Source organism: Chiloscyllium punctatum, chromosome 17 (assembly GCF_047496795.1).
Source record: "Chiloscyllium punctatum isolate Juve2018m chromosome 17, sChiPun1.3, whole genome shotgun sequence".
Classification (NCBI taxonomy): Eukaryota; Metazoa; Chordata; class Chondrichthyes; order Orectolobiformes; family Hemiscylliidae; genus Chiloscyllium; species Chiloscyllium punctatum.
Genome location: NC_092755.1, coordinates 53,102,384 through 53,246,562, shown reverse-complemented (window position 1 = coordinate 53,246,562; position 144,179 = coordinate 53,102,384). Strand labels below are relative to the sequence as shown.

Here is a 144,179-nt window from a genome sequence, read left to right as displayed (position 1 = left end):
GTCCAAACCCTTCCTATTTGTATACTCATCCAAATGACTTTTAAATGTTGCAATTGTATCAGCCTCCATCACTTCCTCTGGTAGTTCATTCCATACAAGTAACACCCTCTGTATGAAAACGTTGCCCCTTATGTCTCTTTTATATCTTTCTGCTCTCATCCTAAACCTATGCCCTCTAGTTCTGGACTCTCCCACACCATGCCCCTCATGATTTTGTAAACCTCTATAAGGTCACCCCTCAACCTTCGATGCTCCAGGTCACAGGCCTCCAGTCTGAAAAACAACCCTCCACCACCACTCTCCGTCTTCTACCTTTGAGCCAATTCTGTATCCAAATGGCTAGTTCTCCCTGTACTCCATGAGATCTAACAGCCCCAGCCTGTTCAGCCTCTCCCTATAGCTCAAATCCTCCAACCCTGGCAACATCCTTGTAAATCTTTTCTGAACCCTTTCAAGTTTCACAACATCCTTCCGATAGGAAGGAGACCAGAATTGCACACAATATTCCACAATATCGTGTACGGCCACAACTACTGTACTCAATATTCTGACCAATAAAAGAAACCATCCCAAACGCCTTCTTCACAATCCTATCTACCTGTGACTCCACTTTCAAGGAGATATGAACCTGCACTCTAAGGTCTCTTTGTTCAGCAATATTCCCTAGGACCTTACCATTAAGCACATAGGTCCTGCTAAGATTTGCTTTCCCAAAATGCAGCACCTCAAATTTAGCTGAATTAAACACCACCTGCCCCTTCTCGGCCCATTTGGCCCATCTGATCAAGATCCTGTTGTAATCTGAGGTAACCTTCTTCACTGTCCACTACACTTCCAATGTTGGCGTCATCTGCAAACTTATTAATCTGTTATGCTCACATCCAAATCATTTATGTAAATTACAAAATGTGGTGGACCCAGCACCAATCCTTGTGGCACTCCACTGGTCACAAGCCTCCAGTCTGAAAAACAACCCTCTAACACTACCTTCCGTCTTCTACCTTTGAGCCAATTCTGTATCCAAATGACTAGTTCTCCCTTCATTCCATGAGATCTAACCTTGCTAACCAATCTCCAATGGGGAACCTTGTCAAATGCCTTACTGAAGTCCATATAGATCATATCTACTGCTCTGCCCTCATCAATCCTCTTTGTTACTTCTTAAAAAAAAACCAATCAAGTTTGTGAGACATGATTTTCCACGTCAAAACCATGTTGACTATCTCTAATCAGACCTTACCTTTCCAAATACATGTACATCCTGTCCCTCAGGATTCCCTCCAACAACTTGCCCACCACTGACATCATGCTCACTGGTCTATAGTTCCCTGGCTTTCCCTTCTTAAACAGTGGCACCATGTTAGTCAAACTCCAGTCTTCCGGCACCTCACCTGTGACTATCGATGATACAAATATCTCAGCAGGAGGTCCAGCAATCACTTCTCTATCTTCCCACAGAGTTCTAGGGTACACCTGATCAGGTCCTGGGGCTTTATTCACCTTTATGAGTTTCAAGACATCCAGCACTTCCTCTTTTGTAATATGGACATTTTGCAAGGTGTCACCATCTATTTCCCTACATTCTATATCTTCCATGTCCTTTTCCATAGTAAATATTGATGCAAAATACTCATTTAGTATCTCCCCATGTTCTGCCGCTCCACACAAAGGCCGCCTTGTTGATCTTTGAGGAGCCCTATTCTCTCCCTAGTTACCCTTTTGTCCTTAATGTATTTGTAAAAACTCTTTGGATTCTCCTTAACTCTATTTGCCAAAGCTATCTCATTCCCCTTTTTGCCCTCCTGATTTCCCTTTTAAGTATACTGATACTGCCTTTATACTCTTCTAAGGATTCCCTCAGTCTATCCTGTCTATATCTTACATATGTTTCCTTCTTTTTCTTAACCAAACACTCAATTTCTTTCGTCATCCACCATTCCCTATCCCTCCCAACCTTTCCTTTCACCCTAACAGTAATATACTTTTTCTGGATTCTCATTACTTCATTCCTGAAGGCTTCACATTTTCCAGCTGTCCCTTTACGTATGAACATCTGCCCCAGTCAGCTTTTGAAAGTTCTTGCCTAATACTGTCAAAATTAGCCTTTCTCTAATTTAGTACTTCAACGTTTAGATCTGGTCTATCCTTTTCCATCACTATTTAAAATCTAATGGAATTATAGTTGCTGGCCCCAAAGTGCTCTCCCACTGACACCTCAGTCACCTGCCCTGCGTTATTTCCCAAGGGTAGGTCAAGTTTTGCATCTTCTCTAATAGGTATACCCATGTACTGAATCAGGAAATTTTCTTGTACATACTGAACAAATTCCTCTCCATCTAGACCCTTAACACTATGGCAGTCCCAATCTATGTTTGGCAAGTTAAAATCCCTGACCATAACCACCCTAGTATTCTTACAGATAGCGGAGATCTCCTTACAAGTTTGTTTCTCAATTTCCCTCTGACTATTCGGGGGTCTATAATACCATCCCAATCAGGTGATCAATCCCTTTCTTATTTCTCATTTCCACCCAAATAACTTCCCTGGATGTATTTCCGGGAATATCTTCCCTCAGCACAGCTGTAGTGCTATCCCTTATCAAAAATACTACTCCCCCTCCTCTCTTGCCTCCTATTCTGTCCTTCCTGTAGCTTTTGTATCCTGGAACATTAAGATGCGAGTCCTGCCCATCCCTGAGCCATGTTTCTGTAATTGCTATGATATCCCAGTCCCATGTTCCTAACCATGCCCTGACTTCATCTGCCTTCCCTGTTAGGCCCCTTGTATTGAAATAAATGCAGTTTAATTTATTAGTACTATCTTGTCCCTGCCTGCCCTGACTGTTTGACTCTCTTCTGTACTCAACTGTACCAGCACTGCCCCCCCCACCACACCCCCCACTCCCACCCGCCCCCCCCCCCCGCCTCCCCCCCACCCCCCCACCCCCCCCCCACACACACACACCTTGGTAGCTGAAATCCTCCTGAGCAGCTCTAGCAAATTTCCCTACAAATATATTAGTCTCCTTCCAATTAAGGTGCAATCCGTCCTTCTTGTACAGGTCACTTCTACCCCAAAGGTGATTCCAATGATCCAAAACTATAAATCCTTCTCCCATACACCAGCTTCTCAGTCATGCATTCATCTGCTCTATCATCCTATTCCTGTCCTCATTAGCTCGTAGTACTGGGAGTATTCCAGATATTACTACTCTTGAGGATCTCCTTTTGAAAGTCCTGCCTAACTCTTTGTAACCACCCTTCAGAATCTCAACCTTTTCCCTTCCTATGTCATTGATTCCAATGTGGAAATAACCTCGTGCTGGCCCATCTCCCTCTTGAGAACATTCTCCACCTTCTCTGAGACATCCTTGATCTGGCACCAGGGAAGCAGCACACCATTTTGATTTTTTGCTGCTGGCCGCAGAAAAGTCTGCCTGTACCTCAGACTAGAGAATCCCCTAACACAATTGATCTCTTGGAACCCAACGTACCCCTCGTTGCATTAGAGCCAGTCTCAATACCAGAAACTTGGCTGTTCGTGCTACGTTCCCCTGAGAATCCATCACCCCCTACATTTTCCAAAACTGCATACTTGTTTGAAACGGGTATAGTCACAGAATACACCTGCGCTAGGTGCCTCCCTCTCTTATCTTTCCTGGAGTTAAACCATCTATGTGACTGTATCTGAGACTGTCCCCCTTCCTATAACTGCCATCCATCACATACTGTTGCTGTTGCAAATTCCTCATTGCTTCTAACTGTCTCTCCAACCGATCCATTCGATCTGATAAGATTCGCATCCTACAGCATTTATGGCGATATAATCTGCAGTAACCCTTAAACTCTGTTTAAACTCCCACATCTGACAAGAAGCACATATCGCTCTACTAAAGACCATTTTTGCTTCTACACAATCTACAGACCCAGAAAATAACATCGTCTTATTCCTCTACAAAACACTGCCCCAGGTTAGATTGATAGTTACAGCTTATATTTTAAGTTTAATCAAGAGACAAATCTCAAAAAACATATAATGAAGAAAGAATGCACTCTACTCACTACTGCAGACTTTCTGTCGGCCACTTAAACCAATTAACTTATCCGATCTGTGCTGTGAACTTCACCCAAACAATTCCTCCAAGATCAGTTTGTTAATTTTCTCAGATGCTTTCTGATGTCCAGCGATACATGAATTTAACCAGCAAAGGCAGTACTGTGCCGGGTTCACTCTGGTGTCAGTTTCTTTCTTTTTTCTCTCTCTCCCCCTCCTGCACTGACCGCACCATGTGCTTCCTTTGTCTGTTCTTCTCCCTTTTAAAACGCCTGTTGTTTTGACATTTTTTTCCCCAAAGTTCCAAGACAATGCTGCTCCTGCAATTTGAGGAAATCACCTCCAGCACCTAAAATACCTCAAAAAAGGAGCCATTGTTATAGCCAGAAATTTTTGTGGTCCTCCATCTTGGATGACCCAGAATTGTTTGGATGTGCAGGAAAATCTCTGTCAAATGTGGAAGGATCCTTTGGAGGCTTGGATGGAGGTGAGGGGGAGGTGTGGGCGTAGGTTTCTCACCTCTTGTGGTGGCAAGGGATGGTGCATGTTGTCACCTCCAACTGTAATTCTCCCCATGAATGGGCTGGCTACAAAATGGCAGTGGTAGGATGCTAATTGTGAGCCATTGAGGAACTAAAACCCAACATTTTCCTAGCAGTATGTGGATCCGAGAGCCATTATCTGATCATGTAAAGGCTTAAAAAAAAGGTAACAGTCTAAAGTAGCACATGGGAAGCAAATACATTCATTTTGAGGTATTGGCCTTGCTGATTGATGCTTTAAGTGGTTTTACTTCTTGTTATGCTTTCATGTCTATGCCTGGGTTTCACTGAAAAGACCAACAATGACTGCCCATCTCCAACTGCCCATGAACTGAATGACTTACTGGGCCATTTCAGAGGACCATAAGACTGAATCACATTGGTGTGGGTCTGGTGTCATGTGTTGGCCAAACCAGGAAAAGTTCACAGATTTTCTTCTTTAAGGGATATTAGTAAACCACAGGAATTTGAAAACATTTGATAGTAGTTGTTGTGGTCACCATTACTGAGACCAGCTCCATAATCTAGATGTTTAAATTAAACTGCACTTAATACCTCAAGCTGCCATTTCATTTGAATGTGCACACCCCCCAAAGCATTACTCTGGGCCTTTGGAAGACTAGCCCAGCAATATTACCATGAGATTGCTGACATGTGGCATAGACTTTTGGCCTCATCCTCTCACTTTCTCTCACTTATTGATCCTTTACTTTCCCTTAGCTTGCGTTCCATTTCTATTTTATCCAGTCAGCTGGGCCAAAGTTTCTTGTTGCCCTGTCCAGGTGTTCAATTTGAGACAGACTGCAGTGTCCTGCCCTGACTGTTCATCAGCCATTACAGCTGGGGAGTACTGGTGAGCCCAATGTTTATTAATCGTCCTCATAAATGGAATGGTTTCTGAGACCGTTTCAGAGATTTGCAGTTATATGTCAGGGAGGACAGAGTAAGGATGGCAGATTTCCTTCCCTTAAGACCATTAGTGAGCCACATGGGATTTAATGAGAAAGAATGACAGAATCCATCATCAGCAATGTTGAGACACACATTCAAATGTATTCATTGAGTTCAAATTCCATCAGCTGCTATTTGATTTGATTTGATGAGATTTGATTCCATGTCCCCAGCATCTTTGCCGAGGCCTTAACATTATTAATTCAATGACCGTATCATGATGTTGCCATCTCCAAAAGCTATCAGTTTTTTTATTTCCACCACTTGGTCAGTGATGGCCAGCCCTCCTTTCAATGCCTCTGACTTAGAATTATAGAGTCATAGAATCAAAATAGCACGTAAACAAACCCTTTGCTCAAACTCGTTAATGCCAACTCTTTCCCAAACAAACTAGTTCCACTTGCTTGTGTTTGGCCCATACCTTCTTTGCTCTCTTGTGGCTGACTGCTATCCTCTGGCAAATGCAAAGGCTGCCAACTATTGACCAACACTGGGAAAATTGAGAAGCTGTTGGTCTAATGGTGTTATTAATCCAGAGACCCAAGTAATGTTCTGGGGTCAAAGAGATGTACAGCATGGAAACAGATCCTCCAACCAGGGCATGCTGACCAGATATCCCAACCCAATCTAATCCCACCTGCCAGCACCCAGCCCATATCCCTCCAAACCCTTCCTGTTCATATACCCATCCAAATGTCTCTTCAATGTTGCAGTTGTACCAGCCTCAGCCACTTCCTCTGGCAGCTTATTCCATACACATACCATCCTCTGTATAAAAAAGTTGCTCCAAAGGTCACTTTTATATATTTTCCCTCTCACCCTGCTAAGGTTTGCTTTCCCAAAATGTAGCATCTCACATTTATCTGAATTAAACTCCATCTGCCACTTCTCAGCCCATTAGCCCATCTGGTCAAGATCCTGTTGTAATCTGAGGTAACCCTCTTCGCTGTCCACTATACCTCCAATTTTGGTCCTTGGCTCAAATCTCAACATGGCAAATGGTGGAATTTGAACTCAATATTAATCTGAAATTAAGGGTTTAATGATAAACATGGAACCATTGTCAATTGCTGGGAAACCTGATCCAGTTCACAAATATCATTTAGGGAAGGAAACTGCCTTCCTTACCTGGAATAGCCTACACAATGTGGCTGACTCTTAATTAGCCTCTGGGTAATTGGGGATAGGCAATAAATGCTGGCCTAGCTAGTGGCACCCACATCCAATGACTAAAAAATAGTTCCTGATATGCTCGAGATCTTCCAAGGTTGATGGATACTGCATGCTTACCCTTGGAAATGTGATTTCAATTTGATGTGTTTCGTTTAAAACTTTTATGTGTGATACAATAACACAACATGCATCTTTTAATGGGCTATTTAACTGACAACTTTCATGCACCTTCTCCTGTCCTTTTACTTCTTTTATCAACTTGGAGATCACAAATGTTGATAGTTCCGTCAGTGTAGTCTAACCATGATTCTAAACAAGTTGAAGAGAACCTTCTGTCATTCCTCTAAGAAAACTTTTATATGGCCCTGCTCTGCTTTAAAATGTGCGGTATGTATTAACTGATGCTGGGTTTCAGTAGGAGGCAAGTTTGTGTCAATGGGCCTGATAATGAACTGTATGGAGTGAAAACCCTGAAAGGCAAGTTGCCTGACACTGGTGGAAAATTCAACACTTTTGGAATACTCACTTGGTCTTGAACTAGAAACTACAGCATATTTAAAAAATATTCTTTTTCCATTGAGTCATTCTGATTAAATAGCAAGGCAATCAAAAAGGATTGCCATTTTGGGATTGGGGAGTGTAAAGAAATGACCCATGTTTATCTTGCGCTGTTACCAGCTTTGGAACGTGGCCAGGTTTCATCGCCAATGAAATACTGTCTAACTGTGGCCTCAACTCCACTTTGCCATCTATTCCCGACAACTATTCATTCCCCTTTATTTACCTCATGCTTAAAAATATATAGTGATCCAGCCTGTCAGTGCTGTCTGGGGCAGAGAATTCCAAAAAATATGAGAAAACAACAAGTCCACATTTTCGCCTCTCATTTTTACACTCTCTCCACTTAATGTGCCTCTCAAAATAACATCTGCTCACTTCTCTCATTGTGTTGCTTGAACTCCCTTGAGACCCAATTTATTTTTAGAATGTCGAGAAGTCAATATTTAAATATGTGATTTTATTTCTCTGTATTTTTCACAACTGTCCAGCAGACGGGTTCCCTTGCAGGGAATGGAGAAGGATGCCCAGGATTAGATCACAAATCCAACAAACTCTTGCAAATCCATAAGCTAACAAGAAAGCAGCAACTGTTGGAGGTACACACAGAAGTCACTCGGTATCTGCCTGTCTGCCGTCCCTTTCTGACACTCTCCCTTTGAAACCCTCCTGGTGAATTTGGCCTTCGTGTTGCGAGCTATACAACATTTTGCGTACTCACAAGTATTTGATTATTTAATCAGGGCCAAAAATAAGACATTAATAGAGTACACGGAAATACAATGACGTTATTTTGCTTTAAGGTGTGAGGGTCAAGCACCCTTTTCAAAAAGTTAACATTGTAAAAATTGCATGAAATTCATATCAAGGAACATGGAAAGTTTTTTTTAACAATAATACAGAAAATACGTTTTTAACAATAAAGCATTTTAACATCTTCATCAGATGCAGCTTGATTTCCTGATGCTTTGCTCAAGTGTGGAGCTGAGGGTCTGGTGTTGCACTCCGCAGGAATAAAGCTCGTGTGAGGTCCACTCAGAAGCTGACAGGGTGAGGTAACTGCTTACGCTGTATGTCTGGTCAGAGTCCTGTAGGGTTGAGCTCGTCTGGATGCCGGTCTGCCTGACTTTGCCGTCCACACTCCACACCAGCGTCACCGACTCCGGGTAGAAATGACTGACCATACACACCAGCGTCGCCTCATTGGCTTTTGCAATCTGCTGTTCTGACGGGGGGAGGAGCAACACTGTGGGCTTGTTTGGCTGACGACCTAGAAGCGAAAGATGAAAGACTGCTTATGAGTTCACATACACACTTGAATTATGAACTGTGTCAAACACTCACATTGAAACACCAAAATGTATTTAATTCTGAGCTGCAGAGACGTGTACCCGCCAGAGGTTTATGTTTCTGAGAAATTTCACTTGAGTACAAATGTACTTGTTAGCACATTCAAGGAACATGTAGAAAACCGAATTTCCTTAAACTGCATAGAGACAAAGAAGCCTTCTGTCACTTAATGTCTTGCTGGAGAAGGCCGGAGGGTCTGGAAATATACTTCGGTTAAAAAAAAGAGTTCATTTTGGGGAACTAGCTCTCAAAAATCCAAGTACATATGTGCACTGGTAAAGCGTCAGATTCTGGGAGGCTGCGTGTTGAGATCACTGCAGTATTGAACGCTGTGTCCCACTAAAGTGGTGGTCATGACTTTCCACCATGTGAGGTGAAAGGAGGCCAATTCAAAATCAAGCCAAAATCATCAAGGCTCCGCTTGGTTATGGCGCAGTGGCCGTGTCCCTCTCTCTTGAGGCTAGGGGACTCAGTTTCAAGTCCGAATCACTCGGGTAGTATGTAATAAACTGACAGTCTGCTTGTTGGCAATCAGGGAACAAAAGCTAGCGCAAAGTCCTTTTTTAAATTCAAAAACGGAAATTGCTGGGAAAACTCAGCAGGTCTGGCCGAACCAAAGAAGGGCCATTGGGACGTTCACTCTGCATTCTTTCCAAAGATACTTCACACTCGGAGTCCCTCGTACTCACCAGCTTTCCTAATAAACATCCCTTATGTATTTGTGTAGACAATTTCAAGCAGGAAATACGTCTATACCACGAGGATGCTATTTTAAACTTGACTGCTCGTGACAGAGACTGACTTGCATTGCGCTAGTAATGTGCACAGACTTCCACTGATATCAAGCAAAGACAGCTTTCCCCAACATTGTACTTTTGACATACCCTTAGTCCGGTCAGCCTGAATTGATGTGAAACTAAACATTTGTAATATCTATTTCAACTCTATTGTGATGTGTGCTGATAACTGATATCATTAATCAATTTTTAGGATAATTGGACAATAATGCTTCAGGATGGTGATGTAATCACAAATTAACTTCGAATGACAGGAGACTTGGTTTCTGGATGTTCACACATGTCGGCAATTAAATGCGGTAAAGGGTAGCAACTAGAGTTCTGTGATGCAGTGCCCCGACCTCTGAGCCTGTGTCCAACTCCGGGGGTGTATAATCACACTTCGAAACAATAATGATCTGCAACGGATTGCATCAATTCGACTTTTGATCCAATACAACCTAATATTCTCAATATGAATAGTCCTTCACGAGCACTTTTAAATTGCTTTAGTTATATTTTAGATTGATTATCCCAGACATCACTCGATTGAATTGTGTTTACATCTATGAAAACTTCTGACTATTTGACTACTAACAATGACTGAACAAAGTTGGGCAGAGTTATCTAGAGAGAATCATCAGTTGTGTATGGCTATTCCTTTATCTAAGAATTTCACGAGAAAATTACTGAACACCTTTTCATACATACACCTGTAACTGTAGCAGAAACGTTTTTAAATTATTTGTGTTGACTAAGAATATATGTTTTCAATTATCAGTTTTCCCTAGCGTCACGACTTTGACTCAGTAAATCCCAAACTACATTGTGCAATTTATCTTACTTTTACCAGTAAAATACGTTACTGGCATCACCATACCCATTCCAATCGGCCAGATGTTGCCAAATTCTGCTGAGGGCCCCGATTTTCCGGAGATAAGTCCCAAATTACAGCGGGAGAGGGGGAATGCCCCTGCGAGAGACCCGCCCCCCCCACTCTCACGCACCCCCAAATTCCTCAGAAAGTCAGAATTGGATATGCCTCCACTACAGCCTCAGACAGCACATATTCCCTGAACACACCGTGTCTACAATGTTTCTCCTCGCGTCACCCATGGTTCTTTCGCGTTTCACCGTAAATCTGTGTTGTCTGGTTTGCCATTATTCGAGCAATGGCAACGATTTCTCCCAATGGATCCAGCCTAGACATTGTATGGTTCTCGACGTCCCCATCAAATCCTGTCAACTCCTCATTTTCTTTCAGGAGAACACTCTCTGCTGCTTCAATGAAACTGCCTCACTAAACCTCCTTAATAGTGGAGCCATTTTCACGAAAGGTTTCTTTGCTTATCACCCTCTAAAACCCCCACCATTCCTGCCAACTTGATCCAAAAGCACCTGATGTAGCCAGTTCAGTGTTTTATGAAAGTTGATCATAATTTCCTTGCTTTTGTCGATTTTCAAGCCCAGAATTCCGAAAAACTTCTTTTTATTAAAAAAAAGATGCTCAGCCTGCCCGGTCTTTAAATATCCATCTTGTGTCCTCAACTCCCAGTGCCTCTCTCTGTTTCTATGCCCCACTGTACAATTACATCCACTGTTTCGTATTGCTTCATCCTACTCCCCCTCACATGTAAAACTTCACACCTCCCTCCATTCACGGCCATCAGCCTCGTCAGACTTGGAATTTCTCATTCCCTTCCTCACAACTCACAACAGTCGCAAGCCTTTTCCTCAGCCAAACGTTGAAAATGTGTCGAGTATACCAAAGTCCACTTTATCCCTACAGATACAGTAAGCAACAATCTCAGGGGGACTGCACTGTATACACTCCTGTAGCCCAGAAAGTAACCCTTCACCCGAACTCAGTAGGCTGACGTCCAATCCACTCCCTGACCGCGCTATTCCTTTTAGATCATGGGTTTCACTTTGGCAAGCCCATCATCTCGGTGCCTGATTTTTCAAAAGGCCAGCATATGTTGTCTGATAACAGAAACAGTTTAGTCCTGTTTCAAAATATGTGGGATACTATTTTGTTGAATTTGGAGCAAGGCCAGCCCAGGCGCCGTTTCTGGGACACGTTTCCTTCCGGGATTCATCTGGAGGTTACTAGTCACTCCAATTCTACCTGCCGATGCGCAACATTGCCATGAATTTTCATGTTACAATTTACACCGATGGTATGCAAAACGAAACAATGTTTAGCCCATTTCTACATGGCTTCCCTTCGTATTCCAGAAGTTTTGAGGGGAGATCGGCCTAACTCTGGTATTTTACTAACCCTTGGATGTGGTTTTGGCAGGGGAGGGGAGTGACGCCGGGACATTCGGAATATAACGTGTCGGATGGTCCCCTGACTGGTTCCCGTCAACATGGGCTTTTCCCAGACGGCTCCCCAGCGTTATTAGCTGTCCGCTCAGGCAGTGGTGGGGAGCGGAGCGGAGAGGAGAATTAGCTCTTAGTCGGCACTGTGGTGCTTTTCTACGCAGGAGGCGAACAGACCCCTCCGTCTGTGTGACCGAAGCAACTTTGGCGATCGCTTCATAATACAGCTCTCCATGTGCCTCACAGCTCTCACCTCCCCCCATGGCGGCCGCCCGAAACCACCTTGCCCCCACCCACCAACTCCAATAGCTTCAAACAGAAGGTAACTCCGAGGGGCTGGAGAGAGGGGTCACTCAGCGGCTGCTTGGCGTAACGATACCCTAGCGAGTGTGCGGCTCTAACAGGCGGGCTCGGGACCCGGCGCTGTTCCCGACCTTCGCCTGGAAAGTTAAAATAATCTGTGGTCTTTAGTTGAGTGACTGACTGCAGAGAATTATTGAGGATTGGAAGAGGCTTGGAACACGACTGAACGTTTAGTTTACGCTAAGTTGAGAGAAATTCCGAGTTCCAATGCGAAAATACGTTTCCATTTCCAACCTTCACCTCATTTTAAAATACTTGGATTGAAACCGGTCCATGTCATTGGTTTTTGGAGAACACATGCTGGGACTTCAAAAAAACTTCATAATATTATAATAGTATCTGATCTATTAAATATTATCACATACAATCGAGAGTCCATAAAGTGTGGCGCTGGAAAAAGCACAGCAGGTCAGGAAACATCTGAGGAGCAGGACAGTCAACTTTTCGGGCATAAGTCCTTCATCAGGACTCCCCGTGTGCTGCCTGACCTGCTGTGCTTTTTGCAGCGCCACATTTTATGGACTCTGACTCTTCAGCGTCTGCAGTCCTCACTATCTCCGAGTTGCTGCTCACATACAATTCAACGTGGCATTGCAATTTTAGCGACAAATCGTCTTTTCCTCCTGGACTACCAGTAGCTCTTAAAATAGCAGTTTTAACCTGAGCAACAGCATGGGACTGTTTACCTAAAGTGACGATTTGAATATAGTTTAGGCTTACCTCATCCAGTACAAACAATATATTTGGTTCGTACAGTGCAGGTCAACTCACAATCACCGAATATGGAGAAGGAGCAGTAATGGAAAGAGGGCAAATTCGAAGTACAAATGCTAATCATTGTGTCCTCCAGTTACAAGCAGCGATAAGCTTCCTCTTTGATTGCGTGATAGGCTCGAGCTCCCAAAGGGAACCAGGTAGACAGAGAATGCATTCAACATCGAGTTACTTCTATATAGGGTGTCAGTTAATTCAGTTGCCTGGATGGCTGTTAAGCGGGGGTTCAATTTTGGACCAATTGAGGTTACCAGGAAAGGTCCAGCTTTTCGACCTCTCCCCTCACCTGATGCCTCTCAGGTTAAACCAGTTCCACTTCCCTCTCTCTCTCGTTAATGTGTGAACCGTCCTCTGGGAACATTACTCCTTTGACATCGCATTGTAATTTTAAATTTAAAAAAAACTGATCCAATAGTTTGCTTGTTGGAACAGCGGGCCAAACAGATTCAGTCTCAGAGGAACACTTTTGTCGGAAATTGACAAAACAAACTTTGCATTTATGTGCTGAAAAGCAATTTGATTTAGAGGCGTAAAGAATAAGTCACTTACTCGGAATATTTAGCCTGGTTCCGCTCCCGAAGTGCCACAAGTCGCTTGTGTCTTGTGATAAACAGTAATAATCGCCAGCGTCCTCCGGCTGCACGTTAGTGATGGTCAAATATCCCACGTTGGTTGATTCATCTTCTAAGCCGGTAAATCTGTCCGAGATCCCCTCACCTCTGTTATCAGTCCCATACAGAATAAACCTTGGGGCGCTGTCCCGTTTCTGGTGATACCAATTAACATAATTCTTTGAAAGGCTGATTCCGTGGACTGTACAGGTCAGGCGGACAGTTTCTCCAGGTGTTGTGGACTCGGAAGCTGGTTGGACCAAGCGGACCTCCGCGCTCGTGTCTGTAAAACAGATAAACCATTTCATGGTTAAAATTCCCCCGGTAAAAATGAACATCCATCGACGACGTTACATTCAGATCATATCAGACTGTGGATTAGGCCTAGGCTTTACTTGAAAAAAAATCCTAACGCTAAAGAAATTACAAATTTTCGATGACACTTACAGGTCAGACCAATCGTGAGCAAAAGCAGAACAAGAGCAGCGGCCATCGTGACGGTGCTGTTGAAGTATGAATATCCAATGCTTCTGATCAGTGAATGTAAACTTTTATATCAAAGGTTGGACCAATTTAAATATCACCGTCTTATTAAATATGCAAATATAGTGTTTTCCCGAAAGCGTCGATTGGCCACCTGAGCAGCATTCAGGTTCTTGTAACCAATTGTATCAGTCACAATGATTCCAAACAGCAAAGTCACACGATAGAATTCAGCTTGTCCACTCTCCCTCCTCCTCGCTGAGACGTTCCCCGTTACATTATCGCTGTGACTTTAACAAAAGTCCAAAGGCTGAAATAGTTCCAAGCTCATATTTTGTAAAACCTAAAATTTGATCATATCTTATACTTTGAATCGATTGTCCCTTATCAACATTAGTACCGTGTATTTTACACTTAAAATATGGAGTGAGGCACCGAGGTGTTTTAATCGTGTGGAAAGTGCATGGTACCGCAACTGTCATTTACTGAAAAATTTATAAAATTCTAACCTTCCATTTTTAAAAAGCAGTTAGTGCATAAAGGTAGATGGATTGAATTCACTCATCTGAAATATCCAAGATTAAAAATAATTAACCACAGTCCAAAAATGTGCAGATTAGGTGAATTGGCCATGCGAAATTGCCCGTAGTGTTAAATGAAGCGGTAAATGTAGGGGAATGGGTTTGGGTGGGTTGCTCTTCAGAGGGTCGGTGTGGACTTGTTAGGCCGAAGGGCCTGTTTCCAAACTGTAAGTAATCTAATCTAATGTAATTTATTAACTCTATTTTTATCCTTGCTGTCACATTGCTGGAATGCTCCTTTAATTCACACATTTCCAGCAAAAATTTATTGTAAAATTTCTGGGCGTTCAGGCATTGATATTAGTACAAAGGGTAGTTCTTTCACGAATTGACCTCCCTTATATGTGTCATGGGGTAACATTCATGAGGTATTGCTAAACAATACAGATGTTTCGCCGAAGGAATGAAAGGGGAAAAGGTTTGATGCTGCCTGTAGGACGCCATCGCGGATATTGGGCCACAGCAAAATTCCGTTTATGGCGAATTTCCAAATGTTGTAAATCGAATAGTCGCAAAAGGTCGGTCTTTTGAATTGAACAAATTGTTGTTCGAGTGACGTAGTTCTCGGGGCTTCAGACTTCTCCTGTGTATTTACATTAGCATTGAATAAAGTTGACAATTTGGAAATTAAAGGGTGTAAGAGTAATATTATTATAAATCACTGAGAGTTGTGAGGGGTTCATGTTTTGTTTGCAGTCCTCTGACTTAGATGCTGTCTTTGTCACCATTTTTAGAACGGGAAATTCCCGGACAGGAGCTGCTCAGAGATAAGCAATGCAGTCAGCCTTTGGTAAAGCACAAAATAAGCAAATGTCAACGATATATTTAGTGTTTCTATATGTACACGTTGTTACACTGAAGTCGGATATTCCACGTGTATAATGCACGATAACCTACTCATCTAACAGTATCTTCTTGCAACTTGTATCGTGTAATAAAATTACCCTCAATCGTGAGATTTTTGTGCCATTTATTGTTGAAGTCAAAATTGCCCTCCTTTACACGTGTGTTCCATTATGGTGTACTCACCGACAAAATGACGGGCTACATTTCAGTGGGATGTATCACTGATTTGGCTTCATTCCTTCCCCTCCCAGCCACCCAGCCCAATCTTGTTGTGTTGGAGATTCGAAATATGCTGGAGAAACTGAGCAGCTCTGGCGGCATCTATAGAGGAAACGACCGGTAACGCTTCGATTTCAACATGTCTCTCCTTCAAAACATCATACTTCTGAGTTCTGAAGAATCCAGTTGGACTTGGAACATTATCCTTGTTTCTCCGTATGGTGCTCCCGGAGCTGCGGAGCTTCTCCAGCATTTTCTGTTCTTCTTTCTGCCAGAGGAGCTGTTTACAATGCAGACACTTCAACCTCGCACACGAGCAACTGGCTAATTCTCAACTTGAGCTACACCTTGCAATAGGCAACACTGCTTTAACAATATGACAAAATGCGGTAGTTCACTAACGCAACAATCACATTATCTTGATGCCGATGTATTAGATTGTCCTGTTAGGATTTTGTAGGACTAAACGGTTGAAAAGGGACTCTTGTAGAACTGCTTATTCATTGCCAAACAGATCCGAATCGGAACGCCAAACTGTCAATGTCAAATCCAGGAGCAGCGGCGCCTTTGCACAAACTCCTTCAGCAAATGCGCTCTTGGTCTTCCCCTCTCTGAGGTGAACAAACCCGGTTTGTCAAATCTATGCAGAAGTTGAAGTCTCTAATCACTAGACCATTTCTCAAAACTCTTTTCTGAATCAGGTTGAGTAGTTCCACAACCGGCCGGCAATGTGTGGCTCAGAATTGAACACGATACGGCAGATGAGGCCTTTATGCAGTTCCACCATAAACTCTTTGGTTTTATACTTTGAGATTCTTTATAAAGCGCAGGATCTGTGTCAATTTTTAACTGGTTTCTCAGTCTGCCCTACCACCTACAACGATTTGCGCACATCTGCTCCAGGGCCCCAGATCCTATAGAAATATATATTTTTATACGCTTTTTCATTACTTTCCCGCTTCACTTTCCTATCAAAATCTTCATCGCTCCACCAATGCTGCCAGAACTTCTGAGTTTCTCCAGCACTTTTTATTTCGACCCCACAGCATGACTCTGACCCTCAGTATTATTCAGCAAGTGATGTTACCTTTAGTCACCGTCTCCACCAAACAAAAATAAGTGCATAGCCATTATACTAACCACTATTCCTATTTTATTCTGACGCACTTATTTGTATTTTCTTTCATTTTCTCATTCTCTTTCCTTTCACAGCCTACATCTATCTTCGATTTCCTGCAAAGCTATGCACGCAGTCTCAATATTTTCTACGTCTACTCATTCCTCCAAGTTAACCATGATTCGTTTCTCTTCGATCTCAAATCCATCTTCATGTTTTATTTCCAAACTTTTTCCTCCATAAGATTTCATGGTTTTCACACCAAGATCAGTAAAGCCGAAACAGGCCAAGTAATCAGTTAAGTTTATTCCTGATTTAGAGATGCTGGTTTTCGACTGGGATGTACAAAGTTAAAAAAAATCACACAGCACCAGGTTATAATCCAACAGGTTTAATTGGATGCACTAGCTTTCGGAGCGCCGCTCCGAAACGACCTGATAAAGTAGCTGCGCTCCGAAAGCTAGTGCTTCCAATTAAACCTGTTGGACTATAACCTGGTGTTGTGTGATTTTTAAGCTAATTCCTATCAACAAAGCAACTGCCCCAAAATCGGTTGCTCTGCAATTCTTCACACACTATGGAATATCCAGCAAATGTTGTCCACTTGCAACTTTACATCCAATGTTAGACTGCGTGATTTGGGATTTGGAAGCACGGGCTGATTGGGTATAATCTGTACCTTACTTGTTGCAAACAGCCGAGAGGATCTGTTGTTTAATACCACCCACCATTCGTCGAGATGTTTGAGCAATATATTTGAAATCTGGTGAAATGTTTCGGCAAATTATTTTCCAGAAATACTCAAGTTCTGTGTTACTACATGACTTACAATTTTGTCATCATTTTAACAGCAAAGAGAATGAGTTTTCAAATGTAGGTTTAGGGGCAGTTTAGTTTCAGAAAGAAAATGGGGGATTTAACCTTCTCTATACACTAAGCTTCCTTCACTAGATACTTGCTGTTGTAGATTCTTAAGGGGGTTGACAGGGTGAATTTGAGAGGGAATTTCCTCTCTTAAGACAGTTTTGAATTGGCGGTTCAAAGAAAGAGGTGTTAATTTAAGACAGATGAGAAGAGAAATTTAATTCCTCGGAGGAGGAATTGGAACTCATTGCTACAGAGAACTAGGGGAGCAGAGTCCTTATGTCTGTATAAGGCTGAGATAGATAAATTCTTGATCATTGAGGGAATCAATTGTAGTGGAGACAATGTAGGAAAGTGGATGTGAAATATTTTGGATCAGCCATAATCCTATTGAATGGTGGAACAGTGGAAAGGGGCTGAACGGCCGACACCTATTTCTGTTTCTTCTGGGCTCATCTTTTTGAGCAGTTTCAATTGTTTCATCGATGAATATTCCAGAATTACTTTCTTGTTCTGATTCAACTGGCTTTGAATGATTCCAGAATTATCATCACTTTTTCTTAATCTCACTTCCGCATATTGAGCACTTTATTTTTTCAGAAGGATATCACCTTGGCTTTATTCCTGGATTTCCTATGTATCATTTTCCGTTTGCATCCTCATTTCTTATTCGCGTTTTAAGTGAAGGTATTTTGTTTTTGCCTTCTTGTAGAAGTTGGCAGCACTATTGTCTCTTTGTTGGAACGTTTGCTGAGCTGATCCTATGATAATTTCTTCCACATTCATGATATCTCTCTTTAATCCAATATTTATTCAATTTTCATCTTGAGGTGCCATAATCTCTCCTTCAAATATGATGCAATGAAGCAATCCATACTCCATTAATTATCTGAGCAAATAATTTCATACTAACTTCTGACTTTTTTATTTCCTTCACGACCAGTTTAAATGGAAGTCTCTTGTCACTGAGACCTGAATGATAGAAATAGTGTTTCTCAATTTATAATGTCAAAATATAAATCAAACTTTAATAAAGCTCTTTGTTGCTTTGGTGTTGCGGCTCCAAATCTTCACTCCATTATCAATGAACTGGCTTTAAAGAAGACAGTAAAACTATATTTACAGATGATTTCTATCAATTTCTATCATTAGAAATAGCACCAGGAGTAGGCCGTTCCATCCCTTGAGCAATCTTTGCCATTCAGAAGGGTCATGGCTGATTTGACATTCAGCACATCCACTTTCCTGCATTCCCCCCAAACTCATGATTCCCCTGCTCATCAAGAATATATCTATCTCAGTATTATATTAAAGGGTCCCCCATCCCCCCACAGGACACTGTAGCAAGCAGTTCCAAAGTCTCACAATACTCACGTCATCTTAGGTTGTCTCCCTTGTATTCTGAGATTATGTCCTCTGGTCTGAGACTCTCCCATAACAGGAAGCATCTGCTCAGTATTTAACCCGTCAAGGCCCTTAAGAATCCAATTCGCGATTTGCTCACAAGAAAATTCCCTCATACTGAGAATCTTCCTAGTCAGATAAACAGAAATTTTGGAGAAATTCAGCAGGTGTGGCAGCATCTGTGGAGTTAATGTTTTTCGTCCAGTGACATTTCTTTGTCCCAGTGAACTTTATCTGAATTTCCTTAAATAAGGGGAACAAAACTGCTTATTGTACACCAACTGTGCTCTCACGATCATCTCGTAAAGTCTTAGTAAGATTCCCTGACACTTGTATTCTAACCGCTTTGAAATAGGGGACAGTAATCCATTAGCTTTTCTGATTACCTGCTGCACATGTGTACAAGTCTTCTGTGATATGTGTATGATTGCACCCAAGTCCCTTGTGTTGCAGCTTTCTGCAGTTGTCCATTTAAGTAACAAAGCAATATACATCTGAACTATTGCTAATTAACTGTTCCAATACAGCAATTTACCAAAAACACACCTTTGGCAAGGGCAAGTTCAGTAAATTAGATTGTCTCACATGCAATTCTCAAGTAGGAGGAAAAAACATTAAGAGAAAGCTCTGAGAGAGAGAGAGAGAGAGAGAGAGAGAGAGTAACACAGAGAGATGTACTGCAGCTTCTAAACCTGGCTCAAGATCCCAACAACTGTCACTGAAGGCTAAAACTATAAATAATTATAGTTTTAAAACTATAAAACTTTAAATTCTGGTTCTTTGGGAGCTTGACCCCACCATTTCAGGTTGCTTCTGTTGTTCCAACTTTACAAACAACCAAAGATCTCACAAGGTTCAATAAAAGGAGGCACAGGGTACGTTAAGGCCAAATAAAGGGATTTTCACATAGAGGCACAGGGCATAGCTGAGACATTCACATTTGTTTACAAAGGAATAAGATAATTGTGAAAGAGAAGATAATTCAGACACTTAAAATGGTTCAGAATCAATAAGAAGGGGAAATTGAATAGGCAGACTATCATGAACTTTGATATTGCACTGGAACAGTAATGATATATCCAAGGATAAAGAAGGAAGTGAGAATCAAAATTGCTAGAGTTCTCATCATTTCAGTCTCTCTTAGTATTCAATGGCTGAAGAATCAGAAATGTTCAAAATGGTTGTAAAACTAAGCCTGACACAGGCCATTCATTACCCACCACCAGCTCCTGTGTTGTATGGATTTCTCCCTGCACCGCAAACCCATTTTCAACTATTCACATTTCTTGCAACATCATACACAGCATTTAGCACTCTCTTGGCTTATCCTCAGCTATCTCTTTAGTGCTTGGACCTTTTCTCTCTCTCTCTCTCTCTCTCTCTGTGTGCGTGTGTGTGTGTGTGTGTGCTCCATACCCATGCACTCAATTTCCAACTTCCACCCTCACCCCATCATCAGCATTAATACCATCCTATCCCCTTCCCCTTGTTCTCGTGCATGAGCTACAAAAGATTAGAGTGCAAGGACAGCACATAATCAAGAAGGCTGATGAGATGCTATCCTTTTTATGAGATGATTTTTAAAATTTATTTGTGGGACTTGGACATTGCTGGCTGGCCAGCATTGATAGCCCATACCTTTCTGCCCATAAGAAGGTGGTGGTGAGATGCCTTTTTGAATCACTGCAGTCCACTTGCTGTGGATTGGCACACTATTCCAGTAAGGAGGGAGTTCCAGGATTTTGACCTAATGATTGTGAAGAAATGGCGGTATATTACCAAGTCAGGGTGATGAGTGGCTTGGAGGGGAGCTTGCTGGTGTGTTGTTCCCAAGTACCTTCTCCCTTTGTCCTTCTAGATGGAAGTGATCATGGATTTGGAAGGTGCTGTCTAAGAATCTTTGGTGAATGTCTGCAGTGCATCTTGTAGACAGAACACACTGCTGCTACTGAGTACCGGTGAAGGAAGGATTGAATGCTTGTAGATGTGGTGCCAAACAAGTGGTTTGCTTTGTCCTGGATGGTGTCAAGCCTTCTTGAGTGTTGATGGAGCTGCTCCCAACCAGGCAAGTGGGGAGTATTTCATCACACTCCTGACTTGTGCCTTTAAGCGGTAGATAGACTTTGGGTGTCAGGAGGTAAGTTACTCGCTGCCATATCCATAGTCTCTGACTTGCTCTTGTAGCCACTGTGTTTATGTGGTGAATCCACGTGAGTTTCTGGTCTATGGCAACCCTAAAGATGGTAATACCATCGAATGTCAAGGGGCAGTGGTTAGAGTGTCTCTTATTAGTGATGGTCATTGTCTGGCATTTGTGTGGCATGAATGTTCCTTGCCACTTGTCAGCCCAAGCCTGGATATCTCCTAGATCTTGTTGCATTTGAGCATGGACTGCTTCAGTATGTGAGGAGTGATGAATGGTGCTGAACACTGTGCAATCATTGATGAACATCCCCACTTCTAACCTTATGACAGAGGGAAGGTCAACGACGAAGCAGCTGAAGATTGCTGGGACTAGGACGCAGCCCTGAGGGATTCCTGCAGAGATGTCCTGGAGTTGAGATGAGTGAGCCTCCACAACCAAAACCATCTTCATTTGCGCCAGGTATGACTCCAACCAGAAGGGTCTTTCCCCCCCATACCCATTGATTCCAGTTTTGCCAGGGTTCCTTGATGCCGTACTGGGCAAATGCAGCCTGTCACTCTCACCTCGCCTCTGGTATTCAACTCTTTTGTCCATGCTTGAACCAAGGCTATAATGAGATCAGGAGCTGAGTGACCCTGGTGAAACCCAAAATGGGGGTCACTGTACAGGTTGTTGCTGAGCAGGTGCTTCTTGATAGGACTGTTGATAACCCCTATCATCATTTTACTGTTTGGGTGGTAATTGGCTGGGCTGGATTTGTCCTGCTTTTTTGTGTACAGGACATTCCTGGGCAATTTTCCACATTGTTAGGTAGATGCCAGTGTTGTAATTGTACTAGAAGCGTTTGGCTAGGGGAGTGCCAAGCACTGGAGCACATTTATTCAGTACTATTGCTGGAATGTTATCAAGGCCCATTGCCTTTGCTGTATCCAGTACCTCCTTGGTATCACGTGGAATGAATCAAATTGACTGGAGACTGGTATCTGTGATACTGGGGACCAGTGGACGATTCCAAGATGGATCATCCACTTGGCACTTCTGACTGAAGACTTTTGCAATTGTTGAACATACAATTAAGGGTAGGTGTTGCTGGAGAACTTCAGAATGTCTGACAGCATGTGTGGAGAGATAACTGAGTTAACATTTCAGGTCAGAAGAACCTGTCATCTGATGAACGGTTATTGGACATGAAATGACACTTCTTATTTACTCTCAGGATCGTGAACGACTTGGGAAGCAATTTGCAGGTGGTGGTGTTCCCAAACATCTGCAGTCCTCGTCCTTCTTAGTTTGTTGGAAGTAGTCACGAGATTGGAAGTTAATCTCTGAGCAGACATGATGAATTTCTGCAGTGCAGCTTGAAGATGTTACACATTGCTGCAACTGAGCATAGGTGGTGGAGGGAGAAGATGTAGAGCCAATAATGGAGGCATCCTTTGGCCTGCATAGTGTCAAGTGCGTCATTGGAGGTGCACTCTTCCAGGCAAGATGGGAGTATTCCACCGTGCTCGTTCTTGTGCCTTGTGCCAAGCTGTGGGGAGTCAGGAGGTGAGTTACCCTTAGCCTCTAATCTGTTGTTGGAGCCATTGTAATTATATAGTCCCGTTCAGTTTTTGGTCAATTTTCTTTTTATTTCAAAAAGATTCCTGATTCATAATAGAATCTTTAGATTGTTTATGTAGTCACTCGAGCTGTTTGACTCTGTATTATTTACATATGGAGAATTGATAAATGTTGGAGTGTGACCTTACTGGTAGTTACAGCAAACAAGCCCAAGGGATTTCCTAAATATGTGAGGTACTATTTATATATATTAGAGGCATTGGGAGAGTCCAGTAACTGAGTGGACCCCCTCTCATTGTACTTTGGCCGAAAAACCTCACTCAGTGTTCTTCTCCCACTGTGCCTTGGCATCGGTTGCCCCAAGCTTCAGTGCATCCCTCAGCATGTAGTCCTGGACCTTGGAATGTACAACACTCAGTCAAGGTCGCCTTATTGGAAAACCAATCAGTTTGGAACAGAGCAAAGAGCATCTTTTACAGAGTTTATGGTCTTCCAGGTGCAGTTGATGTTTGTCTCGGTGTATGTCCCAGGGAACAGATGATAGAGTACAGAGTCCTGTCTCATGCAGTGGCTTGGGATAAACTGCGACAAAAATCAGTGCAGCTCTCTCAGATCTTCTTTGAAAAGGCATATTCCAATAGGAGAGGTGTGATAGTCTCCCCCCTTCCCCCCGCAGCTGGCTCAAAGGCAGCTGGCAGCGACACACAAAATGCAGGCATACATGAAAGAGCTAACAAATAGTGCTCTTCTCACCACCAGCCATTTGATGTCTTGGTGCTTGTTGGAAAGTTCTAGCAATGAGCATTCTGCCAATTCTGACTTTGACAGTCTGCTCAGGGAATCACCCAACAGGATCCACATCCTTTTTCCTAGAGGGTCTCCAGGATGCTAGCTGCTGACCATTTCCTGATGAATTTGTGGTCTGGGGTGTTTTTATTTGTGAATTTCTCCATGAAGGACAGGTGATACACAACGGTCCAACTATTTGGTATGTTCCATGGTTCAGAGGCCAGACCCATTCTACCTAACACCAGGGACAGGTAGAACTTCAGTATATAGTGACACTTTGTATTTGTCATAGAGTCATAGAGATGTTCAGCATGGAAACAGACCCTTCACAAAGGTGACCACTAGGATGAGGGAGCATTTGGGTACATGCTTATCTCCTTTTCCAGAATCTTTTGCATGGAAACCTTGAACGCGCACATTTTTTCCAAAATTCACTGATATGTCAACTTCTGAAGGACAGTCTCAAAGCAACACCGGGTGACTGAATTCTAAGCCGACCATAGGGTTCTTGTGCCGCAGTGGTAGTGTCAAGTTCCACCTAGTCCAGAGGTGCGGAGTATCACGTCCGAACCAGTCATGAGAATTTATCGCGGGCATCTTTCACGCTGTGTCATACATCATTCCAGCACCAGAGGGCAATATTGCGCCACATACATTCGTTCCACAGTGAACTGAACGCTCTCTCTAACAGAAATTTCTAGCCGGAACATTCGACGGTGAAGTCAAGCCTATTTCAATCAAAATATAAACAAATAAAGACATTTGTATTCAAATTACGCTTCATTACTCACATAAGACCTTAAACGCCTCATTTTTAAAATCACGTCCCTATTGCCTATTTGCCTGAGAGGGAGACAATCTGTCGCCTTGAGTTTCCTCAAAGACCGTCCATCCGGTCGCCACGCTGCTCCAGCCTAGTGACCGTACATTACTCGGAAGGAAGGTCAGCGGTGAACATAGCATCTGATCTCCTGCTGTCCGTCGCCTCCACTTTTGTTTTCCGCATGACTAGCTACCACCGCCTATATTTCTCCCTCTGTACCCTTCGTATTCCTGTTCCCTCCAGGTGTTCCGGCCAAGCATAAACAGTGAAAAGCAGCAAGTGCCATCTCATTGACATCAGTAGTTGAATATTTGCCTTTTAGCACGCAGTACCCCGAGCATCAGACAGCTCGACAGCCCAGATTCGGGGTAATTTGAGAAAAGAAAACAGCAGAGCGTGTAGAAAGAGGAAAAATAAGGAGCGAATATTTTTCTGCATGCTAACAGATGGCGAAGGAGCATCCAATAATAACTTAAAGTGGACAATAGCCAATTACCTGAACGTAGGGGATATGGGAGGAAATGGATAAACAGAGGAGCTGGGGCTCTAACTGGATAGCTCTTTCACAGAGCCGAGACATGGAAGATGAGCGAATTGGGCTCCCTCTCTCCAGAATCACTGCATGATCAAATGTCCCTTGAGAAATTACCTTCTACAATGACATGCCATGACTGTGCAATGATAATGCAATACATGTTACAAAGGCGGTTAACATGGCAAATTAAAATGGACACAGTCATGCAGAAGTTCACCCCCAGAAGGCTCGCCACCCATGTTGGTTAACTGTCGCCAGAAACGGAGACCCGCTGCTGTGTTGCTTCGGCATTAATCAGAATGGGAGACATTTGGAATTCCATTAACACCTGGTCAATACAATGGACCCTCCCAAAAGTGTAGGCTTTCAAATCTTCTGAGAAAATCTCCGGGACGGCCAAAAGGATACACAGGAACTGTCAGTATCATTTACTTTACTCTCTGGAGCAAGGATTCATTAAAGTTAACATAGCATCCACCTTAAATTTTGATCTGTATCAGACAGATACAGATTTTAGTCAGACTTCCAAGAAGAACTGTGAGAGACACCATCCGGGAGTCACATCAGGGAGAGACCTGGGTCTCAACAGGGAATCGAAGGAAGGCAATCCATTGAAAGGATTGTTGTACTGAATCAGGCTACTAAAGGTCACAATGTGCAATGCCAGAAAGCAAGATCAAGGAGCCTGCACTCGGGCCCAAAAATTGGTCTGCTCAGTGTATCAATGGGAGAAGCTTCCGACTATTCAACAACAGACGGCATTGCATTTGGTGATCACTTTTCCAAACCTTTCACCTCAAAAAGAGCAATCTTCAAACTGAGAACATATCTGTAACATAACAGATTGCCCTTACTTTTATCCTATAAGTATCTTCTGAGCTGTACCTACATTTATACCATTGTACCAGAATTTTGTCACGAGCTATTACATTTTACGAAGTAACTTCAAGCACCCGTTTGCTCATAACGTGATCACTGTCTTGTTTTTTTAAATTAAAACGAATTCAATTTTTTCCCCTTGTTCATTTTTTCTTTTTTTTTCTTTTCCCAGCACCCATGTTGTGTGTGTGCAGATGTGAGACAGTGAAAGACAACAGGTGTTCAAATTTTTATTCAGTTTCTACCACCAGGAATGGCCAGTGACAAGCAATACCCTTCTCAGAGGGCAATGCTGAGTGATCAAATAGTGAGGGCGAGGGCAGGGATCAAATCAAAATAGAGTTGGAGGGGAAGATAATACACTCCACTTCCATCACTATCTTGTTTGGTTTTAAAGCTTTGCTGCTATTCCTTATTTTATAATTGAAACATTCGAAGAAACTAATTTGGGTTGAACGAGCTGCACAAATTTGCTGGTCCCTGAACACGCCACAGATATGCCTGTTCTGGTTATTGTAGATAGAATCTTTCGTTCTTCCTTTTCTGCATGCCTTTCAGTTGGACAATGGAAATGTTTCTTCTTTCAGTTGTTCGTAGGCATTATATTCGTGTCATAATTTATCATCGAAATAGAAAGAGTTCAAAACAGTCAATTCAGAGTTTGATTGGGCCCATTCTGGACTCTATAGAAGAATCCGCGTGGTCACTTTCCCCCAACATCTTCCCCTTTCCCTGAAAATTTCTGACTCGTTGGTATATAGCTAAATTCCTTTGAAGGTATTGACTGTTCTCATTCCCATCTCTTCAGTGGCATGAACACTCACACAGAGAAAAACCTCTTTAATCACAACTTCGCATTAGATCTTACCACAACCTCTAAAGTTGTGTTCTCTACTTTTTTGTATCATCAATTAACGGCAACAATCATCATTTGTCTACTTTATCGAAACTTGCCATTATCCTGTGCATTTTCTTGTACAAATCGCATCTCTTCCCAGTTTCTGAACTCGATGAAACCCAGTAATCCGTCTGTTTTTCGGGGATGGGCACCAATTGCCGGCAGTGCCACCGAGGTCTAAATCCCACAAGGCAATAAAACATACCTTAACATGACCCTAATATTAAACCGCCAGGGGGCAGATCTGGGAATTCTGAGGCGCTCCGGAAGAGCTCGCAGTGCACATCAATGTCACAAGCTATTTCCAACGGGTTTACTCCCTAATTGTAGACTTGCAGAGAATTATAACCTTTTCATACTTTAACCACTGCTTTACAAGAAACTACCAAATCGAGCAAGCGATTGGTATTGTCAACTGAAGCGTGTGAAGAATGAGGCAGAGACATGAAACTCTGACAGCTCGGTCTCAACACATGATATTCCATTGGGTGATATTTCGTGGTTGCTATCATGGGAACGTTTGTTTGTAAAAATAGGGAAGTAGGAACGAACTTACATTAGTATAGCGCCGACCACGGTCTTGGGACATCCGGGGACACTTGCCGGTTGCATCCTGTTTGGAAGGAAAGCCAGGATGGTGACGGAAGAAACATGGAAGCTTTTGTTTCTCCTTCAGCAAGGCCTTTCAAACACAGATGATCAGTTAAGTTGTCCAAAGGTATTTTGAGGGTGCTATTGTGATATTATTGTATAATGCATTGGTTTTCAAACAACCACTATTTAGATAATGGGTTTCTGTTCAATTAGAAGGTGTGACACTGTGATCGCAACGCCGTTCCCAAGCAGTGCATTTTGAATGTGCTAGAACAGTCTTCTCAAGGTTGACAGAATAGATTACAATGAAGTGAGGGCTGGGAATATTGTGGGGAATCTCGTGGGGCCGAACAAAGCAGCAAAATGGGTTATAAGGCAATGTAACTATGGGGCCAATTTGTAACACTTCCATGAATCGAATGTTTTTGAGTTAAATATTGCAGCATGTTTCCTGTTAGCATTAGTTTATGCCAAACTCCAATGTATTGCTTGTTACATTTAGTTTAAGTATGCGGTTTATTCAGCGCCCTTGTACTTCAATTTGATCGAATTTCTTCTCCAGAATATCCATGCGTGTCTTGCCATATTAAAAATGAGAATACTCTCTTAGGTTAGGGCTTGTTAGCATGGTCAGCCGCAATGGTTGCATTATTAACCCAGACGTCGCTCAGCTGAACCAAGTTCCTCAGAGGTTTGCAGGGTGACATAGAATCTTCAGTATTTGAAAAATGTGAGATGTTGGTTCCGACCTGTATACTAATTAATAATTGGATATTATGAGACTGATTTCTATTTTTAAGATCCGCGGGGCTCCGTTCTTCCACCTTTATTGCTTCAAATCACACAGAAGAACACGGTGACACTGGTGTGTTTGGTGAGCTGTTTGAACTCGGGCGCAGTGGAGATTGTAGATGCCAGTATCGGGGGAATGGTGTAGAGACCAGTCGAATCCAGTCCTGATGAAGGGGTTTTTCCCGAGACGTCGATTTTCCTGCTCCTTGGATGCTGCCTCACCTGCTGTGCTTTTCCAGCACCACTCTCATCTAGACTCTGATTACCAGCATCTGCAGTCCTCACTTTTGCCCAGCAGGAGACAGCCAACACGTTCCGTGTGAGCCCAAAGAGCGAATAGAAATCATGAAGTCGAGCTGTGCTTGATTGGAACAGCTCATGTTTTGATTTTTTTTATGCGAGCTGCAAATTTTCTTTAAAATTGACCATGTTGTAAAGTAGACCATTTCAAACGCGACAGTTTGCAGTTTGTTAGCGGAGTCGAGCTGTGTGCATTTTACAATGTGTTCATGCTAACTGGGTCAACATATCAATGTGCAAATACTGGCAGTTTAATACAAATGAGTATTCGTTGTCCCAGCGGTTGTTAGAATTTTCTGTGTACGACAGATGATGCCATTCACAGTTATGTCTAATTGTGGCGACTCGTGAAGCTTAATTTTTGTAGCATTTTGCGCATTTTATTATGTAATTGCTCTCAGTCGTCATAGTTGATTACTTTCAACATATTTTCAAAGACAGAGCTATCTCTATCTTTTGTGATGCAATGGCAGCGTCCCTACCTCTGGGTTAGAAGGCCCAGCTTTAATTTCCACCTGACCATCTCTGAATAGGTTGTTTAGAAAATATCTCCAAGTTAGACCTGGTTAAATCTTATCCTTATGGAATCAGGGGTCAACCTTTTCTCCAGATTTAGCACAGGAATTCACAACCCTTAATACCAATGCCCTGGGCATCAAGGACCACGATCAGTGCAGTTTTTGGTGCTGCAGTTTGTTTCTCTCTCAAAGTTATCCAATGACTTTAATTGATCAGTTTCGCCTGTTTTGAAGCAGGTACTTTTAGTGGTAAATCATCAGGTCATAAGATCTGTCTGGATGAATTGATCCGGCAGGGTGTCGGGTGTACACCAAGAGCAATCAGTTGCGTCAGTCGTGGAGCCAGTGTGGTCACAGAAATCGCTGAATACAATTTACATGAAATGACATTTCCAGCACTTAACTCTATTGGAAAACTTAAAATAACAGATTATTTAAGTATTAAGCATTAATTGTTCCTGTATGGTAACAGCCCATAAACATACCATTGAAAAAGGCAAATCCAGAAAAATAGATTGCCCCACATGCAGTTCTCCTGAAATCAGATCCACTATTCCAGGAATCATCACAATTTTGAAATGATTTAATTAAACAATCCAAAACCTCCTGTTTACTTGACTGATTAACTCAGGTTAAACGAAAACACTTATAAAGTTTCTATACTTGGCAACAAAAATAATTTCGTTATGAAAAAAAGTATTTTACCATAGGCAATTAGAATCTAGAACTACAAACTTACAGAAGCTAAGTCAGTGCTGACATGATGGACTGAAGGGCCTCTCTGTACTGCAGGACTCTATAAGTTAAACTGTATCCCTTTAACATTCCTTCTTTTACGTATAAACAAAGGCATGGATACTCATGGTCTAAAAGTTAAGAAAAAATCAAGGAAAATTATTTAATAGCATGAGACTGGGCCACAGAGGAGTTGATGAGTGATGTTATTTCAGTTTCTTTAAATTCCTTTTCAATCTCTGCTGTTAACAGAAGGCTTTTGGACACTGATGCCCTCCTTCATTTATTTGCAGTGAAACACCGTTTCACTGTCTTTAAAATATTTTATTCATCCTTCAAAATTGTGGTATGCAGAATAAGGCAAATATAAGTTACTATTGAAGACTTCCAGGTACATCCACACAGGATAGATTATTTGACATTTTCTCTTTCTCCATGAGATGATTCTCTGCTGTACTAACTCCACTAGCCATGGCCATCTGATCAGGGTCCAGCCAAACAGCTGTCGCTTATTTAGAAGCCAGCAGCTCCATGGAGTCTGATTTTGCTTTCTATCCCAGGGAAATACAGCTTTAGAATTTGTGTACAATGTGCTCCAGTAAACATATTTTTTAAAAATAGACTGACCTTGTTGTGCAGTCTCCTTGCTAAAAAGTAACAACTTCCTGTTTTGTTCCACAGACCAAAATTAAGGGCAACAAAAACATATGGCCTTGAATTGATATGGTTCACACGGTGCATAAAGTCTTGGCGAAGTATTGTGCCTACAGATCAAAATGTACAGAAGTTCCCATGTATTACTTCAAAATGCAGCTACATGTTTGGGTGAGGAGCAAATTGCTCAACTCACATTATTCTAGTCATGATTCGGAGATGCCGGTGTTGGACTGGGGTGTACAAAGTTAAAAATCACACAACTCCAGGTTATAGTGCAACAGGTTTAATTGGCAGCACACTAGCGTTTGGAGCGACACTCCTTCATCAGGTGATTGTGGAGGGCTCGATTGTAACACAGAATTTATCGCAAAAATTTGCAGTGTGATGTAACTGAAATTATACATTGAAGAATTGATTGTCTGTTAAGCATTTCATCTGTTAGAATACAGTGATAGTTTCACTTCTTTCATGTGTAAATCACAAAACCCTTTTTTAAAATGTTGCATTCTCAGGTTAGCTGTTAACAATGGTGATAGCTGGACAATATGTTGAAGGTGTTAGCCCCCTGTGTTCTCTGTCTATGACCTGATGTTTAGATTGATTCTAATCTAAAAAGTGAGATAACAGAGTTTTACATAAATTCATGCAGGTTTTGAGCTCAGAGTTCTACATGAATGTATACAGTTTTTGAGCAAAGTGCAATGTAACTCTGCAAGTACAAATTCACCACACAAAATATATCTGTGCATGTGGGTCTTTGTCTGTGTGTGTGCGGGGGTTGTGAGTGTGAGAAAGTGTGTGTGTGTAGTGAGTGCAGAGTGTCTTAGGTCTGTGAGGGGGTGCATGTGTGGGAGTGTGTGTGTCTATAAGGATGTGTGTGGGTGTCTGTGTGCGCGTCTGTGTGTACCTGTGTCCGTGTGTATGTGAGAGTGTGTGTGTGTGTAGGAATATCTGTGTGTGTGTGTGTGTGTGTGTGTGTGTAGTGCAATGGTGATCACCTGTAATGTGACATGAACCCAAGGTCCCAGTTGAGGCCCTCCCTATGGGTACCGAACTTAGCTATCAGCCTCTGCTCGGCCATTTTCCTCTGCTGCTTGTCCCGAAGTCTTCCTTGGAGGATGGTCACCCGAAGGTCCGAGGCTGAATGTCCTGGACCACTGAAGTATTCCCCAACTGAGAGGGAACCCTCCTGTCTGTTGATTGTTGTGCGGTGCTCATTCATTCGTTGTCGTAGCCTTTGCTCGGTTTCCCCAATGTACCATGCCTCCAGGCATCCTTGCCTGCAACATATAAGATAGACAACATTGGCTGAGTCACATGCGTACCTGCCATGTACAAGGTGGGAGGTGTTCCCACGCCTAATAGTGGTATCTATGTCCACAATCTGACACGACTTGCAGCGTCCACCGTGACAGGGTTGTATGGAGTTGTCCTGAGAGCTGGGCAGTTTGCTACGAACAATGATGTGTTTGAGGTTTGTCTCAGGACAACTTGAGTATATATGATTTTCTTTCCAGACTGATTTATTTCATGCAACATAGAACATTATAGCGCAGTACAGGCCCTTCATCTCTCGATATTGTGCTGCCCTGTGAAATCAATCTGAAGCTCATTTAACCTAGACTATTCTATTCTCATCCATATGCCTATCCAATAACTATTTAAATGCCCTTAAAACTTGCGAGTCTACAACTGATGCAGGCAGTGCATTCCACACCCCTACTACTCTCTGAAGAAAGAAACTATCTCTGACATCTGTCCTATATCTATCACCCTTCAATGTGAAGCTATGCCCCTTCATGTTAGCCATCACCATCCAAGGAAAAAGGCTCTCACTGTCCACTCTTTCTAACCCTCTGATTATCTTATATTTCTCAATAAAGTCACCTCTCAACCCTCTTCTCTCTAACGAAGACAACCTCAAGTCCCTCAAACATTCCTCATAAGACTTTCCCTCCATTCCGGGTAACATCCTAGTAAATCTCCTCTGAACCCTTTCCAAAGCTTCCCCATCCTTCCTATAATGTGGTGACCAGAACTGTATCAATACGCCAAGCCTGGCCACACCAGAGTTTTGTACAGCTGCAGCATGACCTCATGGTTGCGGAACTTGATCGCTCTACTCATAAAAGCTAATACACTGTGTGCCTTCTTAACAACCCTATCAACCTGTGGAACACTGAGATCTCTCTGTTCATCTACCCTAACAAGAATCTTACCATTTGCCCAGTACCCTGCATTCCTTGTGCTCCTTCCAAAGTGAATCACCTCACATTTTTCTGCATTAAACTCCATTTGCCTCCTCTCAGCCCAGTTCTGCAGCTTATGTATCTCCATCTGTAACCTACAACATCCTTCAGCTCTATCCATAACTGCAACAACCTTGGTGTTATTCACAAATTTACTAAACTATCCTTCTACACCCTCATCCAGGTCATTTATAAAAATGACAAACAGCAGTGGATCAAAAGAGATCCTTGCAGTTCACCACTAGTAACTGAACTTCAGGATGAACATTCCCATCACCCACCAGCCTCTGTCTTCTTTCAACTAGCCAATTTCTGATCCAAACCACTAATCGCCTTCAATCCCATGTCTCTGTAGTTTGTGCAGTAGCCTACCATGGGGAACCTTTTCAAATGCCTTACTGAAATCTACATACACCACATTAACGGCTTTACCCTCTTCCACCTGTTTGGCCACCTGTTGTGGCATATTTGTGAGAAAATCCAAGGGGATCTGCTTCATAACAATCTTCTGCCAATCCGACAAGCCCGGGGAATTTTTGGATGCCCAACCTAACAAGATATCCTTTCTTGCACAGAAAGTGGGGATGTTGAACATTTTTCCTTATGCGCATCAACAAGAAACACAGGTAAGCAGGCCACGAAGAAGAGAGATCAGATTCTTCTCCACCCTTACACCTAAAATCCCCTCCATTGTACCCGCCACAGTGCTCCAGTATGTTTGAAGCCTATCATTGGACCAGAGACAATGGGTAAGAGTCTCCGGACTAACTTTACACTTGGGACATGTTGAAGATACCCCTGGTTTAAATTTTGGCAAATGATCCAGAGCCAAGTGAACCTTGTGGAGAATCTTCAACTGTAAAGCATGGGTTCTATTGCAAATTGATATCTTTCTTGCCAAATATTTTCCCATGCCTCTGAGGAAACACCAACATCTAACTCTCTCTCCCACAACCTGCAGAGTTGATCAAACTCATCTGAGGACCTGCCTCCTCCTCCCCCCCAACTGATGATATAAAGTGCCGATAGAAATGTACTGAGACAAAGCTTCTCACTGTGCCTCCGTACAGGTGACAATAAATTCAATTCAGTTCAATTCAATTCAATACTCTTCGCACTGAGCACCCTCCTCACTTTGTCGGATTTGTAGGGATCAGTCAAAAGTCTAGTCTTTATATGAAACTTGGAAAAAGCAAAAGAGCTGTCGGTTATATAGATCACATTTCTGTGCTAACTGATCAAAGGACATCATTGTGTCTCCCTCAAATAAATCACCCATGCAAGACACACCTCCAGCTGCCCAATGTTTGAATCCTGATTCCATCATCCCTGGTTGAAAACCCGGCATACCCACTACAGGTGCAAAAAAAAGGTTTTGCCAATATTGCCTTCCCTCTGCCGAATTGCCCTCCATGCTGTAACAATATTGGTAACTATTGGATGGTGGCAATATTCCTTAATTGTCCTCAATTTGTCCAAAAACAGCAAGCTTGTCAGGGGGCATCTTGCCTGAGAGGTTTCAATATCTAACCATATTGAAAGAGGGTCCCCAAATGCCCAATTACTCACGTAAGATAATAGCAAGCTTCGTCGATGGTTTTAATGTCTGGGAGATCCACTCCCCCCAGTCTGTGAGGCAATTGCTGTTTGGCTAATTTAATAAGGGGGTGCTTGCGATGCCAAGCAAAAGAACTGAACCAGTGTTCAGTCTCCTGAGTGTTTGCTTCTTGAAAATCAAGGGAAGCATCCACACAGGGTACAACAAATAGGGGAGAACATTCATCTTAATAAGCACTATCTGACCTAACCATGAGACCAGAAGTTCCTCCCATTTTTGAAGGTCTTGTTTGATTTTGTCGAATAATTGAACAAAATTAGTTTTAAACAACTGATCAAGAATTGGACTAATGAATATACCCAAATCCATAAAACCCCACTCTGATCACTTAAGTGGGAATCGAGATTTACCCTCAAGACCTAGCACCTTTGTAAGATCGCCCATAGATATCGCCTCTGATTTTGCAAAATTAATCTAGTACCCAAAAAGGTGCCACACGAGTTGATGCATTCTATCAGGTGAGGCACTGAAACTGCTGGATTCGACAAAAAAAAAGAACATCACCAGCGTACAACAAAATCTTATGTAATTTTGACCCCACGTCTGGAGCTGATATATTAGGTTCCCCACGTATGGCCTCTGCAATAGCTTGATTGCTTGATTGTACCCTATTGGTGATGACTGCAACGAGAGGGTCACTGTAGAGAACCTTTACACAAATTATAAAGGCATTGCCGAAGACAAATTGCTCCAGAGTATAATAAAGATACAGCTACATAACTCGCTCAAATGCCTTCTCTGCATCTAGAGAAATCACCAATCCCTGTATTGACTGTTGTTGACTTGCTTGAATTAAATTAAGCAGCCCCCAAACATTATTGGAGGATCTGCAGCCCTTTATGAAGCCCGTCTGTTCCTCTTTAACAATAGAAGGTAACACAGTCTCCAGCCTTAATGCAAGAGTCTTTGAGAGCATTTTTAAGTCCACATTTAAGAGTGAAATGGGCCTGTAAGAAGCACAGTCCACCAGGACTTTCCCTTTTTTAAGAATAAGTGAAATATTAGCCCTTCTGAGAGATGGCAGGAGACAATCATGACTGTACAAGTCATTGAACGTTCTGAACACTGGGGCCTGACAATATGTTTATAAATTCCTTATAGAATTTGCTGAGATGCCCATCATGACCTGGCGTCTTTCCACTTTGAAGCTGCTTCACATCCTCCTGCACCTCTTGCTCTGATAAGGGGGCATTGAGAAAAGACTCTTGTTGTTGGGTCTCACCCGGGAACTCCAGATCCTTGAAAAAATACTCCATCTTGGCCCGCATCACCTCACAACCCTCAGACTGGTGTAATTCAGACTAAAATCTCTGGAATGCCACATTAATCATTTTGGAATCACATGTTAGGTTCCCAGACCATTCCCTTATCCATGTAATGACTTGAGGGGCACTCCTTTTCCTGGTGAGATATGCTAGGTAGTTGCCCGGTTTGTCACCATGCTCACATACTCTTGGGTTTGAGGAAGTAAGCTCCTTCTTTGCTGTCTGCATGACTACAGAATTCAATGCAGTCCGCAGCACCGTACTCCTCTGTAGCTTGGCCAATGAGGGCCTGTCATTGTAAGCCTTCTTGGCTGCCTTCACCTGTGCTTCAATGAGACGTTGGTGCTCACCCTCCTGCTGCTTCCTACTGGCAGAGTAGGAGATAACTAGCCTCCTGGCATAGGCTTTGGCAGTTTACCAAAGGACCGACAGGCTACTAACTGAGCGTGAGTTAATGTCTAGGAATGCTCTAAATTCCTTACTCCACAAACTTATTATCCTTAAGGTTAAAGGGATCCATTCGCTAGTGCCTCAGGCCCAATATAGCATCCTTAATCTTAACCAACAGGTGCAGTGGAGCATGATCGGGGGTGGTTATTTTACTAATCATACAAGATGCCACCAAGTCTGGCCTTGTCATGGCGGTCAGAAAAAAAGTCAATCCTGGTGTGACATCTGTGCAGATTGGAAATCAAACATATAATCCCTGCCTGGAGAGTGGAGATGACTCCAGACATCCATCAACCCTAACTTCACACACAGATCCACTAATTGTTTTGTTTGTATAGACAACATCAAGGTCTTTGGGCAACCTGTCTTCATTGGGATCCATAAAACAATTAAAATCGCCCCCTATAACAATATGTCAGGACTCAAGACTGATCAACTTAGAGAATGCATCGACCAGAAATTTGGGGGGATGAGCCGAAGGGCAATAGACATTTAAAACACCATATTCTTCCCCGTATATCATGGCTTTGAGGATTGCAAACCTCCTCTGTGTGTCTTTAACACACTTTCATAACTTAAATGGGAGAGTCGTCCTATCCAATGTAGCCACTCCCCAATTCTGGTATTAAAAAATGAAAAGTAAACCCGATCAAAGCCATTCTGCTGTATTTCAAATGATCCCTATTATCCAAGTGTGTCTCCTGTAATAAAGCAATATCCACCCATTCCTTTCTAAGACTTGAAAGTACCTTCTTCCTCTTAATTGGTGAGTGACTCTGCTTAATGTTCCAGGTACACCAGTTAATCAAGTCATTAGACATAATCTTCTGCAGTAATATTTAGAGTCCAGAGAGAAGGAACTCGAATTACAAATCGCTGAGCCTTAGTGTCGCAAGATTCATCGAACATAAAAATGGAATAAACTAAACCCACTACAGTTAACAAACCTACACAGCTATCAAAGATTATGTACAATAAAAACCAAAAACAAACCAATATATAAAGCACCAGTGGCGCTGAATAGGGGAACTCACCCCCTGCCCAAAGGGAACATCTATGCATCCCAGAAGCCAACTTCCCATCCTGCTGCCAATACTGCAGCCAGATCACTTAAATACCTGAACCACGCATAAACTGCCCATAAATAAGCATCTAGCCATCCCAACCATTATCCATCCTCCTAGCTAGAGTTGCACCACAAACACAAGCAGAAAAGAAGGAAAATACACTATGAAATAACAATGTGAACAAAGGCATTTAGACGAGAAAGGGTAAGTTGCCCACCCATCTTTTGGTATAACTTAACATAGAAATTGCATGTATACATCCCAAATGCCCCCGAACATAGTTCAGACCAGATTATTACCAATAAGAAGAACAGGTAAAGAAAGCCCTGACCAGACCTCCTCTTTCTTTTTGAAGAAAAACAACACTACTATTTGTACATACTAAATTGTTCAAATTAAGTTAATTGGTCCAGAAAGTCTCTTGCCTTCTCGAACGTGTCAAAGAGATGTACAGATCCATTTAAGGTGATCCAAACCACTGCCAGATATCTCTCTGTCTTCTCTTGACACTGTCATAGGATTTTCTTTCCTGGATCACTGCCATTGAGAAGTCCTGGAAGAACATAATCTTACAGTCCTTGTAAACTAGGGCTTTGGATCCTTCCCCTGGATCTGGAAGCTTCCACAATTCTCTCGTTATCTGTATAGTGATGAAACCGCACCAAAATAGTAAGAGGACGTTGGTCCAGACCTGACTTCCACGCCATGATCCAGTGAGCCCTATCAATCTTCAAGCCTCACATTCCAGCCTCCAAGTTATGAAATTTCAGCAACGTCCTCAACAAAAATCCACCAGCTGCTCACCTTTCTTATCTGCTGGCAGACCGACAATCTGATTATTTTTTCTTCTGCCCCTGTTCTCGCAGTCATGAACATGGTCAAGCAACCTACAGACCTGTGTCTCCAGGGCCTGGATCGCATCCTTGAAGGAACTGGTATCAGCTTCCATCACTGAGACTCTGTAGTCTACCCCCTCCGTCCTATTCTCCAGGTTTCCCAGCTGCTGTTCATGCTTCTGCAGCATGATAGAGATCGGGGCCAGCTTCTCCTCTATCTGCTTGCCCAACATCTCGAGAGATTCCATGAGCTCCTTCATCAGGACCTCATAAGAAATTGAGTCCAAGGGTCCTGCAGCCTGGGCCACGGGCCGGCATTGGACATATATCCTCCTTTCTTTGGAATCCCTCGACTGCAAAACCCAAAGTAGGTTGCTCACTGACCGTTTCCCGGGCCTCCACGAACTTTCCAGTGTCCCAGGATATCACAGTGGTCTGGGTACAGTGGGTGAGGACCTCGTCCTACTGGCGTTGCAGGGCATAGCAGGGCAACATGAACTTCCTAGATCGCCGCCATCTTGGATCTCTCGTCTGGTCGTCTTTAAAAATGGTAAGCAGCACAGTTTCCAATCTTAACACAAGAACCTTGGACAAGATTTTAAAATCAGAAATTAAAAGTGAAATGGGTCTATTGGAGGCACATTCATCTGGGGTCTTCCCTTTCTTAAAGATAAGAGAAATATTAGACTCTCTTAACAATGGCGGGAAGCGATTGTGGCTCTATTATACATGTCTAACATCGACCCCGACAATACATTTATAAATTCTTTGTAAAACTCACTAGGAAGACCTTCAGGGCCAGGCAACTTCCCACTCTGCATCTGCTTCACAACCTCCTATACCTCTTGCACTGTTAAAGGGGCATTAAGGAAATACACCTGTTCAGGGGTAACATCTCGAAGATCCAGGTTCTTAAAGAAGGATTCCATCTTAGCCCATCCATCCTCACAATGTTCAGTCTGGTATAGTTCCAAATAAAATTTCTGAAATGGAGCATTAATATCTTTAAAATTGCAAGTGACAATTCCTGTGCTGTCCCTAACTGAGGTAATGGATTGGGGAGCATTCTTTCTCCTGCCAAGATATATTAGTTCCTTGCCCGGCTTGTCACCATTCTCATACAGTCTTTGTTTTTCAAAAGAAAGTTCCTTCCTTGCTATTTGAGTGATCATGGCATTCAAGGTGGACTGATGAGCTGTAACCCACTGCAGCTTAGCCAGCAATGGCCTATCAAAATATGCCTTCTTGACTGTCCTTAGCCATGCCTCAAGCAGGCGTCACTACCCCTGCTTCTGTCATTTCTGACTGGCAGAATAAGAAATAATGATCCCTGTCATCAGCCTTAGCAGTCTCCCAAACAATAGATGGGTTACTGCCCATATGTGCTCAGCAAGCGTATATTCCAGTGAACAGGAAGGACTGTCAGAAAAAGGGTAACCTCCCATGGGTGTCTAAGGAAATAAAGGAGGTTCTCACATTGAAAAAGAAGGCATACAAAGTGGCCAAGAGCAGCAGGAAGTTTGAAAATTTGGTAAATTTAAATGTCAAAGGAAAGCCACAAAAAGAGCTGCATAGAAAAGTAAGATAGAACGTGAGAGAAAAACAAAACGAGCACAGAATATAAAGGTAGATATGTTTCTATAAATACGTAAAACGAAAAAGAATGGCTAAAGTAAACATTGCTGTCTTAGAGGATGAGAAGGGGGCATTTAGTTCTGGGATTTGATGAAAAGGCTAAGGTATTGAACAGGTATTTTGTATCAGTTTTCATCATGGAAGACACTAATAACATGCCAGTAATTGACAAAGAGATGAAGGTAGGTGAGGATCTGGAAATAATCATTATTATGGAAGGTGTAGTGTTGGGCAAGCTAATGGAGCTAAGGATAGACAAGTCTCCTAGCCCTGATTGAATGCATCCCTGGGGTCAGCACTGGGACCGCAAATATTCATAATTTATAAAGCTGATTTGGAGAGCAGTGTGTCAAAGTTTGCAGATGACATTAAGATAAGCGGCAGAGTAATGTGTGCAGAGGACAGTGAAACTTTGTAGAGGAACATAGATACTGTAAGTGAGTGGCCATGGGTCTGACAAATTGAATACCATGTTAATAAATGTGAAGTAATCCATTTTGGCAGGAGTAAGAGTAAAAAGTTGCAACATGCTGTTATGTAGAGGGACCTAGGTGCCATTGAGCAGAAATCACAGAGGGTTGGTCTGCAGGCACAAGTAATTAAGTAGGCAAATGGAATTTTGTTCTTCATTCCCAAAGGATTGAGTTCAAAAGCAGAAAAGTTATGTTGCAGCTGTATAGGTGATGATGAGGCCACACTTGGAGTACTGTGCGCAGTTTTGGTCTCCTTACTTGAGAAAAGATATACTGCCATGAGAGGGGGTGCAGAGGAGGTCCACTTAGGTTGATTCCAAAGTTGAGGGGGTTGGTTTATGAGGAGAGACCGAGTAGACAGGGATTATATTCATTGGAATTCAGAAGAATGAGTGGGGAACCTTATAGAAACGTATCAAATCATGAAGGGAATAGATAGTGATGTTCTCACTTGACTATTAATGCAGAGATTGAAGTAGTGCTCTGGGGACTGCATTTCATATCCTGCCATGGTAAATTTGAACTTCAATGTAGATCTAGAATTAAGAGTCTCATGGTAGCTCTTGTCAAGGTAATTATCCATTGGGTTCACTGAGACCTTTTAGGGGAGGACGCTGATGTCCATACCCAGACTGGTCTGCATGTGACTGCAGACTCACAACAATGTAGTTGATTCTTAACTATAAACACTGACCAGTTCACTGGCCACTTGGGTGTTTCCTTTCTTCCTGGTCGTGGAAACTGAATAAAGATTCATGCACCTTGTGTCTTTCACTGTATCTCACACCTGCACACACACAACATAGGTGCTGGGGGGGAAAAATAAACAAGGGAAACACGTGGTTGTTGTTCAGGGAGAGGTGGGCGCCGCAGGGAGTGGAGTGTATTACTTCCCCGTCCAATTCTATTTTGATTTAATCCCTGTCCTCCCCTTCACTGTTTGATCACACAGCATTGCCCTTTGATGTGAAGGGCACTGCTTGTCACTGGCCATTCGGCCTTTCCTCCTGGTGGTGGAAATTTGAATAAAGATTCGTGCACCTTGAGTCTTTGACTGTGTCTCACATCTGCACACGCACAACATGGGTGCTGGGGAAAAAATAAGCACTACTGCAGTTAAGCGATAGAGTGAGGGTAAAAAAAATTTAAAAAGGAGGTAAAAAAAAACACACTGGCCAGTGACACCCACATCTTGTGAATGATTTTTTTAAAACAAGCCTTCTATCACCACCCACTATTTCTTCGCATTAAGGTCATCACATCTTGCCAAGTCCGCCTGGATCCCATGTGGGATCTTGTGAAAGGCTCTGTTGGAAGTTTAGAATTTTATGCTTTCCGAAGTTACTGCTGTCGAAATAGTCTTCAGCAGTGACTCCTCGACAAGCAGTCAACTGCCGACTCATCAACTCACAGAACCAGTGATCATATTTTTACAATCTGTGATTGCAATTGCAATTTATAAGAATACAAAACTTCATATTTTTGCAACAGATTTAAATGATTTTCAAATGTATTGCAATCAGCTGGAAAAAAAAGATTATCACAGGCTAACACTGCTCATATTGCTCTTCTTGCTTAGAAATTTTACAATTCTTTAATAGGATGTGGATATCAATAGCAAGACCAGCCTTTGTTATCCACCGCTCCCCCCGCCCCCAACATTGTTCTTGAGGTGAATGGCTGTTTTGGCTTTTCCAAAGTGCATTTAACAGTCAACCACCAGCTGTGGGTCTGGAATCACATGTTGGCTCAACCAGGTATGGACAGCAGATCTCCACCATTTGGGACATTGTGCTACCTGTAACATTTTAAGTTTTTACAGCTTTTATTTAAAAAAAACATCGATCTGTTTAGACACGTATATTTGTCATAACGCATCTGCACCACATATGGGACTTAAACCCAGAAAAACGGACACTATAACCTCGCGACAAAACCATAACGTTCATGGGTGATGCTGCTTTATTTTTGGCAGTGCCTCAGTTTGTTGGCACTTTGACTTAGACTGACAATGAGCTTTGGCGTCCTCTGATGGTGCTAAACCAAACTTCATGAATAGAAGTATGTTCTAACATCACATCAGAAAATTATTTTTGCATTTGCTGAAATTTATTAATAATACTTATTCAGCCCCCTGGTGACTCTTCGGTATGCTTTGATTGTTCATTCCTTAATTACATTTACCAATCTAAACAGTAGAAACATTGATTTTGAGTAACAAATATATTACAGTAAATGTTCCTGTAAAAATATACACTGAGTACTGAATGGGTTACAAATTGAGGGAATCAGATACTAAAAATGATTTGGAGATGCCGATGTCGGACTGGGGTGTACAAAGTTTAAAATCATACAACACCAAGTTATACTCCAACAGGTTTAATTGGAAGCACTGGTTGTTGGAGCGCTGCTCCTTCATCAGGTCACAACCACCTGATGAAGGAGCAGCGCTCAGAAAGCTAGTGCTTCCAAATAAACCTGTTGGACTTTTCACCAGGCACTAAAAAGACATGCTTTAGTGTAGAGGCTAAATCACTATGTCGAAGTAGGGATGTAACTGAATGCACTGTCAGTACGTTTTGGAAATCTGTTTGAAGATCTTGAGTCTGCGTGATTTACATCTGAAATTCTGATGGCAATGTCTTGACAGCACGACATACTGCATGTATTTGGGAAGAAACATAATCAGCCTGAGTACCGAAAGTAAATTCCCTATGTTTTCTTCCAATTTCCCACGTGGACACAAGTGCAAGCTTAGCTAAAGGACAGCAGAGGCCCTGTCTCTGAAGTATCTGTAGATCTGTTGTGGAAGCCATGGTGGAATATAAGGAGAATTGGTATAAAACGCTACAGTCTCTCCATCTGATGTAGTGAGCAAAGTTCACCCTTCCCCTCTACAGCTTCTACCAGTGACCATTGAATAGCAAAGTTGCAGAAAAAAGCACCACGGCATTTTTGACTTCTTGGTTGTGGATGATTTATTGGGAAGGGATTCATCACCTGCAAGACCCTAGCCTTGTGGAGGTGCCTTTTTGGACGAGAGGAAGGAAGGGGATGCTTTGCAAAAATTCTGAAAGCTATGTCGTGGAGCCAACTCCTGACATATTGTCACCCCCAGCTGTACTTCTCCCCATAGGTGCGCTGAGTACACAAATTGCAATCCACCTGGCAGTGGTAGGATGCTAACTGAGGCACTGAGGAGCTAATTAACCAGCATTTTCCTGTCTGCAGGGAGACCCGACTGCAGTTATCTGGACCTATACAGGGTTATGTTAAAAGCAGGGGAAAGTTCAAAGGCAGCACATGAGAAGCAAATACAGTCATATGGAGGTATTATCCCCGCAGATTGATACCTCAAGTGTTTTTATTTCTTGTCATGCTTTCATGCCTATGCCTCGGTGCTGCTGACAAAGTCAATATTTGTTGCCCATCTCTAATGGCCCATGAAGTGAAAGGCTTTCTGGGTCATTTCAGAGATCAGTAAGAGTCAATCGCTTCGCTGTTGCTCTGGAGTCACGAGCAGACCAAACCAGGGAAAGGATCCCATTTTTTTTTCGATAAGGGCTATTAGCAAACCAGAGGGATTTGCATACATTTGGTAGCAGTTGTTCCGGTCACCATTACTGAGACTAGCTCCGTATTCTACATGGTGTAATTGAATTGAATTGAATTTCTCAAGCTGTCGACTGCACTTCCCCATAACATTAACGATGGAAGGCGAGTCCGGAAAAATTACCACGAGGCTGTTGAGTTGTCGTATAAACTGCTGGCCACACCCTCTTATTTTCACTCTCTGACTCCTTCTTCACTTTCTCTTATTTTGCTTTCCATTTATATTTTATCCGATCAGCTAGGCCAAAGTTCCTTATTGCCCCATCCAGGCGTTAAAATTGAGGCAGACTGCAGTTTCGAAGACTGTGGCGCTGGAAAAGCACAGCCAGTCAGGCAGTATCCGAGATGCAGGAGAATTAACGTTTCGAGCATAAGCCGTTTATCAAGAATTCTGCTGAAAGGCTTATGCTCGAAACGTCGATTCTCCTGCTCCTCACATGCTGCCTACCCAGCTGTGCTTTTCCAGTGACTCCAGACCCACAGCAATGTGGCTGACTTTTAACTAGTTAATTAAGGATGGGTAATAAATGCTGCCCTAGCTAGTGATGCACACGTCCAATGACTAAAAAAAAATTCCTGATCTTCCAGTGGCCTTCCGGATACAACACATGTTCATCACTGGAAATTTGATTTCAATTTGATATGTTCCGTTTAAAGTTTTGTTTTTGACACAATAACATGAAATGCCTCTTTCAAATGGGCCATTTGACTGGTAGCTTTTGTTGCACTTTCTTTTCTTTTTATATCATTTATCAACACAGAGATCACAAATGTTGACATTTCTGTCAGTGCAGTCTAACCATGATTCTAAGCAATTTGAACAGAACCTCCTTGCAGTTGAATGTCATCCCTTTAAGAAAGCCTGTATACGGGCTCTGCATTGGGTTAAAATGTTACTTTATGCATTAACCCACACTGGTTTCAAAAAGAGGCAAGATCATGCCAGTGGGCCTGATAATGAACTGCTTGGGGTCAACAATGATGATTACTTACAGTGTGGAAATAGGCCTTTCGGCCCAACAAGTCCACACCAACCTGCTGAAGCGCAACCCACCCAGGCCTACCTAACAGCACGGGCAACTTAGCATAGCCAATTCACCTAACCTGCACATTTCTGGACTGTGGGAGGAAACCGGAGCACACCCGGGGAGAACGTGCAAACGCAACGCAGTCAGTCGCCTGAGGTGGGAATTGAACCCGGGTCTCCTGATGCTATGCTAACCACTGTGCCACCATGCCGCCCAGACATGATGCTGGTTTGCTGACACTGGTGGAAAATTCAACACACTTGGAAAACTCACTTGGTCTCTAACTAGAAACCGTGATGTATTTGAAAGATTTTTTTTCCTTCTCTGTCATTCTGTTTAATTAGCAAGGCAATCAAAAAGAAATTGCCATTTTGGGATTGGAGAGTGTAAATAAATGACCAACTTTATATAGCGCAGTTCACAGCTTTGGATCGTGGCCAGGTTTCACCGCCTATAAAATACTCTCTAACTGTGGTCTCAACTCCATATTGTCACCTACCCGTTGATCTATCTCGTTCAGCCTTAAAGCATCCAGTGATCCAGCCTAACAGTGCTCTCTGGAGAAGGGAATTCCAAAGAATCTGAGAGAAAAACAAGCCCTCATTTTCGGCTCAAGTAGATGACTTCTTATTTTTACACTCTGTCTCCTTCTTCAGGTCCCCCTCAAAATAACATCTCGCCACTTCTGTTAACTTTTCTTATTGTTTTGCCTGAACTCCTTCCTGACCGACTTTTTAAAAAAATAATCTAGACGCCAATGTTTCAATATTTGAATATTTCTCTGTATTTTTCGCAACTGTTTAGCAGACGGGTTCCCTCGCAGGAAGGGGAGAAGAATGCGCAGGGAAATATCACAAATCCAGCAGCTCTTGCAAATCCATAAGCTAATAAGAAAGTATCAACTATTGGAGGTACACACTGGAGTCAGTCGGTGTCTGCCATCCCTTTCTAACACTCTCCCTGTGAAATCCTTCTGGTGCATTTGCCCTTCATGTTGTGAGCTATGCAACATTTTGCGTACTCAAGGTATTTTATTATTTAATCAGGTCTAATTGTAAGAAATTGATACAGTACACGGAAATTAAATGGCGTGATTTTGCTTAAAGATATGAAGGTCAAAACCTTGAAGTAATCAACTTTACAAAATTGGATGGGATTCAAATTAAGAAACAAATTATGAAATGGAAATTTATTTTTAACAGTAATACAGAAAATACAACATTTTTAACAATAAAGCATTTTAACATCTTCATCAGATGCAGCTTGATTGCCTGATGCTTTGCTGAAGTGTGGAGCTGAGGGTCTGGTGTTGCACTCCACAGGAATAAAGCTCGTGTGAGGTCCACTCAGAAGCTGACAGGGTGAGGTAACTGCTTACGCTGCATGTCTTGTCAGAGTCCTTTATGATTGAGCTCGTCTGGACGCCGGCCTGCCTGACTTTGCCGTCCACACTCCACACCAGCGTCACCGACTCCGGGTAGAAATGACTGACCATACACACCAGCGTCGCCTCGTTGACTCCTGCAATCTGCTGTTCTGACAGGGGAGGAGCAACACTGTGGGCTTGTTTGGCTGACAACCTAGAAGCGAAAGGCCAAACAATCCTTGAGAGTTCACTTACACATATGAATTGTAAACTGTGTCAAACCCGTATTTAAACACCGAATGTATCTGATTGTGAGCTGTAGAGACCTGTACTTGCCATGGGTTTATATTTCTGAGAAATTTTACTTGGCTACATATATACTCATTAGTAAGTTCAACAAACATGTACAAAGCCGAATATCCTTAAACTGCAACTAGAAAACGAAGCGTTCTGTCACTCAGTCTTGCCGAAGAGTCTGAAAATTGTAACGCAGACATATTTACAATGGGCTAAAAAAAAGTATCTGATTATTTTGACGACTAGCTCTCAAAAATCGATGTACATATTGGCAAGGAGGAGTGGTTCTTTGCAAAATAGTACAGTATTTGACACTGGGGGGGCTGCATTTTGAGAGCACTGCAGCATCAAATGCTGTGTTCCAGTAAGATGGTGGTCATGACATTCGACTAAGAGGTGAAAGGACCCCAGTTCAAAATCAGGCCAAAATAATCAATGCTGCCCTTGTTTGGGGTTGCTGTAGTGCAGTGGCAGCATCCCTATCTTTTGAGGCTAGGGATTCAGTTTTAAGTCCCATTCATTCGGGTAGACACTCTGCTTGCTGGCAATCAGGGAAATAAAAACTGGCACAAAGTATTTTGTATTCACAAACACAGAAATTGCTCGGAAAACTCAGCAGATCTAGAAAAACTGAAGAAGGGTCACTGGAACTTTGAACATTCTTTCCAAAGACACTCCACGTTTGCAGTCCCCAATACTCACTATCTGAACATTTCCTGATGAGCATCCTTAATGTATTTGCGTGGACAATTTCAAGCATAAAATACGTCTAAACCACAGGCATGTTATTTTAAACCCGACTGCTTTGTGACAGAATCGAAAAATGTGATGCTGGAAAAGCACAGGCGGCCAGGCAGCACCCGAGAAGCAGGAGAATCGACGTTTCGAGCATAAGCTCTTCATCAGGGAAAAAAACCCTCTTTGACTCTGATCTCCAGCATCTGCAGCCCTCACGTTCTGCCTTGTGACAGAGACTGGCTTCCATTTCAAATTGCGTAGCAATGTGTACAGACTTCCACGAACATCAAGCAAAGACAACTTTCTCCAAATTGTACATTTGACACACCCTTAGTCCGGCCCGTCTGAATTGATATGAAACTAAAAAATTGTGACATTTATTTCAACTGCAAGTTACATGATTTAATTCAAGTACTTCAAAAATGTACTTCCTGGTGATGTGCGCTGATATCTGAAACCATTAATCATTTTTGAAGAAAATTGAACCATTATGCTTCAGGACGTGATATAACCACAAGTGAACCTCCAATTACAGGAGACTTATGGATATTCACACATGTCGGGGCAATTAAATAAGGTGAAGTATAGCAAGTTGCGTTAGAGCTCTGCGATGCAGTGTTCCAACCTCCTATCTATTTCGGGGGGGGGGGGGAGGGGGTATAAACACACTTCGAAACAAAAATTATCTGCAACGGATTCCACCAATTCGATTTTTGAACCAATGCCACCGAATATTATCAATATTGAATCGTCTTTCACGACGACTTCTAAATTGCGTTAGTTATATTTTAGATTGATTGTCCCGGTATCACTCGGCTGAATCTTATTTACTCCTAAGAAGACTACTGACCACTAGCAATGCCAAAACAAAGTTAGGCAGAATTATCTGGAGGGGATCATCAGTTGTGCATGGTTATTCTTTTCTCTGAGAGGCTCACGCTAAAATTATCGAACTCATTTACATACATACGCCTGTGACGGTAACAGAAGCATTTTCTAAATTATTTGTGTTAACTCTAAACAGAATATGGGTTTTCCATTATTAATATTCCCTAGCGCAACGTCTTTGATCTGCAAATCCCAAGCTACATTTTCCAATTTATCTTCTTCTTACCAATAGAACACGTTACCGGGATCACTGTATCCAGCCCAATCGGCCAATTATTGCCGGATTCCACTGAGGGTCCCGATTTTTCTGGAGATTAGCCAAAGCCAAGGTCCACATTTAGACCCAAATTACAGCGCAGGATCAGGAATGTCGCTGCGAGAGTTTTTATTTCACCCGAAGTCCCCGTTTGAAAGTCAGAATCTGCTCCACCACAGCCTCAGGCAGTACATTCCCGACCCTGAACACACCGCGTCTAAAATGTTTCGCCTCGTATCGCCTTTGGTTCTTTTGCGTTTCACTGTAAATCTGTGCTGTTTGGTTTGCCACCATTTTTCCAGCAAGGGGAACGATTTCTCCCAGTGGTCTCTGCCTAGACATTGCATGGTCCTAGACGTCCCTATCAATCTTGTCAGCTCCTCACTTTCTTTCAGGAGAACACTCTGCTTCTTTAATCAATCTGCATCACTGAAGCTGTAAACAGTGGAACCATTTTCATTCACGTTTTCTTTTCACATCTGTCTCTAAAGCCCTCACAATCCCTGCCATCTTGATCCGAAAGCACCTGATGTGGCCGATTTAGTGTGTTATGAAAGTTCATGAAAACTTCCTTGCTTTTGTAATCGTTCCTCCCATTTTTAAGCCCAGGATTCCGAAACTCTTTTTTTAAAATTAAAAAAGCTCAACCCGTCCTGTCTTTCAAGATCTCATCTTGTGCCCACAAATTCCCATGCCTGTCTCTGTTCCTCTGTCCACTGTAGAATTCCATTCATTTTTTCCCCATTACCCTTCCTTACACCATGACCTCCGTGCAATGTCCTCAGCCTGTCATCACACTAGTCATTCTTGAAATTCATTGTTATCTTCCGTCCAGCGCACAGCACTCCCAAGTTTGTGCATCAGGCTAACGTTGCAATTGTGCATAGTATACCAAAGTCCACTTTATTCCTATCGATCAGTAAGCAGCAATCTCAGGGGGGCTGCCCTGTAAACATTCCTATAGCCCAGAAAGTAACCCATTCACCGTGATTCAGTATTCTGTCTTTCAACCCTCTCGCTAGCGACGTTGTTCCTTTTCATCCATGGCTCCTTTGGGCTGGCACTGTCGGTGTCTGATTTCTCCAGGTTAAGAAACGACCCGCACATTTTTGCCTGATAACAGCAACAGTTTAATCCTGTTTCACGTTATAAGATCCATGGGATATTATTTCCTTGAAATTGGAGCAAGACCAGTGTCGGGGCTGTTTCTGGGACACGTCCCCTGCCGGGATTCCTCTGGGGGCCTGAAGGTAGTCCAATTCTACCTGCCGATGTGCAACATGGTCATGAATGGTTTGGTGCAATTTACACGAATGGTCTGCAAATGGAAACAACGTTGACCCCCGTTTCTACATGGGTTAACTTCATGGGTTTGAGCAGAGATCGGCCAAAGGCAGATATTTTACTAGCCCATGGGGGTAGTGTTGGTGTGGGAGGGGTGCCATGGGATTCATGGAGTATAACGTGTTGGTTGAGTCCACCGATTGTTACCTATCAACATGGGCTTTTCAAAACGGATCTCCAGTTGTTAATGGTTACCCGCTCACGCAGTGGTGGGAAATGGAAGGTAGAATTAGCCCCAGTCAGCATTGCCGTGCCATTTTTACTGGAGGTGAGCAGACCCCTCAGTCGATGTGTTCGCAGCAACTTTAGGCAGACTGCATGAAATTTTGTGGGGATCATCTCACGATATAGCTCTCTATTTGACTCTCTGCTCTCACCTCTGCTCCTGGAGGCTGCCCCCATCCCCCTGCTCCTCACTGACGCCGACTCCATGGTAAATCCATGAGTGCTGTAGAGGAGGCGGCCGAAGCCCCGCTGCGCCTAACATTAAGCCAGCAAGTGCGCGACTCAAACAGGAGGGGTTGGGACCCGGAGGCATTCCCTTCATCTGCCTGTAAAAATAGACTAATTTCTCGGCTCTAGGTCATTGAATGATTCGGGCGGACGTTTGGGGTACTTGAGGATTGTAAGAGGCTTGGAACACGACTGAAATATAAAGTTACACTTACTTAAGGGAAACTCGCAGTTCCAACGTGAAAACGAGTATCAATTTCCATCCATCACCATGTTTCAAGCTATTTGGATTTAAACCGCCATATCATTGATTATTGGAGAACATGGTAGGACTCCAAAACGAATCTTCTTAAGATTTTAAAAACGTCTGACTCATTAACTATATCACATACAAATCAACCTGGCTTTTTTTTTTGAGGATGTAACTCTGAAGATGGACGAGGGAGATCCAGTAGATGTAGTGTACCCGGACTTTCAGAAAGCTTTTGATAAAGTCCCACATAGGAGGTTAGTGAGCAAAATTAGGGCGCATGGTATTGGGAGGAAAGTACTAAGTTGGATTGAAAGTTGGTTGCCTGATAGGAAACAAAGAGTAGTAATAAATGGCTCCATTTTGGAATGGCAGGCAGTGACCAGTGGGGTACCGCAGGGATCAGTACTGGGACCGCAGCTTTTTACAATATATGTTAATGATATTAGTAATGGTATGAGTAATAACATTAGCAAATTTGCTGATGATACTAAGCTGGCTGGCAGGGTGAAATGTCAAGAGGATGTTAGGAAATTACAGGGTGACCTGGACAGGTTAGGTGAGTGGTCAGGTGCATGGCAGATGCTGTTTAATGTGGATAAATGTATAGTTATCCACTTTGGTGGCAAGAACAGGAAGGCACATTACTACCTAAATGGAATCAATTTAGGTAAAGGGGCAGTACAAAGAGATCTGGGTGTTCTTGTACACCAGTCAATGAAGGTAAGAATGCAGGTACAGCAGGTAGTGAAGAAGGCTAATAGCATGCTGGCCTTCATAACAAGTGGGATTGAGTATAGAAGCAAAGAGGTTCTTCTACAGCTGTACAGGGCCCTGGTGAGACCACACCTGGAGTATTGTGTGCAGTTCTGGTCTCCAAATTTGAGGAAAGACATTCTGGCTATTGAGGGAGTGAAGCGTAGGTTCACAAGGTCAATTCCTGGAATGGCAGGACTACCTTACGCTGAAAGACTGGAGCGACTGGGCTTGTATACCCTTGAGTTTAGAAGACTGAGAGAGGATCTGATTGAGACATATAAGATTATTAAAGGATTGGACACTCTGGAGGCAGGAAACATGTTTCCACTGATGGGTGAGTGCCGAACCAGAGGACACAGCATAAAAATACAGGGTAGACCATTTAGGACAGAGATGAGGAGAAACTTCTTTACCCAGAGAGTGGTGGCTGTGTGGAATGCTCTGCCCCAGAGGGCAGTGGAGGCCCAGTCTCTGGATTCATTTAAGAAAGAGTTGGGTAGAGCTCTCAAGGATAGTGGAATCAAGGGTTATGGAGACAAGGCAGGAACAGGATACTGAAATTTCAGCTACAGATCGACTTTTCCTTCTGTAATATCACTGGCTCTTAAAATCAGTTCATCACAGTTTTAACCTGAGCGACAGCATGGGGCTATGGTGACAGATCCGAATGTAGTTTAGGATTACCTTATCATTTGCTGCTGGTAAACGATAGATAGCCTCGGTCTCCCACACACACGTACATCTCATTCAGTACAAGCAATGTATTTGGTTCGTAACAGTGCAGGTCAACCCATGATCACTGAATGTGTAGAAGGAGCAATGATGGAAAGAGGGCAAATTCTCAGAACATTGCTCAGTATTGAGTCCCCCACTTTGACGCCGCTATGAGCGTCCTCCTTGATTGTGTGACAGGCTAGAGCTACCAAATGGAACCAGGTAGACAGAGAATACATTCAACATCGAGTTACTTCAATATAGGGTGTCAGTTAGTTCAGTTGCCTGGATGGCTGTTAAGCGGGGGTTCAATTTTTGGACGAGTTGAGGTTACCATGAAATGTCCAGCTCTTCAACCTCTCCCCTCACCTGATGCCTCTCAGGTTAAACCAGCTCCACTTCTCTCTTTCTCTCTCTCTCGCTAATGTGTGAACCGTCCTCTGGGAACATTATTCTTTTCACGTCGCATTGTAATTTTAAATGTTTTTTTTAAAACAAACGATTCTATAGTTTGTTTGTTGTAACAGCGGGCAAATCAGATTCAGTCTCAGGACCAATTTTGTAGGAAATTGACAAAACAAACATTGCGTTTACATGCCGAATAGCAATTTGATTTAGAGGCGTAAAGAATAAGTCACTTACTCAGAATATTCAGCTTGGTTCCGCTCCCGAAGTACCCGATTTAGCTTTTGTCATATGAGTAACAGTAATAATTGCCAGCGTTCTCCGGCTGCACGTTAGTGATGGTCAAATATCCGACGTTGGTTGATTCTTCTTCCAGGCCAGTAAATCTCTCCGAGATACCCTCACCTCTGTCATCGGTCCCATACAGGATAAATCTTGGGGCTCTGTCTCGTTTCTGGTGGTACCAAGAAACATAGCTTTCCGAAAGGTCGATTCCGTGGACTGTACAGATCAGGCGGACAGTTTCTCCAGGTGTTGTGGACTCGGAAGCTGGTTGGACCAAGCGGACCTCCGCGCCCGTGTCTGGAAAACAGATAAACCATTTCATGGTTAAAATCCACCGGTAAAATCGAACACCGTTCGACAATGTTACATTCAGATCATATCAGATTCTGGATTAGTCCTAGGCTTTATTTTAAAGAAAAATTCTTAACGTTAAAGAAATTACAATATTTCGATGATACTTACAAGTCAGACCAATTGTGAGCAAAAGCAGAACAAGAGTAGCCACCATTGTGTCGGTGTTGTTGAAGTATGAACATCCAATGTTTCGGATCAGTGAATGTAAACTTTTATATCAAAGGCTGGAACAACTTAAATATCACCATCTTATTAAATAGGCAAATATATTGTCGCCCCGAAAACGTCGATTGGCCACCTGAGCAGCATCCAGGTTTTTGTAGCCAATTGTATCAGTCACAATGATTCGAAACAGGAAATTCACACGATTGAATTCAGCTTGTCCACTCTCCCTCCTCCTCACTGAGGCATTCCTCTTTACATTATCGCTGTGACTTTAACAAAAATTCAAAGGCTAAAATATTTCCAAGCTAATATTTTGTAAAACCTAAAATTTGATCATATTTTATATTTTAAATCCCTTATAATTCGCATTTGCAGTCGCATAATGTATTTAACAATTTTGTCATTAAAGCATTGAAATTGATTCCTAATTCAAAAATGAATGAATATATCAACGTTAGTACTATTTACTTTGCACTTTAAATATGTAATGGGCAATTTTTAATCGTGTGTAAAGTGCAAAGTACTGCAAATGTAATTTACTGGTAAATTTATAAAATTCTAAACTTACTTTTCCTAAAATAATTAGTGCATAATGGCGGATAAATTGAATTCACTCATCTGAAATATCCAAGATTAAAAACATTTAATTTGTTAACTCTCTCTATTTTTACCCTTGCTGTCACATTGCTGGAATGCTCCTTTAATTCACACGTTTCCAGCAAAAAATTAATTGTAAAATTTGTGGGCTTTCAGGAATCGATATTGGTACAAAGGGTAACTCTTTCACGAATTGACCTCTCTTGTATGTGTCATAGGGTAACATTCACGAGTTATTGCTAAACAACACAGATATTTCGCCAAAGGAATGAAAGGGTATAGGTTTGATGTTTCTTGTAGGACGCCATCGCGGAAATAGGGCCACAACAAATCCCGTTTATGACGAATTTCCAAATGTTGTAAATCGAATAGTGACAAAAGATCGGTCTTTTGAACTGAACAAATTGTTGTTCGAGTGATTCTGTGCGTAACGTCTTTAAGTCGTAGTTCTCGGAGCTTCATAATTCTGTGTATTTACGTTGGCATTGAATAAAGTTAGCTATTTGGAATTAAAAGGGTGTAAGAGAAATATTATTGTAAACCACCGAGATTTGTGAGGGGTTCATGTTTTGCTTGCAGTCCTCTGACTTAGATGCTGTCTTTGTCACCATTTTTAGAACGGGAAATTCCCGGACAGGAGCTGCTCAGAGATAAGCAATGCAGTCAGCCTTTGGTAAAGCACAAAATAAGCAAATGTCAACGGTACATTTAGTGTTTCTATATGTACACGTTGTTACACTGAAGTCGGATATTCTGCACGATAACCTACTTATCTAACAGTATCTTCTTGCAACTTTTATCGTGCAGTAAATGACCTTCAGTCGTGAGATTGTTGTGTCATTTATTGTTGAAGTCAAAATTGCCTTCCTTTACATGTGTTACAATATAGTGTAATGAGCTACAAAATAACGGGCTACATTTCAGTGGGATGTATCACTGCTTTGTTGTTGTGTTAAGAATCTTTGCTGCATTGGTTGACTGGACAGAACTGATCAGACAAATGAACCGCCCAGATGAAAGCAAATACTCTCCCCACATTTCCACGCAGTTTGTATTAGAAGCAGGTCTGATCGAGGGCAAATAATTTTCATGTTGGTTGCGGCTGATCACACCGGGGTTAAACACTGTAACAAAAGCAAAGTATTGGAGATTCGAAATATGCTGGAGAAACTGAGCAGCTCTGGCGGCATCTATTGAGGAAACAACCGCTAACGCTTCGATTTCAACATGTCTCTTATTCAAAAGATTATATTTCTGAGTTCTGAAGATTCCAGTTGGACTGGGAACATTATCCTTGTTTTTATGCATGGTGCTCCCTGAACTGCGGAGCTTCTCCAGCATTTTCTGTTCTTCTTTCTACCAGAGGATCTGTTTACAATGCAGACACTTCAACCTCGCACATGAGCAACTGGCTAATTCTCAATTTCAGCAACACTTCGCATTTGGCAACACTGCTTTAACAATATGACAAAATGCGGAAGTTATAGCATATACTCTCGAACCTTAAGATTATCATTCTGACGGGTTGTTTTTCTTTAGCTGGACTATTATTTCAGAGTACTGAAGTTAAGATATGGGTGTGTCTCCCGCTCTATCTCCCTTCACTGCTTCATTTTACAAGGTGTGGGTCTCAATCTGCCTTAACGCAGCAATTACATTACCTTGATGTTTCTTTACTAGTTTGTCTTGTTTGGATTTGTAGGACTGAATGGTTGAAAAGGGACTCTTGGAGAACTGCTTATTCATTGCCAACGAAATCCAAATCGGAACGCCAAATTGTCAATGTCAAATCCAGGAACAGAGGCGCCTCTTGACAAACTCCTTCAGCAAATGCGCTATTGGTCTTCCCCTCTCTAAGGCGAACACACCCGGTTTCTCAAAGTTATCCGGGAATTGAAGTCTCTAATCACTAGGCCAATGCTCAAAACTAATTTCTGAATCAGGTTGAGTGGTTCCATAACCACTCGGCAATGTGCGGCTCAGAACTGAACACAAAACTGCAGCTGAGGCCACACAACGCTTTATGAAGTTACGCCTTAAACTCTTTAGTTTTATACTTTGAGACTCTTTATAGAGCCCAGGATCTGTGTCAGTTCTAACTGCTTTCTCAGTCTGCCCTACGGCTTTCAATGATTTGTGCACCTCTGCTCCAGGGCCCCTAATGCTATAGAAATATACTTTACAGCCTTTTCATTACTTTCCTGCTTCACTTTTCTATGAAAATCTTCATCGCTCCACAAATGCTGTCAGACTTTCTGAGTTTTCTCAGCATTTTTTGTTTCGACCTACAGCATTAGTTTGGACCTCTGAATCATTCAGCAAGTCATGTTACCATTAGTCCCTGTCTCCACTAAACAAAAATCAATAAGTAGTTATTATACCAATCACTATACTAATTCCTATTTTTTTTCTGACACGCATATTTACATTTTCATTCACTTTCTCATTATCTCTCCTTTCACAACTTACACCTGTCTTCGATTTCCTGCAAAGGTATACAAGCAGTCTCAATATTTTCTACGTCTGCTCACTCCTCCAAGTTAACTATGATCAGTTTTTCTTCGAACTCCATCTTCATGTTGCTGTTTCAAAGATTTCCTCCATAAGATTTCATGGTTTTCCCACCAAGATCAGTAAAGCCGAAGCAGGCCAAATAACCAATCACGTTAATTCTTATTTACAAAGCAACTGGCCCACTACCAAGCCTCCAACTGAGTTTTCATTAATTCCAGAGGTGCGACCTTCATTAGGTAAAGGTTTGTTTCTGGTTCTTTGCCTGGACAACGTCTATCCTTCCATTCCCCTTTGATTTATAATTATAGTTTAACTAAAGTAGACTGCGTTTTATTTCTTCGTGCTAGTTTCTTGTATAAATATAATTACTGACAATTCCTGGAAATTGACTTATTTGTTGAAGTTTTCTATCGTACACACATCAGGACAACTTTAAAGAATACCAGTTTATGGGAAGACCAGTATTTATAATGTAAAAGAGGGGCGTACTGATTGACAGGCATGCGGAATCTGATCAGGAGCGAAGCTGCCAGAGGCAATGCGCCAGATAATGGTGACTGGTAACTGCCAGAGCATTTTGTAATGTAATACCAAGTAGGTTGACTTTACTTGATCAAGACGTCACCCTGAGAAATGAACAAGTGAATCACTGCCACCTATTCTGTTCAGCTGAAAAAGGAGCAATGCAGGTAGATGTTCTCTTTGCTGGCAAGCAACAGGGCGTCCTGTACGAAAAATGTAGCCTCTGGTACACGTAAGTGCCCCACATTTTGAGCTCAATCAATAATCCAAAATTGGTCGCTCTGCAATTCTTGACAAGCTTGGGAATATCTAGTAAATGTTGTCCAGTTGCACGATTAAATCCAATGTTAGGTTGTGTGATGTAGGATATACAGGCATGGATTGATTGTGCAAAATCAATACCTTACATGCTGCAAACAGCCAAAAGGATCCATTGTTTCACATCACCCACCATTTGTTGGGATGCATGGGCAATATATCTGATATCTGGTGAAAAGCTTCTACAAAGTTTGTTTTTCAAGAAATACTCACGTTCTGTGTTACTACATGATTTAGAATTTTGTTTTTATTTTAGCAGCAAAGGGAATGAGTTTTCGAATGTAGGTTTAGGGGCAGTTTACTTTTCAGAAAGAAAAGGGGATTTAACCTTCTCTGCACTTTACACTGAGTTTCCTTCACTAGCTAGTTGATTTATAGATTCTTAAGGGGGTTGACAGGGTGAATGTTGAAAGGATATTTCCTCACTTACGACAATTTTGAACTGGAGATATTGTTTCAAAAGAAAGAGGTGTTAATTTAGGTCAGATTAGAAGAGAAATTTCATTCCTCAAAGAGCTGAAAGTCTTTGGAACTTGTTGCTACAGGGTCCATATGGATGTATAACGTTGAGATAGATAAATCCTTGATCAATAGGGGAATCAAGTGCAATGGCGAAAACGTAGGAAAGCGCATGTGAGAAAGTTTGGATTAGCCATAATCCCATTCAATGGGGGAGCAGAGTCAAGAGGCAGAACGGCCTACACCTATTTCTGTTTCTTCTGGACTCATCCTCTTTTTGAACAGTTTCAATTGTTTCATCTGTTAATATTCCAGAATTACTTTCTTGTTGTGATTCAACTGACTTTAAATGATTCCAGAATTATCATCACTTGTCTTACTCTCATTTCGGCATATTGAGCGCCTTTATTTTTTTCAGAAAAAAATTGCCTTGGTTTCAATCCTGGACTTCCCACATATCATTTTCAGTCTGCATCCTCATTTCTTATTCGCGTTTTAACTAAAGGCATTTTTGTTTTGCCTTTTTGTAAAAGTTGACAGCACTACTGTCTGTTTGCTGGAACATTTGCTGAACTGGTCCCACGATAATTTCCTCCACATACATGATATCTCTTTTTAATCCAATATTAATTCAATTTTCACCATGAGGTGCAACGATCTCTCCTTCAAATATGATACCATGAAACAATCCATACTCCATTAACTATCTGTGCAAATAATTTCATACTAACTTCTGACTTTCTTATTTCCTTCCTGACAAGTTTAAATGGAAATCTCTTGTCGATGATATCTGAATAAGAGAAACGCTGCTTCTCAATTTATAATGTCAAAATATAACTCAAACTTTTGTAGAGCTTTTTGTTGCTTTGGTGATGACGCTCCAAATCCCCACTCCATTAACAATGAACTGGCTTCAAAGAAAAAAGTAAAACAATATTTACAGATGATATCTATCGATTTCTGTCATTAGAAATAGAACCACGAGTAGAACCTTGAGCCTTCTTTGCCATTCAGAAGGGTCATGGCTGATTTGACATTCAGCACATCCATTTCCCTTCATTCTCCCAGAACTTGTGATTCCCCTGCTCATCGACAACCTATCTATCTCAACCTTGTATATAAAGACTCCTCTGCTTCCCACCCCTCCCCAAACAGGTCGCTGTAGCCAGCAGTTCCAAAGACTCACAGCACTCATGTCATCTTAAAATGTCTCCCCTTTATTCTAAGATTATGTCCTTTGGTCCTACACTATCCCATAACGGGAAGCATCTGCTCAGCATTTACCCCATCAAGGCGCTTAAGAATCCACCCAGAGAGTTGCTCATAAGACAATTCCCCCATACTGGGAATCTTCCTAGTCAGTTAAACAGAAATTAATGGAGAAACTCAGCATGCAGCATCTGTGGGGAGAAAACAGAGTTATTGTTTTGGATCCAGTGACATTTCTTTGTCCCAATGAACCTTATCTGAATTGACATCCTTCCTGAAATAACGGATATAAAGTTGCTCATTTTACTCCAACTGTGGTTTCACTATCATCTCGTAAAGCTGCACTAAGATTTCCTGACACTTTTATTCCAACCTCTTTGAAATAAGGGCCAATAATCCATTAGCTTTCCTGATTAGCTGCTGCACCTGTGTATGCGTCTTCTGTGATATGTGTATAACTACATCCAAGTTCCTTGTGTTGCAGCTTTCTGCAGTTCTCCATTTAAGTAATGCTATCTTCTTTTGCTTTCCCTTCAAACTGAACAATTTTACATTTTCCTACATTATACTTCATTTGCCAAACTTTTGCCCAATGACTTAACCTCTCAAAATTTCCCACTGAACTGTTTGTGTCCCTTTAGCAACTTGCTTTTCCACCTATTTTCGTGTTGTCTGCAGATATAGCGACAGTGCATTTGCTTCCTTCCTCCAAGTAATTAATATGAATTGTAACAGATGTAATCTTATCACTGAGCACTGTGGAAATCCACTGGTTGCATGTTGTCAACCTGAAAAACAGCCATTTATCTCACTTGGTTTCCGACATTTAAGGACAGAATAAATAATAGATATAAACTACTGCTAATTAACTGTTCCATTATAGTAACGTCCCATAAACACACCCTTGGCAAAGGCAAATTCTGTCAAATAGGTTGTCTCCAGTAGGAGGACAAACATTCAGAGAAAACTCTGAGAGAGGGACAGAGCAACACGGAGAGATGTACTGCAGCTTCCAAACCCAGCTTCAAGACCCCAATAAATGTTACTGAAAGTTAAAGCTGAAACCACAACCCTGGTTCTTTGGAAGCTGGACCCCATCATTTCAGGCTGCTTCTGATGTTACAAAGGCATCGCAAAGTACAGTAAAACGAGGTTTGGGGTACATGAAGACCAAATAACAAGATTTTCACATGGAGGCACGGGGCACAGCTGCGACATTCACATTTGTTTACAAAGGAAGAAGGTCATTAGATTAGATTAGATTAGAGTAGATTAGATTAGATTAGATTCCCTACAGTATGGGAAACAGGTCCTTTGGCCCAACAGGTCCACACCAACCGTCCAAAGAGTAACTCACCCAGACCCATTCCCCTATCCTGTATTTACCCCTCACTAATACATCTAACATGGTGGGCAATTTAGCACTGCCAATTTACCTGACCTGCACATCTTTGGATGAAAGAGAAAATAATTCATACCCTTAAAGGGTTCAGAATCAATAAGAACGAGAGATTGTAGAGGTAGACTGCCACAAAGTGTGATATTGCAATGGACCTGTAATGATACATCCAAGAATACTGAGGGAAGTAAGCATGGAAATTGCTGAAGTTCTGGTCATTTTCAGTCTCTCTTCGTATCTAACGGCTGAAGAATTGGAAATGTTCAAAATATTGCAAAAAATATGCCTGACACAGGCCATTCATTACTCACCTCTAGATTCTACGTTGCATGGCTTTCTTCCTGTACAACAAACCCATTTTGAACTATTCATATTTCTTGTCATACCATACCCAGCATTTAGCACTCTCTTGGCTCATCCTTGGCTAACTCTTTTTATGACTGCTCCCCCTGTCTTTCTCTCTCTCTCCCCCCCCCTCTCTCTGTGTGTGTGCCCTATTCCCATGCACTCAAATTCCATCTTCCTCCCCACCCCATCATTAACATAAATCTCACCCTTTTCCCCATTCTCACGCATGAGCAACAAAAATTAGAGTGCATGGACAGCACATAATCGAGAAAGCTGATCAGAGGCTATCCTTTTTTATGAGTCGATCTGAATATACAGTTGAGGGTAGATGATGCTGGAGAACTTCAGAATGTCTGGCAGCACGTATGGCGAGAAAACAGAGTTAACATTTCAGGCCAGAAGAACCCTTCTAGAGTGAGTTACTCTTAGCCTCTTATCTGCTCTTGCTGCCATTGTAATTATGTAGTCTGTTTTTGGTCAATTTTCTTTTTATTTCAAAAATATTCCTGATTCATAATACAATATTTATATGTTCACATACTCACTAATATAACATTGTATATTATTTCGATATGGAGAACAGATAAATGTTGGAGTGTGACTTTCCTGGCAGTTCCAACAAACTAGCCCAAGGGGTTTCTTACATATGAGAGATACTATTTGCATATATTAGAGGCAGCGGCAGGAGACAGTTGGGGTGGTGGTGGAGGGCTGTGGGTTGGCGGAATGTCCAGTAACTAAATTGTACGTCGGCCGAAAAACCTCAGTTGTTCCTCACTAGGCTTTAGCGTCAGCTGCCCCAAGCTTTAGTGCATCCCACAGCACATCCTGGACCTTCGAATGTGCCATTCTGCATCACTCAGTCAAGGTCTCCTCGTTGGAAGACCAACAACTTTCAGGCGGAGGAAAGAGTGTCTTTCACCAAGTTGATGGTTCTCCAGGTGCAGTTGATGTTTGTGCTGGTGTATGTCCTGGGGAACAGGCGGCAGCAGCTTGGGAGGTACCTCGATAAAAATCAATGCATCTCTTTCTAGATCTTCTTTGAAAAGTCATTTTCCAATAGGAGAGGTGTGACAGTCTCAGCATCAACCCCCCCCCCCCCCCCTCACCCCCTGCCCTTACAGCTTGCACTGACACACAGAATGCAGGCTCGCATGAAAGGTCTAACAATTAGTGCTCTTCTCACCACCAACCAATCGATGCCTTCGTGCTGATTGGAACGTTTTGGCAGTGAGACTTTCTGCCAAACAACTTTGACAGTCTGCTCAGGGAATAAGCCAACAGGATGCATCTCTCCTTTTCCCAGAGATTCTCCAGGATGCTATCTGCTAACAACTTTCTGATGGATTTGTGGGCGGGGGTATTTTTCTTTGTGAATTTCTCCAGGAAGGACAGGTGCCACGTATCGGTCCAACTACTTGAAGTTTTCCGCTGTTCAGATGCCAGATCCAACTTTCATAACACCAGGGATAGGGAGAACTGAAGTATATAGTGCAATCTGGTGTTTGCATATGGAGGGTTTATGCACTGCTTGATGCAGCCACACACAAAGGTGGCCATTTGAATGAGGGGGGACACTGGGTACATTCTTATCCCCCTTTTCCAGAGTTTTGTACATGGAAACCTTGAATGCGCACATTTTTTTCTAAAATTCTGTTATGTAAATATCTGATGGACAGTTTCAAAGCAACACTAGGTGACTGAATTCGAATAGGTTTCTTCTAAGGCAGCCAATGGGTTCTTGTGGAAGAGTTATACTGTCATGTGCCACCAGGCCCAGAGTTGCATAATATACACGCATGAACGCGCTGAAGAGAGGGCAATGTTGCACTACATACACTTGGTCACAGCAAACCGAATGCCCTCTCCGAACAGAATGTTTTAATCGAAACATTCGAAGGTTGTGTAAAGCACATTTCAAACGAAATATTAACAACTAAAGATATTTGTATTCAAATTAACAGTCATTAGTTACTTAAGACCTTAGATGCTTCAATTTTTAAAATGTATGCTTCTTTTGCACTCATGGAAGACAGGGAGAACTAGCCATTTGGATACAGAACTGGTTTGAAGGTGAAAGGCAGAGGGTTGTAGTTCAGGGTTGTTTTTCAGGCTGGAGGCATGTGACCAGTGGTGTTCCACAAGGATCGGTGCTGGGTCCACTGCTTTTTGTAATTTATATAAATGATTTGGATGTGAACATAGGAGATATAATTAGTAATTTGCAGATGACACCAAAATGAGAGGTGTGGTGGACAGCCAAGAAGTTTACCTCAGAGTACAACTGGAACTTGATCAAATGGGCTAATGGGCTGAGCAGTGGCAAATGCATTTAATTTAGATAAATGTGAGGTGCCACATTTTGGAAAGGGAAATCAGAGCAGGACTTATACCCTTAATGGCAAGGTCCTGGGGAGTGTTGTTGAACAAAAAAGATGTTGGAGTGCAGGTTTTTTGAAAGTGGATTCGCAGTTAGATAACATAGTGAAGAAGGCCTTTGGTATGCTTTTCTTTAACGTGATCATTATCTTGTTTGGATTTAAAGCTTTGCTGCTATTCGTTATTTTATAATTGAAATATAATTGTAATTAGGGTTGAACGAACTGCACAAACTTATAGGTCACCAAACACGCTGCAGACATGCCTGTTGTGGTCATTATTGATGGAATCGTTCATTCTTCCTCTTCTGCATGCCTTTTAGTTGGACAATGGAAATGTTGCGTCTTTCAATTGTTCATAGACATTATATTTGTGTCATAAAGTATTGTGGGGTTAACGAAATAATAAGAGTTCGAATTAGTCAATTCAGAGTTTTATTGGGCCCATTCTGGACTCTATAGAAGAATCCACCTGGTCACTTTCCCCTAACCTCTTCCCCTTGCCCTGCAAATTTCTGACTCCCTGGTGCATAGCTAAATTCCTTTGAAGGTATTGACTGTTCTCATTCCCATCTCTTCAGTGGCATGATCACTTGCACAAAGAAAAACTCTCTTTAATCACATCTTCGCTTTAGATCTTACCACAACCTCTAAAGTTGTGTCCTCTACCTTTAGTATCATCAATTAACTGCAACAATAATTATTTGCCTACTTTGTCTAAACTTAATATTATCTTGTACAAATTGCATCTCTTCCCAGTTTCTGAACTCGATGAAACCCAATAATCCGTCTGTTTTTCGGGGATGGGCACCAATTGCCGGCAGTGCCACCGAGGTCTAAATCCCACAAGGCAATAAAACATACCTTAACATGACCCTAATATTAAACCGCCAGGGGGCAGATCTGGGAATTCTGAGGCGGTCCGGAAGAGCTCGCAGTGCACATCAATGTCACAAGCTATTTCCAACGGGTTTACTCCCTAACTGTAGACTTGCAGAGAATTATAACCTTTTCATACTTTAACCACTGCTTTACAAGAAACTATCAAATCGAGCAAGCGATTGGTATTGTCAACTGAAGCTTGTGAAGAATGAGGCAGAGACATGAAACTCTGACAGCTCAGTCTGACTCTCACAGCTGGGTGATATTTTGTGGTTACTATCATGGGAAGTTTTGCTTTGTAAAAATAGAGAAGTCGGAATGAACTTACATTAGTATAGCGCCGACCATGGCCTTGGAACACCCGGGGGCACTTCACGGTTGCATCCTTTTTGGAAGGAAAGCCACGATGGTGACAAGAAACATGGAAGCTTTTGTTTCTCCCTCAGCAAGGCCTTTCAAACACAGTTGACCGGTTAAGTTGTCCGAAGGGATTTTGGGAAGCTGTCAGTCCTTCCCCTCCATCAACCCTGTCTCAATGATATTAATTATATCATACCCCCTAGTATTAATCAATACCCTCAACTCTCCTGCATAACTCACAAGTCCCCTTACATTAAAAAATATCAACCTTTGCCATGCTTTCTTGTGCCTTCACTTGAGTATATACGATTTTCTTTCCAGACTGATTTATTTCATCCAACATAGAACATTATAGCACAGTACAGACCCTTCAACCCTCAATGTTGCACTGTCCTGTACAATCAATCTAGCCTACACTATTCCATTCTCATCCATATGCTTATCCAATGGCCATTTAAATGCCCTTAATGTTGGCAAATGGTTTCCATGCCCCTACTACACTTTGAGTAAAGAAACTACCTCTGACATCTGTCCTATATCTATCATCCTTCAATTTGAAGCTATGCTCCATCGTGCTAACCATCACCATCCTAGGAAAAAGGCTGTCTCGGTCCACTCTTTCTAACCCCCTGATTATCTTATATGTTTCAATTAAGTCATCTCTCAACCCTCTTCTCTCTAACAAAAGCAACCTCAAGTCCCTCAACCTTTCTTCAGAAGACTTTCCCTCCATTCCAGGCAACATCCTAGTACATCTCCTCTGAACCCTTTGCAAAGCTTCCACATCCTTCCTATAATGCGGTGACCAGAATTGCATGCAATACGCCAAGTGTGGCCGCACCAGCGTTTTGTACAGTTGCAACATTACCTCATGGTTCCGAAACTTGATCCCTCTACTGATAAAAGCTAACACACCATCTGCCTTCTTAACAGCTCTATCAACCTGTGGGATCTTTGTGGCAACTTTGTGGGATCTATGTACATGGAACACCGATATCTCTCTGCTCATCTACACTACCAAGAATCTTGCCATTCACCCAATACTCTGCATTCCTGTTGCTCCTTCCAAAGTGAATCATCTCACACTTTTCTGCATTAACCTCCATTTGCCATCTTTCAGCCCAGTTCTGCAGCTTATGAATGTCCCTCTGTAACCTGCAGATCATTCAGCACTATCCACTACTGCAATGACCTTGGTGTCATTCGCAAATTTACGAATCTATCCTCCTACACCCTCATCCAGGTCGTTTATAAAAATGACAAACTGCAGTGGACCCAAAACAGACCCTTGCCATACACCACTACAAACTGAACATCAGAATGAACATTTCCCATCATCCACCTCCCTCTGTCTTCTTTCAGCTAGCCAATTTCTGATCCAATCTGCTAAATCGCCCTCAATCTCATGCCTCCGTATTTTGTGCAGTAGTCTACCATGGGGAACCTTATCAAATGCTTTACTGAAATCTACATAAATCACATCAGTGGCTTTGCCCTCATCCACCTGTTTGATTACCTTCTTTCTTTCGATATTTGTCTGTACATCAGCCCTTATTGTACTCAGTATCCCACCACACACACCCCCCCACCCCCACTCAAATAAGTTTAAATCGTCACCAACAGCACTAGAAACACCCCTGTAAAGCTGATGGTCCCGTTTGAATCAAGTCTAACACATCATATTGTTCAAGTCTCACCTTCTTGAGAAAAGGACCCAGTGAGCTAGCATTCAAAAGCATTCCCTCTCGGCCCAACTCTTAAGCTACACATTTGTCCACTTTCTCTGGTTATTCCTTTCCATGATGTCGGCAGTAATCCAGAAATGATAAGCTTGAAAATTTCTGTTTTTCAATATGTTACGTCGACCCTTAACGTCTTGCTGCAATGTCTTATCCTGCTTTATTCCCATGTGGTTGGTAATAATGTGAACTATGTCCACTGACTTTTTCCTACCTGCACCCAACGTTCAGACTGCCATGCACCCTTCCTGTGGATCTCCTTTAAACACTTTGAAGTGCAAGCACATCATTGTGTTGTTACCAGAAGTGGACACAATAATCTATCTGTGGCCTAATTAATGCTTTCTACAGCTACAACATAACCTCCCTGCTCTTATAGTCTATGCCATGACTGACAAAGGCAAGTGCCTGGGTGCCTTCTTTCTTATAGATACGTTTATGGAAATAAAAAGATTATTTTAGAAAATTGCAAAATTACAACAGCAATAAACCAACAAAAACACGATTCTTTATATCTAAAGCAAAAAAAAGCAACAAGGAACAGCAACGCCAGCAAAACACAACAATACTCATGTACAAGATGAACAAATCAGTGAAGGCAATAAATAAACAAACAAATAAATAAATAAAACAGCTCAGCACAACAAAACATTAGCTCCTGATCTTCAAGAGCATTGATTATTACACATTAATCAATTCAAAATTCTTCATTCGAGGGCATCAAGTTCATTCAATGTGTCATGGCTGCACATCAGCCTTAGTTAAGATGGCAGTTAAATCTACACCCAGATTGTCCAAATATAGCCGACATATCTTATAAAGATGTTCAGTTTTTCGGTGTACCATACTCATAAGGATGTCCAAAGGACTATGTTCCATGATTAGCCTATGCCAACCTGACAGACTCGGGGGGTTCTCACAAAATGTGGGAATATTAAAAAGTTTTTTCCTATGAGTATTCAAAGAAGATAAATTGGGTAGGCCCAGGAGAACAGAGATAAGATCCCTCTTAACTTCAATTCCCAAGACCCTCTCCACTTTTCCTACCACGGCACGCCAATATGTATGGACCCTGCAGCAAGACCACAGACAATGAGTGAGAGTAATGGTACTTATTTTACATTGAGGACATAATGAAGATACTCCCACCTTAAATCTTGCGAGGCAGTATGGAGCCAAATGGGCCCTATACAGAATCTTTAGCTGCATGGCCTGGGTCCTATTACAGATCAAAATCTTTCTCTCATTTTCGTAAGTGTCCTTCCATGTCTCCGTAGAGATCTCAACCCCTAGCTCTCTCTCCCATACCCCACAAAGCCGATCAATGCCTTCTGAAAGAACACCCCCACCCCCACCCCCCACACACACATACGATAAAGATTACTTTTAGCATGATACACCCTTTTCTCCGTGACAGATCTGCAGGAGTCAGTCAAAAGTGTGGTCCCTTATGGAATAAAATCCCTGACCTGAAAAGAATGATACAGGTCTCTGCTAGCTTAACCATACATAGGGGTTATGTAATCAAAGGACATAATTATTTTGCCTTCAATTAAATCAACAAAACCAGAGATTCCCCTAGCTGCCCAAGGCTTAAACCCAGGGTCCATTATCCACAGCCGAAAGCCCATTGTACAACTATAGGGGTAAGAAAAGACATTTTGGATTTGTTATCCTCACTCAGCGGCATTGCCCTCCATGCTTTGAACGTACTAATAAAGATCAAATTACAACAATATTTCGTATCTGTCTTCATTTTATCTAAGAACAACTAGCTAATGAGGGGACATTTTGCCTGGGTGGGGGGGCCTCAATGTCTAGCCACGTTGTAGCCGGCCCTAACAATCCCAGTCACAAACAAAAGATAAAAGGAAACTTAATTGATATCTTTTAATATCTAGGAGGTCCACTTTCCCCCAACCCCAGGAGCAACTGCAATTTAGCCAGCTTGATAAGAGGTTACCAACGGCGCCAAATAAAGGAACTAAACCAACCATTAAGTCTCTGGAAGGTTTGCCTAAGAAAAATTAAGGGGAGCATTCGTATAGGGTATAGCAAACGGGGAAGGACATTCATTTTAAGAAAAGTTACTTGGCTGAGCCAGGATATTGGAAATGCCTCCCACTGCTGAAGATCTTGCTTAATTCTGTCAAGCAAGTGAGCAAAATTGGCCTTAAGCAACTGATCAAAGGCAGGAGTAACAAGGATGCCGAAATAAAGAAAAACCCCTGTGACAATTTTGAGAAATTAATCTTAAAACCCGGAAAGGAGCAAGATGAATTGATACATTGTATCAAATGGGGTACCAAGACCACTAGATTTGACAAAAAGACAAGAATATCATTTGCGCATAACATGATCTTAGGTGATTTTGATCCAACTTCCGGGGCATCTAAATTAGGATCCTTGTGGATAGCTAATAGCTCAATCACCAATGTAAAAAGTAATGGTGAGAGCGGACAGCCTTGCTGACTGACTGTCCCTACAGATCCCCACAATTACTAGATCTCACACCTTGGTGAGAAGTGCCACCAGAGGATCACTACAGAGACTCTCAGCTACCTAATAAAAGCCTCTCCTAAACCAAATTGTTCAAGGGTATAAAAAGATATGGTCACTTGACCTGATCAAATGTCTTTTCTGCATCCAAGGAAACCACTAATCCCTGAACCAACTGCTGCTGGCACGCTTGAATCATATTCAGTAACCTCCTGACATTATTGGAGGATCTATGGCCTTTTATAAAACGAGTCTGGTCGTCTTTTTGTTTAAAGATATTTTTATTGAAAAATAGATTCTTAAAATTTTACAATAAATACAAAATAATACAATTCAAACAATACAAAGAAAGAACACCAAAAAATGTAAAAACCTCAAATTGCTCTGATGTACAAATGTATAAATATGCATATTTTTAAAAACCCAACTACCTAACTAAATAGATAATAACTAACAACAAACCAATAAATGATAATAATACAGCTCAGCCAAACAAAACACTAACTCCCGAAAATCGAGAACATTAACTTTCACATATTCATATGTTTGCAGCTCCCCCTCTCTGGATATTGAACTCATAAAGCACAATCATTACAGCTATATAAAAGACCTTATTAGTCTGGCAGACAAATTTGTGTCCAGGTATTCCAATAAGGGCCGCTATGCCTTATGGAAATTCTCAGTTTTGTGGTGTACCGTACTTGTGAGAAAAACCGAAGGGGATATACTCCATAACAATCTTCCGCCATCCTAACAGCCCTGGGAAATTTTCTTGTGCAGGAAATGAGGATGTTGAAAGTTTTTTTTCTTATGTGCATCTACAGGGAACGTACAGGGCAGCCCAAGAAGAAGAGAGATCGGGTCCTTCTCCACCCTTACACTCAGAATCCCCTCCATTGCACCAGCCACAGCGTTCCAGTATGTTTGAGGCCTACCACAGGACCATAGACAATGGGCAAGACTGCCCGTGCCAAGTTTACATTTGGGACAGGATTAAGTTTTGGCAAGTGATCCAGAGCCAAGTGGACCTTGTGGAGAATCTTCAACTGTAAAGCATGGGTCCTATTGCAAATTGATATCTTTCTTGCATTTTCACAAATATCTTCCCATGCCTCTGAAAACACCTCAACACCTAATTCTCTCTCCCACACCCTGCAGAGTCAGTCAAACTTATCTGACTGGCTACCCTGCGAATTGATGATATAAAGTGCCGACAGAAAGTGTACTCTTCGCACTGAGCACCCTCCTCTCTATGTTGGATTTGTAGGGATCAATCAAAAGTGTAGCCTTTTTAAAAAATAATATCCCTAACTTGAAAAAAAAAGGAAGAAGTCTCTGTTAGGTAGCTCGTATTGCTGTGCTAACTAATCAAAGGACATCATTATGTCTCCCTCAAATAAATCACCCATACACGACACACTGCTAGCTGCCCAATGTTTGAATCCTGAATCCATCAATCCCGGTTGAAAATCCGGCATCCCCATTATAGATAAAAAAAAGAAGATATTTTGCCAATATTGCCTTCACTCTGCTGAATTGCCCTCCATGCTTAATAGCATTGATAACTATTGGGAGATGGCAATGTTTCTTAACTATCCTCATTTTGTCCACAAACAGCAAAATAGTAAGGGGCACCTTGCTTGAGAGGTTTCTATATCTAACAATATTGAAAGAGAGTCCCCACAAGCCCAATCACTCACCTAAGATAAAAGCAAGCTTAATTGATAGTTTTTAATGTCTGGGAGATCTACTTCCGTCAGTCTGTGAGGCAATTGCAGTTTAGTGAATTTAATAAGGGGCCGCTTACGCTGCCAAATAAAACATTTACTTATTGAAAATCATGGGAAGCATCTCTACAGGGTACAACAGATGGGGAAGAATATTCATCTCAATAAATACTATCTAACCTAAACATAAGACTGGAAGCACCTCCCATCTTTGAAGGTCTTGTTTGATTTTGTTGAATAACTGAACAAAATTAGCTTTAAACAACCGATCAAGGACTGGAGTAAGAAATATGCTCAATTACGTAAAAAAACCCTGTGACCACTTAAATTGGAATCAAGATTCGCCCTCAAGACCTAGCCTATTCGCTAGGAAAAGGTGTGCCACTCAACCCATTAAGTCGATTAGGGAAGGGTCTGGAAACCTTATATGTGATTCCAAAAAAATTAATGTGACATTCCAGAGATTTTACTCTGAATTATACCAATCTGAGGGTTGTGAAGAGGGGTGGGCCAAGATGGAGTCCTTTTTCAAAGATTTGGAGCTCTCAGGTGTGATCCCTGAACAAGAGTCTTTTCTCAATTGGCCTCTTTTAGAGATGGTGGGAGACAATCATACTCTACAAGTTATTGAACGTGTTGAGCACTGGGGCCTAACAATATGTTTATAAATTCCTTATAGAATTCTATGGGAGGTCCATCAGGACCAAATGTCTTTCCACACTGAAGCTGCTTCACATCCTCTTGCAGCTCTGCTCCAAAAAGGGACATAGAGAAAAGACTCTTGTTTGGGGGTCAGACCCGGGAGCTCCAGATCCTTGAAAAAGAACACCCCTCTTCACAACCCTCAGATTGGTATAATTCAAAGTAAAATCTCTGGAATGCCACATTCATCTTTTTGGAACCACATTAGGTTCGCAGATCCTCCCCTAGTCGACATGATGGCTTGAGGGGCACTCTTTTTCCTGATGAGCTATGCTAGGTACTTGCCCGGCTTGTCATCATGCTCACATACCCTTGGTTTTGCGAAAGTAAGCTCCTTCTTTGCTGGCTGCATGAGGATGGAATTCAATGCCGACCACAGCGCCATAATTCTCTGTAGCTTGGCCAATGAGGGTCTGTCAAAGTGAGTCATCTTTGCTGCCTTCAACTATGCTTTGAGGAGATGTTGCTGCTCGCCCTTCTGCTGCTTCTTAACTAACCCCCTGGCAGAGCCTTTGGCAGTTTCCCAAAGGATGGCCGGGCTATTAACTGAGCCTGAGTTAATGTCTAGGAATGCCCTAAATTCCTTAGAAAATTATCATTCTTAAGGATAAAGGGATCCATTCGCCAGTGCCACGGGCCCACTATAGTGTCCTCAATCTTAACTAACAGGTACACTGGAGCGTGATTGGAGATGGTTATATTACCAATTGTACAAGATGCCACTAAATCCAGCGTTGCCATGGAGGGGTGGGAAAAAAATCAGTCCTGGTGTGACATCTGTGTGGATTGGGAAAAAAAACATATAATCCCTGCCTGTACAGCGGAGGTATCTCCAGATGTTCACCAAACCTAACTCCACACACAGATCCATTAATTGTTTAGTTTGTACAGACAGCAACCGGGGCCTTTGTGCGATCTGTCTATCATGGGATCCATGAGACAATTAAAATATCCCCCTATAATGATATACCGGGACTCAGTTTATAGAATGCATCTACCAAACATTTGATGGGATGGGCCAGAGGGCAGTAAACATTTAAAACACTATGTTATTCCATGTTTATCAGGGCTTTGAGGATTACAAACCTCCCATGTGTTTCTTTTACACACTCTCATAATTTAAATGGGAGAGTCCTCCTAACCAATGTAGCCATTCTCCTACTTCTGGTATTAAAAGATGAAAAGTAAACCCAATCAAAGCCATTCTGCTGTAGTTTCAAATGCTCCCTATCATCCAATTCTGTCTCCAGTAATCGAGCAATATCCACCTATTCCTTTTTAAGACTCGAAAGTACCTTCTTCACCTTAATTGGTGAGTGAATCCCCTTGATGTTCCAGGTACACAATTTAATCAAATCATTTGCCATGACCTTCTGCAGTAACATTTAGATTTCAGAGAGGAGGAACTCAAATTACGAATTGCCGAATCCTAGTGTCGCAAGATCCAGCGAACATAAAAACTACATAAAGTAAACCCAGTACAATTAACAAACATGCAGAGCTATCAAAGATTATATATAATAAAACCAAAAAACAAATCAACATACAAAGTGCCAGTGGTGCTGAATAGGGGTACTCACCCCCTGCCCAATGGGGGCATCTGCACATCCTAGAAGCCAACTTCCCATCCTGCTGCCAATACTGCAGCCAGGGCCTTTAGATACCTAAACTGGGCATAAACTGTCTGTAAGTAGGCATCTAATCATACCAACCATTATCCCTCCTCCTAGGTAGAGCTGCACCGCAAACACAAGCAGTAAAGAAAGAAAATACACCATGAAATAACAATGTGAACAAAGAAACTTCGAAGAAACAGGGTAAATACCCCAGCCATCCTTCGCTATAGCTTAGAAATTGAAAATACGCATCCCAACTTCCTCCAAGTATGGTTTAGACCAGATTATTACCAATAAGATAAGGAAAAGAAAGCTCTGACTAGCCTTAAAAAAGAAAAATAGAGACATACCCAAGCAACACTACTATTTGTACATACTAAATTGGTCAGATTAAGTTAATTTGTCCAAAAAGTCTCTTGCCTTCTCCAACGTGTCAAAGAGATGTACAGATCCATCTAAGGTGATCTGAAACACTGCCAGACATCTCAGAGAGTACTGGATCCCAAGCTCCCTCAGTCTTCTCTTGACACTGTCATAGGGTTTTCTTAGGATCATTGCAGTTGAGAAGTGCTGAAAGAACATGATCTTACAGCCCTCATACTCTAGGGCTTTTGGATCCTTCTCATGGATTCTGGAAGCTTCCACAATTCTCTCCTTATCTGTATAGTGATGAAACTGCACCAAGATAGGATGAAGATGTTGGTCCAGAGCTGACCTCTGCGCCGTGACCCAGTAAGCCTTCTCAATCATCACGCTTCTCACTCCAGCTTGCAAGTTAAGTAATTTCAGTAACCAGTCCTCAATAGATTCCACCAGCCGCTCACTTTCCTTACCCTCTGGCAGGCTGATGATCAGAATTATTCTTTATCCTGCCCCTGTTCTAGAAGTCATCAACCTGATCAAGCGACTTACAGACCTGCATCTCCAGGGCCTGGATCTTATCCTTGAAGGAACGGTATCATCTTCCACCACTGTGACTCCGTGTTCTACCTCATCCATCCTTTTCTCCAGGTCTCCCAGCTGCTGTTCATGTTTCTGTAGCAGATAGAGTTTGGGGCCAACTTCTCCTCTATCTGCTTCCCTAACATCTCATGAGATTTTGCGATCTCCTTCACCAGGACCTCAAAAGAAATCAAATCTGAGGCCCCAGATATACCTCCTCTCTTCTTTGGTATCCCTTGGCAAAAACAAAGGTAAGGTGCTCCCAGACCATTTCCTGGGACTCCACGACCGTTCCAGAATTCCAGGGCTATCGCAGTGGTCAGGGTACAGTGGGCTAGGACTTCGTCCAACTGGCAATGCAGTGTGGAGATCTGCAACGTGATCTTCCTCGGTCACCACCATCTTGGATCGCTCGTCTGGTCGTCTTTAACAATAGAAGGCAGCACAGTTTCCAATCTTAACGAAAGAACCTCTGGCAATATTTTAAAATCAGAATTTAAAAGTGAAATGGGTCTTTAGGAGGCACATTATTTCATGGTCTTCTCTTTCTTCAGGATAAGAGAAATATTAGACTCTCTTAAGGATGGTGGGTAGCAATCATGGCTGTACGAATAATTATACATGTCTAACACCTGACCTGAAAATATATTTATAAATTCTTTGTAAAACTCACTAGGAAGACGATCAGGGCCAGGCGCCTTCCCACTCTGCATCTGCTTCATAGCCTCCTGTACATCTTGCACTGTTAAAAGGGCATTAAGGAAACACCTGTTCAGAGGTAACATCTGGAAGATCCAGGTTCTTAAAGATGGATTCCATCTTACCCCATCCATCCTCACAATGTTCAGACTGAAATAGTTCCAAACAAAATTTCTGAAATACAACATTGATCTTTTTTAAAATCGCAAGTAACAATTCCAGTCCTGTCCGTAATTGACGGAATGGATTAGGGGACATTCCTTCTCCTAGCAAGATAAGCTAGATACCTGTCCATGCTCAAACAGCCTTTGTTTCATGAAAGAAAGTTCCTTCCTTGCTGTCTGCATGAGCATAGAGTTCAAGGTGGACCGACGAGCTGTAACCCGCTGCAGCTTATCAAAATATTGGCCTATCAAAATATGCCTTCTCGACTGACCTTAGCTGTGCCTCAAACAGGTGTTGCTGCTCGCGCTTCTGTCGTTTCTGACTGGCAGAATCAGAAATAGTGATCTCCGACATCAGCCTTAGCAATCTCCGAAAGAATAGAAGGGTTACTGACCGTATTCTGGTGGCTAAAAGTACCTTAAATTCATTAAAGAAATATTCGATGCGCTTACTGCCTTTAAAAATAAAGGGATCCATTTCCCATTGCAATCTCTAACTATACTGCAGTATGTTCAGGAATAGTAATATTTCCAATTGTGCAAGTCTCAAGGACAATGCAGGAGTTACGGAAAGATCAATCCTAGCATGACATTGGGCGGATTAGAAAAAAAACATAAAGTCCTTACCCATTGGGTGGAGACACCTCCAGATATCCACCAATCCCAATTCTACACATTATTCCGCTAGTTGGCTAGATTGCCAAGAAGGTGTTGAGGGGCCTGTAGGCATTCTATCCAATGCGGGATCCATAAGGCAATTAAGTAAGTTTGCAGACTGAGAGACCTTGGTATTCAGTATTCATTGAGTTGTACTTACTTTGTTTCACTTATGATGGGTACTCATTTGATTCTTCAGAAAATAGACTGGATGACTTAATGGATGCAGGCAATAGTGTCTCTTGCTTTTCTTTCCTCTCCTTTTCTTAAAGAAAGTATTGCTGATTTTTTTTCCCTAATATCAATGATTGTTGATGTTTATTTCGGGATGTGTAGAGTGCCTATGATTAATTTCTATATGAATTTTTAAAATTTCCTTTTTTTGCTGGGATGCGACTCAAGCTGGAAGAGTTATGAAAATGTTTTAGGGATATGTGAGTATCCCTATGAGCAGGGGATAGGGCCCCTTACTAAGTGCTTTATATTTAGTTCAGCTTGTTGGATTTTTTGTATATGTAGTTACTGGTATGTTAGTTGTAATAGTTTTAGTTTATGTATGTATGTTTTAGGCTTCATGAGTCTTTTTTTGTTTATGTTCAGCAATTGGTAAGTCGAATTCTTCCTTTTTGGAGTTCAAATGTTGTTATAGAGAGTAATGGCTAATTGTGCCCTCAAATGGTGTACCTGGAAGATTAGATGGAGCTATTCGCCAGTTAAGAGGAAAAACGTGCTTTCTAGTCTTAGAAAGGAGAAGGTGGACATTACCCTTTTGCAGGAGACTCACCTTAATGGTAAGGAACATCTGAAATTGCAGCAAGGTGGGTTTGATCGGGTGTATTTCTCCTCTTTCAACACTAAGAGTAGAGAAGTGGCCATAGCTATTAGGAAGAATCTCCTATTTAAGTTGCGAGATCAGATCAAAAATTAGTACAGGCGGTTTGTCATTTATAAAGCCTTAATACATGAAGAAGTGTATGGTACCTGTACATTGAATGTTTATTATCTCCTGGTGCATCTCCTTAATTTTTTTGATCGATTCATTGTCCAAATTGATGGCTCTTGAGTTGTGGCAGATTATTAAAGAACAGACTTTGTAAAATAAACTTGTCTACGGTCTATAGCTCTTTAAACACTGAATTTCACGGAAATAACTGAGGTATGGAGGGTGAAAGTGCTACTTTGCCTGAGCTGAGATGCAGAGCTCAGCAAAGCAGCACTTTCAGAGCGCTGCCATCTTGGATCCCTGCCTCATGGATCATACCATGATTCTGAACTATTGCCTTCAGGAATCTGTGGAGATGCAGCCCAAGGTCCTTACGTTCCTCTGAGATTCCAAACACTCTCTCATTCATTAAGTGCTCCCTTGTCTTATATTCTTGCAAATTGCACCACCTGTCATTTTTCAGGTTAAACTGCACCTACTACTGATCTGTAAATCTGACTAACCTGTCAATGTCTTTCTGTACCGTAGGATCTTCTTCCTCATAGACAACCACATGACCAATTTTTGTGCGTTCTGCAAACTTACTTAATATCCTGACCCTCCACATTGTCTATAATGGAAATCATGAGGGTAAGAAAGCTAGCATAACGACACTTTAGTTGAATGCTCTGAGCATTTTTAACCAGATCGATGAGATAATGCGAATGAAGATTATTTAGTAGCCATTACAGAAATATGGTTACAGGATGGTCATGACTGGGAGTTAACGATCCAGAGGTATTAGACTATTCAGAAGGACAGACGGAAAGGTAAAGGAGGTGGTGTAGCTCTGATATTCAAGGACACCATCAGGCCAGTGCTGTGAGAAGATATAGGTACTATGGAGAATAAGGTTGAATCCATTTGTGTGGAAATTAGAAATCTTAAGAAGAAAACGTCATTGATAGGCTAGTCTTATACGTCACCAAATAATAGCATCACATTGGGATGAGGAATAAAATAGAAATAACTAATGCCTGTAAAAATGGTATGACAATTATCATGTGGGATTTTACTCTACAGTATTAACTTTAGCAATTCTTTTTCAAAGTAGCCTTGAGGAGGAGTTCGTTGAGTGTATCCATAATAGTTTTCTTGTACAGTATGTAATGGAATCGACGAGGGAGCAAGCTGTCCTAGCTCTGGTCCTGCGTAATGAGACAGGAATAACTAATGACCTCATAGTTAGTGATCCTCTTGGAAGGAGCAATCACAGTATGGTTCAATTTAGAAAACAGGTGGAGAGTGTGAAGATAAAATCCAATACCAGGATCCTATGCGTAAACAAGGGAGACTATAATAGAATGAAGGATGTCTTGGCTTTGGTAGACTGGAACCAAAGATTTTGTGGTGGGACAGTTGATGAGCAAAGGAAGACTGTCAAAGCAATTTTTGAAAGCTCTCAGCAAAAGTACATTCCAGTAAAAAGGAAGGACTGTCAGAAAAGGGGTAACCTGCCATGGGTGTCTAAGGAAATAAGGGAGGCTATCAAATTGAAAGAGAAGGCATACAAAGTGGCCAAAAACTGCAGGAATCTAGAAGATTGGGAAAATTTTGAAGGTCAACAGAGAGCCACGAAAAGAGCTATATAGAAAAGCAAGATAGAATATGAGAAAAAAATCTACCACAGAATATAAACACAGATAGAAACAGTTTCTATAAATATGTAAAATGAAAAAGAATTACTAAAGTTAATATTTTTTTTATAGGATGAGAAGGGGCATTTAATTATGGGATATGATGAAATGGCTGACGTATTGAACAGTTATTTTGTGCCTGTCTTCATAGTAGAGGATGCTAATAACATGCCAGTAATTGACAAAGAGATGAAGGCAGGTGATGACCTGGAAACAATCATCATTATGAAATAGGTAGTGTTGGGCAAGCTAATGAAGTTAAGGATGGACAAGTCTCCTGGCCTTGATGAAGTGTGTCTCAGAGTACTAATAGAGATGCACTGGTGGTAATTTTCCAAAATTCGCTGGACTCTGGGGCAGTCTGGCAGATTGGAAAGCAGCAGATGTGACACCACTATGTAAAAAGGGAGGTAGCCTAAAGATGGGGAATTATAGACCAGTTAGCTTAACTTCTGTTGTGGGGAAGATGCTTGAGTCTATTATCAAGGAATAAATCTAGATAGCAAGGCATCTAGATAGAAAATCGACTGTTGGGCAGATGTAGCATGTGTTCATGAAGGTCAATTCATGCTTAAAAAGTCTTTTGGCATTCTACAAAGACAATGCAAGCATGGTGGACAATGGGGATCCAATGGATGCAGTAAACAGAGATTTCCAAAAGGCCTTCAACACAGATAGTTCCAAAAGGCCTTCAACAAGGTGCCACACAAGGGTCTGCAGCATAAGCTAAAGATGCATGGCGTTATGAGTAAAATATTAGCATGGATAGAGGATTGGTTGACTAACATGAAGCAAAGAGTGGGGATAAATGAGTGCTTTTCTGGTTGGCAATCAGTAATTAGTAGAGTGCCTCGGGGATCAGTGATGGGACAGCAAGTATTCACAATTAATATAGATGATTTGGAATGCAGTGTGTCAAAGTTTGCAGAATACATTAAGAAAGTGTGCAGAGGACTGTGAAACTTTGCAGAGGAACATAGATATTTTAAGTGAGTGGCAATGTGTCTGACAAATGGAATACGATGTTAATAAATGTGAAGTAATCCATTTTGGCAAGAGTAACAGTAAAAAGGGTTCTTACTTGATTGGTAAAAGGATGTAGCATGCTGCTATACAGCAGGAACTGGGTATCATTGTGCATGAATCACAGAGTGTTGGTCTGCAGACACAACAAGCAATTAACAAGGCAAATGGAGTTTTGTCCTTCATGGCTAAAGGGATTGAATTTGAAAGCAGGGAAGTTATGTCGCTGCTGTACACGGTGATGATGAGGCTATGCCTCGAGTAATGCGTGCAGCTTTGGTCTCCTTACTTGAGAATAGATATATTGGCATGAGAGAGGGGGCAAAGGAGGTTCACTAGGTTGATTCCAGAGTTGGCAGCGTTGGTTTATGAGGAGAGACTGAGTAGACTGGGATTACATTCATTGGAATTCAGAAGAATGAGAGGGGAACCCTATAGAAACATATAATATCCAGAGAGTTGTAAACTATGGAATTCTTTACCCACTGAAGTAGTTGATGCTACTTCAGCAAACATTTTTAAAGCTAAGATAGATTTTATGAACAATCAAGGAATTAAGGGATATGGTGAGAGAATGGGTAATTGGAGCTTAATCCACGAAAAAATCAGCCATGATCTTATTGAATGTCAGAGCAGACTGGAAAGGCCACTTGTTCCTAGTTCTTATGTTCTTACGTATATTGTTTGTGTATCCCGCGCAATAAGGGACCCAGCACTAATTCTGGTGATGCACAACTAGACACTGGCCTGCAGTCACACAAACTAGTTGGAGGATATGGTGGGGTTGGGGGTTTAGGATTGTGTGTGGGTGGTGGGTGGGGAGGAGCTGGGGTGGGGGTGGTATTCGTCAAATAATTTTCTCGCTCGACTATTAATGCTGAGATCCAAGTAGTGCTCTGCGGACCACATTTTATACTATGGTAAATGATGGACTTTGAATTTCAATGTAGATCTAGAATTAAGAGTCTCATGGTAGCTCATGTCAAGGTAATTTTCTGTTGGGTTCAGTGAGACCCTTTAGGGAAGGAAACTGATGTCCTTACCCAGTCTGGTCTACATTCAACTGCAGGCTTACAGCAATGTAGTAGACAGTTAATTATAAACACTGTCCAGTGAAATTCACATCATTTGAATGAATTTTTAAAAATAACCTTCTATCACCATCCACTGTCTCTTCGCACAAAGGTCAACCCATCTTGCGAAGTACACCTGGATCCTATGTGGGATCTTGTCAAAGGCTCTGTTGGAAGTTTAGAAATTTGTGCTTTCCAAAGTTACTGGACTTGAAACAGTCTTCAGCAGTGACTCCTCAACAAGCAGTCAACTGCCGACTCATCAACTCGGAGAGCCAGTGATCATACTCTTACAATCTGTGATAAGAATTGCATTTTTCAAAAATGCATAACTTCATATTTTTGCAACCGATTTAAACGATTTTCAAATGTATTGCAATCACCTGGAAGAAAGATGATCTTATGCTAACAGAGCTCATATTGCTCTACTTGCTTTGAAATTTTAATACTTTTTCATAGGATATGAATCTCATTGGCAAGACCAGTCTTTGTTATCCCTCCCTCATTGCTCTTGAGCGGAGTGGCTGTCTTAGCCTTTTCAAAGCACATTTAACAGTCAGCCACATTGCTGTGGGTCTGAATCACATGTTGGCTCAACCAGGTATGGACGGCAGATCTCCACCACTGGGGCCATTGTGCTACCTGTAACATTTTAAGTTTTTACAGCTATTTTAAAAAAGAAGTCAATCTTGTCTTTTTCAGCACCACACTCTTTGAATCTGATCTCCAGCAACTGCAGTTCTCACTTTCTCCTAGCAGACTGCAGTGCCCAGTGTTGACAGTTTATCTTGTGTTTTCATCGGACATTACAGCGAGAGAGCACCAGTGAACCTAATGTTCATTACTCATCTCCTTAAATGAGCTTGTGTAGGCATTTCAGAGACAGACGCGAGTCAACTGCATTACTGTGGATCTTCATTCACACGTAAGCCAGACTGGGTAAGGATAGCTGATTCACCTCCCTAAAGGCCATTAGTGAGACAGATGAGAGTTAATGATAAAAAATGACAGTGTCCACCATCAGAAATGCTGAGACTGGTATTCAAACTCAGATTTTTAAATTGAAATCAAATTCCATCAGTTACTTTTTGATTAGTCATAGAGTCATAGAGATGTACAGCATGGAAACAGACCCTTTGGTCTAACCTGTTCCATCCCGATCATCATATCCCAACCCAATCTAGTCCCACCCACCAGCAACCGGTCCATATCTGTCCAAACACTTCCTACTCATATACCCATCGAAATGCCTATTAAACGTTGCAATTGTACCAGCCTCCACCACTTCCTCTGGCAGCTCATTCCATACACGTACTACCCTCTGTGTGAAAACGTTGCCCCTTAGGTCTCTTTTATATCTTTCCCCTCTCACCCTAAACCTATGTCCTCTGGTTCTGGACTTCCCAGCCCCAGGAAAAGACTTTGTCTATTTAAACTATCCATGCCCTCATAATTTTGTAAATCTCTGTAAGGTCACCCCTCAGCCTCTGATGCTCCACGGAAAACAGCCCCAGCCTGTTTAGCCTCTCCCCATAGCTCAAATCCTCCAACCCTAACAACATCCTTGTAAATCTTTTCTGAACCCTTTCAAGTTTCACAGCATCTTTCCGATAGGAAAAAGACTAGAATTGCACGCAATACTCCAACAGTGGCCTGACCAATGTCCTGTACAGCTGCAACATGACCTCCCAACTCCTGTACTCAACTACTCTGACCAATAAAATAAAGCATACCAACGCCTTCTTCACTATCCTATCTATGTGTGACTGCACTTTCACGGAGCTATGAACCTGCACTCCAAGGTCTCTTTGTTCAGCAACACTCCCTAGGACCTTACCATTAAGTGTATAAGTCCTGCTAAGATTTGCTTTCCGAAAATGCAGCACCTCACATTTACCTGAATTAAACTCTATCTGCCACTTCTCAGACCATTAGCCCATCTGATCGAGATCCTGTTGTAATCTGAGGTAATCTTCTTCGCTATCCACAACACCTCCAATTTTGTTTGATGTGAATTAATTCCACGTCCTCCAAATGTTAGGCTAGGCCTTAGGTTTATTAATTCCGTGACCATATCTCTAAATTGCCATCTCCAAAAGCTCTTACTTTGTCATTTTTACCAGTTGGACAGTGTTGGCCAACCTTCCTTTGGGCTGTCTCAGTTAGTATTATAGACTCAGAGAGTCATAAAACACAGAAACAGATTCTTCGGTCCAGCACATCCATGCCAGCAAATTTCCAAACTAAACTCATTCCATTTGCCTGCATTTGGCCCATATCTTCTTTGCTCTCTTATGTCTGAGTGCTACCCATCGGCAAACACAAAGGATGCCAACTATTGACCAGCACTAGGAAGGTTATGTGCTGTTGTAAACATGTTATTAACCCAAAGACTCAAATAATGTTCTGCACCCCAACGGCATTTGGTGGAATTTGATCTCAACATTAATCTGGAATTAAAAGCCTAATGATGACCAAGGAACCATTGCCTGTTGCTTGAAAGCTCAGTCCAGTTCACGAATTTTGTTTAGGGAAGGAAGTTGCCATCCTAACCTGGAATAGCCTACATGTGATTTCAGACTCTCTGCAATGTGGCTGACCTTTAACTAGCCTCTGGCTTATGAGGGGTGGGCAATAAATGCTGGCCTAGCTTGTGATGCACATGTCCAATGACTAAAACAAGATTCCTGATCTTCCAGAGGCCTTCCAAGGTTAATGGATAAAACAGTCCATGTTCACCGCTGGAAATGTGATTTCAATTTGATATGTTCGATTTAAAGTTTTGTTTTTGACACAATAACATGAGATGCATCTTTCAAATGGGTCATTTTAATGGCAGCTTTTGTTGCACTTTCTTTTGTCTTTTTTTATTTCTTTTATCAACACAGAGATCACAAATGTTAACATTTCTGTCAGTGTAGTCTAACCATGATTCTAAACAAGTTGAGCGGAACTTTCTTGCAGTTGAATGTCATCCCTTTAAGAAAGTCTGTGTATGGGCACTACATTGGGTTAAAATGTTACTTCATGCTTTAACCAATACTGGGTATCAAAAAGAGGCAAGATCATGCCAGTGGGGTTGATAATGAATTGCTTGGGGTCAACACTCCGAAAGGTGATGATGTTGGTTTGCTGACACTGGTGGAAACTTCAACACGCTTGGAAAACTCACTTTGTCTTTAACTTGAAACTGTAATGTACTTAAAATATCCTTTTCTGCCCCACCTCAATCATTTCTTTAATTAGCAAGGCAATCAAACATTTTGCGATTGGAGAGTGTAAAGAAATGACCGACATTATATAGCGCAGTTCACAGCTTTGGGACGTGGCCAGGTTTCACCATAAATAAAATACTTTTTTGACTGTGGTCTCTACTCCATATTGTATCTCCATTCATTGCCTGTTAATCTATCTAGCTCAGTCTTAGAGCATTCAGTGATCTAGCCTAACAGTATTCTCTGGAGAAGAGAATTCCAAAGAATCTGAGAGAAAAACCAATCCTCCTTTTGGACTTAAGTAGATGACCTCGTATTTTTGCACCCTGTCTCCTTCGTCAGGTCCCCCTCAAAATAGCACCTCACCACGTCTGTTAACTTTTCTTATTGTGTTGCCTACCTCCTTCCTGACCGACGTTTTAAAAAAAAATCCAGAAGTCAATGTTTAAATATTTGATTTTTTTCTCTGTATTTTTCATAACTGTCTGGCAGACGGATTCCCTCGCAGGAAGGGGAAAAGGATACGCAGGAAAATATCACAAATCCACAAAACTCCTGCTAATCCATAAACTAATAAGAAAGTAGCATCTATTGCAGGTACACACTGGAGTCAGGCGGTATCTGCCTGTCAATCTCATTTTCTGACACGTTCACTGTGAATCCTTTATGGTGAATTTGGCCTTCGTGTTGCAAGACATAAAATATTTTGCGTACTCATAATATTTTATTATTTAATCGGTTCTAAGAATAAGAAGTTAAAACAGTACACGCAAATGCAATGGCATTATTTTGCTTAAAGATATGAAGATCAAGCACCCTTACTTTTCAAAAAGTGATCAACATTTTAAAATTGGATGGGATTCAAATTAAGAAACAGGGGCAAATTATTTTTAACAGGTAATACAGAAAATACATTTTTAACAATAAAGCATTTTAACATCTTCATCAGATGCAGCTTGATTTCCTGATGCTTTGCTCAAGTGTGGAGCTGAGGGTCTGGTGTTGCACTCCGCAGGAGTAAAGCTCGTGTGAGGTCCACTCAGAAGCTGACAAGGTGAGGTAACTGCTTACACTGTATGTCTGGTCAGAGTCCTGTAGGGTTGAGCTCGTCTGGATGCCGGTCTGCCTGACTTTGCCGTCCACACTCCACACCAGCGTCACCGACTCCGGGTAGAAATGACTGACCATACACACCAGCGTCGCCTCGTTGGCTCCTGCAATCTGCTGTTCTGACGGGGGGAGGAGCAACACTGTGGGCTTGTTTGGCTGACGTCCTAGAAGCGAAAGGCCAAACACTGCTTGTGAGTTCACTTACTCATCTGAATTATAAACTGTGTCAAACACTTGCATTTAAACACCGAATATATCTGATTCTGAGCTGTAGAGACCTGTACTTGCCATGGGTTTATATTTCTGAGAAATTTTATTTGGATACAAATAACAAGAGCACGTTCAAGAACATGTACGAAGCCGAATTTCCTTAAACTGCACATGGAAAGCGAAACCTTCTGCCACTCAAAGTCTTGCTGGAGAAGACCGGAGAGTCTGAACATTGCTGATGTGACGCAGATACATTTAATTCGGTTTTTTAAAAAAAGTCTCTGATCATTTTGAGGAACTAGCTCTCAAAAATCAATGTATATATCGGCAAGGAGGAGTGGTTCTCTGTGAAATAATAAAGTCTGACGCTGGGATGCTGCATGTTGAGATCACTGCAGCTTCAAACGCTGTGGTCCAGTAAGATTGTGGTCATGACATTCGACGAAGAGGTGAGAGGAGCCTCTTTCATAATCAGGCCAAAATCATCAATACTGCCCTTGATTGGGGTGGTTGGGGTAGTTGTGGTACGGTGGCAATATCTCCTATCTTAGACTAGGGGACTCAGTTTCTCGTCCCATTCACACTCTGCTTGCCGGCAATCAGGGCAATAAAAAAATGCACAAAGTCTTTTCTATTCCCAGACAAAAACCGAAATTGCTCCGAAAAATCAGGTCTGGCAGAACTGAGGAAGGGTCACTGGAACATTAATTCTGCATTCTTTCCAAAGGTGCGCCACATTTGGAATCCCCAATACTCACCATCTGACTATTTCCTCATGAGCATCCCTTATGTATGAGTTTGGACAATTTCAAGCAGAAAATAGGTCTATATCACATGCATGTTATTTCACACCTGACTGCCTTATGACAGAAACTGGCATCGGTGTAAAATTGCTTAGCCATAGCTCTGTGGACCGACTTCCACTGACATCAAGCAAAGATAACTTTCGCCAAATTATAAATTTGACACGCTCTCAGCCCAATCAGTCTGAACTGATGTGCAGCTTAACATTTGTGATATTTATTTCGACTCCAACCTACTTCATTTAAGTATTTTATAGATGTACTTTTGTCGCGTGTGCTGATATCTGAGATTGTTAGTCATTTTTGAGGATGTGATATGATCACGAGTCAATTCTGAATTCGAGGAACTTGGCTTCGGATATCCAAGCGTGTCGAGAATGAAATAAGGTAAAATGTGACAAGTTACATTAGAGCTCTGGGATGCAGTGTCCCGATGTCTGAGCCCGTGTTCAAATCCTACCTACTTCCAGCATCCATAAAAACACTTCGATGCAAAAATGTCTGTTACAGATTGCATCAATTCAATTTTTTAAAATCAAATACCACTGAACCCTATGAATATGGAGTGCTCCTTCATGAGGACTGTTCAATTGCTTTAATTGAATCGCCCAGTTGAATTTTATTTACATCTATGAAAACCTCTGAATATTCAACCACTAGCAATTTCTGAACAAAGTTGGGTGGAATTATCTGGAGGGGATCATCAGTTGTGTATGGTTATTCCTTTCTCTAGGAGGCTCCCGAGTAAGTCACTGAACATCTTTATATTCTTATGGTAACCTTAGCAGGAAATGTTTTTAAATTGTTTGTGTTAACTCTAAAACTGAGGATGAGTTTTTCGCTATTAATATTTCCTAGCGTAATGTCTTCGACACAGTAAATCTTAAACTACATTATCCAATTTATCTTGTTTTGATCAATAAAAAAACGTTACCAGGATTACCGTTTCTGAATGGTTTCCCTTCATGTTCCTCAAGGTTTGAGCAGAGATCAGCTGAAGGCGAGTATTTTACACACTCATGGATTTGGTGTTGGTGTGGGAGGTGTGACATGAGGAAATTTGGAATGTAATATGTTGGTTGGCTTCTCGATTGGTTCCCGTCAACATGAGCTTTTCCCGGACTGATCTCCAGTTGTCAATGGATTCCCCCCACCCCACCCCATCCCACTCCCCAGGTAGCAGCAGGAGGGCAGACTTGGCTCCTATTCGGCATGGTAATTCCTTTTTTAAAAAACTGCAGGCGAGCAGACCCCTAAGTCTATATGCCCAAGGCAAGTTTAGGCGGATCCTATGAAGCTTTGTGGGGATCGCTTCAAGATGTAGCTCTCCAACTGCCTCACAGCTCTCCTTGGAGGCTGCTCCCATTCCCCTGCTCCTCGCTGATGCTGACTGATGGGAAATCCATGGGCGCTGGAGTGTGGGCTAAACGAGAGGCCACTTTGCATAACGAGTACGCGGTGCAGCCAGGCGGGCTCGTGACCCTGCAAAACTAACCGAATCAGTGGTCTTTCAGTCACTGAATGATCCGGGCGGCCGTTTGGTATAGTTGAGGACTGGAAGAGGCTTGGAACACGACTGAAAGATCAGTTCACACTGGGTTAAGGAAGACTCGCAGTTTCAACGTGAAAACGAATTTCAGTTTCCAAACACCACCGCAGTTCAGACTACGGTATTTGGATTTAAACGGTCACATGTTTTTGATTATTGGAGAACATGCTGGGATTCCAAAAAGAAGCTTCAGTTGGTTTTAAAAACATGTGACCTGTTAAATATATCACATACAATCCAACCTAATGTTGAAATTTCAGCCATAGATCGACTTCTGTACTACCACTGGCTCTTAAAATCAATTCATAACAGTTTTAATCTGAGGGACAGCATGGGGCTGTTTAGCTAAAGTGACCGATCTGAATGTTGTTTAGGATTACCTTCCCATTTGCTGGTGCTAAAACAATAGCTCGCCTCCGTCTTCCATGCACACACTGTACATCTCATTCACTACAAGCAATAAATTTGGTTTGTAACAGTGCAGGTCAACCCATAATCACTGAATATGGAAAAAGAGCAGTGATGGAAAAAGGGCCCATTCTGAGAGCATTGTGTCCTCCAGGGCAGAGCTACCAAAGGGAAACAGGTATACAGAGAATGCAGGTAAAAACATTCAACATTGAGTAACATATACATAGGGGTCGATTAGTTCAGTTGCTGGACGGGTGGTTAGCGCAGGTTCAATTTTTGAACCGATTGAGGTTACCATGAAGGTCCCACCTTTTCAACCTCTCCCCTCACCTGATGCCTCTCAGGTTAAACCAGCACGACCTGTCTCTCTCTCTCTCTCTCTAATATGTGAGCCGTCCTCTGGGAGTGTCAATTTTTTTTTATTACATAGAATTGGTTTGTTTGATTTAACAACTGGCAAAGCAGATTCAGTTTCAGAGGAACAACTTTGTAGGAAATTGACTAAAGAAACATTGCATTTAAATTAGGGATCCGAACAAGTAATTTGATTTCGAGGCATAAAGAGGCACTTACTCAGAATATTCAGCTTGGTTCCGCTCCCGAAGTACCCGATGCTGCTTTCGTCATATGAGTAACAGTAATAATCGCCAGCGTCCTCCGGCTGCACGTTAGTGATGGTCAAATATCCGACGTTGGTTGATTCTTCTTCCAGGCCAGTAAATCTCTCCGAGATATCCTCACCTCTGTTATCGGTCCCATACAGAATAAATCTTGGGGCTCTGTCTCGTTTCTGGTGGTACCAAGAAACATAGCTTTCCGAAAGGTCGATTCCGTGGATAGTACAGGTCAGGCGGACAGTTTCTCCAGGTGTTGTGGACTCGGAAGCTGGTTGGACCAAGCGGACCTCCGCGCTTGTACCTGTAAAACGGATAAAACATTTCATGATTAAAATTCAAACGATAAACATGAACGACGACATTGTGTTCAGATCAAATCAGACTCTGGATTAGGAGTTTGCTTTAATTTTCAAAATGTTCTTAATGCTAAAGAAATTGCAAATATTTCGTCGACACTTACAGGTCAGACCAATTATAAGCAACAGCAGATCAAGAGTAACGGCCATTGTGATGGCACGATGAAGCAGGAGTATTCGGATCAGTGAATGTAACGGTTTATATCAAAGTCTTGAACAACTTGAATGGCAACGTCTGATTAAATAGGCAAATATATTGTCCTCCCGACATTGTCGATTGGCCAACCGAGCAGCATCCATGTTCTTGTAACCAATTGCGTCAGTCACAACAGGAAATACACGCGAAGGAATTCAACTTGTGCACTCTCCCTCCTCCTCAATCAGATAATTCCCTTACATTTTCGCTTCGACTTTAACTAAAATTCAAAGACTAAAATATTTCAATGCTCATATTTAGTAAAACCTCACATTTGATCAATGGTTATATTTTAAATCAATTACCTCATATAATTTACATTTGCATTAGGGTCATGTATTTAACAATTTCGTCATTTGAATCAATAAAGTTGATTACTAATTTAAAACTAAATATATCAGCGTTAGTACTGTTTATTCTGTGCTTAGAATATGCGGTGGGGCACCAAGCGCTATTTTAAACTTGCGGAAAATGCAAAAGTGCCGCAAATATCATTTATAGGTAAATTTATAATCTTCTAACTCTTTGTTTATTTTTTAATCAGTCAGTGCAACTCGCTCAGGGCTCCTCTGTGGAATGGCCGATGGATTGAATTCACTCATCTGAAATATCCAAGATTTTTAAAAAATCGTTAGCTTTCTCCATTCCCCCCTTGCTGTTATATTGTTTGAATGCTCTTTTAATTCATACATTTCCAGCAAAAAATGTGTTGCAATATTTCCTGGCTTCCAGGCATTGATATTGGTACAAAGGTTAATCCTTTCACGAACTGACCTCGGATCTCGGTGTCATGGGGTAGCATTCACAAGATATTGCTCATCAACACAGATGTTTCGCTGATGGAATGGAAGAATGTATATTTGATGTTTACAATAGGACACCGTTGTGGAAATGGAGCCACTGCAAATTCATTTATGACGAATTTCTAAATGTTGTAAATCGAATGTTGACAAAAGATCCATCGTTTGAGTTGAACAAATTGTCGAGTGATTCTGCTTTAAGGTGTAGTGCTTGGGACTTGGGTTTTCTATGCATTCACATTAGCATGGAATAAATTTGGAATTTAAAGGGCGCAGCATTAATATCTTTGTAAAGTATGAGTATTTGTGAGGGGTTCATGTTTTGCTTGCAGTCCTATGTTAGATGTTGTCTCTGTAACCATTTATAGAACGGGGAATCCCCAAACAAGAACTACTCAGAGTTAACCAAGGCTGTCTACATTGCTTAACTACAGAATAAGCAAATATCGAAGATATATTTAGTGTTTCTACATATACACGCTGTGACATTGAAGCAGGATATTTTACGTGCATAATGCATGATAACATACATTTCTAACATTACTTCTTGCACCTTCTATTGTGAAATAAAATTACACTCAATCATGACTTTTTTGCCATTCATGGTTGAAGCCAATATTGCTTCCATTACATGTGTGTTCAATGATAATGCAATGACTCACAAAATAGCGGCTATATTTCAGCTTTCTCCATTTTCCCTCTCGCTGTTATATTGCTTGAGTGCTCCTTTAATTCACCCACCACTCCCAGCCAAATTTTGTTGTGTAATTAATCTTTGCTGCATTCATTGAATGGCCAGACCTCATCAGACAAATGAGCCGACCAGATGACAGAAAGTAATCTACCCATATTTCCACGCAGTTTGTATTCTAAACAGGTCTGATCGTGGGCAAATTACTTTCATGATAGATGTGGCTGATCACATTGGGTTAAACAGTATAACAAAAGCAAAATGCTGCCGATCCAAAATACAAACAGAAACTGCCGTGGAACCTCAGCACGTCTAGTGGCGTCTCTTGAGGAATAACCAGTTAATGTTTCAATTTCAACGTGTCTCTTCATCAAACGATTTTTTAAAGTTCTGAACAGTCCAATGAGACAGGAAACATTAACTCTGTTTCTCTGCACAGGTGCTGCCAGACCTGCTGAGCTTTTCCAACATTGTGTTTTAAATTTCTGTCAGGAGAGGTGTTTATAAAGCAGATGGGTAAACTTCCTACACCAGCGAATGGTTTGATGTCAACTTAAGCCAGACTTTGACTTAGGCAATACTGCCTTAACAATGTGATAAAACTCATGAAATACAATACATATAGCATATACTTTAGACCCCAAAGATTATCATTCTGATAGCTTTTTTTTGTTGCACTATTATTTCAGAATTCTCAAGTTACTTTTTTTGTCACCATTTCGAATTCTCTCCACTCCTTATTTTTAAAAGTTGTGGGTCTCAATCTGTTTGAATCCTCAGGCATTCTGAAGGCGGCAATCCCATTATTTTGCTGTGTGTTAACTAGTTTGTCCTGTTTGAACCATGTAGAACTAGAGGATTGTAAAGGGACTCCGGTAGAACCGTTTATTCATTGCAAAGAAACCCGAAACTGAACGCCAAATTATCAACGTCAATTCATGAGTAGCGGCATCTCTCGACTGGATTGTTCACCAAATGCTGTCAGTCTTTCCCTTTTTGAGGCGAACAAACCCGGCTTTGGAAATTTATCGAGCAATTAGAGTCTCCAATCACTAGACCAATTCTCAATACTCTTTTCTAAATCAGGTCCAGTGGTTCAACAACCACTTCAGTATGTGAATCAGAATTGAACACAATATGACAGTTGCGGCCCGACGAGTGCTTTATGAAGTTATACCATACGCTCCTTAGTTTTATAATTTTAAGACTCTTTACAAAGATTAGGACCTTGATCAATTTTTAAATGCTTTCTCAGTCTGTCCCACCACTTTCAACGAATTGTACACATCTACACCCAGGCTCCTGATCGTGTGAAAATATATTTTTTACACTTTTTTTCATTACTTTCCCACCTCATTTTCCGAACCAAGTCCATAGCTGCATGCCTTTCTGAATTAAATTGTTTGTCCCTGTGCCCACTCGTTCCATACCATTTTCACTATTCACAATAATTTCATGGTTTGCATCTTCAGCACATTTTGGAATTAACGCTGTACACCCAAGCCTAGGACGTTGATTTTTGTTTTAAAAAAAGTTATTTAGACCGCAAATTGTCCTCAAACCGAGTGACTTGCCAGGCCTGTTCAGAGTCAATCTCGTTGCCATGGTCTGGAGTTATGTGCAGGCCTGATCAGGTATAAACTGTAGATTTTCTTCCCAGAAGTACATAAGTGAACCCAGTGGTTTCTTACAACGTCTTTATAGTTTAATGACCATTGTTTACAGTGTCAGCTTTACTCTGAAAATGTATTTTTTCATCTAAATTTCACGCTGCCACAGTGAGATATGAATTCATAATCCCACAATATGAGCAGGGTCATTGGACCTGATATGTTGATTCTGTTTTCTCTCTACTTATGCTGCCAGACCTGCTGAGTTTCCACAGCATTTTGTTGTTTCTACCCACAGCATTAGCCTGGGCCCATGAATTACTCAGCAAGTGATTTTACCATTAGTTATTGTCTCCACTCAAAATAACATCAATAAACAATCATTATACACACCTCTCTTTCTATTTTTTCAGACACACGTATTGTATTTTCTTTCATCTTATCATCTCTCTTTTCACAACATATGTCAGTCTTTGGGTTCCTGCAAAGATATCCAAACGCTCCTTGTTACTATGGTGTTAAGGTTCCACATGTCTATTCCCTTAAGAATGAATTGACTTCCAACAAGGAATTAAATCAAATTTTCAGATAACATGTACATTTCTATCATGAGGAATAGCTACAGGAGTAGGCTATGGATTCCATGAACGTGCTGGACCATTCAGTTGATCTTGGCGGATTTGACATTCCTTAAGTCCACTTTCCTGCATTTCCCCCAGCCCTTGATTCACCTCCACATCTATCTATGTCAGGCTTATATATAAGGATTTACCCTCACAGCTCTCCACAGCAAGTAGTTCCTAAGTATCACAACCCTCTGAGAGAAGAAATTCTTCCCCATATGATCTTAAATTGTCTCCCCTTTATTCTGAAATTATGTCCTCTGGCCTTAGACTCTCCCATAAAGGGAAGCATTCTCTCAGAATTTACCCTGTCAAGGTCCTTAAGAGTCCAATCAGGGATTTGCTCATAAGAGAATCCTTCCATACAGGTATCAAGCTGGTGACAAGAACAGAAATAGCAGGAAAAACTCAGCAAGTTTGGCAGCATCTGTGGAGAGACAGCAGAGTTAATGTTTTGGGTCCAATGACCCTTCTTCATCCAAGTGAACCTTGTCTGAACTGTCTCCAGTGAAATTACATATTTCCTTAACTAAGGGGACCAAAACCTCACATAGTACTCTCACCACCATATCATACAATCGCAGTAAGATTCCCTGACCCTCATATTCCAACTTCCTCGAAATAAGGGCAAGCTTTCCGTTTGCCTTCCTGATTACCTGCTGTACTTGTGTACTAGCTTTTTGTGATACAGGTACTCCCAAGTCCTTTGTGTTGCAGCTTTCTGCAGGTCACCATTTAATTAATGCTTTATACTTTTGTTTCTCCTTCAAAATGAACAGTGTCACCTCTTCCTACATTATATTCCAATTACTTAAACTATCAATATCTCTCTGTGAACTGTTTGCATCCACCTAGCAACTTGCCTTTCGACCTGTTTTTGAATTGTCTGCAAATGTTGCTATAATACATTTGCTTCCTTCCTCCAAGTCATTAATATGCATTGTAACAGTTGTGGTCTTAGCATTGGGAGTTGTGGAAATATATTGGTTACAGGTTGCCAACCTGAAAAAGAATTTTTCATCTCACTTGGTTTCCTATAGTTATGGACCAGACGAAACCCCCTCAACATATATTATAAGATAGCCTATACCTTAACTTGTCCTTAATATGGGGGCGGCACAGTGGCTCAGTGGTTAGCACTGCTGCCTCACAGCACCAGAGCCCTAGGTTCGATCCACACCTCGGGTGGTTGCCTGTGTGGAGTTTGCACATCTTCTCCCCACCCCGTGTCTGCGTGGGTTTTCTCTAGGTGCTCTGGTTTCCTCCCACAGATGTGCAGGTCAGGTGAATTAGCCATGCTTAAGTGTCCATAGTGTTAGGTGCATTATTTAGAGGGAAATGGGTTTGGGTGGATTACACTTCAGAGGGTCGGTGTGGACTGGTTGGGCTGAAGAGCCTGCTTCCACATTGTAGGGAATCTAATCTAAATGCAAGTTGCAGGCACCGCAATCAGATGCAATTCAATTGATCAACCTACCAGTCTTGACAAAAAAATTTTTTTTGTTCATTGGCTTAACTGGAACTTAATCGAAATGCTTAACAGAATTATATATATGTATATAAACTGTCCATAATTAAATATTCCAATATTGCATCATCTCATAAACACACACTTGGCAAATGTAAATTCAGTAAAATTGATGTCCTTGCATACAACTCTCTAGTCCGGGAGGTAAAAGCAACCATCAGGAGAAAACTCTGAGAGTGAGTAGCAGGGAGAGATGTGCTGCAGCTTCGAAACCCATTTTCAAGATCCCAGCAAAACAAAAGCAAATCTTGGTAGTCTGGGAGCTTGACCCGTCAATTTCAGACTGCTTTTACTGTTGCAATTAAATAAGAAGAAAACTCAAGGCCTCATAAAGTTCAGTTAAAAAAAAGGTTTTGGTACGTAAAAGCCAAGTAAGATTTACACAAAGAGGCGTGAGCATAGTTGAGACATTCACATTTGTTTAAAGAGGAAGAAGGCCATGGTGAAAGAGAGGATAATTCTGGCATGTGCTTGGGAATCAATAAGTCTGAACAGGCAGACTGTCATAAGGCTTGATATTTCACTGGACCACTTGTGATACTTCCAAGGATACTGAGGGATGTGAGACTGGAAGTTAATGAAACTTTGGTTATTTCAGTCTTTCTTGGTGTTCAATAGCTGAAGAATCGGAAATGTTCAAAAAAGTTGGAAAAATATACACAGTAGGGAATCTCCTAGGAACAATAATTAGGGATGAATTTAATTGTCACTTGTGCAAATGTGATTAAATAAGGATAATCCTGGCTCAGACATTCACAAAGGCCAACTTCCCATCTATAGAATCCATTTTCCAGGCCCTCTGTCAAGGAATGGCTGCCAGCATTCTTAAAGATCCATCTCACCCTGGCAATGTTTTTCTACAGCCTCTACCATCGGGGAGAAGGTACAGAAGCCTGAACACACGCACCAGCCAATTTTGTAACAGTTTCTACCCTACTTTTGTTACAAACTCTTAACATTCACCTTTACCTGTTTATTTTTTGTTTTTGCTGCTGTTTACCTATTATTTACTTATCTATGCTGCTTAACTCTGTGATCTGCCTGTATTGCTCGCAGGACAAAGCTTTTCACCGTGTCTCAGTACACGTGACAATAAATTCAAATTAATTCAATTCAATTAATCTATATAGATTTGTTAACAGCATATTGTGTTTAACTGAAATGTTGGATTATTTTTTGAAGAGGCAACAGAAAGGTGTTTTCATTTTTAAAAATGCACGATAAGGGTTTCACTGGCTCGGCCAGCGTCTATTGTCCACTGTTAATTGCCCAGATGGCAGTTAAGAGGAAACCATATTGCTATGGGTCTGGATGCATACGTAAGTCAGGCCATGTAATTAATGAACCAAGTGGGCTTTTTCTGAGAATCAATAATGGATTCATAGTCAACATTAAACTCGTTATTCTAGATTTTTATTGAATTCAAACTCAACCAGTTGCCATGGCAAATTTGAACTGAGATCCCCAGAGCAATGCCTGAGTATTACCACTCAGCCATCACCTTCCCTAAAGGCGATGTAGATAGTGCTGTTAATGTGGCGTACATGAACTTCAAAAAAAAACTTTTGATACAGTGGCACACAACAGACTCTTCAGCAAGGTTAGAGCTCATGGAAAAATCAAGACAGCAGCATTACGTATACAAAATTGGTTGAGTGATCGGTTAACACATGGATTTGGGATTGGACTAAGGTTTGTAGTGAAGTTCACCAGATGTCAATATTTGGACCTTGTCCCTTCCTGACGATATTAATGACCTCGGTATTGATATGCAGGGTGTATTTCAATGTTTGAGAATAATACAAAATATGAAAGATTTGTGAATTGTTAAAAATACACAATTCTACGTGTTGGAGACATATTTCATCATGACAATGTTGACAGCAGAGATCACAGCACAGTCCTTGTGGAGATGAAGTCCCATTATGATGAATACACATCATGTTGTGAGGTATTACCATGATATCAAACTCGAGTTATTTAGAATAGGGCTTTCAGCTCAAAGCTGGATAATAAAGTAATGTTATGAAGAAACTCCACTAGCTGAATTATATTCCACGCGAATATGTGACCTCATGGCCCTGCAAATATATATATTTACCAATATCATCAAACCAGGGTACCAGCACTGTTCAAGTTAGGTGAAGCATCAAATGATGAAGCATCTAAAAATAATGCATTGTGATTCTTCAAGACGACATGATGTTGCATGTCAAACAGTGCATAGGTCATGTTAAATGCAGGGATAAGCAATCTTACAGCCAGTAGATCAAATCACAGCTCTGAAGCTTGTTATACCTAGTCATAAACAGCTCTGGAGATTGTTGAGGGCAAGAGTGGGCTTTCAAATATTTCAACATGCATGATGCTGATTTGAATGGTCAGGGGAGTATGTTTTTGCAATCACTTTCAACCGGAGGCTTCAAGTGATTGATCCAACTCAGACTTTCCTTCTGAACTTCTTGGAATTATAAACCGTTGGCTTCAGACAATTTGAATCACTACAGATAACATCAAGAAATGCTGAGTATAATGAATACAATCCCAAGAAAATTTTGGTTGCAGTTCCAAGGAATGAAGTCCAAGAATTAGTGTTTCCTATTTAAAATGTCCCACTGTAGCTGCAACACTGACCTCTGTTAGACAAAACACAATATTATCGAGGTATGCAGGGCAATTCCAATTCAGCCCATTTCATCCTATCATTTCAGTGATGGAAACTGTCACCGATAGTGCTATCAGTTGTTGCGCATTATTATAGAATCCCTACAATGTGAAAACAGGCCCTTTGGCCCATCAAGTCCACACCAACCCTCTGAAGAGTATTCCACTCAAACCCATTTTTCTACAATTACCCCTGACCAATGCACCTAACCTTCCAATCTTTGAACGCTACGGGCAATTTAGCACGGCCAATTCACCTAACCTTCCAATCTTTGAACTGTGGGAGGAAACCGGAGACACAGGGAGAATGTGCAAACTTCACACAGAGAGCCGCCCTAGACTGGATTCGAACCTGGGTTCCCTGGTGCTGTGAGTCACCAGTGAATATGAGTACAACACTGGCATTGACCTGACTATGTGGAGTATTGTCCTGTCCACAAGAAGGAAGGACAATTCCAATTTAGTCAATTACAAACCCATCAGTCTGCCTTCAATCAGCAAAGTGATGGAAGGTGCCTTCAATAATGCTATCAAGTGACACACACACAGCTATAGCCTACTCACTGATCGTCAGTTTAGATTCTGCAAAGTCCACTCAGCTCCTGACCTCATTGAAGTCAAAATCTAATCATGGATAAAAGATCTGAAGTCAAAAAAGTTTATGAAAATTCCTACCCTTGGGAGGTTAGAGCTGAGAATTCTAAGGCAAAGAGCCCTTATCCTCAATATCAAAGTGTGCCCACTATGTAGAAGTCAGAACATAGGGAGTGTTTTGAACTGTGATGAAATGGACATCGGGTGACCATTCTGCCAAACATCTATGCTCTGTCCATAAAAATGACCCTGAATTTCGATTTATTGTGTGACTGCTTGCTGACACCAGGTGATGAATTCTGCAGGGAATAATAACTGTGTGCTAACATAAATAATCCACAAAAAAGGATCCCTTGATGCATGTCTATTAATGAATGATGTGACGATATTATGGCTTTAAGAGAGAGGTAATTTATAGTATCTTTTGTTGTGTTTTAAGTACAGCGTATGAATAAAGTGTATTTTGCTTCAAGATGGTCGTTTGACCCATCCAGTCGTATTCAGAATACAAAACCTGACATCTGCCTTTAAAATAAAAAGAAAGTGGAATCTAGGCTTTCTTTTTGAGGGGCTTTGGTCCAGCCCATTATACTAATAACTGCCCGAAGACTAGATGTAAGAATTACTCACATAGAATCAGAGTCATGCAGCACGAAAGCAGACCCTTCAGTCTAACTCGTCCATGCCAATCAACTTTCCCAAACTAAAGTAGTTCCACATGCCTGCTTTCGGCCCATATGCCTCTAAACATTTCCTATTCATGTACCTATTCAAATGGAATTTAAATGTTATAACTGTACCAACATCCATCAATTTCTCTGGCACTTCATTTCACTCATGGGCCACACTCTTTGTGAAAACATTGCCCCTCAGGTCCCTTTTAAATCTTCTGCCCTTCATCTTAAAATATGTACCCTAGTTTTGAACTCACCCATCCCCTAAGGAAAAAGAATCCTTTGGTATTCGCCTTATAAATGCTGTCATGATTTTATAAATCTCTATAAAGTCACCCCTCTTCCCCATACGCTGCTGTGAGCAAAGATCCAGTTTGTCCTTAAAACACAAACCCTCCAGTCCTGACAATATCCTGGGACATCTTTGAAATCTCTCCACTTTAGTAATACCTTTCCTATAGCAGGCTGGTCAGATCTACAACTGTAACTTCACAAACACCCGAGATAACCTCAGCATGATAAACCAAATCCTTTAATCAATGGTCTGAGCAATGAAGGCAAGCATGCCTTTGTAAACATCTTGTCTACTTGTGATGTAACCTGTTTGCTTGACCAAAATGCAATACGTCATAGTTATTAAAATTAAGCTCTATTTACCACCCCTCAGCCCATTGGCCCAATTGATCAAAGTTTCTTTGTAATCTTAAATAATATTTTCCAATGTCCACTATATCACCAATTTTGGTGTCATCGAAAAACGTACTAGCTGCACCTCCTAAATTCTCATCCAAATCATTTATATAAATTACAAACAAAAGTGGACCCAGCACCGATCCCTATGGAACACCACTGGACAAAGGCCTGCAGTCCAGAAAACAAGCCTCCATTGGCACTCTCTGTCTCCTACTATTAAGCCAATTTTGTATCCAATTGGCAAGCTCTCCCTGAAATCCATGTGACCTAACTCTTCTAATTAGTCCACCATGTGGAACTTTGACAATGCCTTTACTAAAGTTCATGTAGACAATGTCTACCTGCGTGCCTTCATCAGTTTTTTTTTGGTTATGTCCTCAAAAAACTAATTGAAATTTGTGAGACATGATTTCCCATGCATGAAACCATGTGGATTATCGCTAATCAGTCCTTTACTCTCCAAAAGCATGAAAATCCTCTCTCTCAGAGTCTTCTCAAACAACTTACCATCACTGATGTTAAATTTCCGTTTGCATCTCCTCAGATGGATGGCAACCTTGAACACACCTTGAAAATAGTGATGGAAAAGGATAGACCAGATCTAAAAGTTGAAGTTCTAAATTGGAGAAAGGCCAATTTTGACGGTATTAGGCAAGAACTTTCAAAAGCTGATTGGAGGCAGATGTTCGCAGGTAAATGGATGGCTGGAAAATGGGATGCCTTCAGAAATGGGATAACAAGAATCCAGAGAAAGTATATTCCTGTCAGGGTGAAAGGGAAGGCTGGTAACTATAGGGAATGCTGGATGACTAAAGAAATTAAGGGTTTGGTTAGGAAGAAAAAGGAAGCATATGTCAGGTACAGACAGGATAGAATGAGTGAATCCTTAGAAGAGTATAAAGAAAGTAGGAGTATACTTAAGATGGAAATCAGGACGGCAAAACGGGGACATATGATAGCTTTGGCAAATAGAATTAAGGAGAATCCAAAGGGGTTTTACAAATATATTAAGGACAAAAGGGTAACTAGGGAGAGAATAGGGCCCCTCAAAGATCAGCAAGACGGCCTTTGAGTGAAGCCACAGAAAATGGGGGAGATACTAAATGAATATTTTGCATCAGTATTTACTGTGGAAAAGAATATGGAAGATATAGACTGTAGAGAAATAGATGGTGACATCTTGCAAAATGTTCAGATTACAGAGGAGGAAGTGCTGGATGTCTTGAAATGGTTAAAGGTGGATAAATCCCCAGGACCTGATCAGGTATACCTGAGATCTCTGTGGGAAGCTAGAGAAGTGATTGCTGGGCCTCTTGCTGAGATATTTGTATCATCGATAGTCACAGGTGCGGTGCGGGAAGACTGGAGGTTGGCAAACGTGGTGGCACTGTTTAAGAAGGGTGGTAAGGACAAGCCATGGAACTATAGACCAGTGAGCCTGACCTCGGTGGTGGGCAAGTTGTTGGAGGGAATCCTGAGGGACAGGATATACAGGTATTTTGAAAGGCAAGGACTGATTCGGGATAGTCAACATGGCTTTGTGCGTGGGAAATTTTGTCTCACAAACTTGATTGAGTTTTTTGATGAAGTAACAAAGAAGATTGTTATGGGCAGAGCAGTAGATGTGATCTATATGGACTTCAGTAAGGCATTCGACAAGGTTCCCCATGGGAGACTGATTAGCAAGGTTAGATCTCATGGAATACAGGGAGAACTAGCCATTTGGATACAGAACTGGTTCAAAGGTAGAAGACAAAGGATGGTTGTAGAGGGTTGTTTTTCAGACTGGAGGCCTATGGCCAGTGGAGTGCCACTAGGATTGGTGCTGGGTCCTCTACTTTTTTTCATTTATATAAATGATTTGGATGCGAGCATAAGAGGTACAGTTAGTAAGTTTGCAGATGACACCAAAATTGGAGGTGTAGTGGACAGCGAAGAGGAATACCTCAGATTGCAACAGGATCTTGACCAGATGGGCCAATGGGCTGAGAAGTGGCAGATGGAGTTTAATTCAGATAAATGTGAGGTGCTGCATTTTGGGAAAGCAAATCTTAGCAGGACTTATACACTTAATGGTAAGGTCCTAGGGAGTGTTACTGAACAAAGAGACCTTGGAGTGCAGGTTCATAGCTCCTTGAAAGTGGAGTCGCAGGTTGATAGGATAGTGAAGGCGGCGTTTGGTATGCTTTCCTTTATTGGTCAGAGTATTGAGTACAGGAGTTGGGAGGTCATGTTGCAGCTGTACAGGACATTGGTTAGGCCACTGCTGGAATATTGCATGCAATTCTGTTCTCCTTCCTATCGGAAGTAAGTTGTGAAACTTGAAAGGGTTCAGAAAAGATTTACAAAGATGTTGCTAGGGTTGGAGGATCTGAGCTACAGAGAGAGGCTGAAAAGGCCTGGACTGTTTTCCCTGGAGCGTCGGAGGCGGAGGGGTGACCTTATAGAGGTTTACAAAATCATGAGTGTCATGGATAGGGTAAATAGGCAAAGTCTTTTCCCTGGGGTTGGGGAGTCCAGAATTAGAGGGCATAGGTTTAGGGTGAGAGGGGAAAGGTATTAAAAGGACCTAAGGGGCAACTTTTTCACGCAGAGGGTGGTATGTGTATGGAATGAGCTGCCAGAGGATGTGGTGGAGGCTGGTACAATTGCAACATTTAAGAGGCATTTGGATGGGGATATGAATAGGAAGGGTTTGGAGGGATATGGGCCCGGTGCTGGCAGGTGGGACTAGATTGGGTTGGGATATCTGGTCGGCCTGGACGGGTTGGACCGAAGGGTCTGTTTCCATGCTGTACGTCTCTATGACTTTTTGACTCTAATACACGCCTTTTTTTGGAAAATTTGCTGGTATCTAAACATCTAATGAGCAGTTTCAAAGCCAAGCCAGGTAGCGTAATTAAAATATACTTGTTCTAAGGATTCTTGTGGAGCATTGGTAGCGTCCCTACTTCTGAGTCAGGAGGCCTGAGTTCAAGTCCCACCTGCTCCAGGGATGTTTAATGTCGTGTCTGAGCGTACCAATGAGAATTCATCAAAGCGGCGATTTCACCCTGTGTCATACATCAGTACACCACCAGATGGCAACGTTTCACCACATAGCTTGTTCCACAGCGAAATAAACGCCCTCTCAACAGAAATTTCTAATCGGAACGTTCCGCAGTTAAATAAAGCACATTTCAATCGAAATATTAACCACTAAAGACTTTTATCTTCAAATTAACCATAGTTATTCGCACAAGATCTTAGATGCTTAATTCTTTTATAATGCTTGTTCCATTTGCTTATTTGTCTTGTAAATTAGTATAGAGATAATCTACAGCCTTCGGTGACATCAAAGATCCTCCATTTTGTCTGCCACGCTGTTTTAGTCTTATGACCGTGCCCTAATCGGACGGAAGGAGGTCAGCAGCGAATGCAGCCTCGGCCCACCTGCGCCTCTGCCCTCTCTCGCCTGCTCCCGTGTTTTCTCCGTGACCAGCTACGCCGCACATATAGTTCCCAGTGTTCCTGTTCTCTTCGTGTTCCCATTCTTTCCAGATTTGCTGTCTATGTTTTGCTCTCTCCTGCTCCATCTCACCGATATTAGTAGTTGAATATTTGTCTTTAAAAACATGACTAAAACAATCTTAGCACGGAGTACTCTGAGCATGAGACAACGCCACAGCCCAGACCAAAGGTAATTCTCGGAAAGAGGAAGCGAAGCGTATAGAAGGAGGAAAAATAAGGAGCGAGTATTTGTCTACGATCGCAAATACACTGGCTAACAGATGGTGAAGGAACATTCTGTGATAAGTTTGAAAGTATGATAGCCAAATACCTGAACGTGGGAAATGGGAGGAAATGGATGAAGGGAAAAGTTGGGTCTCTAACTGGATAGTTCTTTGACAGAACTGATACGTTAGAACTGCTGCCTCACAGCGCCAAAGACCCGCGTTCACTTCCCGCCAGAGACCCGCGTTCACTGTGTGGAGTTTGCACGTCCTCCCCGTGTCTGCGTGGTGCTCCGGTTTCCTCCCACAGTCCAAAGATGTGCAGGTCAGGTGAATTGGCCATGCTAAAATTGCCCGGAGTGTTAGGTCAGGGGTAAATGTGGGGGTCTGGGAGGGTTGCGCTTCGGCGGGGCGGTGTGGACTTGTTGGGCCGAAGGGCCTGTTTCCACACTGTAAGTAATCTAATCTAATCTAAAAAAAAGTAGGGCAAATTGGGCTCCCTCTGTCCAACATCGTTGCGTAATCAAATGTCCCTAGGAGAAAATATCATTTTTCAACGATGGTCGTACGGCTCAGTATCACGTCTCTGCAATGATAATGGTTAATCTGGCACTTTCAGAGGACACAGTAATTCAGAAGTTAACTCTCAGCAATCATCTGACTGTTGCTGACGAATTGTTTCCAGAAGAGTAGACCGGTTAGCGTGTTATTTCAGCATTAGTCAGAAAGGGAGACATTTGGCATTCCATTAACACTTGGTCAACACAATGGGAGCTCCCAAAAGTGTACGCTTTCTAAGCTTCTGAGACAGCCAGGAGACCAAAAGGAACTGTCAGCATGTTTTACTTTACCCTCTGCAGCAATGGTTCAATAAAGTTATCACAGCACTTATTTTAAATTTTGATCTGTATCAGACAGAGTGCATTGCATCCTTTACTCAGAACTCCGAGAAGAACTGTGACAGACACTATCGGGGCGAGAGCTGGATCTCAACAGAGAATTGGAGGAAGGCAATCCAATGAAAGGACTGTTGCATTGAATCAGGCTATGAACAAGCACAACCTGCTATGCTAAAAATCATGATTAAAGAGCCTACACTCAGTCCCAAAAAGTGTTCTCTTCAGTGCACAAATGAGATGCACAAATTTGCTGTCCACAGAACATGCTTAAGACATGCCCATTGTGGTTATCATAGACTGAATATTTCACTCTTCTTCTCCATGCCTTTCAGTTTGACTATGGAAATGTTACTTCTTTCAATTGTTTGTTAACATCTATATTCGTGTGAATTGAGCATTGTGGGGTCATAAAATAATATGACTTAGAAACAGTCAATTCAAACTCCATCAATCCTATTCTGGACTCTATAGAAGAACCCAAATGGTCACACTTCCCCATCCTATCTCCCTTGCCCTGCAAGTCTCTGATTCTCTATGCAACGCTAAATTCTTTTGAAGGTATTGACTGTCTCCATTCCCACCCCTGCAGTGGCATGATCACTTGCAGATTAAAAAAACTCTTCAATCACATCTTCACTCTAGATCTTGCCGCAATATCTAAAGTTGTGTTTTCTACTTTTACAACCACCAATTAATGTCAGCAGTCTTCATTTGTCTACTTTATCTAAACTTGCCAGTATTCTGTACATTTTCCTGGGCAAATCCATCTCTTTGTTTTTGAACTTGATACTTCTATTTATGAAACCCAATCTTCCATCTGTTTGTCTGGGGATGGCCACCAAATGCCGGTATTGTCATCGATACCTACACCACAAAGCACAACAAGGAAAAAGCTTTAACGTGTCAGTACGCCCTTCTATATTTAAAAATCAATTCATCTAACCCCCCCCCCCCCCCCAACCTGGTTCCTTTGTCCCTGCACAATCTTTAGAACTGTGCCATTTGTACATGTTGCTTCTCCCTAACCACCCTGCCAAAACACTCAAACTCACGCTACCCTGTTTTGAATTCCATCTTCCATTTGTCCATTCATTCCCCAAGCTTGTATGTGTCCTGGCTGGTCTCAACCTCACTGTTTGCCGCTACTCCGATTTTCTTACCATCGACAACTTTGGACTCCTACCATGTATTCTAATACACACATGAATTCCATGTATCAATTGGTCCCAGCACTGATACCTCGGGATCAATATTCTTTTCTATCCTCCAGTATGAAAAGCTACAAGTTTCTGTTTTCTGTTTTTAAAGCATTTTTAATATTTAAGCCGGCAGTAACCCACCTATTCCATGAGCCTCAATGCTGTTATCCCGCCTTTTATGCTAATTTATTAAATGCCCTCTCTATATTTGAATAAACAACTATAAGAAACAATGTTGCAACGGTTTGTCCAATTTTACAAATGTCAAATATTACAAACACCGCTACAAGTTGGCTGCAATACTCTTTTCTTTGGAGAATGGTGTAAAATGAAGGCAAAACCCGGTCGAAGATTCGAGGAGATTTCGGTTTTCCGCTGTCATCATCTTGAAGCAAGCTCCGGCTGTTGCACGGAGATTATAAAGCTGTGCAGTTGGCGTTTTGAGAAACTCGTCAGACTACTCGGACAGACACTGTCCAAATTAAAGGTCAAGTTGACTTCATCGGTTCCCAAGCGGAATTCGCAGACGGTAATAATTTATTAAACCGCCAGGGGGCAGATCAGGGCCTTCTAAAGCACTTCGGCAGAGTTGGCAGTGCACAGCAATATCACAACCAATTTACGGCAGGGTTACTCTTTAACTCTAGACTAGCAAAAATCTTATAACCTTTCCATATTTTAATCATTGATTAATAACAAATTATCAAATCTATCAAGGGTTTGGCATTGTCATGAGACATGAACCTCTGACAGTGCGGTCTCAACCCATCCTAAATCCACTGGCTGATATTTCGTGGTTACTATCATAGGAACGTTTGTTTGTAAAAATAGAGAAATCGGAACGAACTCACATTAGTATAACGCCAACCACGACCTCAGGTAATCTGAGCACGCTTCACAGGTGAACGCGTGCATTCTTTTTTAAGGGAAGTCATTATGGCGACGGAGGAAACATGGAAGCTTTTGTTTCTCCCTTAGCAAGCTCCACAACACGGATGACCAGTTAAGCTATCTAAAGCGATTTTGAGTGAGGGAATGTCAGGTAGTTTGCATTACAGGCATTTGAGGCCTCCATCGTGGTATTATTTCACAATAGAGATGCAGTTAGTTTCAGGCAATGGTTTCTGTTTAGTTACCAGATGGGACACTGTGATCCCAACCACGTTCCCAAGCAGTGCATTGTGAATACGCTAGAACAGTCTTCTGACGGTTCACATAATGAACTGCAGTTAAGTGAGGAGGACTGGGGCTGCTTAGGAAAATCTCGTGGAGGCGAGCAAAGCAGCAAAATGGGTTATACAGAAATGCAACTATTAGACCAATTTGTAACACTGCCGTGAATCGAATAATTTTGACTTAAATATTGCAGGGTTTTCTATCAGTATTAGTTTATATCAAATTCCAATTTATTGTTTGCTACCTTTCTTTAAACTGTTGAAATTTTACCGCAGTTGCTTCTATTTCCTCTTCAGAATATGCATGTGTACCTCACTTTATAGAAAGTGGGAACACCCTCTCAGGTTATAACTTTTTAGCACCGTCAGCCGCAATGGTTGCACTGTGGATCCCAATGTGGCTTCGTTCAACTAAATTTCTCAAAGCTTTCTAGAGCGGAGTACAATTTTCAAATATTTGAAAAATGTGAAACATCGATTCCGATATACATGCTACTTAATAATCGGAACCCCTCTCTTGATTTCTCTTTTTCAGATCCGCGCGTCTCTTCGGTTTCCTTCCTTCCGTCTTCATCGGTTCAAATGACGGAAAAGAACATGGCGACCCTGGTGTATTTGGTGAGTAGTTTTAACCCGGGCGCAGCGGAGGTTGACTGTACGGTAGATGGCACTGTCACCCCACGCCCTCTCCAGCACCCTCCCCCCAAAGAATTAGAGTAGAATTTGACTGCATAATTCATGCCAGTTCAACATCATGGCATAAATTTGCTCCATTCATTTACCCCTCTATAGCTTCACAGTTGTGCCTCAGTCAGGTTGGCTTAATATGTTGGTTGCAGCTTTGGCACTGTAAATTACATACCCACCTTCATTGCCTGTGGTATTAGAGTTAACAGAAGTCTTCAGTCGAGACTTGTTGAAGCAAATTTCATATAACTGCATTTACCCTCCACTCTTACTAGAGGGAATGAAAGATTATCAGGACTCACTGACATCTGGGTGAGGATTCCAGGATTATAGTAACCACCTTAATAAGGTGTTCCCTCTTGAATTTGCTTCATCATACTTCCACAAGAGAATTCTATATCAGGAACTAGCCACAAGATGGAAACTGAATTAACCAGTTAAATGCATGTACACAAACGAAATGAAGACAATACATACAAAAGATTGCAAAAAAAACCCCAAGCTTGCATACTTGTTTTGTCCTAGTTACAGCGGGCATAGTTATGGACGTCTCAACAGGGTGTGACATGCGCCAGCGGACGTGTCTAATTCCACTGCATTCAGCGTAACTTGTGTTCTCATGTTTTCGTTGTTAAATTTTGTTCTTTCTGGTTGTCTCTTTGCACAAAGGCTAAAATAGTCTAGGAGCGCCTGAAATAATTGGAACACCATGAATTCAAAAACAAAAACAGAAATTGCTGGAAAAACTCAGCAGGTCGGCCAGCAACTGTGGAGAGAAATCAGAGTTAACGTTTCGGGCCTTCCTCAGAACTTTTACGGACCAGAATCGTTAGCTCTGGCTTCTCTCCACAGATACTGCCCGACCTGCTGAGTTTTCTCAGCGACTACTGTTTTTGTTTCTGATTTCCAGCATCCGCAGTTCTTTCGGATTTTTAATGTCGTGAATTCAAGTTCGTTTTAAGTAACCTCTAAACACAGAGTCTAAGTTGATCTGGATGTTAATTTAAATGACCCACACGGAAAAAAAATCTTTGAAATTCCTGGAAAAACTCAGTTCAGACAGTGGTCATGGTGATCGAAACCAAATTAATATTTCAGGTCGACGCCCTTTTATCATTATTTTGGAATGATCAACAATTTGATAGTTTCCACTGCTCCCAGACGCTTCATTCGTCTTCGGTGATGAACGACGTGGGAAGATTACAGAGGAGACAACAGGACAAACGATTTTGTAAAGTCTTACTACGAAAGTTCTGGTGTTAGTCTCACCGAAGATCCAGCTTTAAAGCTACGCAACACAGTTTGAGTTTCTGTGTGCTGTAACTTTCGAATCCCGCTTCTCTATGGCTACAAAAGGATGGCATTCATTGCATTATTTCTCGCTCAGTCACAAATTTTTGAAACGTACACTGTCAGCTCGTCCGCACAAATCGACTTCCGTCTCAATGGTGCCACCAAGAAACTTTCCTGTATTCCATTTAGTTTTCATTTAGCAACGGGCATTAAAATATCCGCACATGTTAAATATTAGAACTCAATAGATTATTGAGAAAAAAGATAATGGCACGCATGGGCTGAATTCCACACAAATGGCCACACAAGTGGTTTGCTAGGTGCAATATATAAAATACATGCAGCAGAAAAAAAAATCATTTTGTTCCGCTAATTTCAATCAGCAGGTCACGCGTGCATAGAAGGGGTGTAAAATAACTTTGGCAGATAAGGTTACGGAGAATCCAAAGAAATTCTACAAGTATAATAAGAGTAAAGAAAAATAGATGAGAACAGAATGGACGTTAACACAGCCTTTGACAAGGTCCCGCCTGCTAGATTGGTTAGTAAGGTTAGATCACATGAGAGCTAGCCAATTAGATACAGAATTGGCTTGAAGGTAGGAGACAGCGAGTGGTGGTTCAGGATTGTTGCTCAGACTGGAGTCCTGTGACCAGTGCTATGCCACAAGAATCATTTCTGGGTCCACTGCTGCTCATCATTATTTAAACGATTTGCATGTGAATATAGAGGCATAGTTAATAAATTTGCAGATGTCCTTAAAGTTATGGTAGAGTGGACAGTGCCGAAGATAATTTAAGAGTACAATGGGATCTTGACCAAATGATCCAAGGAATGACTGATGGAGTTTAATTTTGATTATTTTATGTTTTGGAAAGAGAAACCAATGCAAGACTTAAACAGTTAATGGCAGGGCCCCGGCAATGTTGTCAAGTAGAGAGACCCATGGATTCAGGTACATACTCTTTTAAAATGTATCATGTGTGGACATGGTGGTGAAGAAGGCGTTTGACACTCTTGTCTTCATCGCACTCCTGAATTGAGCTTTGAGGATGATAAAAATGCTTTGACGAATCAAGAGATACAGTAATCAGAAATAGCAAGTGAAGAGACAGGTCAGGCTGGAACACAACAGAGAGCAAGAAATGCCTGTTTGATTAAATTCCATTTATTTCAATGCAAGAGGGCTGACAGGTAATGCCGATGAACTCAGGGTGTGGATAGTTACGTGGGAGATTATAGCCATGACAGAAACATGGCTTGGGGAGGGACAGAACTGGCAGCCTAATGTGCCAGAGTACTAGTGCTTTTCGCAGGACAGAGGTGGTGGAAAGAGGGGAGGGGGAGATGAGTTTTTGATTAAGGCGGGTATCACAGCAATAGTCAGAGATGAAACAACTTAAGGATCATCCAGTGAGGCTTTGTGGGTGGAGCTAAGAAATAAGAGGGGGCTGGTGATATTATTGGGGTTGTATTATCGACCATGAAACAGCCAGCGGGAATTAGAGGAACAAATATGCAGGGAGGCTGGGCAGACTTGCAAGAGCAATAGGGCTGCCATTGTAGGTAATTTTAATTTTCCAAACATAGACTGGGACTGCCAGAGCGTTAAGGGCTTAGATGGGGTGGAATTTGTTAAGTGCATTCAGGAAGGTTTCCTCAAGCAGTACATGCAGGGTCCTACTCGGGAAGGGGCAAAACTCGACCTACGGATGATGGAGGTGACAGTGTGAGAGCACTTTAGGTACAGTAGCCATAGTTCAATTAATTTTAAATTAGTTATGAAAAGAGACAAAACTGGTCCACAATTTCAAGTTTTAAATTGGGACAAGGCAAATTTTGATGGAATTAGATAGGAGCTTGTAGCCGTTGATTGGTGTAGTTTGTTTGCAGGCAAAGGGACCTCTGGAAAATGGAAGAACTTTAAAACTAAGATAGCTAGAGTTCAAGGTCGATATGTTTCTGTGAGGATGAAGGCAGAGGTTGGCAGTAATAGGGAACCCTGGATGAGAAAGGATATTGAGGCTTTGACCAGAAAAAAGGAGGTGTAGTTGAGGTATAGGCAACTGGTATCACAGAATCCCTGGAGGTATGCAGGGAATGCAGGTGTTTACTGAAGACATAAATCATGAGGGCGAAAGGGGCATGAGATAGCCTGGACTGGGAAGATTATGGTGAATCCAACCAGGTATTTTAGTATATTAAAGAAAAAAAGAATCAGTAGAGACTGAAAAGGGTCCCTGAAGCACCAAATTGGACCAGTATATGTAGAATTTCAGGAGATGGACTAGGTTCCCAATGAGTGTTTCTTCTCTGTGTTTACAATGGAGAAAGACGTGAAGACTTGGGAACTTGAGAAAGTTAGGGGTGATATCTTGGGGGCAGTCTATATCACAGTAGAGGAAGTGCTGGATGTATTAGAATATATGAAGGTGGATAAATCTCTTGGTCCTGACCAAATATATCCAGGAACACTACAAGAGGCTAGAACAAAATTATGGAGGCCCTGGCATCATTGTTAGCCACGGGTGATGTCCCAGAAGATGGGGGAGAGCGCATGTCATTCCATTATTCAAGAAAGGCTGCAAAGAAAATCCTGGGACCAGTAAGCTTAACATATGTGCTGGTTAAGTAACTTGAGAAGATTCTGAGGTGTAAGATAGGCATGCATTTGGAAAGACAGGGTTTGATTAGGAGTAGTCAGCATGGTTTTCTGACTGAGAGATCATGCCTCACAAACACAGATTTTAATTTTCTGCAAGTGCTTTTAATACTGCAAGTGTGAACTCACCAACATCCCGTACAATTGCAACATAACTTTCCAATTTCTATACTCAATGCCCTGATTGATGAAGGCCAATGTGCCAAAAGCCTTCTTCACTGCCATTGTTACTTGTGACTGCACTTTCGGAGAACTGTGAACCTGAACTCCAAGATCCCTCTGTTCTACTACACATCTCAAGGCCCACCCATTCACCACTTATGTATATTAAAGTCCATTTGTTATTTCTTGGCCCACCTCCCTAGCTGATCAAGATCCTGCTGCAATTTCTGATAACCTTCCTCACGTTCCACAACACTCCCTATTTTAATATTATCTGCAAACTTACTAATCATGTCTTGTACCAAATTATGCCCCTCACCGAAATCATTAATATAGATACAAACAGTAATGGGCCCAGCACCGACCCTTGAGGCACTCCACTTGTCACAGACCTCTAGTTCGACAAGCACCCTTCCACCATTACTCTCTGCTCCCTATCATCAAGCCAATTGTGCATCCAGTTTTACAGCTCTCCCTGGATTCCATGCGACCTAACCTGCCAGACCAGACTACCATGTGGAACCTTTTCAAAGGCCTTACTGAAATCCATAAAGACTATGGCTACCATCCTACCCTCATCAACCTTCCTCGTCACTTCATTAAAGAACTCAATCATTGGAGCTGGGAATATCGCAGATGAAGTGCCTTCTCCTCCTGTGAGTGGTTTAATTGTTCATCACCATTCATGACTGGATGTTGCAGGGTTGCAGAGCTTACTATTGGTTGTGGCTCACTTAATTCTACATGAATATGGTCATGTTTAGTAACTTCAACAAGTTGACATCTCATTTTTAGGTATGTCTGTTGCTGCTCCTGCCATGTTCTACTGCACATTCCATTGAACCAAATTGTTTCCCTGGCTGGATGATAATGGTTGAGTAGGAGATATGCTGATTTGTGAATTTGTAGATTGCACTGGATGCTGTTGATGGCCCATGGCATCTGATGCCCAGTCTTAAGTTGTTAGGTCTGTTCAAAGTCTGTCCCATTTCGCACTGTCATGTGCCACACAATATGAGAGATGGGTTTTGAAATGTGAAAGCGAAGTGTGGGGTCACTCCTATCGCTACTGTCATGAAAAGATGCATCTGCAGTGGGCAAATTGATAGGGCGAGGTCAAGTATATTTTTTCCCTCTTGTTGGTCCCTCACCATATACCACTGACAGAATCTAGTAGCTATGTCCTTTTACATCCAAACAGTTGGATCAGTAGTGCTACTGATGAGCCACTGTTAATGGTGGCCATCGAAATCTCCACCCTTAGAACATTATGTGTTGTTCAACTTGGAGAAGTACTGATTTTATCAGAGGGGAAAAGTTGGTATGTGCAGACCAGCAGGAAGTTTCCTAAAGCCATGACAGTTTGGGGGATCTGGAGTCATTGCTGATGATAGTGAGGACAACTCCCTCCTGCCTGTATATTACTGCGTCACCACCTCTGCTGGGTCTGTCCTACCAGTCGGAGGGTGATATCTGGGACATTGTCCAGAAGGTATGAGTATGACTATGTCAGGCTTTTGCTTGACTAGTTTGTGAGACAGCTCTTCAAAATTTGGCATGATTCCCCAGATGTTCGTAATGATGACTTTGCAGAATCAATCAGATTCTTTTGCCAGTGTCTAGGTGAATGTCAATGGTGAGACTTCTTAGTGCTTGCTACAGCTGAGTGGTTTGCTAGGCCATTTCAGAGGGCAGTTGAGAGTCAACCACACTGTTGTGATTCTGGAGACACATGTAGACCAGACCAGGTGAGGGTGACAGATTTCCTTCTTTTGAGGGACGTTAGTCAATTAGATTGCTTTTTTCTTTGACAATTGACGATGGTTTCATTACCATGAGTAGACTTTTAATTCCAGGTATATGTATGGAATTCAAATTGCACGAATACCAAACGCTGTTCCCCAGAAAAATATCTAGGTTTCTGGATTAATAGTCTAGTGATAATACCATTAAGCTTCCACATTTCCAATATCAGGTAGCTATTATTGTCGATACTTTCAGTTCGTAAAAGGATGCTAGAAAATATTAAACAGTGCTTTATTGGATGAATGTTTATTAATTAATGCTACCTATCTAAAAATTAGATGCAAGAATTGCTCATGTGTAATTTACGCACTGGCGAAATATGAGTTTCGATCACAGGAGAGAGATCGTAACCCTGAGGTTATCAATAAAGTTCACTGATATACAACTATCTGATAGACAATTTCGCTGAGAGATATCGGGAGACGTAATTCGGTTTGGGTAGCCATAGGGTTATTATGACACAGTAGTATTGTCACTACCTCTGAGTCAGGAGGCTTACTTTCACCCTCCAACTGCTCCAGAGGAGTGTAATAACATCTCTGAACATGTTGATGAAAAAATATCGGAGGCGACTATTTCAGCTTGTGTCATATATTACCACATTAAAAATCACACAACACCAGGCTACAGTCCAACGGGTTTATTTGGAAGTACTCGCTTTTAGAGCACTGTTCCTTCATCACAGCTACCTGATGAAGAAGCAGCGCTCAGAAAGCTAGCACTTCCAAATAAACCCGTTGGATTATAACCTGGAGTTGTGTGATTTTTAATTTGGTCCACCTCCATACTACACCACCAGATGGCCACGTTGCACCGCATACATGTTCCACAGCGAAATGAGCCACCTCTCTTGCGAGATATTTCTAATCGGAGCATTCGGCGGTTAAATAATGTACGATTAAAGCAAACTATTTTCAAGTAAGGGTTTCATTTCCAAATTAATTGTAATTGTTTGAACAAGTCCTCAGATACATCAAGTTTAAGTGCACACTCTGTTTGTTAATTGTAAAATCACAAGGAGATAATCTACAACGCTGGACATGCTCAAACACCTTCCATCCGGTCCGCCACGATCCTCCAACTTCGTGTCCGCACCACATTCGGAAGGACGGTCAACCTCCAGTTCAGCTCTCCCTCATATTCACTTGTGTATTTCTCCGTGACCTGCTACCGCCGCAATACATTTCTCCCTGCATTTCGTTCTCTCCGTGCTCCTATTTTCTCCAGGTTTGCTCTCTCTCCCTCTCTGTTTTGCTCCATCTGGGTTCCTGTCAAGGATAAGCAGTGAAAAGCAGGGAATCCCATCTCAGTGACATCAGTAGTTGAATGTCTGTCTTTTTAAAAGAGTTATTAAAACAATATTAGTACGCAGTACTCTGAACATCAAATAGTATTATCATTTAAACGTAGTTCAATTATTCCTAATCCATTTGGAAAAGGGTCATTCATTGGAAAATACACTTATGTGCGAAACTGGGGCTGTGTTCCCCACAGCGGAGCAGGTTAAAGGGAGGTTTCGTCGAGGTGCTGAGCAAAGGAGGAAAGATGGATTCCATTGGACGAAGGTTCAACAACCATAGATTTAAGGTAATGTGCAAAAAGAAAGGGCAGAACCAATCGGAGGAGGTAAATAAGGAGGTCTTTTTTTAATGATTGGAAATGCATTGACTGACAGATGGTGAGGTAGCTTTCCATAAAAACTTAGGATAATAGCAAAAGGCCTAAACATGGGAAATGTGTGAGGCAATAAGTAAAGAGAAGAGCTGGTTGTCTTAACTGGACAGTTGCTTCATACAGGACGAAAATGAATAGTGCGAATGCAGGAGATTAGAGTCAAGAGCTCTCTCCACCGCCAGTGGCATACGAGTTCGGATACGCAAAGGAGCATAGAGAAAGTAAACACCAGGAAAGAGAAAAGAGAAGAGAAAAGCAGTAGTGGCAGATGGGCCCTGGCTCATGAGCCATTGCTTGGCTGTCATTTTGGACCAGGTTGAGGATGGAGTGGTAAGAAAATACTACAAACAGAACACAACAATTTCTTTTTTTTTCTATTAAGGAGCTTTTGTTTTTAGAATGTGTAGTTTCATTTTAAATTTGACGATAAAGATGGAGACAACCGAACTCTGTTCAAACGAATCAGGATTTTTACACAGAGACTCTTTAAAATCTGAAGTCTATGTCGGCTTAATCTTCGTTAACATCGAGACGTGTACAGATATTTAAAACCCCCACAAAACCATTGCAGTCAACAATTCAGCGAGTATGGAATAATATAGTCCACTTGAAGTGCCTATAACATGCATGGCAAACTCCAGCATCATAATCGTTGTCCCCTGTAAAGTTTGTAAAGAATGTACAACATACAAACTTACAGCAAATCAGATTACTATAATAGATGAATTAACTATATAGTTGAGCTCTCGCGGTGTGATGACTGTATCCCTACCTCTGGGCCAGAACATTCAAGCTTGGGTACCAACAGCTCCGGAGGTGTGTCAGATCATGCCTGAACAGGTTGATTAAAAATGTCTACAAAGGATTCATAGAATTAAACTTGTCATGGGCACAATATGGTACAGGGATAAGAATCGAATATGGAAAGATGCAGTGTCTGGAGTTAGACTTCGAGTGTTAAAAGCTCGCCTTTCTCCACAATAAACATTTATAACAGATAAAGAAATGTTAAAATTGAAGACTCTCCACAGAGAGAATGAAACATGCGAATATGTGATGGGGCTACTAAACTGCTTTTTGCAGTGCTGTACTAACAAAAAACAATAGAGCAGACATGAATAATACCATTCTGCCTTATCAACCCACTAATCCTTATAGCCATTCTATTTCTAAACCAAACGTTTTGCTCTGCATCATCATCAGAAAACACAACATAGTTTCCACATGCATGCTTTTGGTAACCATAACTCAACGCCATGATTTAATCTGTCAATACTTTCTCTACATTCATTGCTGGCAAGCAGACATGTCCTTCAATCAGCAAAAGTGAGGACTGCAGATGCTAGAAACCAGAGTTTAGGTCAGAGTGGTGCTGGAAAAGCACAGCAGGTCAGGCAGCATCCGAGGAGCAGGAAAAACGACGTTTGAGGCAAAAGCCCTTCATCAGGAATAACAACCACTGAATAACTGGCTAGATTTTCAAAATGCAGTTAAGCATCTCGCACGTAGCAGATTGTCTTCCATTCCGTCAGTGAACCAGATGGGCTTTTCCTGACCATCAACAGTGAAGTCCAGTGAAAACACCACAGTCTCCTCGCCCGTATTGAAACAATTTATCAAATAGATTCACTTCTAAACATATCTTCAATGAGTTTCAATGGTTAACTCAAGATCTATTTCTCAGCATAAACTCTGTTCCCAAATTCAAACGGTCCAATGGATATGCTTAAGCTGCTCTATTGACGTTTAGTTGTGATTTTTCTAATCAAATTGCACTTCCCGTATTGGAACATTATGTTAAAAGTCTTGCTGTAATTAATTCAAATTGTCATTTCTTTGCAAAAGGCATTGAAACAGTTTCAATTTCGCATTCCCAGATGACAATAAACATTCTTTCATGCTTTCGTGCATTCCTTTCAGATTTACCAGTTCCGTCAACATCTGCAATTCTATCTCCATCCAATTAAATTATGGTGACCCTGGTCCGTTTTGGTGAATTGGCTTCATCCTGCAGACTGAGTGGACTGCAGATAGCAATGCTGCAAGGACAATTTGACGAGTCAGATTCGGGAGGACATTGTCAACATCTTCAGTGTGAGCACTTTCTGAGTCTCTCAGCAACTGAGTGGGCACCAGGCCAGCTTCACTATTGTGATAAAAGCTTATTGTTTGTTTTATCTCTCCTCACGCCCTCTTTGAACTCATCATCTCTATGAGACTTCCCTTCTGTTTGCTTGATGCTGTTCCCATTAAACTACTGATTATCCAACCCCTCTTCATTACCTTCAAGGTGAGCTGACATTCCAAACAATTCGTCTCAGGAGTTGTCCCTCTTTCCTTTAAATTTGATTCCCTACAGTGTGGAAACAGGCCCTTAGGCCCAACCAGTCCACACCGACCCTCCGAAGAGTAACCCACCCAGTCCCACTTCCCTCTAACTAATGTACCTAACACCATGGGCAATTTAGCATGGCCAATTCACCTGACCTACACATCTTTGGATTGTGGAAACCGGAGCACCCGGAGGAAAGCCACGGAGACACAGGGAGAATGTGCAAGCTCTACACCGACAGTCGTCCAAGGCTGGAATCGAACCTGGGTCCCTGGTGCTGTGAAACAGCAGTGCTAACCACTGAGCCACCATGCCACCTCTAATTATGTTGTCATTACACCTCTCAGGAAAATAAGCTTTTTTCTGTGAGCTATTATCCCACTTACAGCCTCCATTTCTTTAAATTTCGTGTATGTGTTACAATGCTTAGCAATACCTTATCTTTATGACTTCACGACAAAATATAACAGGTATCACAGTGGCTGATTGAGTTGGTGCTGTGGGTGATCAGGGTGTGCAAAGAATAATGAATTGTATAAGCTGCATGGCCTGTGTGGTCACAGAAATTGCTGTAAATGATTTACACAAAAATACATTTCCCAGACCCTGCCTAATTAGAATTTGATTTCAGAATTCACATGAGTCAGCTGATCATTGCCGAATCTTGTTCCATTAATTTTCTCTTCTATAGTTTCACATTTGTGCACCAGTGAGACTGGTTTAAGTTGTTCCCCATAGCTCTCGCGCTTTATATTTCACACCCATTTTCGTTTTCTGCGGCATTTAAATTTAACCAAAGGCAGATATTGTTGAATATTGGGACTAAAACAGGTATAGAAGTCCTCAGCCGGAAACTGTAGAAGTAAACTTGATTAACCTATATCGACACTTCCAGTTTTCCTTTTAGAGAGGAAGGACCGTCACTGGTTATTGGTGCCAGTGCGATGAATTATAGGAGCAATAACAATCATTTATAATTAGCTTTTGATTCTTGTAATTGTTTTGTCGCATTTTACAAGAGAATCTTGTATCAGAAACGAAACGCATGTTTCAATCTGAATAATCTCTCTAAATATACATATCTGATCGGAATAACGACCATACATGGAGAACATGGTAAACATACCTTGCAGAAGTAGATTGTTCTCCTAGTTACCATGGATTCAGTTATAGTCTTCTGCAACAGTGTGCGACATGTGCCTGCAGACGAGTCATTGTACACACTGTAATTTGAATTTTCATGCTTTCTTGGTTAAGTTTTTTCTTTTTTGGTTGTCTCTGTGCTCAAATATCTAAATAATCCAATAGCATTTGAAATTCTTGGAATGACGTGAATTCAGGTTCATCTTAAGTGATATCTGAATATAGTCCATTGCTTGTTCTGGGTGCTAATTTTAAAAATCCACAAGAAAGCCTCTGAAAATCATGGAAATACTCAGGTCAGGCAGTGGTTACATCGATCAAAGCCAATGTAACTTTTCAGGTCGATGCCCTTTCATCATTATTTTGGAATGATCCACATTGCAACAGTATTCATAGCATCAAGACTCATCAGCCGTCTTCAGTGATGAGTAACGTGTGATTATTACAGAAGAAAACTATAGCAAAATTCACTTCTAAAATCTTATTATGAAATATTCGATGTTAATTTCACCGAATACCCATATTTAAACTTATCCAACACATCTTGAGTTTCTGTATAATGTACTGTAGTTCCCGAATTTCACCTTTAAACAGCGATACTGTCTGGCATTTACCACATTAATTTTCGCCCATTCACAAACTTTTGACTTGATCACTGTCGGGTCATTCCCATAGGTCAACGCACGTCTCAAAAGTGCTACCAAGAAACCATCTGTATGCCACGTTTGCAGCAGACATACTTAAGATTACAATGCGCGCTTGTGAAACATTGAAACTTAACATGTTTTTGAGCCAATGATAACGGCGAGTGATATCTGTATAATGTCCACACAAATGGCATGTAAGCTGTATTATATAAAAATCTTCCACAGAGCAACAGGTCACTTTGTTCAGTCAATTTCAACCCACCTGCCATTACATAAACCTCTGCAGAAGGGGCTTGAATTCTCACCTCCTCTCCAGAGATACAGACACAACCCCTGTGCCGCAACAGCAATGCACTTATTGAAAAGTAATTAAGTGATCAAAGTAACTTCTGACCTGGTTTTATGATGGCAGAAAGAGGCTTACACTTCTTTACATTATACTGTTTACCATTATTTACAAGTTAATACAGCCCCAGGTTGTCATTGCAGACCAGAACATTGTACAGAAACCAGGCAGGATGATAATGCAAACCGATACAAAGCCCGAGCTCAGCCTTTGAGCTATTTCTCCACAAAATATATTATCCAGAGCAGTCCATCACATCCCCGAATTAGTTGACATTCGTGGAATTTAGGTGAATTTAATGAAGTGTAATACTTTTTCCTCACTTATCTGTGTTTGTAGCCAACCAATATTCACCATCACTCTTTGGTGTCTCCGCTTGCTCGTGTTGCTTCTTCGTCTACTCCCTTTCTAACATATAAATTCCCTTTCTTCATTCCCTACTAACATCCAAAACTTGTAAGCATTTATGCAACCTTCAGTTCTATTTATACGTATTGCTTCACTCCTCCACCACGCCTCCCCCACCCCATCCCTCATCGCTACCCCAAACCAATTTGTTTAAATCCTTCTTAACCAGACGCATGAACTTGAAACGAACAAATTGGTCCCAAGCTGGTTGATGCACAACTCACGCTTCTGAGTAGATGCATCTTCCCCAGAAACGGCACAAAAAAAGTGAAGCCAGCAATTCTGCATTCTGCCTCAAATTACACATTGATCTTTTCTATATTGTCAATTTCCACTCTAACTGACTTATGTCACAGGGTGCAACACAGAGATTACCCCCTCCAATATCATGCTTTTTGTTTTCATAGCTCCAGAGTATCTAACCATTGGACCACAACATATCGTCTCTTTATGACAATGGTAGTGATTTACATAATAGATCCCCGCTCATTCCCGTATCCTAGTAGAATGTTCCACACCCAATCTCTGAGAACCGGTTCCCAGAGAAGCATACACGGTGGTGACAAGCTTAGCGGGATAATTGGCAAATTAAAACCAACGCATTAACTATCTAACAAGTCATTTCTTTTGACATCCCAGGACAAAGTCCACCAGAACTCAAAACCGTGTCAGCCTTCAGTTCCAACAATTGATTCAGTACTATTTCACTGGTGATTATAATTTTCCTCATTTTCCCTTACCCTTCCAGTTCTTGATTTATAACTATTTCTGGGATGTAACCTGCATCCTCCATAGTGAAGACTGATCTTGATTAAGCTTTCTATTATTCTGTGATATCCTTATTTCACATTTTTAATTCTCAGTGTCATTTTCTATAAGACTAACAATCACATGGTTAACTTTTGTTCTTTAAATATGTATAGAAACTTTCGGCTTTTTTATACTTCTAGCTAGCTTTATCTCAAACTCTAATTTTTCCCACTTAATTAACATTTTACCTTAATTTGCATTTATTATATTTCTAACCAATCTTCTGAGCTGCAAACCTCATTTGCACATCTGTGTGTTTCTCTTTAAACTTGTTCTTTTTATCCTTCAAATTAACTATGCGTGCTGAGTCGGTCCCTTAGAATTTTGCTTATTCATTGCAATGTACCAATTCCGTGCATACTGAAAAAAAGCCTGGAAGGTCAGCCATTTCATTTCCATACTTTAACTTGTTATGACTTCCTATGCTGGTGATGGACTGAAGTGGACAATGTTAAAAATCACACAACACGAGGCTATAGTCCAACAGGTTTATTTGGAAGCACTAACTTTCGGAGCGTTGCTCTGTCACCAGGCACTCTGAATGCTCATGCTTCGAAATAAACCTGTTGGAATAGAACCTGACTTTGTGTGAGTTTTTAAAAACTATGATTTGCTAATTCCTTTCAGCTGGCTCTTCTTTCCTGCCTTCAATTATCAAACTAAGTTAATAATGACCATGACGGAGTTATCAACTGGCAATGTCCACATCTTGTGAATGAATTTAAACCATTCTGTTTATTTAACTTTTAACCACTTGCCTTGGGCCCACTTTTCTCCTCTTCAAACTGAATACAAAATGATCACTGCTACCTCACGATACCTTTACTGTGAGATCATTAACTGATGTTATCTTATTACACATTGGTGGTGTCAAGGCTCTTAAGTGTTGTTGGCGCTGCACTCAAACACAGAAGTGAGATGTATTCCATCACACTCTTAACTTGTGACTTGATGATGATGGAAAAGTTTTGGGGAGTCAGGAAGTAAGTTATTCACCGAAGTTTTCCTAGCTTATGAACTGCTCTAGTGGCCAATGCGTTTATGTGGCGAGTACAATTGAGTTTCTGGTCAATGGTAATCTCAAGCATATTAATAGTGGGGATTCAGTCTTGGAAAAAATGATTGAATGCCAAGGGACGGTGGTTAGATTGTGTCTTATTGTCATTGCCTGGCATTTGTAAGGCGTGAAAGCTAGTTGTTCCTTGTCAGCCCAAGCCTGGATGTTTCCCAGATCTTGTTGCATTCCAACATGGACTGCTTCGGTATCTGAGGAGTTTCGAATGGTGCTGAACATTGCGCAATTATCAACGAACATTGCCATTTCTGACCTCATGATGGAGGAGCTGAACATGGTCCGGCTTAAGTCATTAACCTGAGGAATACCTGCACAGATATCCTGGAGCTAAGATGACTGATGTCGAACAAACACATACATTTTCCTATGTGCCAGGCATGGTTCCAAATGGAGAGAGTTGTTCCTTGATACCCATTGATTCTAGTTTTGCTCGGGCTCTTTGATGCCATTCTCGGTTGAATGCGGCCTTGATGTCAAGAGCTATCATTTTCACCTCGCCTCAGGAAGTCAACTCTTCTGTCCCCATTAAACCAAGACTCTAATGAGGTCAGAAGATGAGTGGCACTGGCATAACCCAAACTGATTATTTTTATCACATGGAGGATGAAGCCCTCTGCTAGTTAAAACCAAACACCCAGAACATTTCGCTTTGCCTCGTAATCTGTTAAAAATGTGTGAATGAAAGAAGATCCTTGATTTCCACTGTGTAAATGAAAAGTTACAATTTATTAATTTATCACTAACAGGAAACACTGAACAAAACTATTAACAAACTGAATATTCTTTCCACTAACTAATCACTACCCCTTTGCTGAACAATTCTGTTAATATGCTGTTCCAACTAAAAAACATTACATTAACTCACTTTCTCAAAGTCTATACAGCCTCTTTTCCTGTCTTCCTTCCGGTCTTCCAATTTTTCTGTTTTCTCCCTGGGTTGTCTTCTTACTTCTTACTGCTGTACAGGGAAATGTACTTTTGATAGATAGTGCCTTTTGAAATTTCTTTGAGAGCAAGATGTTTATTTCTTCAGATGGCATTTGGTATGTTGCTGTACAACAGTTGCTCTAAATTCCCAACTTTTTTACACCCCCAACATTGATGCCTCTCAAGAGTCAGATGTTGTCAATACAACAAATTCAAATTTAATTAGGTTTTAGTATCCTGGGTATAATTTAAATTAATTGATTAAATTTGAATTGTTCTCAAAGCAATATCCAAAACTTTAACAGCCATTTGCTACATGTATTTATTTTAGAGCGGGCCGTCTCCCAGCTGCCCTGTGCGCTGGCAGCTGTGGCTGCTATTTAAATTCAGAAAATACCTTCTATCTTAAAGCGACTATACACTCTTTTGAATTTGTAACAGTATCACCCAGCAGGTTACCACTGAACAAGGGGCAATGTGGTTGACTCTTAACTGCCCTCTGGGCAATTAGGGATGTGCAATAAATGCTGCCCTAGCCAGCGACGTCCTCATCCCATGAATGAGTTTTTTTTAAGGATGCTGTGTGAGAGTACTGTTAATGACAGCTTTCATCATTTTAATTATGATCCAATGTAGACACTTGGGGCAGTAATTGGCCGGGTTGGATTTGTCTTTCATTTTATGTAAAGGACATACCTGGGCAATTCTCCAGGTTATTGGGTGGATGCCAGTGGCTGTAGCTGTACAGAAATAGTTTGGCGAGGGGTGCATCACATTCTGGAATATAAGCGTGCAGTAATACTGCTAGAATGTTGCCAGTACCAATAACCTTTGCAGTATCCAATGGCTCCAACCATTTCCTGATACCAGGTGGAAAGAATCGAATAGGCTGAAGACTGACATCTGTGATGCCAGGACCACTGGTGGAGGCCATGATGAATCATCCACTTGGCACTTCTAGCTGAAGATTGCGGAGAATACTTCAGCCATATTTTTTGTACCGATGTGTTGGGCTCTTCCATCATTGATGGTGGGGGCATATGTGGAACCTCCTCATCAAATGAGTTGCTCAGTTATTGATTTATCTTGATTAATCATCGCCTTTCACCGCTGGGTGTGGCAGGGTTGCACAGTTCAGACCAGCTCAGTTGGTTATGGGCTCGATTACCTTTGTCTGTCATTTGCTACTTATGCTGTTGGCATGCAAGTGGTCCTGTTTGGTTATTTCACCAGGTGGATACCTTATTTTTATGTCTGCCTGGTGCTGCTCCTGGTACATCTTTCTACAGTCTCCATTGAAACAGGGTTGATACTCTAGCTTGATTGTAATGGCTGCGTAGGGAATACACCAGTCCATGAATTTGCAGACTGTGCTGATGTACAATTCTGCTGCTGTTGACGACCTACAGCGCCTCTTGGATGCCCAGTTTTGGGTTGCAAGATCTATCCAAAGTCTTTCCCTTTTAATACATTGATATTGACACACAACATGATGGAGGGTATTCTCAATGTGAAGGCCAGACTTTGTCTCCACAAGAACTGTGCGCTGGTTACTCTTACCTTTACTGTCATGGATAGATACATCTGCAACACACAAATTGGTAAGGATGAATTCAAGAATATTTTCTCTTATGTTTGCTTCATCACCACTTGCTGCAGACCCAATCCAACTATGTCCTTTAGGACTCGATCGGTAGTGCTGCTGCCAATGCACCCTTGATGGTGGACATTGTAATCCCCCATCCAGAGGAGAATTTGCTCCTTTAGCACCGTCAGTCCTTCTTCCAAGTGTTGTTCAACTTGGAGAAGTGCTAATTCATCAACAAAGGGAGGGTGGTATGTAGTAACATGCAATATGTTTCCTGAAGCCATAACACCCCTGGGGTCAAAGTTATTGAAACCATAGTAATTCTGTGTACCACTATTTTGCCCCTCTGCTGGTTCTGTCCTTCCAGCGGGTCAGGGTAGATTCTTGGATGATGATGGTGGTGTTTTGGAAATTTTCTGGAAGGCATAATTCTGTCAGTATGATTATGCTTATTGCAGGCTGATGGTTGAATTGTCTGTGAGGCAGCTGCCCCAAATTTGGCACTAGCCCATAGCTGTTTGCAACAAGGACTTTGCAGGATCAAAGGGATGTTTTGCCGCTGTCTTTTCTAGTACCTAAGTCAAAGTAGATGATCCGTCATTTGTTTGTGGAGTCGTCATAGTGCATCATACTGCTGAATGGCTTGCTAGGCCATTTCAGAAGGCAGTTGAGAGGCAACTGCATTGCTGTGGCATGTAGGCCATACCAGGTGAGATTGGCAAATTTCTGTCCCTGAGGAACGGTAGTGAGCTAGGTTTTGTTTCTGATTATGAACAATGGTTTCATGGATGTGACTAGATTCTTAATTTTACATATTTTCATTGAATTCAACTTCCACCAGCTGCTCTGAACCCTGGTCCCAAGAACATCACATGAGTCTCTGGATGAGTAGTCTCGCGATAATTCGACTAGACTAACAGTTCCCCTATGTCGGACTGTTGCTCCAGCTCCTGCTATTTTCACAGTGCTTTAATTCACGTATGCTTATTAATTAATGACACCTATCTGAATAGTAGATGCAAAAGTTATTCACAAATAATTTATGCACTGTTCAAATATGAGGTCAGAACTCAGGATATAGATGATACCCTACAAGATACAAAAATGTTTATTGATAAGTAAACATCTGACCGACAATTTCAAAGTAACCCTCGGTGACTTAATTAGAATGGGTTCATTCTAAGGGCACCCATACAATTTTTGCGGTGCAGTGGTAGTTTCACTATCTCTGAGTCAGGAGGACTGGGTTCAAGTTTCAGTAGCTGCAGAAGTATGTCATAACATCTCCAAATACGTAGTTTAATGAGAAAATATCGAAGGCAAGCATTCCACTCTGTGTCATATATCGCTGCAGCCACCAGATAGCAATGTTGCACCACATACACTTGTTCAACAGCGAAATGACAACCTCACTTGGGGAATATTTCTAATCAGAACATTCGGTGGTTAAATAAAGCTCATTTCATTCAACAATTGACAACGAAAGACAATTATCTTCAAATTAACTATGATGGCTTGCACAAGTCCTTAGCTATTCCAGTTTTCAAATGCATTCTCCGTTGCTTATTTGTTTTTAACTAGCTAAGAAGCTAATCTATAGCCTTGGGCATTGTCGTCTACTTTCCATTTAGTCCGCCATGCTGCTTGAGGTTTCCAACCGCAAATTATTCAGAAGGAAGGCGGTCAGCCTGTGCTTTTGCTCTCCCTCACATCGATTTGTGCTTTTCTATGACCAGGTACCGCCGCCTATCGTTGTGCCCTTGTTCTTGTTCTGTCCGTTCTCCTCTTCTCTCCACATTTCTCTCTCTATGTTTCGCGCTCTCCAGTTCTTGTCAAGAATAGACAGTGAACAGTAAGCATTCCCATTTTACTGACAGCAATACTTGAATATTTGATTGAAAATCACACAACATCAGGTTATCGTCTGTGGGAGAAAAGCAAACAAGTTTGCCTTCCCATCACTTGCTCACAGAAACCATGTCTGTTTTAGCCAAAGACAGCTTACCCATAATGCCACTGGCACCTCAACCTGATCACACTCAGCTCAGGAGCTAACAGTGAAATGAAACATTACCGACTGAAGTTTCGCGACTGAAGGAATATACTACCTAGCTGATCTGCTAACTGGTTTTCCTATCTCATAACAGTATAGTCGCTCCTGAAACCTCAAGAGCATTTCTGGTCTCCCCAGGTACTCAATCCCCATAAAGCCCACGCAGACTAGGTGGTACCAACATACCTGCCAAGAATGAACACTACCATAGGGGTCTATTGAAGCCAGGATGCTAGCCATTAGCACCCGTTTATGCAGATTAGCTGAACCTCCTGTCACAATTATTGACTGATGGATTTTACTGAACAAGCAATCATTTTCTATTAACTGAAATCGAAACTGTATTGTCTTGTAATTAACATACAATGCTGTAACTATAAAGCTGACCGTACCTACTGCTAGGGGAGGAGAATCCTTGACTTAACTGTGCAGAGAGTCCATTTTGCATCAGTCCGGTCAATTTCTCTTCCCCTCTTTATCATGAGAAATAAATCAATGTTCATCAATTTCACAAGATCCGTGTGTGGCCTCTATTTGTAATTGGACAGTTCTCCGACTAGTCTAACAGCTTTATTTCGATGTACTAGCTTTCGGAGCGCTGCTCCTTCGTCAGGTAGCTAGTGGGGCAGGATCATTGGACACAGAACTTAAAGCAAAAAATCATAGTGTCTGAATTCTGTGAATTCTGTGACTGGCACTATGATTTTTTGCTATAAATTCTGTGTACTATTATCCTAGCTGCCTGACGAAGGAGCAACGCTCCGAAAATTTGGACGTTCAAATAAACCTGTTGGACTATATCGTGGTGTGTGATTTTTAACTTTGTCCACCCCATACACCACCAGCACCTCCACAACGTGAATATTTGATTTTAAAAATATTAAATCAATTTTAGCATGTAATAGACTGGGCATCAGACAGTATTATCATTCAGCTGTCGGTCAATGATTACTAATCTATGTGAAAAAAAAGGATCGCTCAGTGGAAACCAAACCACTGCGTGTGAGAAACTGAAGAGTGTTCTCGCTACAGCAGAGTAGATTAAAGGGAAATTTGATCGAGGTGTTGTTGAAAGAGTTTGGTAGCGCATAGAACATAGAACATAGAACAATACAGCACAGAACAGGCCCTTCGGCCCACGATGTTGTGCCGAACTTCTATCCTAGATTAAGCACCCATCCATGTACCTATCCAAATGCCGCTTAAAGGTCGCCAATGAATCTGACTCTACCACTCCCACGGGCAGCGCATTCCATGCCCCCACCACTCTCTGGGTAAAGAACCCACCCCTGACATCTCCCCTATACCTTCCACCCTTCACCTTAAATTTATGTCCCCTTGTAACACTCTGTTGTACCCGGGGACAAAGTTTCTGACTGTCTACTCTATCTATTCCTCTGATCATCTTATAAACCTCTATCAAGTCACCCCTCATCCTTCGCCGTTCCAACGAGAAAAGGCCGAGAACTCTCAACCTATCCTCGTACGACCTACTCTCCATTCCAGGCAACATCCTGGTAAATCTTCTCTGCACCCTCTCCAAAGCTTCCACATCTTTCCTAAAGTGAGGCGACCAGAACTGCACACAGTACTCCAAATGTGGCCTAACCAAAGTCCTGTACAGCTGCAACATCACTTCACAACTCTTGAATTCAATCCCTCTGCTAATGAACGATAATACTCCATAGGCCTTCTTACAAACTCTATCCACCTGAGTGGCAACCTTCAAAGATCTATGTACATAGACCCCAAGATCCCTCTGTTCCTTCACCTGACCAAGAACCCTACCATTTACCCTATATTCCGCATTCTTATTTGTTCTTCCAAAATGGCAGGGTTCACACTTGGCAGGGTTGAACTCCATCTGCCACTCCTCAGCCCAGCTCTGCATCATATCTAAGTCCCTCTGCAGCCGACAACAGCCCTCCTCACTGTCCACAACTCCACCTATCTTTGTATCATCTGCAAATTTACTGACCCACCCTTCGACTCCCTCATCTAAGTCATTAATAAAAATTACAAACAGCAGAGGACCCAGAACTGAACCCTGCGGAACTCCACTTGTAACTGGATTCCATGCTGAATATTTACCATCTACCACCACTCTCTGACTTCGACCGGTTAGCCAGTTTTCTATCCAATTGGCCAGATTTCCCTCTATCCCATGCCTCCTGACTTTCCGCATTAGCCTACCATGGGGAACCTTATCAAATGCCTTACTAAAATCCATGTACACTACATCCACTGCTCTACCCTCATCCACATGCTTGGTCACCTCCTCGAAGAATTCAATAAGACTTGTAAGGCAAGACCTACCCTTCACAAATCCGTGCTGGCTGTCCCTAATCAAGCAGTGTCTTTCCAGATACTCGTAAATCCTATCCCTCAGTACCCTTTCCATTACTTTGCCTACCACAGAAGTCAGACTAACTGGCCTGTAAATCCCGGGGTTATCCCTATTCCCTTTTTTGAACAGGGGCACAACATTCGCTACTCTCCAGTCCCCTGGTACCACCCCAGTTGCCAGTGAAGACGAGAAGATCATTGCCAACGGTACTGCAATTTCCTCTCTTGCTTCCCACATAATCCTAGGATATATCCCGTCAGGCCCGGGGGACTTGTCTATCCTCAAGTTGTTCAAAATGTCCAACACATCTTCCTTCCTAACAGGTATCTCTTCTAGCTTATCAGTCCGTTTCACACTCTCCTCTTCAACAATACGGTCCCTCTCGTTCGTAAATACTGAAGAGAAGTACTTGTTCAAGACCTCTCCTATCTCTTCCGACTCAATACACAGTCTCCCACCACTGTCCTTGATCGGACCTACCCTCGTTCTCGTCATTCTCAGGTTTCTCACATATGCATAGAATGCCTTGGGGTTATCCTTGATCCTATCCGCCAGGGATTTTTCATGCCCTCTCTTAGCTCTCCTAATCCCTTTCTTCAGGTCCCTTCTGGCTATCCTGTATCCCTCCACTGCTCTGTCTGAACCTTGTTTCCTCAACCTTATGTAAGCCTCCTTCTTCCTCTTTACTAGACATTCAACCTCCCTCGTCAACCAAGGCTCCCTCACACGACCATTTCTTTCCTGCCTGATTGGTACATACATATCAAGGACACGTCGTATCTGCTCCTTGAAAAAGTTCCACATTTCCACCACATCCTTCCCTGACAGCCTATGCTCCCAATGTATGCTCCTCAAATCCTGTTTTACAGCATCGTAATTTCCCTTCCCCCAATTGTAAAAACTTCCTTGTTGTGCGCACCTATCTCTCTCCATAACCAAGGTGAAAGTCACAGAATTGTGGTCACCATCACCAAAATGTTCACCCACTAACAAGCCCACCACTTGTCCTGGTTCATTACCGAGTACCAAATCCAATATGGCCTCCCCTCTGGTTGGACAATCTACATACTGCGTTAGAAAAGCTTCCTGGACACACTGCACAAACACCGCCCCATCCAATCTACTTGATCTAAAGAGCTTCCAATCAATATTTGGGAAGTTGAAGTCGCCCATGACTACGACCCTGTGGCTTCTGCACCTTTCCAAAATCTGTTTCCCAATCTGTTTCTCCACATCTCTGCTGCTATTGGGGGGCCTATAATAAACACCCAACAAGGTGACTGCACCTTTCCTATTTCTGACTTCAGCCCATACTACCTCCAGAGGCAGATCCCCCTCAAACTTCCTTTCTGCAGCCGTTATACCATTTCTAATTAGCAATGCCACCCCCCTCCTTTTTTACCACCCTCCCTAATCTTACTGAAACATCTGTAACCAGGAACCTCCAACAGCCATTCCTGTCCCTCATCTATCCATGTTTCCGTGATGGCCACAACATCGTAGTCCCAGGTACCGATCCACGCCTTAAGTTCACCCACCTTATTTCTGATACTCCTTGCATTGAAGTATACGCACTTGAGCCCATCTCTGTGTCTGCAAGTAGTCCCTGTCAGTGCTACCTTCTCCACAGCCTCCCTACAGTCTTGGACATCCTGACACACAGCTAGCTTACTTGCTGGACTACAAGTCCAGATCCCATCCCCCTGCCAAATTAGTTTAAATGAGAAAAAAACTGATTACATTGGGAGAAATTTAGACAGCCCGAGATTGAAACTAATTTGTGAAAAGAAAGGCCAGAGCGAGTCATAGGAGAAAAAGTAAGGAGCGAATTTCTTTTTTACATTGGTTGACATACCATGAAGCAGCATTCAGTCATGGCATAGAAAGCAAAATACCTGACAGTGGGAAATATGTGAGACAATCGATAAGTAAAGAGCTGGCTGTCCATTGAAGTTGGCTTTATTGGGCTCGCACTGTCCTCTTTCCTTACATTATCAAATGTCCGTCTGTGACATTATCTTCTCCAATGGGCGTATCTCTCGTTGTAATCAGTATGTCATAACTGTGCAATTATAATACTATTCATGCAACAACCAAGTTTATTCTGGCTTTTTTTTAAAAAAAAGAGTACAACATCTTTGAGGTTGATAGCCAATAGTTGGAAACCATTGTTGATTAAATTTTGCCAGAAAATTAAATGTGCTGATGTGTTACTTCAGCCTAAATCAGAAACTGATATGTTTAGAATTCGATTAACTCTTGGGCAACACAATGGTTCCTTCTAATGGCGGAAGTATTCAAAGCTTCTGAGGAACCAGGGCACCAAAACAAGTGTCCCCACAGGAATTATTTTAGTTTGTTCTCTTGCACTATGATTCATTAAAGTTAACATGACATCCATCTTATGTTTTGATCTGTATCAGACAATGTGAAGACAACCTTTTGTCAGAATTCCACAAAGAGCTTGAGAGACACCATCATGGGGTGAGTTGGTTCACAGGGAATCGCAACAGGGAATCGCAATAGGGAATCAAAGACAAACCAATGAAACGACGACTGCGCCCAATCAGGCAATTAACAGTCACAACCAGCAATGGGAGAAACCTCCGATTACTCAACTGCAGGTGTGATTGCAGTTGAGGACTTCATGCATGCACGCCTTTCATCTCAGAAAGGAAATCATAACAAAATGACTGGCCTTACTTTCATCGTTACAAATACCTTCTTTGAAGTATTGTTTTATGCCTGCGCTTTGTTGAATAATTGTATTACATTTTGCTGACTAATTTTATGTAACGACTTGATAATAAATTGATCGTAAACTTGCTAAAGACAAACGCTTTGCTGCTAGTCATTTTAAAATTGGAACATTAAAGATAATGATATTAACTAGCTACACAAATTTGCAAAGCACAGATCATTGCAGACATATCTACTGTGGTCATCAAAGATGGCAATATTAATTGTTTCTCTTCTCCTTGCTTTTCAACTAGGCAATGAAATGCTGCTACTTTCAATTGTTTATGGGTATGTGTATTGATATGATCAAACATTCTGGAGTCACATCAACAATATGACTTATGAAGAATCAATTTATAATGCATTGGGTTCATTTATAGAATGCAGAACATAGAACATTCCAGTGCAGTACAGGCCCTTCGGCCCTCGATATTGCACCGACCTGTAAAACCACTCTGAAGCCCATCTAACCTACACTATTCGATAACCGTCCATATGCTTATCCAATGACCATTTAAATGCCTTTAAAGTTGGTGAGTCTACTACTGTTGCAGGCAGGACGTTATACACCTTTCTTATTCGCTGAGTAAAGAACCTACCTCTGACATCTGTCTTATATCTATCACCCTTCAATTTAAAGCAATGTCTCCTCGTGCTGGCTATCACCATCCAGGGAAAAGGGCTCTCACTGTCCACCATATCCAATCCTCTGATCGTCTTGTATATCTCTATTAAGTCACCTCTTAACTTTCTTCTCTCATGAAAATAGCCTCAAGTCCGTTAGCCTTTCCTCAGAAGATCTTCCCTCCATACCAGGCAAGATCCTGGCAAATCCTCTCTGCACCCTTTCTAATGCTTCCACATCCTTCCTATAATACAGCAACCAGAAGTGTATGCAATACTCCACGTACAGCTGCACCAGAGTTTTGTGCAGGGTCGATAATGAACAAACTAGTATGGTATACATATCACTTAGTCACTGGTGCCCTGTAAATTTCCTCCCCACCAGTATTTATATCTTGCCACAAAAATGAACATTTTGCCCTCTGCTTGTTCTACCATTAAATAATGGCAACAATCTTTTCTTCTCTATTTTAATTTGCCATTCCTCTGTATACTCCCATCAAATTGCAACTCAAATGTCAAAAACCTCAGCTCCAAACTAACATTATAACTAACATTAAATTTCCTCAGCTCAGGAAGCACTCTGGTGGACCTCATTTCATCCCCCTCCTAAATCATGGTGAACAGAATTAGGCACAAATCTCCTGTTGTGGCCGAACTATAACATTTTGAAGGCTTCTGCATGACTGTCCTGTTTTCGAACTCTACAGTCTTTTTTTCTAAAACCCATTATTCCACCTGGACATAGATAACACATTCTGGCCTTACCTTCGACGTGCCTAATATGCCTTGCTACCTTTGAAGATAAATTCACATGATTCCCCTAGGTTCCTTTGTCCATGCACAATTTTCAAAACAGTTCGTTAAGTAACGGTCGTGCAAAAAGTACACATTCTCACATTACTGTTTTTAATTTCATCTATTACTTGCCTGTTTATTCTGCAAGCTTATAGATGTCCCTTTGCAGGCAATTGGCATCGGCCTCAGTGATTGACATACCTCTGATTTCGTAATTTTGCCGACTTCTGAAGTTTTACCCTGTGTTCTAATGAACAATTCACTTTCGTGCATCAAAAGGTCCTAATACTAATACCCGGGGATCAATAGTTCTAGACTGGATATTTCAACTCCAGGCTGAAAAATTGACAGCCTGCTGTTTTCTTTCCTCAAAACATTTTATTGTCCAACCTAATACAAGTCCATTTATGACACCAATCTCAACTACAAGCAATATTCAAAATTGCAGAATGTGACTTATTGATATTTTCACATTTACACCAGGCGCAAATGGGGTCCCTCCATTGACTCAACCAAGATCCATCTCAACATCCCCGGGGGAAACTGTGACGATCACCTCTACCATGTCCGGTGAAGTATCGGCAGCTACTATACCAGCTGGTACTGGCAGAAACCCGGCAGTGCCCCGGTCTTAGTTTGGTACGAGAGCTCCACGAGAGGTTCAGGAATTCCAGATCGATTTACCGGGTCTGTGGACTCATCAAGTAACAAGATGCATTTAACCATCACCAATGTGCAATCGGAGGATGCCGCCGGTTATTACTGCGCTGTAGCACTTAGCAGAATATTCACCTTCGGGAAAGGAACCAAGCTGAGCCTGGGCAGTAATTAAACGATATGCACCATAATTGCGGAAGTCTCAACATTACTTTCAAATCATTTGGTTGGGAGATTGAATAAGATCAAATGCATTTTATTGTTCTTCAATGCATTGACAATAAACTAGTGAATCTGCGTCATGAAATAAGGAAGGATTAGTCAGGCAGAAATGTCACTTATTTGAAGTGGATGATCTCAGCTGTAAACAGGAAGCAGGTCTGATTGGTCCCCAGGTGATACCAATATTATCTGGTTTTAGGTGGTGCAAGTGCGGCTTTTACGAGATAGTGTTGGTGCCCCTAACACTAGGCTATGAGGCTCCACATTGAAGTCCTGTTTACTCCAGAGATATCTTAGAAGATCCATAACTTGAATAAAAATACCTAAAGCACTTTCGGAGAAAGCCAAGATGAAGAAACGTTGCCATCGCGATCCACATTCTAAAGATATTCGACCATTTTCAGAGATCAAGCAGTCTTAATTTCATTGGGAGAAGATTGAAATGGCAAGATGGATGTACATTTACCCAGGGAAAATTCCGATTGCAATGTCTTGTTTCTAAGCGAGCAGAAGCAAGTTAGTCTTTAAAGGAGAAAGGAGGGAAAAATGGCAACTGATTCTGAGGACTGGATTTTTTTGACCACTGGGTGTTTCAGACTGACAAACCTTGGTCCCCGAACGCCCTGTTCCTCTGGCTGAAACATGCATTTAACTACTCAAATCTACTTCGATCTAGGGAGCTTGAATCCCAATCTTGATAAAAGATAATGGGGTAAATTGATCCTCGCCTCAAAACCCACTAAAATTACCTCAATCTCATATTTCACAATACTGAGTCACAAAAGCCTTTCTTTTTTGCCGTAAAATTTCTTTTTTGTCTCAATTGTATTTTCCCGCTGTTTCTATGATCAATGTTAGAGCAGTAAAATTATAGAAGATACGAGTTCGGTTTTGATAGTTCAAATTGTCTTTTCGGTGACACTGCGTGAAATGCAACAAGTTCAGATAGGGAACAGAAAATATCCTGTTATTTTTCAGCTGTTCCTCTAATAATGCAAACGCCAAATTTTACAAACGCCACGATAAATTTGTTTGCGGCAAAACATTTATTTGGACAGTTATGTAAAATGTAGGCAAAAACCTGCTCTATACATTCCACTGTCATAATGTTCAACTGAACTCCGGCTTTTGCATGGAGATTATACTGTTAGCCGTTTGTGATACTTGACAGATTACACAGAGAGTCACTTTCCAAACTGAAATGTCAAGGAGACTTTGCCGCCTCCCAGGTGGAACTATGAGAGCGGCACAATTTTGTTAAACTGGCAGGGGTCAGATCTGAGCCTGCTGAAGCGCTTTGAATGAGCTGACAGAGAACAACTATGTCACAGTTTTAAGTAGGCCGATCTCTATTTTTCCAAATAAGCAAACTAATAACATTTTCACACTTTCTTCGCTGCATTACATTAAATGATCAAATGTTTAGAGTGATTGGCATTGGCAACAGAAACCTGTAGAGCTTGAGGCAGAGGCAGGAGACTCTGACAGTTCAGTCTCAACACATGCTATTTCATTGAGCGATATTTCATGCTCACTATCATTGGAACGTTTCTTACTGAAAATAAACATGGGAACTAACTTGAATTGATATAGCGCCGACCACGATCTGAGGACAACTAATAGCACTTTAAAGCTGATTCCGCAGTTACACAATACAAATAGAAATGCTGGGTAGTAATGGAAGAAAGATGGAAAGTTTCGTTTCGTGCACTATACAAGGTTCCACATACACCAATGGAGCCGTCTGAAGTGATTTTGGGTGAGAGGTAAATATTGGTCAGGCCACGCGGTTTCAGTTACAGGAATTTTGAGGCGAATTTTGTAATAAAGTTGGTTCCTAAAGAACCACTGTTTGTTAGTTACAAAGTTCTCTTTACTGTAGTTAGAAGACATGATGCCGTGATCCCAACAATGTTCCCAAACAGTGTATATTGTTGTACTGTATGTGTGCGAACAGTCTTTTGATGGTTTACACATTAAATTTCAGGGAGCGAGGACTGGGAACATCATGGGGAATCTCGTGGATAGTAGGAAAGCAGCAAATTCAGTTGTACAGAAATGTAACGATCAGGTCAATATGAGCACTACCGTGCACCGAATGTTTTGCGTTAAATGTTGCAGCTTTTTTCTTCGGTTAGCATTAGATTAGATTAGATTGGATTCTCTGCAGTGTGGAAACAGAACCTTCGGCCCACCAAGTCCACACCGACCTCTGAATGCACCTAACACTATGGGCAATTTAGCATTGCCAATTCACCTGACCTGCACATCTTTGGACTGTGGGAGGAAACCGGAGCACCCGGAGGAAACCCACACAGACACTGGGGGAATGTGCAAACTCCACACAGATAGTCGTCCGAGGCTGAACCTGGGACCCTGGTGCTGCAGTGCTAACCACTGAGCCACCGTGCGGCCCCAATTACTCGCAATTCCAATTTGCTGTGTTTTACCTTTTCTGTAACTACTCACAGTATTAACCGCCCTTGTATTTCACATTGTTTCAATTTCCTCCTCAGAATATCCTTACGCGCCTTGGCATGTAGAAAGTGGGAAGATCATCTCAGATCATAGCTTTTTAACACTGTCCGCTAATGGTTGCTCGGTTGAACCCAACGATGCCTCGGTCAACTAAATTCCTCAGAGTTTTCCAGACTGAAATTTTCAAATACTTAAAAAACGTGAAACATTTATTCCGACAGATATGCTAATTAATAATCCGATACTCTTCGATTTTTTTCTATTTTTCAGATCCACGAGTCCCTTTCGTTTCCCTCCTTCCGGCTTCATCGGTTCAAATCACGGAAAAGAACATGGCGGCCCTGGTGTGTTTGTTGAGCAGGTTTAACCCGGGTGCTGTGGAGATTGAGTGGACGGTCGATGGCAGTGTGAGAGGGGATGGCGTTGAGACCAGTCGGGTACAGCAGGAAACGGACAACACGTTCAGTGTGAGCAGCTATCTGACCCTGTCAGCCTCAGAGTGGAACTCACACAAACTTTACTCCTGTGGGGTTAAATATGAGACTCTAACAACCCCACTTCAAAAAAGCATCGCGAAATCTAGTTATATTTGATTCAAAGATCTTTTGTATTAATTTGTTATGCTAGCGGCAAGTTTTGTGTAACATCAAACAAGCTCTTTATAGTCGACAATTTCAAGTCATAACAGGTTGCAGTTTATCAGTGGAGTCTCGATATTTTACAGCGGGCCAAAGTATCAACATGCAAATACTCGCAGTATAATAAAAACTACCATTCATTAACTGAAATGTTGTCACTATTTTTATCCATTACAAATGAAGTGATTCAAAGCATGTGCCTAATTGCGGTGACTCATGAAGTTTAATTTAAATCTACACATTTTATGATGTCATTGACATCAAGCAGAATAATGTGATTACTTTCAATAGATTTTCAAAGGTAGAGCTAATTGGTATTCTTTGTGCGGCAATCGTCTCCCAACATTTGGTTTCAAGTCCGACCTGCTCCAGAGGTTGTAATAACACCTTTGAACACCTGAAAATATCTGCTCAAAAGTCGACCTCAGGGAGGTGGTGGTTTTGTAGTGATACCACTAGAGTAGAAATCCTGATTGAATGATTTGTGAAGATAGATTCAAATCCTACACTGGCAGATGGAGAAATTTGAATTCAATCGAAATAAATCAAAGTGATTCATAAGGGGGCTTTTGTTGGGCAGTGATAGAGTCAGTTCCTTCAAGTCTCAAAGCCTCTGATATGCGCTATATATGCTGATGGAAAATCACAACTTCCAAGATAGACGCAGGGCTCTTGTGGTATTGTGGTAGATTCCCTAACTCTGGACAGATGAAATGCCTCGAAGGTAGTTCTGAACAAATCTTGTCGTTGTGGGAATGGGGCTAAAAGCTTTGTCCCTGCTTAAGCTTAGTACCTTTGTCCCTGCTTAATACTTCAATGTGCTAAGCATCAGTGCTTGCAAAGCATCTGGTTCTACAATTTCAAGTTAAATATTGTAACTGCCTCTGCTTTGGACTTCAGGGACCATTGGTCATTTTAGTTTCTGGTATACCAGTCTTTTTTTCTTTCAAAATTATCCAACAACTTTGATTAATCAGTTTTTTTTCCCGTTTCCATCAATTGTTAAACCGACCAATTCCGTATGGCCTTTGATGGGAAAAGGATGAGATAAAAGTCACGATTTTAAATAAAAATCAACTTCACACTCACCGTGAAGCCAGTATGGAATATTTCCCATTCACCATCAATATTCAGTCTGAAACACAACTGCAGCAGATAAATTGTTGCATGTGGAAGCGGGAGTTATTCTCGGTCAGAAAGAAGGCATATAAAATATTCGCTGATTTCTGGCGGGTGCAGTGGAATTGGTGTTGATTGAGAGAAATATTTTTTCAGTTATAGAACATTTTGCTTTATCTTGGACTGCATAATAGAAAATAAATCGACTTCAAATGACTGAGGTGAGCACACATGTCTTCACTTATTCTTTAAAAACCTACCCCTCATCGAAAATGAGGACTGCAGATGCTAGGGATCAGAGTTGAGAGTGTGGTGCTGGAAAAGCACAAGTCAGGCAGCATCCGAGGAGCAGGAGAAATGACATTCTGGGCATAAACCCTTTATCAGGAATGAGGCTTGTCCGTCGGGACTGAGAGATAAATGGGAGGGACTGGGGCTGGGGCTGGGGCTGGAGGAAGGTAGCTCAGAAAGCAATAGGTGGATGAAGGTGAGGGAGAAGGTGATAGGTCAGATGGGGGAGTGAAGGACAGGTCCAAAGGGTGGTGCTGAGCTGGAGGCTTGGGACGAGGATAATGTGGGGGGAGGGGAAACGAGGGAGCAGTTGAACATCACATTTTCCCCGTGTGGTTGCAGGGTCCTAAGGTGGAATATGAGGCATTCCTTCTCCAGGCGTCAGGTGGTAATGGTTTGGCGGTGGAGGAGGCCCAGGATCTGTATGTTATGGATAGGGTGGGAGGGAGAGTTGAAGTGTTCAGCCACGGGGAGGTAGGGTTGGTGGGTGTAGGTGTCCCAGAGATGTTCACTGAAATGATCCACAAGCAGGCTTCATGTCTCCCCGATGTAGAGGGGACCAGACCAGGTGCAACTGATGCAGTAGATGACATTGGGAGAGGTACATGTAAATTTCTGATGAATGTGGACTGACTCCTTGGGGCCTTGGATGGAGGTGAGGGGAGTGGTGTGGGCACAGGTTTTGCACTTCCTGCGATGGCAGGGAAAGGTGCCAGGAGCAGGGTGTAGGCTGGTGGGGGTGGGGGGGGTGTGTAGACCTGATGAAAGAGTCTCGCAGGAAATGGTCTTTTCGAAATGCTGATAGAGGAGGGGAGGGAAATCTGTCTCTGGTGGTGGGGTCAGATTGGAGATGGCGGACGTGATGGAGGATGTTCTGTTGCATGCGGAGGATTGTGGGGTAGAAGGTAAGGACCAGGGGGATTCTGTCCTTGTTGAATTGGGAGAGGTGGGGTTCAAGGGCAGTGGTGCGTGAAGTGGAGGAGTTGCACTGGAAGGCATCGTCAACCACGTGAGAAAGGAAGTTGCAATCGTGGAAGAAGGAGGCCATCTATGACTTTCTGAGATGGAATTGGTCATCCTGGGAACAGATGCAGTGGAGGCAGAAGAATTGGGAATAAGGGATGGAGTTTTTACAGGAGATCGGTTGGGAGGAGGTGTCATCTAGGAAGGGATCCAAACCAAAGGGGTAGCCATGGGCATGCACATGAGACCCAGCTATGCCTGCCTGTTTGTTGAGTATGTGGAACTGTCCATCTTCTGCAGTTACACCAGCACCACCTGTTCCTCTGTTACATTGATGACTGTATTGGCGCTGCCTCGTGCTCCCATGCGGAGGTTGAACAGTTCATCAATTTTACCAACACCTTCCACCCAATTTCAAATTCACCTGGACCAACTCAAAAACCTCCCTCCCCTTCCTGGACCTCTCCATCAACGTTTCTGGTACCGACTAACCACAGACATATACTACAAGCCCACTGACTGACACAACTACCTAGACTACAACTCTTCCCACCCTACCTACTGTAAAAATGCCATCTCTTATTCCCAATGCCTCTGCCTCCATCTTTTTCCCAGGATGAGCAATTCCACCTCAAAAAGTCCCAGATGACCCCCTTCTTCCATGATCGTACCTTCACTTCCCACATGGTTGGCGATGCCCTCCAGTGTACCGCCTCCACTTCACGCACCACCACTCTTGAACCCCACCTCTCCAAACACAAGGACAAAATCTCCTTGGTCCTCACCTTCCACCCCACAAACCTCCGCATATAATGAATCATCATCCACCACTTCAGCCACCTCCAAATTGAACCCACCATCAAAGGCATATTACCCTCCCCACCACTATCAGTGTTCTAAAAAGACCATTCCCTCTGCAACTTCCTCATCAGGTCCTCACCCCCCACCAGCACACACTCTACTCCTGGCAACTTTCTCTGCCACAGCAGGAAGTGCAAAACCTGTGCCCATACCACTTCTCTCACCTCCGTCCAAGGTCCAAGGGTCCTTCCACATCCATCAGAAATTTACATGAACCTCTCCCAATTTCATGTTCTGCATCTGTTGTACCTGGTGTTGTCCCCTCTACGCCAGGGAGACAGGACACCTTCTTGCAGATCATTTTAGCGAACATCTCTGGGACACTTGCACCCTCCAACCCCACCCCCCCGTGGCTGAACATGAACTCTCCCTCCCACTCCATCAAGGTCCTGGGCTTCCTCTACCACCAATCCGTTACCACCCAACGCCTGGAGGAATGCTTCATATTCCGCCTTGGGTCCCTGCAACCACATAGGATAAATGTGAATTTCAAAAGCTTTCTCATTTCCCCTCCCCCCCAATTTATCCCAGTCCCAAGCCTCCAACTTGGCACCTCCAGACCTGTCCATCACTCCCCCCCAATCTATCACCTTCTCCCTCCACTTCATCTACCTAGCACTTTCTAAGCTACCTTCCCACAGCCCCACCCCCTCCCATTAATCTCTCAGCCCCGAACCACAAGCTTCATTCCTGATAAAGGGCCTGCTCTTCGGATACTGCCTGACTTGCTGTGATTTTCCAGCACCAAACTCTCAACTTCATTAATTAGACTCCCCACATAAATCAAAATAATTTTGAATGGATGAATATGAGATTAGTGCAAGAATGTGGAGTTGATTTAGAACATCATCCAGGATCTTATTAAATTGTGAAACATACTCGAGGGCCAAATTACAATGTGATGTTCTTCTGGTCCAAATCTTGATTTCAATCACTGTTTATTCTCTCTCAGTGAAAGAAATCTCCCACTTTAGCCAGCAGTGTCACTGTGGAGCGAACCTAATCAAACCATAAAGATAATTTCCTAAATATAGAAGCAGTGGAGCAAGATAACACTGGCTAAAATTGACTCAATGTGTAAATGCTTAAGCAGGCAAACCAAGTGAGGTTAACAAGAAGGACAATTATCAATGTCTTGCGCGTTGAAATGGGAAATTATAACAATCAGAAGAAAACTACCTTGTAGGGATGGTTTATGTCAATTCCAAGATATTTATCTTTTTGAGAGGCAGGCAGAAATCAGCTTCTGTATTTGCCAATTTATGAGAAAAAATTAGGACTTGTTACTGCTCATGTCTGTCAATATTAATTTGGATGATTCTTTTCCACAGAATGCTTATTCTTTAATATTAAGACATTCGAATAGTAAAGGCTATGCAGCAGTCACAGTTTAATTTCCTTTCTCACATGACAATTGCAACCACCATATGTTTTCCTGTTCATTTCCTAAAAAGCAGATATGAAATGACGAATATATAGACTACATAGCAATGGCTACTCAGCAGTCCTATCTTACTGTCGCAGTAGCAAAAGCCATTGTTCTTGCTGCGTCAGTGCTATGCATCACCACATGCACACTCTCCAACTCTCTCTCCATCAGCACCATCTCACACAGTTTCAGATCTGTCCTGTCTCTCAGTTTTACTTCATTCTGTGTCTCGTTCGATATTTGAACTTTTTGTCTATTCAGGCTTTAAGGAGAGTAAGCTCAGAGGTACCATGCCTCTCTGCAACCTCTGCCTTTGCCATTTTCTGTCCCCATCTTTTTGCCTCACCCCACCATTCATTGATAATTTGTTACCTCTACTGACATTCCTGTACCTGATGCTGAACTTCCTGTACTCAGCAAAGGACATAGTGTTACTTGTTTGCCCAAATCAATGAATGAATTTCAGGTATGAAATGTCGTTGAGCTCTGACGCCTCCATCTCTATAAAGTTTCGCTGGACGGGAGTCTTCTGTCTATTCAACACATCCTTTCACCCACCTCCAACACTCTCATTCCATCTTGCCTTTTACCTACACTCAACCTATTTATTGAGAACTGTTGATATGATATAATTTGCCTTCATTTCCCTGCCCCCTCCCCATTCAAACTTAAACCCTCTGAACTGACTGCACTCTGTGCTGTCCTATTCAAACTTCAGTTTGAAATTAAGCCTGCCGACAAGGGTGATGCTATTCTTGTTGGGCATACTGATTCCTACATTGTGGAGGCTGAACATGAGTCGTCAGACATGACCACATCAAGCACCATGCTACTGCATCCACGATGGTCACTAATCTCATTTAATTATTAAATGCTCCCCCAAACTCCCATCAGCCTCCAAGCTCACAGTACCCAGACAGCCTGTTTCCTACTTCTTTACAAAATCTACTGACAAAACTGCCAACGCAGACCCATTGCTTCTCCTTTGCTGGCCCATAGAATGTATTTCTTCTTACCTTGTTGCGAATTTTCTCCCATCCTGTTGTTTCTTCCCACTTACATCTGTAACTCCTCTAATCAGTTTCAAAATTTCCAATATGCAAGCACTAGCTGGCTTCCGTTTCACACTTTCATTCAATACCTCTACACATGCACTCCCATCAGGATGGGTTTGAGTTTTCTCTGCTTCTTCCTGGAAAGAAAGCCTGAACAATCCCCATTTACCACCACCCCTCTCTGCCTGCTTGAGTTCGTCCGTACTTTGATCAACTTCTCCTTTAACTACCTTCACTTTCTTTAGATCAAAGGTGTGATGAAGTGTAACTTCATGGGTCACAGTTATGCTTGCCTCTTTGTTGAATATGTGGAACATTACTTCTCCCAATATTGTTTGGGTCCTTCCATGCAACTGTTTTTCTGGTACATAAATGAGATCATCAGTGTGGATTTCCTCTCACATTGAGATTTCAAAAAATTGATCAATTTCATCTCCAATTTTCACTCTGTTCTCACTTTCACCATGTCCATCTTTGACTCCACTGTGCCCTTCCTTCGCATCTCTGTTTCCATGTCTGGGAATACGCTGGCCACCAATATCCACTGTCAACCTAACGCCTCCCACATTTACCTGGACGATATATCTACACTCCTTGTTTGTAGTAATGATTTCATTCTACTCTTCCCGTTTCTCCATCTCTATTGCATCTGTTTCGAGTATAGCACATACTGCATGTGGCCTCATGAATTCCAATATTTTTTCCTCAACAGAGACTTGCCTGCCACCATGGTTGACAGAACATTTAGCAGGGCCCGTCCCATTCCCACACTTCTGCCCCGAACCCTTCTCTTTCTCCTCACAATACAGATAGTCTGGTCCGGCACTTAGATCCAAAGAATTAGAAGCCTGAATTTCAGCTACTTTCAGCAGTATGCCATTACCAGACGCAATAGCCCCTTCCTCTCCCGTCAGTGCATTGCTCAGGTAGTTCTGTCCAGGACACCGTGGTCCACTCCTCCTCTCTCAAGAACTCCACCCATCCCCATAGTAACCTCCCATGCAATTTATAAGGTGCAACAGTTGGGCATTTACTGCGCTCGCCTGACTATTTAAGGTTTCAGACATAACTTCCAGGTGAAGCAACAATTTACACACACTTCATTCTTTCTAGTTTGCGGTACTCACTGCACATAATGTGGTCTCCTCTTCATCGAGCACATAAAACATAAAGGGTGACAGCTTTGTGAACCCTCGTCACCCATTAGACAATAGACAATAGACAATAGACAATAGATGCAGGAGTAGGCCATTCTGCCCTTCGAGCCTGCACCGCCATTCAATATGATCATGGCTGATCATTCCTAATCAGTATCCTGTTCCAGCCTTATCTCCATACCCCTTGACTCCACTATCTTTAAGAGCTCTATCCAATTCTTTCTTAAAAGAATCCAGAGACTGGGCCTCCACTGCCCTCTGGGGCAGAGCATTCCACACAGCCACCACTCTCTGGGTGAAGTAGTTTCTCCTCATCTCTGTCCTAAATGGTCTACCCCGTATTTTTAAGTTGTGTCCTCTGGTTCGGCACTCCCCCATCAACGGAAATATGTTCCCTCCTGCCAGAGTGTCCAGTCCTTTCATAAGCCTATACGTTTCAATCAGATCCCCTCTCAGTCTTCTAAACTCAAGGGTATACAAGCCCAGTCGCTTCAGTCTTTCCGTGTAAGGCAATCCTGCCATTCCAGGAATTGACCTCGTGAACCTACGCTGCACTCCCTCAATAGCCAGAATGTCTTTCCTCAAATTTGGAGACCAGAACTGTACACAGTACTCCAGGTGTGGTCTCACCAGGGCCCTGTACAGCTGCAGAAGCACCTCTTTGCTTCTATACTCAATCCCTCTTGTTATGAAGGCCAGCATGCTATTAGCCTTCTTCACGACCTGCTGTACCTGCATGCTTGCCTTCATTGACTGGTGGACAAGAACACCCAGATCTCTCTGAACAGCCCCTTTACCTAATTTGATACCATTGAGGTAGTAATCTGCCTTCCTGTTCTTGCCACCAAAGTGGATAACCAGACATTTATCCACATTAAACTGCATCTGCCATGCATCTGCCCACTCACCTAACTTGTCCAGGTCACCCTGTAATCCCCTAACATCCTCATCACATTTCACCCTACCACCTAGCTTTGTGTCATCAGCAAATTTGCTAATGTTATTGCTGATACCATCTTCTATATCATTTACATATATTGTAAAAAGCTGCAGTCCCAGCACGGATCCCTGCGGTACCCCACTGGTCACTGCCTGCCATTTCGAAATGGAGCCGTTAATCACTACCCTTTGTTTCCTATTAGCCAACCAATTCTCTATCCAATCTAGTACTTTGCCCCCAATCCCGTGCGCCCTAATTTTACTCACTAACCTCTTGTGTGGGACTTTATCAAAAGCTTTCTGAAAGTCCGGGTACAGTACATCCACTGGATTTCCCTCGTCCATCTTCCGAGTTACATCCTCAAAAAATTCAAGAAGATTAGTCAAGCATGATTTCCCCTTCATAAATCCATGCTGACTCTGTCCTATCCTGTTACTATTATCCAGATGTGCCGTAATTTCATCCTTTATAATAGACTCCAGCATCTTTCCCACCACTGAGGTCAGACTAACTGGTCTATAATTTCCTGCTTTCTCCCGCCCACCCTTCTTAAAGAGTGGCACAACATTAGCCGCCCTCCAATCCTCAGGAACCAACCCCGATTCTATTGAACTCTGGAAAATAATCACCAGCGCATCCACGATTTCCCGAGCCACCTCCTTCAGTACCCTGGGATGCAGGCCATCAGGTCCCGGAGACTTATCAACCTTCAGACCTAACAGTCTCTCCAACACCAAATCCTGGCAAATAGAAATTCCCTTAAGTTCAGGTCCTTCAGCCACTGTTACCTCAGGGAGATTGCTTGTGTCTTCCCCAGTGAACACAGATCTGAAGTACCCATTTAATTCCTCTGCCATTTCTTCGTTCCCAGTAATATATTCCCCTGCTTCTGTCTTCAAGGGCCCAATTTTTGTCCTAACCATTTTTTTGCCTTGGACATACCTAAAAAAGCTTTTACTATCCTCCTTTATATTCTTGGCCAGTTTACCTTCGTACCTCATTTTTTCTCTGCGTATTTCCTTCTTACTAATCCTCTGTTGTTCTTTAAAAGCTTCCCAGTCCTCCGTTTTCCCGCTTATCTTCGCTAAGTTATACTTTTTCTTTTAACCTTATATGTTTCTTTACTTCCCTTGTCAGCCACGGCCGCCCATGTCTCCTCCTGGGATCTTTCTTCCTTTTAGGAATGAACTGATCCTGCATCTTCTGCATTATACACAGAAATATCTGCCATTGTTCCTCCACGGTCTTCCCTGTTAAGGTATTAAACCATTGAACTTTGGCCAGTTGCTCCCTCATAGCTCCATATTTCCCTTTATTCAACTGAAATATTGTAACTTCAGATTGTACCCACTCCCTCTCAAATTGCAGATTGAAGCTTATTGTATTATGGTCACTACTTCCCAATGACTCCTTCACTTCGAGGTCACTGACCAATTCTGGTTCGTTACACAATACCAGATCCAGAATCGCCTTATCCCTGGTCGGCTCCAGCACCAGCTGCTCTAAAAATCCATCTCTGAGGCACTCCACAAAGTCTCTTTCTTGAGGCCCGATACCATCCTGATTTACCCAGTCTACCTGCATGTTAAAATCCCCCATAACAACTGTAGTAACATCTTTGCGACAAGCCAATTTCAGCTCCTGATTCAACTTACCTCCAACATCCAGACTACTGTTTGGGGGCCTGTAGATGACTCCCATGAGGGTCTTTTTACCCTTAGTGTTTCAAAGCTCTATCCACACTGA

General features: G+C 41.9%; 2 protein-coding genes and 2 pseudogenes across 2 annotated transcripts; 1 reads left to right on the top strand and 3 right to left on the bottom strand.

Moving 5' to 3' along the window:
* Window positions 1-7,960: 7,960 nt before the first annotated feature.
* LOC140487694 (immunoglobulin lambda-1 light chain-like) lies at window positions 7,961-14,012 on the bottom strand. Its single transcript, XM_072586964.1, has 3 exons — window positions 13,924-14,012; window positions 13,415-13,759; window positions 7,961-8,547 (listed from the first exon to the last, which is right to left on the bottom strand). Exons 1-3 carry the CDS (start codon window positions 13,967-13,969, stop codon window positions 8,219-8,221), a joined length of 720 nt encoding a protein of 239 aa, XP_072443065.1. The 5' UTR covers window positions 13,970-14,012; the 3' UTR covers window positions 7,961-8,218.
* Window positions 14,013-45,704: 31,692 nt separating this feature from the next.
* On the bottom strand, window positions 45,705-52,715 carry LOC140487693 (immunoglobulin lambda-1 light chain-like; annotated as a pseudogene).
* Window positions 52,716-83,129: 30,414 nt separating this feature from the next.
* On the bottom strand, window positions 83,130-87,647 carry LOC140487692 (immunoglobulin lambda-1 light chain-like). The gene is made up of 3 exons (XM_072586962.1): window positions 87,548-87,647; window positions 87,044-87,388; window positions 83,130-83,661 (listed from the first exon to the last, which is right to left on the bottom strand). Exons 1-3 carry the CDS (start codon window positions 87,591-87,593, stop codon window positions 83,333-83,335), a joined length of 720 nt encoding a protein of 239 aa, XP_072443063.1. The 5' UTR covers window positions 87,594-87,647; the 3' UTR covers window positions 83,130-83,332.
* Window positions 87,648-103,655: 16,008 nt separating this feature from the next.
* LOC140487647 (immunoglobulin lambda-1 light chain-like) lies at window positions 103,656-134,573 on the top strand (annotated as a pseudogene).
* Window positions 134,574-144,179: the final 9,606 nt, after the last annotated feature.

Bases quoted from the DNA above. Each gene is read 5' to 3' on its own strand.
- LOC140487694 (XM_072586964.1), bottom strand. From the start codon at position 13,969: ATGGCCGCTGCTCTTGTTCTGCTTTTGCTCACGATTGGTCTGACCT. The intron at 13,760-13,923 runs GTAAGTGTCATC...TCTGTTTTACAG, and splicing joins GCTCACGATTGGTCTGACCT to ACACGAGCGCGGAGGTCCGC. The intron at 8,548-13,414 runs GTAAGTGACTTA...TTTCGCTTCTAG, and splicing joins AACCAGGCTAAATATTCCGA to GTCGTCAGCCAAACAAGCCC.
- LOC140487692 (XM_072586962.1), bottom strand. From the start codon at position 87,593: ATGGCCGTTACTCTTGATCTGCTGTTGCTTATAATTGGTCTGACCT. The intron at 87,389-87,547 runs GTAAGTGTCGAC...TCCGTTTTACAG, and splicing joins GCTTATAATTGGTCTGACCT to GTACAAGCGCGGAGGTCCGC. The intron at 83,662-87,043 runs GTAAGTGCCTCT...TTTCGCTTCTAG, and splicing joins AACCAAGCTGAATATTCTGA to GACGTCAGCCAAACAAGCCC.